The sequence below is a fragment of the Anomaloglossus baeobatrachus genome, chromosome 6 (assembly GCF_048569485.1).
Source record: "Anomaloglossus baeobatrachus isolate aAnoBae1 chromosome 6, aAnoBae1.hap1, whole genome shotgun sequence".
NCBI classification, from domain to species: domain Eukaryota; kingdom Metazoa; phylum Chordata; class Amphibia; order Anura; family Aromobatidae; genus Anomaloglossus; species Anomaloglossus baeobatrachus.
This window is the reverse complement of record NC_134358.1, coordinates 15,255,023-15,370,616: the sequence shown is the minus strand read 5'-3', so window position 1 is coordinate 15,370,616 and position 115,594 is coordinate 15,255,023. Positions and strand designations below refer to the sequence as shown.

Sequence of the window (115,594 nt, the reverse complement as noted above, 5' to 3'; positions counted from 1 at the left end):
CTATATATTATATAGAGTCATTACACACAGAGGGATCTATTCCTATATATTATATTGAGTCATTACACACAGAGGGATCTATTCCTATATATTATATAGAGTCATTACACACAGAGGGGTCTATTCCTATATATTACATAGTCATTACACACAGAGGGATCTATTCCTATATATTATATAGAGTCATTAAACACAGAGGGGTCTATTCCTATATATTATATAGAGTCATTACACACAGAGGGATCTATTCCTATATATTTTATAGAGTCATTACACCCAGAAGGATCTAATCCTATATATTATATAGAGTCATTACACACAGAAGGATCTAATCCTATATATTATATAGAGTCATTACAGACAGAGGGATCTATTCCTATATATTATATTGAGTCATTACACACAGAGCAATCTATTCCTATATATTATATAGCGTCATTACACACAGAGGGATCTATTCCTATATATTATATAGAGTCATTACACACAGAGGGATCTATTCCTATATATTATATAGAGTCATTACACACAGAGAGATCTATTCCTATATATTATATAAAGTCATTACACACAGAGCGATCTATTCCTATATATAATATAGAGTCATTACACACAGAGCGATCTATTCCTATATATTATATAGAGTCATTACACACAGAGGGATCTATTCCTATATATTATATAGAGTCATTACACACAGAGGGATCTATTCCTATATATTATATAGAGTCATTACACACAGAGGGATCTATTCCTATATATTATATAGAGTCATTAAACACAGGGGGATCTCTTCCTATATATTATATAGAGTCATTACACACAGAGGGATCTCTTCCTATATATTTTATAGAGTCATTACACACAGAGGGATCTCTTCCTATATATTATATAGAGTCATTACACACATAGGGATCTATTCCTATATATTATATAGAGTCATTACACACAGAGGGATCTATTCCTATATATTATATAGAGTCATTACACACAGAGGGATCTATTCCTATATATTTTATAGAGTCATTACACACAGAAGGATCTAATCCTATATATTATATAGAGTCATTACACACAGAAGGATCTAATCCTATATATTATATAGAGTCATTACAAACAGAGGGATCTATTCCTATATATTTTATAGAGTCATTACACACAGAAGGATCTAATCCTATATATTATATAGAGTCGCTACACACAGAAGGATCTAATCCTATATATTATATAGAGTCATTACACACAGAGGGATCTATTCCTATATATTATATAGAGTCATTACACACACAGGGATCTATTCCTATATATTTTATAGAGTCATTACACACAGAAGGATCTAATTCTATATATTATATAGTCATTACACACAGAAGGATCTAATCCTATATATTATATAGAGTCATTACACACAGAGGGATCTATTCCTATATATTATATAGAGTCATTACACACAGAAGGATCTAATCCTATATATTATATAGAGTCATTACACACAGAGGGATCTATTCCTATATATTATATAGAGTCATTACACACAGAGGGATCTATTCCTATATATTATATAGCGTCATTACACACAGAGGGATCTATTCCTTTATATTATATAGAGTCATTACACACAGAGGGTTCTATTCCTATATATTATATAGAGTCATTACACACAGGGATCTATTCCTATATATTATATAGAGTCATTACACACAGAGGGATCTAATCCTATATATTATATAGAGTCATTACACACACAGGGATCTATTCCTATATATTATATAGAGTCATTACACACAGAGGGATCTATTCCTATATAATAGAGTCATTACACCCAGAAGGATCTAATCCTATATATTATATAGAGTCATTACACACAGAAGGATCTAATCCTATATATTATATAGAGTCATTACACACAGAGGGGTCTATTCCTATATATTACATAGTCATTACACACAGAGGGATCTATTCCTATATATTATATAGAGTCATTAAACACAGAGGGGTCTATTCCTATATATTATATAGAGTCATTACACACAGAGGGATCTATTCCTATATATTTTATAGAGTCATTACACCCAGAAGGATCTAATCCTATATATTATATAGAGTCATTACACACAGAAGGATCTAATCCTATATATTATATAGAGTCATTACACACAGAGGGATCTATTCCTATATATTATATAGCGTCATTACACACAGAGGGATCTATTCCTATATATTATATAGAGTCATTACACACAGGGATCTATTCCTATATATTATATAGAGTCATTACACACAGAGGGATCTATTCCTATATATTTTATAGTCATTACACCCAGAAGGATCTAATCCTATATATTATATAGAGTCATTACACACAGAAGGATCTAATCCTATATATTATATAGACTCATTACACACAGAGGGATCTATTCCTATATATTATATAGAGTCATTAAACACAGGGGGATCTATTCCTATATATTATATAGAGTCATTACACACAGAGGGATCTATTCATATATATTATATAGAGTCATTACACACAGTGGGATCTATTCCTATATATTATATAGAGTCATTACACACAGAAGGATCTAATCCTATATATTATATAGAGTCATTACACACAGAGGGATCTATTCCTATATATTATATTGAGTCATTACACACAGAGGGATCTATTCCTAAATATTATATAGAGTCATTACACACAGAGGGATCTATTCCTATATATTATATAGAGTCATTACACACAGAGCGATCTATTCCTATATATAATATAGAGTCATTACACACAGAGGGATCTATTCCTATATATTATATAGAGTCATTACACACAGAGGGATCTATTCCTATATATTATATAGAGTCATTACACACAGAGGGATCTATTCCTATATATTATATAGAGTCATTAAACACAGGGGGATCTATTCCTATATATTATATAGAGTCATTACAAACAGAGGGATCTCTTCCTATATATTTTATAGAGTCATTACACACAGAGGGATCTCTTCCTATATATTATATAGAGTCATTACACACAGAGGGATCTATTCCTATATATTATATAGAGTCATTACACACAGAGGGATCTATTCCTATATATTATATAGAGTCATTACACACAGAAGGATCTAATCCTATATATTATATAGTCATTACACACAGAAGGATCTAATCCTATATATTATATAGAGTCATTACACACAGAGGGATCTATTCCTATATATTATATAGAGTCATTACACACAGAAGGATCTAATCCTATATATTATATAGAGTCGCTACACACAGAAGGATCTAATCCTATATATTATATAGAGTCATTACACACAGAGGGATCTATTCCTATATATTATATAGAGTCATTACACACAGAGGGATCTATTCCTATATATTATATAGCGTCATTACACACAGAGGGATCTATTCCTTTATATTATATAGAGTCATTACACACAGAGGGTTCTATTCCTATATATTATATAGAGTCATTACACACAGGGATCTATTCCTATATATTATATAGAGTCATTACACACAGAGGGATGTAATCCTATATATTATATAGAGTCATTACACACACAGGGATCTATTCCTATATATTATATAGAGTCATTACACACAGAGGGATCTATTCCTATATATTTTATAGAGTCATTACACCCAGAAGGATCTAATCCTATATATTATATAGAGTCATTACACACAGAAGGATCTAATCCTATATATTATATAGAGTCATTACACACAGAGGGATCTATTCCTATATATTATATTGAGTCATTACACACAGAGGGATCTATTCCTATATATTATATAGAGTCATTACACACAGAGGGGTCTATTCCTATATATTACATAGTCATTACACACAGAGGGGTCTATTCCTATATATTACATAGTCATTACACACAGAGGGATCTATTCCTATATATTATATAGAGTCATTACACACAGGGATCTATTCCTATATATTATATAGAGTCATTACACACAGAAGGATCTAATCCTATATATTATATAGAGTCATTACAGACAGAGGGATCTATTCCTATATATTATATTGAGTCATTACACACAGAGGGATCTATTCCTATATATTATATAGCGTCATTACACACAGAGGGATCTATTCCTTTATATTATATAGAGTCATTACACACAGAGGGATCTATTCCTATATATTATATGGAGTCATTACACACAGAGGGATCTATTCCTATATATTATATAGAGTCATTACACACAGGGATCTATTCCTATATATTATATAGAGTCATTACACACAGAGGGATCTATTCCTATATATTATATAGAGTCATTACACACAGAGGGATCTATTCATATATATTATATAGAGTCATTACACACAGTGGGATCTATTCCTATATATTATATAGAGTCATTACACACAGAGGGATCTATTCCTATATATTATATAGAGTCATTACACACAGAGGGATCTATTCCTATATATTTTAAAGAGTCATTACACCCAGAAGGCTCTAATCCTATATATTATATAGAGTCATTACACACAGAAGGATCTAATCCTATATATTATATAGTCATTACACACAGAGGGATCTATTCCTATATATTATATAGAGTCATTACACACAGAGGGATCTATTCCTATATATTATATAAAGTCATTACACACAGAGCGATCTATTCCTATATATAATATAGAGTCATTACACACAGAGGGATCTATTCCTATATATTATATAGAGTCATTACACACAGAGGGATCTATTCCTATATATTATATAGAGTCATTACACACAGAGGGATCTATTCCTATATATTATATAGAGTCATTACACACAGAAGGATCTAATCCTATATATTATATAGAGTCATTACACACAGAAGGATCTAATCCTATATATTATATAGAGTCATTACAAACAGAGGGATCTATTCCTATATATTTTATAGAGTCATTACACACAGAAGGATCTAATCCTATATATTATATAGAGTCGCTACACACAGAAGGATCTAATCCTATATATTATATAGAGTCATTACACACAGAGGGATCTATTCCTATATATTATATAGAGTCATTACACACAGAGGGATCTATTCCTATATATTTTATAGAGTCATTACACACAGAAGGATCTAATTCTATATATTATATAGTCATTACACACAGAAGGATCTAATCCTATATATTATATAGAGTCATTACACACAGAGGGATCTATTCCTATATATTATATAGAGTCATTACACACAGAAGGATCTAATCCTATATATTATATAGAGTCGCTACACACAGAAGGATCTAATCCTATATATTATATAGAGTCATTACACACAGAGGGATCTATTCCTATATATTATATAGAGTCATTACACACAGAGGGATCTATTCCTATATATTATATAGCGTCATTACACACAGAGGGATCTATTCCTTTATATTATATAGAGTCATTACACACAGAGGGTTCTATTCCTATATATTATATAGAGTCATTACACACAGGGATCTATTCCTATATATTATATAGAGTCATTACACACAGAGGGATCTAATCCTATATATTATATAGAGTCATTACACACACAGGGATCTATTCCTATATATTATATAGAGTCATTACACACAGAGGGATCTATTCCTATATAATAGAGTCATTACACCCAGAAGGATCTAATCCTATATATTATATAGAGTCATTACACACAGAAGGATCTAATCCTATATATTATATAGAGTCATTACACACAGAGGGATCTATTCCTATATATTATATTGAGTCATTACACACAGAGGGATCTATTCCTATATATTATATAGAGTCATTACACACAGAGGGGTCTATTCCTATATATTACATAGTCATTACACACAGAGGGATCTATTCCTATATATTATATAGAGTCATTAAACACAGAGGGGTCTATTCCTATATATTATATAGAGTCATTACACACAGAGGGATCTATTCCTATATATTTTATAGAGTCATTACACCCAGAAGGATCTAATCCTATATATTATATAGAGTCATTACACACAGAAGGATCTAATCCTATATATTATATAGAGTCATTACAGACAGAGGGATCTATTCCTATATATTATATTGAGTCATTACACACAGAGGGATCTATTCCTATATATTATATAGAGTCATTACACACAGAGGGATCTATTCCTATATATTATATAGCGTCATTACACACAGAGGGATCTATTCCTTTATATTATATAGAGTCATTACACACAGAGGGATCTATTCCTATATATTATATAGAGTCATTACACACAGGGATCTATTCCTATATATTATATAGAGTCATTACACACAGAGGGATCTATTCCTATATATTTTATAGTCATTACACCCAGAAGGATCTAATCCTATATATTATATAGAGTCATTACACACAGAAGGATCTAATCCTATATATTATATAGACTCATTACACACAGAGGGATCTATTCCTATATATTATATAGAGTCATTAAACACAGGGGGATCTATTCCTATATATTATATAAAGTCATTACACACAGAGGGATCTATTCATATATATTATATAGAGTCATTACACACAGTGGGATCTATTCCTATATATTATATAGAGTCATTACACACAGAAGGATCTAATCCTATATATTATATAGAGTCATTACACACAGAGGAATCTATTCCTATATATTATATTGAGTCATTACACACAGAGGGATCTATTCCTAAATATTATATAGAGTCATTACACACAGAGGGATCTATTCCTATATATTATATAGAGTCATTACACACAGAGCGATCTATTCCTATATATAATATAGAGTCATTACACACAGAGGGATCTCTTCCTATATATTTTATAGAGTCATTACACACAGAGGGATCTCTTCCTATATATTATATAGAGTCATTACACACAGAGGGATCTATTCCTATATATTATATAGAGTCATTACACACAGAGGGATCTATTCCTATATATTATATAGAGTCATTACACACAGAGGGATCTATTCCTATATATTTTATAGAGTCATTACACACAGAAGGATCTAATCCTATATATTATATAGAGTCATTACACACAGAAGGATCTAATCCTATATATTATATAGAGTCATTACAAACAGAGGGATCTATTCCTATATATTTTATAGAGTCATTACACACAGAAGGATCTAATTCTATATATTATATAGTCATTACACACAGAAGGATCTAATCCTATATATTATATAGAGTCATTACACACAGAGGGATCTATTCCTATATATTATATAGAGTCATTACACACAGAAGGATCTAATCCTATATATTATATAGAGTCGCTACACACAGAAGGATCCAATCCTATATATTATATAGAGTCATTACACACAGAGGGATCTATTCCTATATATTATATAGAGTCTTTACACACAGAGGGATCTATTCCTATATATTATATAGCGTCATTACACACAGAGGGATCTATTCCTTTATATTATATAGAGTCATTACACACAGAGGGTTCTATTCCTATATATTATATAGACTCATTACACACAGGGATCTATTCCTATATATTATAAAGAGTCATTACACACAGAGGGATCTAATCCTATATATTATATAGAGTCATTACACACACAGGGATCTATTCCTATATATTATATAGAGTCATTACACACAGAGGGATCTATTCCTATATATTTTATAGAGTCATTACACCCAGAAGGATCTAATCCTATATATTATATAGAGTCATTACACACAGAAGGATCTAATCCTATATATTATATAGAGTCATTACACACAGAGGGATCTATTCCTATATATTATATTGAGTCATTACACACAGAAGGATCTATTCCTATATATTATATAGAGTCATTACACACAGAGGGGTCTATTCCTATATATTTTATAGTCATTACACCCAGAAGGATCTAATCCTATATATTATATAGAGTCATTACACACAGAAGGATCTAATCCTATATATTATATAGACTCATTACACACAGAGGGATCTATTCCTATATATTATATAGAGTCATTAAACACAGGGGGATCTATTCCTATATATTATATAGAGTCATTACACACAGAGGGATCTATTCATATATATTATATAGAGTCATTACACACAGTGGGATCTATTCCTATATATTATATAGAGTCATTACACACAGAAGGATCTAATCCTATATATTATATAGAGTCATTACACACAGAGGAATCTATTCCTATATATTATATTGAGTCATTACACACAGAGGGATCTATTCCTAAATATTATATAGAGTCATTACACACAGAGGGATCTATTCCTATATATTATATAGAGTCATTACACACAGAGCGATCTATTCCTATATATAATATAGAGTCATTACACACAGAGGGATCTCTTCCTATATATTTTATAGAGTCATTACACACAGAGGGATCTCTTCCTATATATTATATAGAGTCATTACACACAGAGGGATCTATTCCTATATATTATATAGAGTCATTACACACAGAGGGATCTATTCCTATATATTATATAGAGTCATTACACACAGAGGGATCTATTCCTATATATTTTATAGAGTCATTACACACAGAAGGATCTAATCCTATATATTATATAGAGTCATTACACACAGAAGGATCTAATCCTATATATTATATAGAGTCATTACAAACAGAGGGATCTATTCCTATATATTTTATAGAGTCATTACACACAGAAGGATCTAATTCTATATATTATATAGTCATTACACACAGAAGGATCTAATCCTATATATTATATAGAGTCATTACACACAGAGGGATCTATTCCTATATATTATATAGAGTCATTACACACAGAAGGATCTAATCCTATATATTATATAGAGTCGCTACACACAGAAGGATCCAATCCTATATATTATATAGAGTCATTACACACAGAGGGATCTATTCCTATATATTATATAGAGTCTTTACACACAGAGGGATCTATTCCTATATATTATATAGCGTCATTACACACAGAGGGATCTATTCCTTTATATTATATAGAGTCATTACACACAGAGGGTTCTATTCCTATATATTATATAGACTCATTACACACAGGGATCTATTCCTATATATTATAAAGAGTCATTACACACAGAGGGATCTAATCCTATATATTATATAGAGTCATTACACACACAGGGATCTATTCCTATATATTATATAGAGTCATTACACACAGAGGGATCTATTCCTATATATTTTATAGAGTCATTACACCCAGAAGGATCTAATCCTATATATTATATAGAGTCATTACACACAGAAGGATCTAATCCTATATATTATATAGAGTCATTACACACAGAGGGATCTATTCCTATATATTATATTGAGTCATTACACACAGAAGGATCTATTCCTATATATTATATAGAGTCATTACACACAGAGGGGTCTATTCCTATATATTACATAGTCATTACACACAGAGGGATCTATTCCTATATATTATATAGAGTCATTAAACAAAGGGATCTATTCCTATATATTATATAGAGTCATTACACACAGAAGGATCTAATCCTATATATTATATAGAGTCATTACAGACAGAGGGATCTATTCCTATATATTATATTGAGTCATTACACACAGAGGGATCTATTCCTATATATTATATAGCGTCATTACACACAGAGGGATCTATTCCTTTATATTATATAGAGTCATTACACACAGAGGGATCTATTCCTATATATTATATAGAGTCATTACACACAGGGATCTATTCCTATATATTATATAGAGTCATTACACACAGAGGGATCTATTCCTATATATTTTATAGAGTCATTACACCCAGAAGGATCTAATCCTATATATTATATAGAGTCATTACACACAGAGGGATCTATTCCTATATATTTTAAAGAGTCATTACACCCAGAAGGCTCTAATCCTATATATTATATAGAGTCATTACACACAGAAGGATCTAATCCTATATATTATATAGTCATTACACACAGAGGGATCTATTCCTATATATTATATAGAGTCATTACACACAGAGGGATCTATTCCTATATATTATATAGAGTCATTACACACAGAGGGATCTATTCCTATATATTACATAGAGTCATTACACAGAGAGGGATCTATTCCTATATATTATATACAGTCATTAAACACAGGGGATCTATTCCTATATATTATATAGAGTCATTACACACAGAGGGATCTATTCCTATATATTATATAGAGTCATTACACACAGAGGGATCTATTCCTATATATTATATAGAGTCATTACACACAGAGGGATCTATTCCTATATATTATATAGAGTCATTAAACACAGGGGGATCTATTCCTATATATTATATAGAGTCATTACACACAGAGGGATCTCTTCCTATATATTATATAGAGTCATTACACACAGAGGGATCTATTCCTATATATTATATAGAGTCATTACACACAGAGGGATCTATTCCTATATATTATATAGAGTCATTACACACAGAGGGATCTATTCCTATATATTTTATAGAGTCATTACACACAGAAGGATCTAATCCTATATATTATATAGAGTCATTACACACAGAAGGATCTAATCCTATATATTATATAGAGTCATTACAAACAGAGGGATCTATTCCTATATATTTTATAGAGTCATTACACACAGAAGGATCTAATTCTATATATTATATAGTCATTACACACAGAAGGATCTAATCCTATATATTATATAGAGTCGCTACACACAGAAGGATCCAATCCTATATATTATATAGAGTCATTACACACAGAGGGATCTATTCCTATATATTATATAGAGTCATTACACACAGAGGGATCTATTCCTATATATTATATAGCGTCATTACACACAGAGGGATCTATTCCTTTATATTATATAGAGTCATTACACACAGAGGGTTCTATTCCTATATATTATATAGAGTCATTACACACAGGGATCTATTCCTATATATTATATAGAGTCATTACACACAGAGGGATCTAATCCTATATATTATATAGAGTCATTACACACACAGGGATCTATTCCTATATATTATATAGAGTCATTACACACAGAGGGATCTATTCCTATATATTTTATAGAGTCATTACACCCAGAAGGATCTAATCCTATATATTATATAGAGTCATTACACACAGAAGGATCTAATCCTATATATTATATAGAGTCATTACACACAGAGGGATCTATTCCTATATATTATATTGAGTCATTACACACAGAGGGATCTATTCCTATATATTATATAGAGTCATTACACACAGAGGGGTCTATTCCTATATATTATATAGTCATTACACACAGAGGGATCTATTCCTATATATTATATAGAGTCATTACACACAGGGATCTATTCCTATATATTATATAGAGTCATTACACACAGAAGGATCTAATCCTATATATTATATAGAGTCATTACAGACAGAGGGATCTATTCCTATATATTATATTGAGTCATTACACACAGAGGGATCTATTCCTATATATTATATAGCGTCATTACACACAGAGGGATCTATTCCTTTATATTATATAGAGTCATTGCACACAGAGGGATCTATTCCTATATATTATATAGAGTCATTACACACAGAGGGATCTATTCCTATATATTATATAGAGTCATTACACACAGGGATCTATTCCTATATATTATATAGAGTCATTACACACAGAGGGATCTATTCCTATATATTTTATACAGTCATTACACCCAGAAGGATCTAATCCTATATATTATATAGAGTCATTACACACAGAGGGATCTATTCCTATATATTATATAGAGTCATTACACACAGGGATCTATTCCTATATATTATATAGAGTCATTACACACAGAGGGATCTATTCCTATATATTTTATAGTCATTACACCCAGAAGGATCTAATCCTATATATTATATAGAGTCATTACACACAGAAGGATCTAATCCTATATATTATATAGACTCATTACACACAGAGGGATCTATTCCTATATATTATATAGAGTCATTAAACACAGGGGGATCTATTCCTATATATTATATAGAGTCATTACACACAGAGGGATCTATTCATATATATTATATAGAGTCATTACACACAGTGGGATCTATTCCTATATATTATATAGAGTCATTACACACAGAAGGATCTAATCCTATATATTATATAGAGTCATTACACACAGAGGAATCTATTCCTATATATTATATTGAGTCATTACACACAGAGGGATCTATTCCTAAATATTATATAGAGTCATTACACACAGAGGGATCTATTCCTATATATTATATAGAGTCATTACACACAGAGCGATCTATTCCTATATATAATATAGAGTCATTACACACAGAGGGATCTCTTCCTATATATTTTATAGAGTCATTACACACAGAGGGATCTCTTCCTATATATTATATAGAGTCATTACACACAGAGGGATCTATTCCTATATATTATATAGAGTCATTACACACAGAGGGATCTATTCCTATATATTATATAGAGTCATTACACACAGAGGGATCTATTCCTATATATTTTATAGAGTCATTACACACAGAAGGATCTAATCCTATATATTATATAGAGTCATTACACACAGAAGGATCTAATCCTATATATTATATAGAGTCATTACAAACAGAGGGATCTATTCCTATATATTTTATAGAGTCATTACACACAGAAGGATCTAATTCTATATATTATATAGTCATTACACACAGAAGGATCTAATCCTATATATTATATAGAGTCATTACACACAGAGGGATCTATTCCTATATATTATATAGAGTCATTACACACAGAAGGATCTAATCCTATATATTATATAGAGTCGCTACACACAGAAGGATCCAATCCTATATATTATATAGAGTCATTACACACAGAGGGATCTATTCCTATATATTATATAGAGTCTTTACACACAGAGGGATCTATTCCTATATATTATATAGCGTCATTACACACAGAGGGATCTATTCCTTTATATTATATAGAGTCATTACACACAGAGGGTTCTATTCCTATATATTATATAGACTCATTACACACAGGGATCTATTCCTATATATTATAAAGAGTCATTACACACAGAGGGATCTAATCCTATATATTATATAGAGTCATTACACACACAGGGATCTATTCCTATATATTATATAGAGTCATTACACACAGAGGGATCTATTCCTATATATTTTATAGAGTCATTACACCCAGAAGGATCTAATCCTATATATTATATAGAGTCATTACACACAGAAGGATCTAATCCTATATATTATATAGAGTCATTACACACAGAGGGATCTATTCCTATATATTATATTGAGTCATTACACACAGAAGGATCTATTCCTATATATTATATAGAGTCATTACACACAGAGGGGTCTATTCCTATATATTTTATAGTCATTACACCCAGAAGGATCTAATCCTATATATTATATAGAGTCATTACACACAGAAGGATCTAATCCTATATATTATATAGACTCATTACACACAGAGGGATCTATTCCTATATATTATATAGAGTCATTAAACACAGGGGGATCTATTCCTATATATTATATAGAGTCATTACACACAGAGGGATCTATTCATATATATTATATAGAGTCATTACACACAGTGGGATCTATTCCTATATATTATATAGAGTCATTACACACAGAAGGATCTAATCCTATATATTATATAGAGTCATTACACACAGAGGAATCTATTCCTATATATTATATTGAGTCATTACACACAGAGGGATCTATTCCTAAATATTATATAGAGTCATTACACACAGAGGGATCTATTCCTATATATTATATAGAGTCATTACACACAGAGCGATCTATTCCTATATATAATATAGAGTCATTACACACAGAGGGATCTCTTCCTATATATTTTATAGAGTCATTACACACAGAGGGATCTCTTCCTATATATTATATAGAGTCATTACACACAGAGGGATCTATTCCTATATATTATATAGAGTCATTACACACAGAGGGATCTATTCCTATATATTATATAGAGTCATTACACACAGAGGGATCTATTCCTATATATTTTATAGAGTCATTACACACAGAAGGATCTAATCCTATATATTATATAGAGTCATTACACACAGAAGGATCTAATCCTATATATTATATAGAGTCATTACAAACAGAGGGATCTATTCCTATATATTTTATAGAGTCATTACACACAGAAGGATCTAATTCTATATATTATATAGTCATTACACACAGAAGGATCTAATCCTATATATTATATAGAGTCATTACACACAGAGGGATCTATTCCTATATATTATATAGAGTCATTACACACAGAAGGATCTAATCCTATATATTATATAGAGTCGCTACACACAGAAGGATCCAATCCTATATATTATATAGAGTCATTACACACAGAGGGATCTATTCCTATATATTATATAGAGTCTTTACACACAGAGGGATCTATTCCTATATATTATATAGCGTCATTACACACAGAGGGATCTATTCCTTTATATTATATAGAGTCATTACACACAGAGGGTTCTATTCCTATATATTATATAGACTCATTACACACAGGGATCTATTCCTATATATTATAAAGAGTCATTACACACAGAGGGATCTAATCCTATATATTATATAGAGTCATTACACACACAGGGATCTATTCCTATATATTATATAGAGTCATTACACACAGAGGGATCTATTCCTATATATTTTATAGAGTCATTACACCCAGAAGGATCTAATCCTATATATTATATAGAGTCATTACACACAGAAGGATCTAATCCTATATATTATATAGAGTCATTACACACAGAGGGATCTATTCCTATATATTATATTGAGTCATTACACACAGAAGGATCTATTCCTATATATTATATAGAGTCATTACACACAGAGGGGTCTATTCCTATATATTACATAGTCATTACACACAGAGGGATCTATTCCTATATATTATATAGAGTCATTAAACAAAGGGATCTATTCCTATATATTATATAGAGTCATTACACACAGAAGGATCTAATCCTATATATTATATAGAGTCATTACAGACAGAGGGATCTATTCCTATATATTATATTGAGTCATTACACACAGAGGGATCTATTCCTATATATTATATAGCGTCATTACACACAGAGGGATCTATTCCTTTATATTATATAGAGTCATTACACACAGAGGGATCTATTCCTATATATTATATAGAGTCATTACACACAGGGATCTATTCCTATATATTATATAGAGTCATTACACACAGAGGGATCTATTCCTATATATTTTATAGAGTCATTACACCCAGAAGGATCTAATCCTATATATTATATAGAGTCATTACACACAGAGGGATCTATTCCTATATATTTTAAAGAGTCATTACACCCAGAAGGCTCTAATCCTATATATTATATAGAGTCATTACACACAGAAGGATCTAATCCTATATATTATATAGTCATTACACACAGAGGGATCTATTCCTATATATTATATAGAGTCATTACACACAGAGGGATCTATTCCTATATATTATATAGAGTCATTACACACAGAGGGATCTATTCCTATATATTACATAGAGTCATTACACAGAGAGGGATCTATTCCTATATATTATATACAGTCATTAAACACAGGGGATCTATTCCTATATATTATATAGAGTCATTACACACAGAGGGATCTATTCCTATATATTATATAGAGTCATTACACACAGAGGGATCTATTCCTATATATTATATAGAGTCATTACACACAGAGGGATCTATTCCTATATATTATATAGAGTCATTAAACACAGGGGGATCTATTCCTATATATTATATAGAGTCATTACACACAGAGGGATCTCTTCCTATATATTTTATAGAGTCATTACACACAGAGGGATCTATTCCTATATATTATATAGAGTCATTACACACAGAGGGATCTATTCCTATATATTATATAGAGTCATTACACACAGAGGGATCTATTCCTATATATTATATAGAGTCATTACACACAGAGGGATCTATTCCTATATATTTTATAGAGTCATTACACACAGAAGGATCTAATCCTATATATTATATAGAGTCATTACACACAGAAGGATCTAATCCTATATATTATATAGAGTCATTACAAACAGAGGGATCTATTCCTATATATTTTATAGAGTCATTACACACAGAAGGATCTAATTCTATATATTATATAGTCATTACACACAGAAGGATCTAATCCTATATATTATATAGAGTCGCTACACACAGAAGGATCCAATCCTATATATTATATAGAGTCATTACACACAGAGGGATCTATTCCTATATATTATATAGAGTCATTACACACAGAGGGATCTATTCCTATATATTATATAGCGTCATTACACACAGAGGGATCTATTCCTTTATATTATATAGAGTCATTACACACAGAGGGTTCTATTCCTATATATTATATAGAGTCATTACACACAGGGATCTATTCCTATATATTATATAGAGTCATTACACACAGAGGGATCTAATCCTATATATTATATAGAGTCATTACACACACAGGGATCTATTCCTATATATTATATAGAGTCATTACACACAGAGGGATCTATTCCTATATATTTTATAGAGTCATTACACCCAGAAGGATCTAATCCTATATATTATATAGAGTCATTACACACAGAAGGATCTAATCCTATATATTATATAGAGTCATTACACACAGAGGGATCTATTCCTATATATTATATTGAGTCATTACACACAGAGGGATCTATTCCTATATATTATATAGAGTCATTACACACAGAGGGGTCTATTCCTATATATTATATAGTCATTACACACAGAGGGATCTATTCCTATATATTATATAGAGTCATTACACACAGGGATCTATTCCTATATATTATATAGAGTCATTACACACAGAAGGATCTAATCCTATATATTATATAGAGTCATTACAGACAGAGGGATCTATTCCTATATATTATATTGAGTCATTACACACAGAGGGATCTATTCCTATATATTATATAGCGTCATTACACACAGAGGGATCTATTCCTTTATATTATATAGAGTCATTGCACACAGAGGGATCTATTCCTATATATTATATAGAGTCATTACACACAGAGGGATCTATTCCTATATATTATATAGAGTCATTACACACAGGGATCTATTCCTATATATTATATAGAGTCATTACACACAGAGGGATCTATTCCTATATATTTTATACAGTCATTACACCCAGAAGGATCTAATCCTATATATTATATAGAGTCATTACACACAGAGGGATCTATTCCTATATATTATATAGAGTCATTACACACAGAGGGATCTATTCCTATATATTATATAGAGTCATTACACACAGAGGGATCTATTCCTATATATTACATAGACTCATTACACAGAGAGGGATCTATTCCTATATATTATATACAGTCATTAAACACAGGGGATCTATTCCTATATATTATATAGAGTCATTACACACAGAGGGATCTATTCCTATATATTATATAGAGTCATTACACACAGTGGGATCTAAACCTATATCCTATATATTATATAGAGTCATTACACACAGAAGGATCTAATCCTATATATTGTATAGATTCATTACACACATAGGGATCTATTCCTATATATCATATAGAGTCATTACACACAGAGAGATCTATTCCTATCTCTTCCTTAAGTCATCCCATGTTCCACAGCACCATCTTATGGCGGTTCAGCATTACTACATCTATGCTTTTCCTTATGTTATCCCATGTTTTACAGCACCATCTTGTGGTGGTTTATCATTATTACATTTATTTTCTTCCTTATGTCATCCCATGTTCTACAGCACCATCTTGTGGCAATTTATCATTATTACATCTATGCTTTTCCTTATGTCATCCCATGTTCCACAGCACCATCTTGTGGCGGTTTATCCTTACTACATCTATGCTCTTCCTTCTGTCATCCCATTTTCTACAGCACCATCTTGTGGTGGTTTATCATTACTACATCTATGCGCTTCCTTTGCTTATCCCATATTCTACAGCACCATCTTGTGGCGGTTTATCCTTACTACATCTATGCTCTTCCTTCTGTCATCCCATATTCTACAGCACCATCTTGTGGCGGTTTATCATTATTACATCTATGCGCTTCCTTATCTTATCCCATATTCTACAGCACCATCTTGTGGCGGTTTATCATTACTACATCTATGCTTTTCCTTATGTCATCCCATGTTCCACAGCACCATCTTGTGGTGGTTTATCATTACTACATCTATGCTTTTCCTTATGTTATCCCATGTTCTACAGCACCATCTTGTGGTGGTTTATCATTACTACATCTATGCTCTTCCTTATGTTATCCCATGTTCTACAGCACCATCTTGTGGTGGTTTATCATTACTACATCTATGCTCTTCCTTATGTTATCCCATGTTCCACAGCACCATCTTGTGGTGGTTTATCATTACTACATCTATGCTCTTCCTTATGTTATCCCATGTTCTACAGCACCATCTTGTGGTGGTTTATCATTACTACATCTATTTTCTTCCTTATGTCATCCCATGTTCTACAGCACCATCTTGTGGCAGTTTATCATTACTACATCTATGCTCTTCCTTATGTTATCCCATGTGTCACAGCACCATCTTGTGGCGGTTTATCATTATTACATATGGGCGCCTCCTTATGTTATCCCATGTTTCACAACACCATCTTGTGGCGGTTTACCATCATTACATTTATTTTCTTCCTTATGTCATTCCATGTTTACAGCACCATCTTGTGGCGGTTCATCATTACTACATCTATGCTCTTCCTTATGTCATCCCATGTGCCACAGCACCATCTTGTGGTGGTTTATCATTACTACATCTATTTTCTTCCTTATGTCATCCCATGTTCTACAGCACCATCTTGTGGCAGTTTAACGTTACTACATGAATTATGTTCCTTTAAACTCTTAGGACCATTTGATCCACCAGCCATCCATCCAACAGCAGGGGGTCTGGTGGAATGCATGCCGGCACTTTGTCCTGGTGGACCTTCTCCTATTGCTTGTGCTGCATTTTTATACCTCCCCTTTGTAGATGAATCCACCCCCTGGCGAAAACAATGCTGAAACTTGTGTCAAGGTGTGCTGTCATCTCCAGAGAGTCCCTGGTATTATGCCTTTACTATTTTGGTTCTGGCATCCCTGCATCCTGACCGTTGTTCTGCCCCGTTACTTACCCACTAACACCATTTAACAGCGGTCATTTGTGGGGGTAAGCCCTGGGCTATAGGCCGTTTGTCCAGATGTAATAAGATAATCTGTGTGAGTATATAATTAAAGCATAGATGTCATTGCATAATTATCTGTATGTCTGTATGACAATCGCATAGACATCATAATATGATTTTAAGATGTGCGCTCAGGAATGTGTTAACCAAGATGGATAAGCCAAAATGTACAATGAACAAAGAAGTATTCATAACACACTGATTGTATTCATAACATGTTGGTTCTCACCAGCTGGGATGTGAAACTGGGGCTTTATGTTTTACTCCTTGTTCCCGTTTCAAGGTCAAATGTTGGACTGTATAATCATGAGATTTTTAATACATGAGCCAGAAGCTTGCTTTTGCTCAAACAGTGAATACATCTCGGCGTGATCATTGTTGTCTGATTCATTTATATCTGCGCAGATCGATTTGAAATCCACCTCTGTAACCCTGAGAGACCCCATTTGTGGTTTCCCCAAAATTCCCATCCTTGACAGATTCACCTGGTTTCACATTCCTTTTGCCGTTTGCACAATATTCACATGGATTTTCATGGCTGTTTTTATGCTTTTTCATTTCACTATTTATTGACTTCATCCTCGGCCCTCTGTTTTGTTTTGGTTCTTCTGTCTCTGATTAATTATAACATCTCTGCCCATCACTGTCTTCTCTGTTTCTGCTTCAGCCACTGGGTGGCGCTGCACCTTTTTTGCGGTGACAGTTCTGTTTTATCTCTGGGACCTATGGTATGGTTTGTTGGTTTTGATTCCTCCTTCCTGAGAGCCTTGAGCCCGGTTTTCTTCTATTTACGCACCTGAACCTCTGACCTCCACTACCAGTCATTGAGTTCACCTTACCTGGTGTACAGTCCTTGCTCCTCTTTTGCCTCCTGATTCCTCCTTTTTTCCAACTTTCACTTGTATTTGACCACCCGTTTGCTTTCTGATTTTGTCTCTGACATGACCTCTTGGTATTGACCCCTTCTTGCCTTCAGCTTGCTTCACTGGTCAGCAAATGACTCTGTGGCCCCGGCTCAGGTGTCCCTGTGTAGAGCCAGACCCCTGTACAAGGTGTAAAGAGTTAAGGCTGGGGCTACTCCTGGGAGCTGGTAAATTTAGTGACTTGCCCTCAGTCTGTTCGTGAAGCCATCTTTAGAGCCACCAGGCTTCCATGAGCAGTCCAGTTTGGACATTGTCCATGCTCCTCATGTCCTGGATTCATTGCTTCTCAGGCTGGTGGATGGAGGAGCCGGCACCTCTGCTGAGTGGGTGGATATTCTGGTATCACTGGAGTCATAGCACCATCTGTCTCCAGTATAGCGGGAATCCTTAGGAAGCCGATGGTGTAAATCCTCCACTGTCCATGGCCGAGCTCGGCAGCTTTCTTACGCAGCTCTCCAGATGCCTTTTGTGTTTGAGCATTAGGGGTAACAATCTCTGAGGCCAGATGTTGATACTGGGGGGCAAGGGGAACGCTCCTCTGGTTAGAGGGACTATGGCAGGCTGAGCCTGGCTGGATCCTGATCCGCTGCCGCACTCTGATGGCCGTCTCTAGTCCAGGAATTGGCTGTCTGGATTTTCAGCTGGGTCTTTAATTTTGTCTCTGCCCTCGGGGCGGTGTCTGCATTTAGTATTTTATAAGTTTCCATGTGACGCAGAGCGGCTTGTTCCTGCCGAGGAAGAATTTTTTAAAATTCTGGAACTGTTCAGGTATCAGAGATGGCACTCAGTCTTTTGTCCGCAGGAGGTCAGGACAGCACCCCTCAGTGCTGCTCCATCGCCCATAAGTATCTCCACCTTTCGCATTTTGGTCCCGTGATTCTGCATGTCTTCCTGAATTCCGATAGTTCATGGGTTTCTGCTTTAGTTCCTGAGCCACGGTGCTCCAAGACGGGGCAATACTTTGCCTTTATTGTTTTATGTGATTCAGTCTCCGGGGGCGCTGTAGTTGGGGCACGTTTTCCTCCCATGTGGAGCCTGGCGGGTCACGGCTGTCGTCAGCGAGATGTCTGCTGCCTCAGATTTTCTGTGGAGGGGTCAGTTTGCGAGCGATTATGCTTCATGTCCCATTTGACCTCAGATTTTGTGGGGATATTGTGCCTTGTCCTCCCGTGCAGAGCCTGAAATGAATATTCACTGCTCAACATCAGTGGTAGAAGACAAAGCAGAGCCAGCGAGGATAAAGATGGAGCAGAGACACAGAGGATGAAGATGGAGCAGAGACAGCGAGGATGAAGATGGAGCAGAGACAGCGAGGATGAAGATGGAGCAGAGACAGCGAGGATGAAGATGGAGCAGAGACAGCAAGGATGGAGGCAGAGCAGAGACAGCGAGGATGAAGACAGAGCAGAGACAGTGAGGATAAAGACGGAGCAGAGACAGTGAGGACGGAGGCAGAGCAGAGACAGTGAGGACGGAGGCGGAGCAGAGACAGCTAGGATGGAGGTGGAGCAGAGACAGCGAGAACAGATGCAGAGCAGAGACAGTGAGGATGGAGGCGGAGCAGAGACAGCAAGGATAAAGACGGAGCAGAGACACAGAGGATGAAGATGGAGCAGAGACACAGAGGATGAAGATGGAGCAGAGACAGCGAGGATGAAGATCGAGCAGAGACAGCAAGGATGGAGGCAGAGCAGGAGACAGCGAGGATGGAGGCGAAGCAGAGACAGCGAGGATAAAGATGGAGCAGAGACAACGAGGGCGGAGGCTGTTGTGAATACATTTGGACTAGGTTCCAGTTTGGGGCTCTCTCTTGTGGTCAGTGCTGGTAGTGAAGCTTGCTTGCTGAATAGAAACCAGACAGCTGGGGAGGATTGGCAATCAGGTTCTTCTGACTGGGCCTATATAACTTAGTAGTATTCTCTTGTTCCTGGCCAGTGCTCAATGTTGTTTCCTGTGTGCTAAGTAAGGACATTCTGAAGCTAGCCCTTCCTTCTGTATCTACCAGAACTCCTTTCAGATACGTTGGTCCTTGTACCTCCGTTGGTGGTTTCCACTTTTTTCTTGTTTTGCTGTTTAGGTACTAAGGCTTCCCTGCTGGGAATATCTGTGTATCTTGCTCCATATCCTGCTATGTATTTTGTTTTTGTCATACTTGGTACTAATTTCAGTCTCTCCACTATACTAGTGTTTGTTTGGATCCCAGTAACTCCAGAGTACTGATATAGTGGGGGAGAGTCTGTGTGGGCTCAGTATTTTTCCATATCAGGCGTGTTGGTTCTTTTTCTAGGGTATTGCACGGCTGCAGACAGTGCTCTTTTCTGTCCTTTCCTATTTAGTTTGCGCCTCATCTTTGCTGAATCTGTTCTCTACCTGTGTATTGTGTTTTCCTACATCACCGTAATCTCTATATGTGGGAGGCTAAATATATCTTTGGGGACTGCTCCGAGGCAGATTAGCCTTTCATGTATTTCTCTCTGTAGGAATAATTAGTTCTCCGACTGTGTCGAGGCAACTAGGTCATCGTAGGCTCGTTCCACGGCTACTTCTCGTTGTGCATTAGTGGTAGGTCTGCAGTTCGCTAAGATTCCAACCACTCTGGTACATTCTGGGTTTCCTAGTTTTTGTCCTTTTTCTGATCCTCCTCGGTCACTGAATCATAACAGGAGGCGGAGCAGAGACAGCGAGGATGAAGACGGAGCAGAGACAACGAGGATGAAGACGGAGCAGAGACAATGAGGATGAAGACGGAGCAGAGACAGCGAGGATGAAGACGGAGCAGAGACAGCGAGGATGAAGACGGAGCAGAGACAACGAGGATGAAGACGGAGCAGAGACAGCGAGGATGAAGACGGAGCAGAGACAGCGAGGATGAAGACGGAGCAGAGACAGCGAGGATGAAGACGGAGCAGAGACAGCGAGGATGAAGACGGAGCAGAGACAGCGAGGATGAAGACGGAGCAGAGACAACGAGGATGAAGACGGAGCAGAGACAGCGAGGATGAAGACGGAGCAGAGACAACGAGGATGAAGACGGAGCAGAGACAATGAGGATGAAGACGGAGCAGAGACAGCGAGGATGAAGACGGAGCAGAGACAGCGAGGATGAAGACGGAGCAGAGACAACAAGGATGAAGACGGAGCAGAGACAGCGAGGATGAAGACGGAGCAGAGACAGCGAGGATGAAGACGGAGCAGAGACAGCGAGGATGAAGACGGAGCAGAGACAGCGAGGATGAAGACGGAGCAGAGACAGCGAGGATGAAGACGGAGCAGAGACAGCGAGGATGAAGACGGAGCAGAGACAGCGAGGATGAAGACGGAGCAGAGACAGCGAGGATGAAGACGGAGCAGAGACAGCGAGGATGAAGACGGAGCAGAGACAACGAGGATGAAGACTGAGCAGAGACAGTGAGGATGAAGACTGAGCAGAGACGGCGAGGATGAAGACAGAGTAGAAACGGCGAGGATGAAGATGGAGCAGAGACAGTGAGGACGAAGACGGAGCAGAGACAGCGAGGATGAAGACGGAGCAGAGATGGAGAGGACGAAGACGGAGCAGAGACAGCGAGGATGAAGACGGAGCAGAGATGGAGAGGACGAAGACGGAGCAGAGACAGTGAGGACAAAGACGGTGTAGGACTGTACCTACGACCATCTGATAATGCAGACTATCTGTCACCCCGGTGGTTCCTGTGAGTGTTGGGGTGCAGAGCTGTGTGTGGGTGACGGGGATGCCCCAGGCTCCCGGGGGTCCATACCTGGCAGGTGTCCCCTTGGTGATGAATGATGAGAAATTTGCAGAATTTGCTTCAATCAAACCTTTAATTTAAAAATCATGGAGGACACAATATGATAGGAACTGGAGCAAAATCATCTCCAGCGCCGCTGATTACGGACCACGCGCATCACTGGCTCTCACTGTTATAATGGCCGGGAGTGTAATAAGAACCTGTGCAATTCTCAACAAGGAGGAGGCTGCACAACTGGAGGGGCTGCACCCCACAGAGGGGGCTTCTAGGATCGGGGAGAGTCCCAAAGACTCGCACATCATCTCCGCCCATCACAGCATACCGGTCTGTGTACACAGCTCCCCCGGGTAATGCAACTGGGCTGTATGAAGAAGTGGGAGGGGTTATAGGGAGTAATGACAGGAGTTATAGAGAGTAATGGGAGTGGTTATATGAGCAATGGGAGGAGCTATCTGGAGTAGTGGGAGGGGTTATAGGGAGTAATGGGAGGAGTTATAGAGAGTAATGGGAGTGGTTATATGGAACATTGGGAGGGGCTATCTGGAGTAATGGGAGGGGCTATCTGGAGTAATGGGAGCGGTTATAGGGAGTAATGGGAGGAGTTATACAGAGTAATGGGAGTGGTTATATGAGCAATGGGAGGAGCTATCAGGAGTAATGGGAGGAGCTACCTGGAGTAATGGGAGGGGTTATAGGGAGTAATGGGAGGAGCTACCTACAGTAATGTGAGGAGTTATAGACGCTATGGTAGGAGCTACCTGGAGTAATGGGAGGGATGATCTGGAAAAATGGGAGGAGCTACCTAGAGTAAAGGGAGGAGTTATAGCGATTAATGGAAGGAGCTGTCTGAAGTAATGGGAGGAATGAGATGACCTAACTGGAGTAATGGGAGGAGCTATCTGGAGCAATGGGAGGAGTTTTTGAGTAAAGGCAGGAGTTTTCTGGAGTAATGGGAGGCACTGTCTGTAGAAATGAGAGGGGTTATATTGAGTAATGGGAGAAGTTATCTAGAGTAATGGGAGGAGTTATCTAGAGTAATGGGAGGATTTAACTGGAGTAATAGGAAAAGTTCTCTGGAGCAGTGGGAGGAGCTATATAGAGTAATGGGAGGAGTTTTATTGGACAAAATTGAAAAGTTTATATGGAGTAATGGGAGACATTATCTGGAGTAATAGCAGTTATGAGTAATGGTAGGCACTATTTTGAGTAATGGGAGGAGCTATATGGAGTAATGGGAGGAGCTACCTGGAGTAATGGGAGGAGCTATTTGGAGTATTGGAATGTCTTCAGGAATAATAAAAGAAATATGAAATAATGGGAGGCGTTATATGAGTAATGGGAGGAGCTATATGGAGTAATATGAGGCACTATTTGGAGTAATGGGAGGAGTTATCTGAGTAATGGGAGGTATTACATGGAATTATGGGAGGTGTTATATGGAGTAATAGGAGGAGCAATCTTTATTAATGGAAGGGATTAAATTAAATAATGGGAGGAGTTATATGGAATAATACAAGTTATTTGACGTAATGGAAGGAGCTATCTAGATTAATGGTAGGGATTACATGGAATAATGGGATGGGTTATATGGAGTAATGTGAGGGGTAATATAGAATAATAGGAGGCACTATCTGGAGTAACAGGAGGAGTTATTTGGAGGAATGAGAGCAGTTATATGGAATAATAGAAGGAGCTATCTGGATTAATAGGAGGGATTACAAGGAATAATGGGACATATTGAGTAATGGGAGGGGTTATATAGAATAATAAAATGACTTATGTGCAGTAATGGAAGCCATTATATGGAGTAATGGGATTGATTACATGGAATAATGGGAAGGGTTATATTGAGTAATGGGAGGGGTTATATGAGAAATGGGAGGAGTTATAGGAGTAATGGGAGGAGTTATGTGGATTAGTGGGAGAGATTTCATAAAATAATGGTAGGGGTTATAAGGAGTAATAGGATGGGTTATCCGAGTAATGGAACAGGTTATATGAGTAATGGGAGGAGTTATCTGGAATAAAAGGAGGAGTTATATGGAATAATGGAAGAAGTAATGGGAGGAGTTATATGGAATAATAGGAGGAGTTATCTGTAATAATAGGAGGAGCTATTTGGCGTTATGGGAGGAGTTATATGGGGCTCTGAGGAGTTATATGGAAGCGGTAGAAATATGGTGTCCAGCTCGAGCATCAGAAACTGTTGGAAATACTGAGATAAATGTGCTCCGTTGCGGGAGGCTTTTCATGGCGTGTTCCTTTAAGGCTTCTCCTGAGGCCTCATTCACACGGCCGTTTGTCACGTACGCGTTCTATCTGTCCCTTTTGGCTTATGGAGATTTTCACATGTTCATGGTTTTTTTTTGTGTGGACCAAGTGTGTGGAAAAAAAAAACATGTCTGAGCCACAGAAAAAACTCACCTATTCAGATCAATGAGTCCATGAAAAACAGATCACGAGCAGAGCAAGGACGGATGAAAAGTGGAGAGCACTGATGAAAAATGGCCCATTTCTTCTAGTAAAAAATACCAAGCGTCTGAATGAGGCCCGAGAGCCTCCTGCTTCATTGTGTAGCCCCAGAAAATGAAGAACAGACCTAGAGAATCAAAGTATTACACTGGTGACTACAATTATCTCTCTTTATTGAAAGCGGGGAGCACTCAGTACCAGACGGACTGCCCCCCATCGTGCTACACAGTAACACTGCTACATCCACCTCTTATCACTCTTGCAACATAAAATATAAAACTTAAATGTTCTACAAAAGACCATAATTCTGGCTTTTTTCTCTCCTCCACAAGCCAATGACTTGGCAACTGAATATCATGGATGGAGTGACCTTAATAAAAAGTCTGGAGACTACTGCTGGAAGGACCGCAATAGGAAGACTGAAGATTGTGTCCATAGGGACTTAGAGGACTTCAATAAGAAGACTGAAGACCACACCTGGAGGGACCTCAACTGGAAGACTGAAGATCCTGTCTGGAGGGTCTTCAAAAAGAAAGTTGAAGATCATGACTAAGGGGCACTTTGCACACTACGACATCGCAAGCCGATGCTTGCGATGCCGAGTGCGATAGTCCCCGCCCCCGTCGCAGCTGCGATATCATGGTGATAGCTGGCGTAGCGAACATTATCACTACGCCAGATTCACATGCACTCACCTACCCTGTGACGTCGCTCTTATTAAGGGGGCGGGTCGTGCGGCGTCATAGCGACGTCACACGGCAGGCGGCCAATAGAAGCGCAGGGGCGGAGATGAGCGGGACGTAAACATGCGTGAGCCGCAGGTAGGAGATGTTCCTCACTCCTGCGGCTTCACACACAGCGATGTGTGCTGCCACAGGAACGAGGAACAACATGGTAACATCGGTCCTTTCCAAATTATGGAAATGACCGACGCTGCACCGATGATACGATTACGACGATTTTGCGCTCGTTAATCGTATCAAAAAGGCTTTACACACTACGATGTCGACAGCGACTCCGGATGTGCGTCACTTTCAATTTGACCCCACCGACATCGCACCTGCGATGTCGTAGTGTGCAAAGCACCCCTAAAACTACCTCAATAGAATACTGAAGACCACATCTCGTGGGACCTCAAGAACAAGACTGAAGACCACGGCTGAAGGGAACCTCACTGAAAAGGCTCAAGGTCACAAGGTCACAGCTAGAGGACCTCAACAAGAAGACTGAAGATCATGTCTGGAAGGAATTCAAAAAGAAAGCTGAAAATCATGACTAAAACTACCTTAATAAGAATACGGAAGACCTCACCTGGAGGTGCCTCAACAGGAAGACTGAAGATCTTGTCTGGAGGGACTTCAAAAAGAGGCTGAAGATCATGACTGAAACTACCTCAATAAGAATATTGAAGACCACACTTGGTGGGACCTCACCAAGAAGACTGAATACCCCAGGTGAATGGACCTCAATAAAAACGCTCAAATCACAGCTAGAGGACTTAACAGGAAGACTGAAAACTACGGCTGGCGCAACCTCAACAGGAAGACTGAAGCCAACGGCTAAAGGGACCTCAACAAGAAGACTGAAGACCACAGCTGAATGGACCTCAATAAAAACTCTTAAGATTGCAGCTAGACGACCTAAACAGGAAGACTGAAGACCACAGCTGGAGCAACCTCAACAGGAAGACTGAAGACCACGGCTGGAGGAACCTCAACAAGATTAAGGGTATGTGCACACGTTGCTTTTTTTTCAGCGCGGAAAAAAACGCACCCTCTGGCAGAGGGGAGAATTGTAAACAATGCTTTTTTGAGAAAAAGGCATCGAAAACGCATGCGTTTTTCATGCGTTTTTCATGCGTTTTTCATGCGTTTTTCATGCTTTTTTCATGCGTTTTTTTAGGTGCGTTTTTTAAGACTTGTCAGTGTTAATAAAGTTGGTTGAACACAGACCTTTGGAAAAAAAACCCTGTGATGTCATTTCCTTCTCCACATTCTGTTTGGATAAATGGGAGGGCTTGGAATGGAAGGAGCACCATTTGAATTTTGGAAAAGTTGAAATAAACTTAGCGCACCATGTCACATTAGCAGAACCCCTTGGGTACCTATACGTCAGAAAACCCCCACAAGTGACCCCATTTTGGAATCTGCACCCCTCAAGGATTTTATTCAGGAGTATATTAAGCATTTTGAATCTACAGGTACTTCACAAAAATGTTGCTGTAGCAACAATATTCTCACTTTTAGGCCCGTTTCACACGTCAGTGAAAAACAGTGACGTTTTTCACTGGCGTGTAAAACATGCACATGTCCCTCCGTGTGCCGTGAATCACGGCACACATGGGTTGTCTAAGTGCAATCCGGGCTCCGTTCTCCGTGGCCCGTGATTGCACTTAGAGATTAACTCACCTGTGCGTGCTCCCGCTCTCCATGGTGCTGATCGCTCACGCGGTGCAGCATCCGGCTGGCGCTGACCCCCGCAGCAGCTGCTTCCGGGTCGGCTGTGTCGCACATCATGAATATGCGCGACAATAATGAGCCGGCTCAGAAGCAGCCGGCAGAACGGGCTGCAGAGGACATCGCTGGACGCCGGGAGAGTAAAAATGATTTTTATTTTAAAAGCACTTTTTTTCTGGCACGTGTTTCACGGACCACACCACTGCGTGGTCCGTGGAACATCAGTGATGCTAGAAAAAAATGGACATGTCTCCGTGCGGCAATCACGCACACTCGGGTACGCTGCACGGAGACACGTGCAGTGAAAAATCACTGATGTGTGAGCAGACCCATTCATTATAATAGGTCTGCGTATGTCAGTGATTCTGGTACGTTTAAAAAAAAGCACAAACGTCCCAGAATCACTGACGTGTGAAAGGGGCCTAAGGCTATGTGGCCATGATCCAGCGACACGGCGTCCAGTACACACTGTCAGCCTCCTGCAGAGATGTGAATGTTGTCCACGGGAGAACGCAGCTGCCCATGCCCACGATTTGGGTTCAGGCTGCTGTGGAGCTCTATGCTACCTGCAGAGAACACTCTCGTCTCCGCAGCATAAATTGACATGCAGAGGCTCGGGAAGCTGCGCCACCGGTCAGTTTATGCTGCGGAGAAAAGAAGCACAGTGGGCATGGGATCTCCAAAAATCCTTCCACTGTGCTTCTACTGCACAACGCAGCGTTATGGACGCAGGGAAAACACTCAGCACCTATAACGCTGCAAAACCTGATTGTGGGCACACAGCCTAAAAAGCGTCAATGGATGAATGGATGTCAAATATATATAACGTCCCACCCCCGCCTGCATATTCTAAGCTGGCTCCTTTAGTACCTTTCATGTGGCACTAAAGGGTGCCTAGCCTAGTTTTTATCACAAAAACAAAAAAAAAAATGGCGTGGGGTCCCCCCTATTTTTGATAGCCAGTCAGGGTAAAGCAGACAGCTGTAGCCTGCAAACCACAGCTGGCAGCTTCATCTTGTCTGGTGATCAATTTGGAGGGCTTCCCAGGTTTTTTTTTTTATTTATAAATAAAAATAATAAAAAAAAAATAACATGGGGTCCCCCCAAATTAGATCACCAGCCAAGGTGAAGCTGACAGCTGAGGTCTGGTATTCTCAGGGTGGGAAGAGCCATGGTTATTGGACTCTTCCCAGCCTAAAAATAGCAGGCCACAGCCGCCCCAGAAGTGGCGCATCCATTAGATGCGCCAATCCTGGCGCTTCGCCCCAACTCATCCCGCGCCCTGGTGCGTTGGCTAACGGGGTAATAAATGGGGTTGATACCAGATGTGTAATGTCACCTGGCATCAAGCCCAGCAATTAGTGATGTCACGGCGTCTATCAGATACCCGACATAACTAATTGACAGTTAACAAAAGCAAAAAAAGACAACAAAAATTTTTTTATTAGAAAAAACACTCCCCAAATCATTCCCTTGTTCTGCAATTTAATAAAAAAAAAGGGTCCGCAGAAATCCATTTGGATGTCCCACGTCGGCTCTGGACCTTCTAGAATATGGGGGCACGTTCAGGGAACGTATCCCCCATTTTCTAGGAGGGCAGACCCTCCATTTGAGGAGAGTGGGTGCCAAAAATCTGCACCCACTCTCCCCGGGTCACAGCTGCAGAGTGCGAGCAGCCAGCACAGCTCTCTGAACACAGTGCTGGCTGTCAGCTGCTCTGCACATGTGACCGGCCGGCGTCTTCTGTGAAGGAGGAGGGGGCCGCGGGGGATCAGCGCTGCGACCGGACAGGTATGTATGACACCGGGGGGAATTGGGGTGAACGGGCAGGGCCTGGGTGCATTTTTCTGTCGCATGTCTCAAGGCACATGCGACAGATAACATAGGAGCAGGGCGGCCGGTGCGCTACTGTGCGCGTGGCCATGTTGGATTTTCGGGAGGGGGGTCGGGGGTCGGGGCGGGCACTTTGGCGACACCGGGGGCTTTGCCAGGAAATGAGGTCAACAGGAAACCTCTTGACCTCACTTCCAGGTAAATGCCTGCGTTCTGGCGTGCCGACAAAGGCCGCGGACCGCAACAAAAAAGCAGGTCCATGTGGTGTAGCTGCGTTCTGACCCCACATCATTGATTTCAATGGGGGAGAGAACGCAGCCACACCGCACAAAAGAAGTGACATGCTGCTTTTCTTTCCGCACCGATTTTTGGCATCAAAAACGCTGCGGAAAGAAACGCAGCGTGTGCACTGATTTTTCAGCTTTCCCATACACTTTGCTGGGAAAGCTGAACGCATGCAATTTGCCACTGAAACGCTGCGGTTCAAAACGCAGTGTTTCCGCGGTAAAAAACGCAACGTGTGCACACAGCCTAAAGACCACAACTGCAGCAACCTGAATAAGAAAACTGAATATCATGGCTGGAGGGACCTCAACAAGTAGACTGAAGACCACAACTGGAGCAACCTCAATAAGAAGACTGAAGACCACAGCTGGAAGGACTTTAACAAGATAACTTGTTCCAAATAGCAAACCACCATTTGATGGATGTAGAGAAGGAAATTGACCAGCTTACCATTGTACTGTCAGCAACATCGCCATATGGTCTGTACATGGATTTCTCCAAGTGGGCACTCCTCAAAGTAATGCAAGCAAGTTGGTGAATAGGGAAAGGATTGTGGAATCCAGCATCGGAAAAAATATATATAGGATAAAAATCTAAATTTATTGACACATCTCCAATAAAAATGTATAAAGAAAGCCATTAAAAATAAGAATATATTTAACCTTTAGAGTTTTAGACCAACACTTGTTGACTAGTGCTGGTCCGAAATGCGTCAGTTACATGTATCCTAATTTTTAATGGCATTCCCTACAACCTTTTAATGGAGATATGTCAATAAATTTCGATTTTCATCCTAAAGATATTTCACAATCTTTTCCCCAACTTGTTTACACCATTGGATGGACCTTAATAAGTCAACTGGTACCAATATTCTATGCCTGGAGAGACCAATGACACAACGAGACATCACAGCTCGCTGTCAGAGGCCAATTCCATCACAAAACAAGAAATATGAAGCCTCCATAATGCTTTAGTTGCCATCTTTTCTGCTATTACATCTTCCCTTTCAGTTGGAGTTGGACAAAGGTCTCCAGAAGCCACCATCATCCCTTTCTACTTATATCAGTTGTACATTTAGGCATCGTGCGAGCTGTAATGGCAGCCATGATAGTTTTTGTTGACTTCACTGGCCAAGGATTTACATCCACTAGCGATTTTATAATCTTAGCGCAAACTTGTAAGTGACACTGTAGCTTCTCCCCTCCAGATGGTGCAGTATGAGGAGCATTCCTTTACTCTCATCTCTTGTCACAGCGAGGGTTGTTGTGGCCAGAAATTGGTGTCCTGTCACGGAGAGAGCATGATGTGAAGTAGTGGTCCACATTCCCGGGGTTTCTGAGGAGAATTACACTGCTCTCAAAGAGTAAGGCATCCTGATTAGATCAGTGGCAGGGTAATGACAAGGTCATACAGCGATATCCTCCTCATAGATGGACAGGAGGAGAAGGATGGCCCAGCCAATTAGGAGACCCAAGTTATGGAGGATGAAGATCAGCCAGGGTTTGCGGTCCTTCACATTCATCATAGCCGGGAGCTGCAGGAGAAGAGTAATGTGAGTGATGGATGATGCTGGTGCCCAGATGTCTCCCAATTACCGCTCCTTACCATGTCCACCAGAGCCACGTAGAGAAACATTCCAGTGGTCACCGTGAATATCCATTGCTGAATGGCTTCCTCTGCAGCGATGGAGAGCGCAATGTACAAACCAATAAACGACGTCAGTGCGCTGCCAAAATTGAGGAGTAAAGCTAAGCGGACACTAATGCCTGCGTGAAGGAGTGCCGCAAAGTCACCTGGGGAGGACACACGGTCATAAGTCAAGACTGAAACCTTAGGAAATTCACCAAAATGAGGACACCAAAATGTATGAGAAATGCGGCCAAGTACTGTGGATAGCGCCTACAACTCTGTCACCCTGCAGGAGGTGGGCCTGCATCTGTCACCCTGCAGGAGGTAGGCCTGTATCTGTCACCCTGCAGGAGGTGGGCCTGGTTCTGTCACCCTGCAGGAGGTGGGCCTGTATCTGTCACCCTGCAGAAGGTAGGCCTGTATCTGTCACCCTGCAGGAGGTGGGCCTGGTTCTGTCACCCTGCAGGAGGTAGGCCTGTATCTGTCACCCTGCAGGAGGTGGCCCTGTATCTGTCACCCTGCAGGAGGTGGCCCTGTATCTGTCACCCTGCAGGAGGTGGGCCTGTATCTGTCACCCTGCAGGAGGTGTGTCTGGATCTCTCTCCCTTCAGGAGGTGGGCCTGTATCTGTCACCCTGCAGGAGGTGGGCCTGTATCTGTCACCCTGCAGGAGGTAGGCCTGTATCGCTCTCTCCCAGCAGAAGGTGGGCCTTGGTCTCTCTCTGTCTCCCTGCAGGAGGTGGGCCTGTATCTCTCTCTTTCTACCTGCAGGAGGTGGGCATATTTCTCCCTGTCTTCCTACAAGAGGTGGGCCTGTATCTCTCTCTCTCTGTGCAGGAGGTGGGCCTGTATATGTTACCCTGCAGGGGGTAGGCCTGTATCTGTTACCCTGCAGAAAGTGGGCCAGTTTCTCTGGCTTTCTCCCTGTAGGAGGTAGGCCTGTAACTCTTTCTCAGCAGGAGGTGGTCTTGTTTCTCCTACCCTGCAGGAGGTGGGCCTGTATCTTTCTCTTTTTTCCTTGCAGGAGATGGGCCTGTATCTCTCTCTCTTTGCAGGAGGGGGGCCTATATCTTTCACCCTGCAGGAGCTGGACCTATATCTCTCTCTTCCCTGCAGAATGTAAGCCTATATCTCTGTCTCCTTGCAGGAGATGGGCCTGTATCACTTTCCCTGCAGGAGATGAGCCTGTATCTCTCTCTCTTTGCAGGAGCTGGACCTATATCTCTCTCTTCCCTGCAGAATGTAAGCCTATATCTCTGTCTCCTTGCAGGTGGTGGGCCTGTATTTCTTTCCCTGCAGGAGATGGGCCTGTATCTCTCTTTTTCACCCTACAGTAGGTGGGGTCATTAGTTTCACACTACAGGAGGTGGGACTGTCTCTGTCACCCTGCAGTAGCCGTAGCTCACCCAGCTCATGTGGCAGTTCATGGCAAAGTACAGCTATACTTGTAGCTAGACCAGTCTTCCAGGATAATGAGAAGGCAGCTCCCATGGCCAAGCCATCAGCAAAGTTGTGTATAGCATCTCCTATGGTGATCATATACGGGATCATCCGTAGCTCTGCAACAAGCAGACCAAAAGATAGAGATAAGAAGAGATGTAAACAAATGTACACATGGGTCATACAGGATATGGGAACAATATAAGAGTTCAACATGATGGGACAAGATGTGAGTCAAATGTCTTATCTTGTGGCAAGAGGAGAGCCTAATGTGGTGGAAAACGTGAGCCATATGGCATTGTGACAACACATGAGCTGGAGGTGATGGGACAGGTTGTGAGCTGGATGTAATGGACAGGACGTGATCTGGATGTGATAAGCCAGGACGTGATCCGACATGATGGGACAGGACGTGATCCAGACATGATGGGACAGGATGTGATCCAGACATGATGGGACAGGACGTGAACTGGATGTGATGGGACAAAATGTGATCCGGACGTGGTGGGACAGGACATGATCTGGACGTGATGGGACAGGACGTGATCTGGACGTGATGGGACAGGACGTGATCTGGACGTGGTGGGACAGGACATGATCTGGACGTGATGGGACAGGACGTGATCTGGATGTGAAGGGACAGGTCTTGAGCTGAACATGATGGGACAGGACGTGATCTGGATGTGAAGGGACAGGATGTGAGCTGGACGTGATCGGACAAGACGTGAGCTGGAATTGATTGGGCAAGAACTTGATGTTGATGGGACAGTACTTGAGCTAAATGTGAGTCTAGTGTAATGGGATATTACATAAGTGAGAGGTGATGGGACGTGAGCTGGAGGTGATGGGACAGGACATGAGCTGGAGGTGTTGGGACAGGACATGAGCTGGATGTGATGGGACAGGACATGAGCTGGATGTGATGGGACAGCACTTGAGTTGGACATGATGGAACAGGACGTGAGCTGGAGGCGATGGGACAGGACATGAGCTGGAAGTGGTGGGACAGGATGTGAGGTGGAAATAATGGAACAGGAAATGAGCTGGACATGATAGAACAGGACTTAAGCTGGAGTTGATGAGACAGGACTTAAGCTGGAAGTGATGGGACAGTACGTGAGGTGGAATGAGGGAACAGGCCGTGAGGTGGAATGATGGACATGAGCTGGAGGTGATGGGACAGGACATGAGCTGGAGGTGTTGGGACAGGACATGAGCTGGATGTGATGGGACAGGACATGAGCTGGATGTGATGGGACAGGACATGAGCTGGAAGTGGTGGGACAGGATGTGAGGTGGAAATAATGGAACAGGAAATGAGCTGGACATGATAGAACAGGACTTAAGCTGGAGTTGATGAGACAGGACTTAAGCTGGAAGTGATGGGACAGTACGTGAGGTGGAATGAGGGAACAGGCCGTGAGGTGGAATGATGGACATGAGCTGGAGGTGATGGAACAAGAAGCTGGAAATGATGAGACAGGCTATGAGGTGGAAATGATGTAACAGGACGTGAGCTGGAGATAATGGGACAGGACTTGAGCTTGACATGATGAAATGAGATGTTAGTAGCACGTGATGGACAGGACATGAGCTGGACATCATGGGACAAGGTGTTAGTAGAGTGTTGTAATAATAATAATAATCTTTGTTTAATAGTGCTAACATATTCCACAGAGCTTTACATACATCAGCAATGGTGTCCCCATTGGGGCTCGCAATTTACAGTCTCTATCAGTCTTTGGAGTGTGGGAGGAAATCGGAGAACCTGGAGGAAACACGGGGAGAACATACAAACTCTTTGCAGATGTAGTCCTTGGTGGAATTTGAAGCCAGGATCCCAGTGCTGCATTACATGAGCTGAACTTAATGGGACCAGACATGATCCAAATTTGATGGGAGAGAACACGAGCTGGATGGGATGGGATAGGATGTGAGCTAGACATAATGGGAGAAGACATGAGCTGGATATGAAGAGCCAAGGCATGAGCTGCATGTGATGGAAAATATGTGAGCTTGATGTGATTGGATGAGATGGGAGTCAGATGTGATGGGACAAGATGTATGGTGGATATAATTGGATGTGTGTGAGCAGGGCGTGATAGGCTAGGACAAGGATGGGTGCCATAGGACAGGATGAGAGCCAAACAAGACAGTACAGGACAACAGCTGGATGCAACTAGACAGGGTGATATCTGGATTTGATGGGATAAGATGAGAGTGCCATGTGATGATAGAGGGGGAGACAACGTAGTGGAATAATAGGAGTTGTAGTCTGCACTCCTGATGAAGACGCTGGCTAAGCTTCTAAACTTGTAGAGATAAAACATTTGCCTGTCTTGCTATCTTGGATTTCTTGGATCATAAGCAGCGCAGGCTACTACTCCTATTCCTTCACTACATTGTCTTAACGACAGGTTTCCCGGCCAGAGTGTATTGCAACAACTGAATTACTTGACCTCCTTAGTTGGGGATTAAACAACCCAAACAGGTGAGAAATGTGTTATATCTCACCTACTGATTTCCACCGAACAATACCCTATTAGGCTAAGTTCACACTTCAGTTGTTTTAAATCCGTCAGGTCCGTCAGCAACGGATCAGTCGTTTTCAAGATGTCAACTGATGCAACGGATGTGTTTTTTACAGGATTCCTTTCACAGGAATCCTGTGAAAAAACTGATCCGGTGCGTCCGTTACATCCGTTATGCGTCCGTTTTTTGACGGATCAGTCATGATCCGTTTGTGTTTGGAACAGCCCAGGGGGTGTGCCAAACATGCTGGGCATGCTCAGTAGAGCATGACGGAATCCTGCGCTGGATTCCGTCGTAAGACGGATTATGACGGAATCCAGCACCATAGACATACATTACAAGCTTGACGGATGGCAACGGATTCCTGCGGGGCGCGTTTGTTTTGACGGCCCGAAAAACGTTACATTCTGCGTTGCTCCCCGCTCGGCGGTCAGTCAAAAACGACGGACCGCGACGCAGCGGATGCAACGCAGGGTCATCAGTCGCAATCCGTCACTAATAGAAGTCTATGGGGAAATACTGGATTCCTGCAAAATATTTTGCAGGATTCCGTAATTCCTCAAGGCTACGGATTGTGACTGATGCAAAACAACTGAAGTGTGAACTTAGGCTAAGTTCACATTTCCGCTAAAATGTATCAGTCACAATCCGCTGCTCTTGTAAACAACGGAATCCGTTTAGCGGATTCCGCTGCTCCCATAGACTTGGATGAGCAGCGGATTGTGACTGATGATGCTGCGTTGCACCCTCCGCCCGACTGATCAGTCGTGGAACGACTGACCGCCGGGCGGGAGGAACGCAGCATGTAACGTTTTTTGAGCAGCGAGATCCGTCGGATTTCGCTGCGCATGCTCTCTGGCTCCCTGTCCACGTCACCAGCTTTGGTTGGTTACCCGATATTTACCCTGGTTACGGTGCAAGGAGCCAGCGCTAAGCGGTGTAGGCCCGTAACCAAGGTAAATATCGGGTAACCAAGGTAAACATCGGGTGCTTTGCTGTTACCCGATATTTAGGCTGGTTACGTGTGCAGGGAGGCCGACACTTCCCCGCTCGGCCCCGCCCCCTCCCGCACTCCGCACATGTATGTACACACACACACCTGTCCCCAGCCATGCAGACAAGCACTGCCACTGACACCCTTGTCTGGCCCCGCCCCCCGCTCGGCTCCGCCCGCTCCCACACTCCGCATGTGCACACACATACATACATACATGCACGCACACACACACACACGCACACACACACGCACACACACACACACACACACATACACTCACCTGTCCCCAGCCATGCAGACCGCAGCACTTCCACTGACATCCTCAGCGCCTGGCCCCACCCCCCGCCCGGCTCCGCCCCCTCCCGCATTCAGCATGTGTATAAACACACACACACACACACACACACACACACTCTCACACACTCACACACTCACCTGTCCTGCAGTCCCTGCGGCACTGACGTCCTCAGTGCCACGGCCCCGCTCGGCTCCCCCCCCCCCCCCCCCCCCCGAACTCCGCCCCCCGCACACAACGGAATCCGACAAAGAATTCTGTTCTTTGTCATCCGTTGTACAGCGTTGAACAGCGCATCAGTCACGTGCGTCAAGCGACGCATGTGACTGATACAAAACAACGGAAATGTGAACTTAGCCTTAGCTGTGTTTTTCCTTTATATTTAGGAAGAGGATGAGAGACAGATGCGACAGGACAAAAAAGAGACACGAAAGGACACAATGAGAACTGGAGGCTATAGGACAAGATGTATGGTGAATGTGATGGGACAAGATGTGTGCCAGATATTATGAGATGAGATGAATGGACGTGATGGGACAAGAAGTGAGTCAGATATCATAAGATGAGATGAGATGAATGGTGGACGTGATGGGACAAGAAGTGAGCCAGATATGATGACATGAGATGAGACGAATGGTGGACGTGATGGGAAAAGTTGTGAGCCAGATGTGATGAGATGAGATGAATGGTGGATGTGATGGGACAAGATGTGAGCCAGATATGATGGGTCAGGACGTGAGCCAGCTGTGACAGGAAATAATAGGACATGTGAACTGGATTTTTTTGGATGAGCCAAAAATGATGGGATAGGACATGAACCAGATGCCATGGGACAACAGTGAGCTGGACATGATGGAGCAGGACATGAGCAAGATGGTATTGAACAAGACGTCAGCCAGATGTCATGGGGCAAAATATGAGCTGGGTGTGATGGGACATACCTCGACTTCTTACTCGCGGTGGACTCTTCTGGAACTCAACATCTGAAGAGACCTGGAAAAAACATCAAAATGAGAATCCCCATACCATACTGTACCCCAAAGACAGAACACTTAAATGCTGAGGCATCCTACTGTTACATTGACTTGATGGCTATGCTGAGAATATCTGCTGACCTGGCCTTCTAATGATTGGCACTGGTGAGTACCATGTCCACCGACCACCAAGATGTAAAAAACAGAATGGGAAGTCCCTTCTCTGACTCCACATGACTAGTTCTGGACAATCAAAAGCTGGGTGGGGTATTCTTTTTGGATACAACAAGTTCTCTTGTGTTCCCATGTTATTACCATGAACGACCATAGCCGTGGTAGGAGAACGTGATTAACTGTTTTTAAACTTGTCATTAAAAGAGTCATTCCCTAAGGGCTTTGGTCCCCAGCCTTTTTGACCTTGAGAGCCACATTCATCTCTGAGAGAGGGTCGTGAGCTACATTCAGCTCTGAAAGAGGATCGCGAGACACATTCAACTCTGAAAGAGGATTGCGAGCCACATTCAACTCTGAAAGAGGATCGCAAGCCACATTCAACTCTGAGAGAGGATTGCGAGCCACATTCAACTCTGAGAGAGGGTCACGAGCCACATTCAGCTCTGGTAGAGGATTGCGAACCACATTCAGCTCTGAGAGAGGATCGCAAGCCACATTCAACTCTGAGAGAGGATTGCGAGCCACATTCAACTCTGAAAGAGGGTTGTGAGCCACATTCAGCTCTAATAGAGGATTGCGAACCACATTCAGCTCTGAGAGAGGGTCGTGAGCCATATTCAGCTCTGAGACAGGGTCGTGAACAACATTCAGCTCTAAAGCCAGCTTTACACCTTACAATTAGGTGTGCGATCTCGTATGCGATGTGACACGCCCAGGTTGCATATGGGATCTTATGAGATCACACGTAGGTCGTTCATTTGCTGTCACACGTGCGTTAGTAGTCTATGTTAAATTGATCAATTTTGTGTGCGATCCTTTAGATCATGTGTTCTGTGACGTATGCATTGGGCACCCTTTTTTTTATTTATTTATTGACTTGCCAAGCGTGTGTAATGTGTAGGGATTCGTTTTTACTATGTCATCTGCCATTCAGCTCTGCTACATGGCCGCTAACAGCAGACACAGACAGCCATGTAGCAGAGCTGAATGGCAGATGACAGCAGACACAGACAGCCATGTAGCAGAGCTGAATGGCAGATGACAGCAGACACAGACAGAGCCGCACGATCAGAATGAACTCGGGTTAACTTCACCCAACTTAATTGTCATGCTGCGGCTCTGTCTGTGCCGCGTCCTGATTAGCGGTCACCAGTGAAGGACTCACCGGTGACCGCTAAACTCCTGAGTAACTGAATTGAGCAGCCCTCTCATATGCTTACCAATCCCCGTTCCCCGGCGCAGCGCTGCACGGCATTCACACTGCTCCGGCGGCTTTAACCAGGGTATATGTTTGTGTTTTTTATTTCTAATAAAGGATTTTTTTCAGGTGTGTGTGTGTTTATTTACTGTCACTTACAGATTAATCATGGAAGGTATCTCGGGGAGACGCCTGACATGATTAATCTAGGATTTAGTGGCAGCTATGGGCTGCCATTAACTCCTTATTACCCCGATTTGCCAACGCACCTGGGCAAATCGGGAAGAGCCGGGTACAGTCCCAGAACTGTCGCATCTAATGTATGCGGCAATTCTGGGCGGCTGCTGGCTGATATTGTTAGGCTGGGGGGCTACCAATAACGTGGAGCTCCCCATCCTGAGAATACCAGCCTTCAGCCGTATGGCTTTATCTGGCTGGTTTTAAAATTGGGGACACCGCACGCCGTTTTTTTAAATTATTTAACTATTTATTTCACTGCACAGTTTAGACACGCCCACCGGCTGCTGTGATTGGGTGCAGTGAGACACCTGTCACTCAGCGTGGGGGCGTGTCTCACTGCAACCAATCATAGGCGCCGGTGGGCGGGGAAAGCAGGGAATACGAGATTGTTTAATGAGCGGCCGGCTTTTTCAAAATAGTAAAAGCCGCCGGAGCAGTGTGAATGCCGTGCAGTGCCGGAGATCGGGGATCGGTGAGTATGAGAGAGGGGGTAAGAGGGATAGACTGACATGGACAGAGAGAGAGGGACAGAGATAGTGACCGACTGACAGAGATTAGTGAATGACAGACATTGTGAGGCGCTTCAGAATGCAGCTTTTCAGCTGCGCTCTGAAGCAGACCTTTTATAAGCTGCGGTGCAGAGCACACACCTGCGCACATAGCATCAGACACCAAAATCGTATGAGGGATGTCACACGTTACAATTGACTAGGTTCGTACAACAAAACGTCCAATGTATGAGGAATAAACGACGTGTATGCGATCACCGTATTTGCGTTCAATCTTGATCGCACGTAGGTGTCACACGCAAATACGTCACGAACGATGCCGGATGTGCGTCACTTACAACTTGACCCCGACGACGGATTGAAAGATTTATTGAAGCGTGTAAAGCAGGCATAAGAGATGTTTGCGAGCCATGTTCATCTCTGAGAGAGGGTCATGAGCCACATTCAGCTCTGAGAGAGGGTCACGAACCACATTCAGCTCTGAGAGAGGGTCACGAGCCACATTCAGCTCTGAGAGAGGGTCACAAGCCACATTCAGCTCTGAGAGAGGGTCACGAACCACATTCAGCTCTGAGAGAGGGTCACAAGCCACATTCAGCTCTGAGAGAGGGTCACGAACCACATTCAGCTCTGAGAGAGGGTCACGAGCCACATTCAGCTCTGAGAGAGGGTCACGAGCCACATTCAGCTCTGAGAGAGGGTCACGAGCCACATTCAGCTCTGAGAGAGGGTCACGAGCCACATTCAGCTCTGAGAGAGGGTCACGAACCACATTCAGCTCTGAGAGAGGGTCACGAACCACATTCAGCTCTGAGAGAGGGTCACGAGCCACATTCAGCTCTGAGAGAGGGTCACGAGCCACATTCAGCTCTGAGAGAGGGTCACGAGCCACATTCAGCTCTGAGAGAGGGTCACGAGCCACATTCAGCTCTGAGAGAGGGTCACGAACCACATTCAGCTCTGAGAGAGGGTCACGAGCCACATTCAGCTCTGAGAGAGGGTCACGAGCCACATTCAGCTCTGAGAGAGGGTCACGAGCCACATTCAGCTCTGAGAGAGGGTCACGAACCACATTCAGCTCTGAGAGAGGGTCACGAGCCACATTCAGCTCTGAGAGAGGGTCACGAGCCACATTCAGCTCTGAGAGAGGGTCACGAGCCACATTCAGCTCTGAGAGAGGGTCACGAACCACATTCAGCTCTGAGAGAGGGTCACGAGCCACATTCAGCTCTGAGAGAGGGTCACGAGCCACATTCAGCTCTGAGAGAGGGTCACGAACCACATTCAGCTCTGAGAGAGGGTCACGAACCACATTCAGCTCTGAGAGAGGGTCACGAGCCACATTCAGCTCTGAGAGAGGGTCACGAGCCACATTCAGCTCTGAGAGAGGGTCACGAGCCACATTCAGCTCTGAGAGAGGGTCACGAGCCACATTCAGCTCTGAGAGAGGGTCACGAGCCACATTCAGCTCTGAGAGAGGGTCACGAGCCACATTCAGCTCTGAGAGAGGGTCACGAACCACATTCAGCTCTGAGAGAGGGTCACGAGCCACATTCAGCTCTGAGAGAGGGTCACGAGCCACATTCAGCTCTGAGAGAGGGTCACGAACCACATTCAGCTCTGAGAGAGGGTCACGAACCACATTCAGCTCTGAGAGAGGGTCACGAGCCCCATTCAGCTCTGAGAGAGGGCCTCAAGCCACATTCAGCTCTAAGAGAGGGTCACGAACCACATTCAGCTCTGAGAGAGGGTCAGGAGCCACATCCAGCTCTGAGAGAGGGTCACGAGCCACATTCAGCTCTGAGAGAGGGTCACGAACCACATTCAGCTCTGAGAGAGGGTCACGAACCACATTCAGCTCTGAGAGAGGGTCACGAGCCACATTCAGCTCTGAGAGAGGGTCACGAGCCCCATTCAGCTCTGAGAGAGGTCAGTTCTGAGAGAGGGTCGCTGTATTGACCTTCAAACCCAATAGGAGACTGCCTTTATCGCTGCTGTTTCAGGGTATGCCACACCAAGTGTGCCAGCTGGCAGTGAGCTTGGTCACCAATAAAGGTGACACTTCAGAGAGAAAAAAAATAAACCATAATTTCTGAGCCAACTCTCTGTTATTTTACCCAGTCGGGCACACCACTGACAAAAAGTTAAAGATCTATCCCAAGACTTTTCATGGGGCAAGAACTTATCTACTCTATCCTCAGCATCTTCCACCCTCTTCTCACTAACATACCAGCTCTGTCTGGGACACGGACTGCTTTTGCAGTTTCCTCTTCTTCTTTTCCTCACGGAAATTCTGCAGGTCGACCCCATGGTTGTGTCCGTGGCCTCCATCATCATCACCGTCCTGACAATAAAAAACAACATACAATTAGTCAGGACCAAGCTGCTGATCACCCAACAAATGAGCAAAATGCTCCTTCATCGTGTGAAATGAACTAGAACAATGGCAGCCTATGTGTACTGAACAACATATGGATCACTCCGTGCGCATCACTCAGCTTGGTCTGCATGTGTCAACCCGCTTCTAAAAGGAACCTGTCATGTAAAAAAACACTCTTAACCTGCACATATAGGGTTAATCTGCAGGTTAATGGCGTTCTAAAACTGCCTGGCCGCTGGACTGAGAGCCCGGCTACCAGGAGGAAAGGAGCTTTATTCCTCCCTACAGCCTCGGCTTTCAGTCATAGAGGCACAGCCGGCACAACTTCAGTCAGTGCTTTGTGCATAGTGACTGGCGGCTGTAACTGCTCTCGGCACTGACTGACAGCCGGCTCTGTACTGATTCACTAAGGAGCAGGTTGTCAGTCAGTGCTGCAAAGAGCATGACTAAAGCTGCGCCAGCCATGCCCCTATGACTGAAAGCCGAGGTGGCGGGTGGAAGAAAGGTAATTTCCTCCTGGTAGGGGCTGCACAGTGTTGGAACGTTATTATACTGCAAATTAACCACATGTCTGCAATGTTAATAGCGGTTTTTCCATGACAGGTTCCCATTAAATGACCACCGATCAATAAATGTCTATAGACTGGGAGTTTAATGCTGATGGCTCATCCTGGTAAGCAGCCCCTCTACTGATGGTCTTCACTGTAGCTAAAGTCCCTCATCTTGATAAGATCTCCAGTCTAGAGAAAGGTCATTAGTGTCCTGTAGGTGTTCTCTCTACCTGGAGTCTTTAGTCCAAAGAATGTCTCCTGTCCAGCAATGATCTCTAGTTCAGCAACGGTCTACAGTACAACAGATGTTTCCTGTCCAGTTCCGGTCTCCAGTCCAGTAAATGTCTCGAGTCCAGTAAATGTCTCGAGTCCAGTAAATGTCTCGAGTCCAGTAAATGTCTCCTGTCCAGTAAATGTCTTCTATCCAGTAAATGTCTCAAGTCCAGTAAATGTCTCCTGTCTAGTAAACGTCTCCAGACCAGTAAACGTCTCCAGACCAGTAAACGTCTCCAGACCAGTAAATGTCTCCTGTCTAGTAAACGTCTCCAGACCAGTAAACGTCTCCAGTCCTGTAAATGTCTCCTATCCAGTAAACGTCTCCAATCCAGTAAACGTCTCCAGACCAGTAAACGTCTCCAGACCAGTAAACGTCTCCAGACCAGTAAACGTCTCCAGACCAGTAAACGTCTCCAGTCCAGTAAACGTCTCCTATCCAGTAAACGTCTCCAATCCAGTAAACGTCTTCAGTCCAGTAAACGTCTTCAGTCCAGTAAACGTCTCCAATCCAGTAAACGTCTTCAGTCCAGTAAACGTCTTCAGTCCAGTAAACGTCTTCAGTCCAGTAAACGTCTCCAGTCCAGTAAACGTCTCCAATCCAGTAAACGTCTTCAGTCCAGTAAACGTCTTCAGTCCAGTAAACGTCTCCAGTCCAGTAAACGTCTTCAGTCCAGTAAACGTCTCCAGTCCAGTAAACGTCTCCAGTCCAGTAAACGTCTTCAGTCCAGTAAACGTCTTCAGTCCAGTAAACGTCTCCAGTCCAGTAAACGTCTTCAGTCCAGTAAACGTCTTCAGTCCAGTAAACGTCTCCAGTCCAGTAAACGTCTTCAGTCCAGTAAACGTCTCCAGTCCAGTAAACGTCTCCAGTCCAGTAAACGTCTCCAGTCCAGTAAACGTCTTCAGTCCAGTAAACGTCTTCAGTCCAGTAAACGTCTCCAGTCCAGTAAACGTCTTCAGTCCAGTAAACGTCTCCAGTCCAGTAAACATCTCCAGACCAGTAAACGTCTCCAATCCAGTAAACGTCTTCAGTCCAGTAAACGTCTCCAGTCCAGTAAACGTCTCCAGACCAGTAAACGTCTCCAGACCAGTAAACGTCTCCAGTTCAGTAAACGTCTCCAGTCCAGTAAACGTCTCCAATCCAGTAAACGTCTCCAGTCCAGTAAACGTCTCCAGTCCAGTAAACGTCTCCAGTTCAGTAAACGTCTCCAGTTCAGTAAACGTCTTCAGTCCAGTAAACGTCTCCAGTCCAGTAAACGTCTCCAGTCCAGTAAACGTCTCCAGTCCAGTAAACGTCTCCAGTCCAGTAAACGTCTCCAGTCCAGTAAATGTCTCCAGACCAGTAAACGTCTCCAGACCAGTAAATGTCTCCAGTCCAGTAAACGTCTCCAGACCAGTAAACGTCTCCAGTCCAGTAAACGTCTCCAGTACAGTTAACGTCTCCTGTCCAAGAAAAAGCATCTAGTGAGTAGAAATGAGCAGATCGATCCACAGAGGGTCTAATTTGAGTCGATGTTTCTGAAATCTGAAGTTCTACACAAATTTGAACAATTTGCAAGTTGATTCGCAAGGATCACAAAAAAAAAAGCACTCTGCCATTTGTCATATGCTGCACACTCAGTGAGCAATCTAATGGCGTCTGGTGTAGCTGCATGGGCTGCCCCATAATGCTCTGCATCAACCTGATCTCATGATGAAACACATCCGACCACAGGGGCTATCACAGGTAGTATAAAACTGTGCAGGGATAGGAGCTCAGAGCATAAAGCATAGGGATAGATAAAGGCCTCATGTGATTGTGGTGAGGGATAATGGAAGTGACAGTCTGACAGAAGAAGCGTCGACACCTTTGAAGTGTGGAGCTGGAGAAGGATATTATCAATACCATGGATGGCAAGAAGTAGAAACAAATCAATTCTGGAACAAATCAGCCAGACATGTCACTGGAAGCAAGAATCACCAAGCTACACATGATACGAAGAGAAAAATCACTTGAGAAGGACATCATGGTCAGAAGAATAGAAGGAACAAGGCAAAGAGGTAGACCAGCAACCCAATGGCTTGACCCCGGTGGACTTATCTAGGTGGAGAAGACCCTGGTGGACCTATCTAGGCGGAGAAAACCATGGTGGACCTATCTACCGGAGAAGACCCTGGTGAACCTATCTAGGCGAAGAAGACCCTGGTGGACCTCTTTAGGCAGAGAAGACCCCGGTGGGCCTATCTTGGCAGAGCAGACCCTGGTGGGCCTATCTAGGTTGCACAAGCTCAATCTTCCTACAGACCGTTCATCCATCAAGTCACCATGGCTCAAGCTGAAGGCTGAGAACACCCTGGTAGACCTATGTAGGCGGCGAACACGCTGGTGAACCTATCTACGGTAGGTGGAGAAGACTGTGGTGGACCTATCTAAGCGGACAAGACCATGGTGGGACTATCTAGGCGGAGAAGACCCTGGTGGACCTATCTAGGCGGAGAAAACTGTGGTGGACCTATCTAAGCGGAGAAGACCCTGGTGGGCCTATCTAGGCGGAGAAGACCCGGTGGACCTATCTAGGTGATGAAGACCCTGGTGGGCCTATCTAGGCAGAAAAGACCCTGGTGGGCCTATCTAGGTTGCACAAGCTCAATCTTCCTACAGAGCGTTCATCCATCAAGTCACCATGGCTCAAGCTGAAGGCTGATTAAAAATAAAGTCGTAGTATGTGAATAGAAATCCAGGATCCATGATATCCGGTTAGCTGTGGTGTCCTCTCCTCATCGCCCCTCACTGTGTGACTGTGAATTATACTGTCAGGGCCAGGTGGACGGGCAGACCCAGGAGGTGGATCCACTGGGCCGAACTCCTAGATGGTGGTAAGGGGTCCGGTAGCTGGAGCACTATAGGCAGCAGAACAGTCCGTGCACAGGAGTATAACGGAGAAGTCCCTGGGACTACGGAGTCACTGGTGGTAGTCCGGGTGACGCAGCTCAGGTTCGGAAGCCGAGAAGATGTCAGGCGGGGTCCGGAACCTTTGGAGCGAGATGACAGGTCACCGCAGGGATCCGAGATGGTACGGACTGTCAGGATGGCAGATGGACTGCGTTCGGGGTTCGGGATTCGGTCTGGACCGGATGGCGAGGCAGGCACGGCTCTACAAGAGAGATAGGTGAGTATATACACATATACACCAGGAGACCTGACTCCTAGCTTAAGAAACACGAAGATCAGGCCCCGCCCCCTTGGACATAAACCCCCTTTATACCCTGTACCTGTTTTGCATCATTTCCTGTTAATGGACGCTGGCCCTTTAAGAAAGGGTCAATGACCGCGCGCGCGCCCTAATGCGCATGCGCGCTGCCCGAGTGCCAGAAGCCAGAGCAGGAAGCTGCGAGGAGGAAGCAGCAGGGCCAGGATGGGGCTGTGAAGCCGACGGACGCCGGGTGCGGGGACCAGGACGCTGGGGACGCGCTGGCAAGGGGTGCTGGAGAGCGGGGAGCGGCGGTGACCGGACCAAGGAACCGGGAAGCGAGACGGAGGACCCGGGGAGCGTGACAGGTGAGCCGGAGGGCAGCACAGGGGACCCGGGGAGCGTGACAGTACCCCCCCCCCCACGCCCCCCTCCCCGCAACTGGGACAGGAAGGCACGGATCAGCGGAGTACCCACATTCTCCCGGGGTTCCCAGGACCTATCCTCAGGACCATACCCTGCCCAGTCCACCAGGAAGAACTGTCGACCCCGTACGGTCTTCATGGCCACGATATCCCTTACCGCATAGATGTCGTCATCGGCAATAGGTGGAGGAGCCGAACTGGCAGCAGCGGAGAAGGGACCCAGGACAACCGGCTTGAGCAGGGAGACGTGGAATGAGTTGGGTATCCTCATCGTGGCCGGGAGCTGCAGCTTGTAGGAGACCTCATTGATCTTGTTGAGGACTTTAAACGGCCCGATGTAGCGAGGACCCAGCTTGTAGGATGGTATCTTCAATCGGACGTACTTGGATGCAAGCCAGACTAGATCTCCAGGAGAGAAACACGGAGGATCCAGATGTCTCTTGTCTGCGTGTCTTTTCATCCGCAGGGAAGCACGCCCAAGGGACGCCTTGACAGAGTCCCAAATGGTTGCAAAGTCACGGGCTACAGTATCAGCAGCAGGGACATCCGAAGAAGGGGATACAGGCAATGGGACGGAGGGCTGAAGTCCGTAAACGACATGGAAGGGAGAGCTGGAGGACGACTCACTGATGTGGTGGTTATGGGAGAATTCAGCCCAAGGAAGAAGCGTGGACCAGTCGTCGTGATGGGCGTTGACATAGTGACGTAAGAAAGAGGTCAATATTTGATTGACCCTCTCCACTTGGCCATTAGACTGAGGATGGTATGCAGATGAAAAGTCCAGAGTCACTCCCAGATGGTTGCAGAGAGCCCTCCAGAAGCGGGAGGTGAACTGAGTTCCTCTATCGGATACGATGTGAGATGGAAAGCCATGCAAGCGGAAGATGTGATGTATGTAGGCGTCCGCGAGTTCCTGAGCAGAGGGCAATCCAGCCATAGGGACGAAATGAGCCATTTTAGAGAATCGATCCACCACGACCCATATGACTGTGTGTCCGGAGGACAATGGCAAGTCTGTAATAAAGTCCATCGCTATGTGTTGCCACGGAACTGAAGGTATCGGCAGAGGCAGAAGACGGCCATATGGCAGGTGTTTGGGCGTCTTGTTCCTGGCACAAGAGGAGCAGGCAGAGACAAAAGCAGCGACGTCCGTGCGAAGGGATGGCCACCAGTAATGGCGTACAATCGCACCCCATGTTCTCTTCTGACCAGCATGACCGGCTGTTTTCGAGGCATGACCCCAGTGTAACACTTTTTGCCTGTCTGTCTCAGAGACATAGGTCTTCCCGGGCGGTATCTGGGCCAGGGTGACAGGGGCCACCGGAATGATTTTGCTAGGACAGATGATGGGTTGGGTAGTCTCCTCCTCCTGCTCCATGGGCATGAAAGACCTGGACAAGGCATCAGCGCGTACATTCTTGTCCGCGGGTCGGAAATGGAGCTGGAAATCAAACCTGGCAAAGAATAAGGACCACCTGGCTTGCCGTGGGTTCAGTCGCTGAGCAGACCGCAGGTATTCCAGGTTCTTGTGGTCCGTGTAAATGATAACGGGGTACACTGCTCCTTCCAGAAGGTAGCGCCATTCCTCCAGAGCCAGTTTGACTGCCAAGAGCTCTCGGTCACCGATGGTGTAGTTGCGTTCAGGCGCAGAGAAGCTCTTGGAGAAGAATCCGCAAGTCACCATCTTCCCGGAGGAGGATTTCTGCATGAGCACTGCTCCGGCTCCTGAGGAGGAGGCATCCACCTCCAAGGTGAACTGGCGGTTTAACTCCGGACGGTGAAGTACAGGAGAGGAGGCAAATGCCCGCTTCAGCGAGCCAAACGCGGCGTCGGCCGCAGGTGACCAGTCCTTTGGATTAGCCTCCTTCTTGGTCAAAGCGGAGAGAGGAGCAGTCAGAGCCGAGAAGTGAGGGATGAACTGGCGGTAATAGTTGGCGAATCCCAGGAAGCGTTGGATTGCCTTCAGTCCAGAAGGAGGAGGCCAGTTGAGAATGGAGGAGACCTTCTTTGGATCCATCTGCAGTCCGGTATCAGAGATGATGTACCCCAGGAAGGGGAGAGAAGACTGCTCAAAGACACACTTCTCATACTTCGCGTACAGACGATTCTCTCTCAGTCTTTGTAGAACCAGCTGCACGTTCTCTCTGTGGGTCTGGAGGTCCAGAGAGAAGACAAGGATGTCATCCAGATATACTACCACACAGAGGTAAAGAAGGTCCCGGAAGACGTCGTTCACCAGTTCTTGAAAGACGGCTGGGGCGTTACACAGGCCGAAGGGCATCACGCAGTATTCATAGTGCCCATCGCGAGTGTTGAACGCGGTCTTCCATTCGTCCCCAGAGCGGATGCGGACCAGATTGTAAGCACCCCGAAGATCCAGCTTGGTGAACACACGAGCTCCTCTAAGCCGGTCAAACAATTCAGGGATGAGCGGCAGAGGGTACTTGTTTTTTACGGTGATTTGATTCAAACCCCGGTAGTCTATGCATGGGCGTAAGTCGCCCTCTTTCTTCTTGACAAAGAAGAAACCTGCTCCAGCAGGAGAGGAGGATCTCCGGATGAATCCCCTTGCCAGGCTCTCTGTGATGTAAGTAGACATGGCCCTTGTTTCGGCTGGAGACAATGGATATATCCGTCCTCGAGGTGGTGTAGTTCCAGGGAGCAGGTCGATGGCACAATCGTAGGGACGATGTGGCGGAAGTACCTCGGATTCCTTTTTATCAAAGACGTCTGCAAAGGACCAATAGGCCGAGGGCAGCCCCGGTAGGTTTTCTGGAACCGGAGGTCGTCGGATGGGTTGTATGGTCTTCAGGCACTTCTCATGGCACGAAGAGCCCCATCGGGTGATTTCGCCAGTGCCCCAGCTGACTGATGGTTCGTGTGTCCGCAACCAGGGAAGTCCCAGCAGGATTTGATGGGACATGTGTGGGAGGACGTAGAGAGCGATGTTCTCGGTGTGCAGGGCACCGATACGCAGTTCCACCGGCTTGGTGATCCAGGAGATGGTGTCAGAGAGGGGTCTCCCATCCACAGAGGCAATCACGAGGGGCTTGTCAAGTGGAGTAACAGGCACCTGGTACTTGTCCACCGTGGCCTGCTGGATGAAATTGCCTGCTGCCCCGGAATCGAGGTATGCCTCAGCCGTGAACCGCGTCTCTCCCGTTGTCACTTGCACAGTCCATGTAACCGGGTCTGAGAGAGTCCCAGCACCTAGGGTGGCCTCTCCTACCAACCCTAGGCTTTGGAGTTTCCCGGCCTCTCAGGACAGGAGCGTAGCAGGTGTGAGTCCTCTCCGCAGTAAAAGCAGAGGCCCTTGGCGAGCCGCTCAGCTCTACGTTGTTCAGACTGCCGCACTCTGTCGATCTGCATGGGCTCGTGGACGGGGGCCCCAGCTGTTGATGACTGAAGTACGGAGGGCTTCTGCGGAGGAGAGGAATGCCGTACCGGACGTCTCTCACGGGACACTTCCTTGGATCGCTCCTGAAAGCGGATGTCCACTCGGGTCGCTAGGGTAATCAGGGCATCCAGGGTGGTCGGTACGTCACGACCCGCCAGCTCATCTTTAATTCGCCCCGAGAGTCCTTCCCAGAAGGCGGCGGTTAGGGCTTCGTTGTTCCACCCGAGTTCCGAAGCCAAGGTGCGAAACCGGATTGCGTATTGGCCCACCGTCAGAGTCCCCTGACGCAGCCGGAGAAGAGACGAAGCAGACGCGGAGGCGCGTCCGGGCTCCTCAAAGGTGCCACGGAATGCCTGCAGGAAGTCCTGGATGTTCGTGGTCACAGGATCCCCCTTCTCCCACAAGGGGTTCATCCACGCCAGTGCCTCACCCTCTAGATGGGACATGATGAAGGCGACCTTGGCTTGATCAGAGGCAAACAAATGCGGCAGCTGCGTGAAATGGAGGGAGCATTGGTTTAAGAATCCCCTGCAGGTCTTGGGGTCTCCGGCGTACCGGGGTGGTGAGGCCAAACGAAGTCTGGAAGTATCTGAAGAAGTCGCCACGGGAGCTGGAGCCGTGGCTTGACTAGTGGAGGCCCGGGATGCTGAAGACGTGACTGCCGCTTGTAGCGTGTTCAGGCGGGCGTCCACAGAAGACATAAATTGCAGCATGCGGGTCTGAGTCTCACGCTGGCGTTGGAGTTCCTCCTGTACGGCTGCTAGTGCTGCAGCGGGATCCATGGCCTGATCTTACTGTCAGGGCCAGGTGGACGGGCAGACCCAGGAGGTGGATCCACTGGGCCGAACTCCTAGATGGTGGTAAGGGGTCCGGTAGCTGGAGCACTATAGGCAGCAGAACAGTCCGTGCACAGGAGTATAACGGAGAAGTCCCTGGGACTACGGAGTCACTGGTGGTAGTCCGGGTGACGCAGCTCAGGTTCGGAAGCCGAGAAGATGTCAGGCGGGGTCCGGAACCTTTGGAGCGAGATGACAGGTCACCTCAGGGATCCGAGATGGTACGGACTGTCAGGATGGCAGATGGACTGCGTTCGGGGTTCGGGATTCGGTCTGGACCGGATGGCGAGGCAGGCACGGCTCTACAAGAGAGATAGGTGAGTATATACACATATACACCAGGAGACCTGACTCCTAGCTTAAGAAACACGAAGATCAGGCCCCGCCCCCTTGGACATAAACCCCCTTTATACCCTGTACCTGTTTTGCATCATTTCCTGTTAATGGACGCTGGCCCTTTAAGAAAGGGTCAATGACCGCGCGCGCGCCCTAATGCGCATGCGCGCTGCCCGAGTGCCAGAAGCCAGAGCAGGAAGCTGCGAGGAGGAAGCAGCAGGGCCAGGATGGGGCTGTGAAGCCGACGGACGCCGGGTGCGGGGACCAGGACGCTGGGGACGCGCTGGCAAGGGGTGCTGGAGAGCGGGGAGCGGCGGTGACCGGACCAAGGAACCGGGAAGCGAGACGGAGGACCCGGGGAGCGTGACAGGTGAGCCGGAGGGCAGCACAGGGGACCCGGGGAGCGTGACATATACCACTGTGATATATGGCAGGACTGTGACAGCAGCAGGGCGGTATTACAGCAGACTAAATACAAATCCTGAATCCAAGTCTTGCTTCTGTGTGTTGATGAACTTTGCTCTGGGCTGCACCATTTTTTTTAAAGAGAAATCTCTCAAATCCTGAAACTAGATTTCCTGGTCACATCCTGTTTTCTAAAGGCGCATGGATGTTTTTTCTTCACCCTTGAAAGGGAATCTGTCAGCGGGCTTTTGTACCTCATCTGAAAGCAGTATGATGTAGGAAAAGAGACCCTTAATCTAGTGAAGGTCACCATCCCAAAAATGTCAAGGTCGAGCAAAGGACACCAGTCCAGCGAAGGACACAAGTCCAGCGAAGGACACGACTCCAGCAAAGGACACTAGTCCAATGAAGAACACTGGTCCAATAAAGGACACCAGTCCAGCGAAGGACACCACTCCAGCGAAGGACACTGGTCCAATGAAGAACACTGGTCCAGTAAAGGACACCAGTCCAATGAAGGTCTCCTGTCCAGTGAACAACCCCAGTTCCTTCTATTTGTGTTATGATTTATGAGGAGTCGTTCATTCTGCAGATAAATCTTGGGGGCCTCCTGCAGGTCAGAGACCCACCCCCCAACCACGATGTTCCCAATTTACAATCTATTGATTCACCTCATGTTTTACCAGTAGACCAAAGATCTTCTCCAGGAGGAAGAAAGCATAGAGACCACCCAAGACTGCCAAAAGTTTCCACATATGAGTGCGGTCTTCTTCTTCGTGACCGTGAGCGTGGCCATCGGATTCACTGTGTCCGTGCAGACCCAGGAACTGTGCAAACAGCAGAAAGTGGACAAAACCAGAACAGAACAAACATTAGCCCTAAACTCTGCAGTGTATAAGCACAGACAGCAGGGGGCGGTATAATGTGTGCAGTGTATGAGCACAGACAGCAGGGGGCGGTATAATGTGTGCAATGTATCAGCATAGACAGCAGGGGGCGGTATAATGTGTGCAATGTATCAGCATAGACAGCAGGGGGCGGTATAATGTGTGCAGGGTATAATGTGTGCAGTGTATTAGCATAGACAGCAGGGGGCGGTATAATGTGTACAGGGTATCAGCATAGACAGCAGGGGGCGGTATAATGTGTGCAGGGTATCAGCATAGACAGCAGGGGGCGGTATAATGTGTGCAGGGTATCAGCATAGACAGCAGGGGGCGGTATAATGTGTGCAGGGTATAATGTGTGCAGTGTATTAGCACAGACAGCAGGGGGCGGTATAATGTGTGCAGGGTATCACCACAGACAGCAGGGGGCAGTATAATGTGTGACATGTATAATGTGTACAATGCATAATATGTGCAGTGTATAATGTGTAAAGTGTATCAGTACAGACAGCAGGGGGCGGTATAATGTATGCAGTAAATAATGTGTGCAGTGTATAATGTGTATAATGTGTGCAGTGTATAATGTGTGCAGTGTATAATGTGTATAATGTGTGCAGTGTATAATGTGTGCAGTGTATCACCACAGACAGCAGGGGGCAGCATAATGTGTTTAATGTGCGCAGTGTATAATGTTTGCAGTGTATAATGTGTGAAATGTATCAGTACAGACAGCAGGGGGCGGTATAATGTGTGCAATGTATAATGTGTGCAGCGTATAATGTGTGCAGTGTATCACCACAGACAGCAGGGGGCGGCATAATGTGTATAATGTGCGCAGTGTATAATGTGTGCAGTGTATCACCACAGACAGCAGGGGGCGGCATACTGTGTATAATGTGCGCAGTGTATAATGTGTGCAGTGTATAATGTGTATAATGTGTGCAGTGTATAATGTGTATAATGTGTGCAGTATATAATGTGTGCAGTGTATAATGTGTATAATGTGTGCAGTGTATAATGTGTATAATGTGTATAATGTGTGCAGTGTATAATGTGTATAATGTGTGCAGTATATAATGTGTGCAGTGTATAATGTGTATAATGTGTGCAGTGTATAATGTGTATAATGTGTATAATGTGTATAATGTGTGCAGTGTATAATGTGTATAATGTGTGCAGTGTATAATGTGTATAATGTGTATAATGTGTGCAGTGTATAATGTGTATAATGTGTGCAGTATATAATGTGTGCAGTGTATAATGTGTATAATGTGTGCAGTGTATAATGTGTATAATGTGTGCAGTATATAATGTGTGCAGTGTATAATGTGTATAATGTGTGCAGTGTATAATGTGTATAATGTGTGCAGTGTATAATGTGTGCAGTGTATAATGTGTGCAGTGTATAATGTGTATAATGTGTGCAGTGTATAATGTGTATAATGTGTGCAGTGTATAATGTGTATAATGTGTGCAGTGTATAATGTGTATAATGTGTGCAGTGTATAATGTGTGCAGTGTATAATGTGTGCAGTGTATCACCACAGACAGCAGGGGGCGGCATAATGTGTATAATGTGTGCAGTGTATAATGTGTGCAGTGTATAATGTGTATAATGTGTGCAGTGTATAATGTGTATAATGTGTGCAGTGTATAATGTGTATAATGTGTGCAGTGTATAATGTGTATAATGTGTGCAGTGTATAATGTGTGCAGTGTATAATGTGTGCAGTGTATCACCACAGACAGCAGGGGGCGGCATAATGTGTATAATGTGTGCAGTGTATAATGTGTGCAGTGTATCACCACAGACAGCAGGGACGGCATAATGTGTATAATGTGTGCAGTGTATAATGTGTGCAGTGTATCACCACAGACAGTAGGGGGCGGCATAATGTGTATAATGTGTGCAGTGTATAATGTGTGCAGTGTATCACCACAGACAGCAGGGGGCGGAATACTGTGTATAATGTGTGCAGTGTATAATGTGTGCAGTGTATAATGTGTGCAGTGTATAATGTGTGCAGTGTATAATGTGTGCAGTGTATAATGTGTGCAGTGTATAATGTGTGCAGTGTATAATGTGTGCAGTGTATCACCACAGACAGCAGGGACGGCATACTGTGTATAATGTGTGCAGTGTATAATGTGTGCAGTGTATCACCACAGACAGCAGGGGGCGGAATACTGTGTATAATGTGTGCAGTGTATCACCACAGACAGCAGGGGGCGGCATAATGTGTATAATGTGTGCAGTGTATAATGTGTATAATGTGTATAATGTGTGCAGTGTATCACCACAGACAGCAGGGGGCGGTATACTGTGTATAATGTGTGCAGTGTATAATGTGTGCAGTGTATAATGTGTGCAGTGTATAATGTGTGAAGTGTGTCACCACAGACAGTAGGGGGCGGTATACTGTGTATAATGTATGCAGTGTATCAGCACAGACAGCAGGGGGCGGTATACTGTGTACAATGTGTGCAGTGTATAATGTGTGAAGTGTGTCACCACAGACAGCAGGGGGCGGTATACTGTGTATAATGTGTGCAGTGTATCAGCACAGACAGCAGGGGGCGGTATACTGTGTACAATGTGTGCAGTGTATAATGTGTGAAGTGTGTCACCACAGACAGCAGGGGGCGGTATACTGTGTATAATGTGTGCAGTGTATAATGTGTGCAGTGTATAATGTGTGCAGTGTGTCACCACAGACAGCAGGGGGCGGTATACTGTGTATAATGTGTGCAGTGTATCAGCACAGACAGCAGGGGGCGGTATACTGTGTACAATGTGTGTAGTGTATCAGCACAGCCAGCTGTTTTCAGCACAGTTTAGTAATAATAATCTGTTACCTGGGGGATAAGGTGTAGAATTGCGTCTCCGGTCAATGACCCGACTGCCAGACTGACAAAGAACTGAATGACGTACTGATAGACCGCTGTGCAGGCCGTGCACAGCAGGACCACAATGCCGAACAGCGAACACAGGCAGACGATCAGCGTGGCGATACTGCCGTAGAGGTATTCTGTGGAGTACAGGAGAACGGTCAGACACTGTGGTAAGAATGTCACAATGTGACTGTAGGATAGCTGGAGACAAGGGGCTCATATTCTCTCCTTAAGGCTATTGGACCCTTGGCTTTCCCTAACCTCAGGATTACCCCTGATGGTGGAGATGACGGAGTCTTGTGCCTTACTATACTCCTGAGTAACGCTCATCTGCTCCCCCATGAAAGGAAGGGGCAGGAGTGTGAGGGAAACACAGATTTAGACAGACAGGGATAACAAAGGCTCAGTCACACTTCACACTCTCACGAACAAACAGTAAGAAACTAAAGTGGAAAGCAAGTGAAGCTAGGCAGCAACAAAAGACACCAAGGGTTAACACCACAACCACTCACAACAATGATACACTCAACCACCAGTAAGCCTGGATAAATCCACCTCTCCAGACCAGTATAGACAAGCTATAGCTAGCATTATAAGAACAGTCCAGCCAGCACATAGAGGAAGAGAGTGAATATGACTGGCTCTCCCATAGCAGGTGACTAAAGAAGACTAACAAGCAGACCAGCAGAGATTAACTCTTGCTAGCCTGCCTATGAACTACAAGTCTGTGAGTCGACATCTGAGTTTCCTTGCCCTGATCACAGACCTCAGAGAAGTTAGAAGGCAGAATACCAGCATTCTGGAGTTTCCACAGATCCTTACACCATCATGACAGTCGGCAATGCCTGCATAAACTTCCTTGTGACAGTACTCCTCCCTCTTACAGGGGCCTCTGGATCCTCAAATCCTGGCTTTTCTGTATGAAGATGATGTAAAGTCCTAACCAGGCGCTCAGCATGGATATCAGAGGCTGGTACCCAAGCCCTCTCCTGAGGACCATAACCCCGCCAATGGAGCAAATATTGCAACGAATGGCACATAGGACAAAACAAGAATCAACAATATTGGACACCTGGAATTATAAAGGCCCATCGAGTAAAACCGGAGGCGGAGGTAAAGGACAAGGGGCTTCTGAACCCACATATTTCTTTAACAGATATTGTTATACACTGTGTGCAGAATTATTAGGCAGATGAGTATTGTGATCACATGACACTTTTTATACATGTTGTCCTACTCCAAGCTGTATAGGCTGAGAGCCAACTACCAATTAAGTAAATCAGGTGATGTCATCTCTGTAATGAGGAGGGGTGCGGTGTAATGAAATCAACGCCCTATATAAGGGGGGCTTAATTATTAGGCAACTTCCTTTCCTTTGGTAAAATGGGTCAGAAGAGAGATTGGACGGGCTCTGAAAAGTCCATATTGTGAGATGTCTTGCAGAGGGATGCAGCAGTCTTGAAATTGCCAAACATTTGAAGCGTGATCACCGAACAATCAAGCGTTTCATGGCAAATAGCCAACAGGGTCGCAAGAAGCGTGTTGGGCAAAAAAGGCGCAAAATAACTGCTCATGAATTGAGGAAAATCAAGCGTGAAGCTGCCAAGATGCCATTTGCCACCAGTTTGGCCATATTTCACAGCTGCAACGTTACTGGAGTATCAAAAAGCACAAGGTGTGCCATACTCAGGGACATGGCCAAGGTAAGGAAGGCTGAAACCCACCACCTCTGACCAAGAAACATAAGATAAAACCTCAAGACTGGGCCAAGAAATATCTTAAGACTGAGTTTTCAAAGGTTTTATGGACTAATGAAATGAGAGTGACTCTTGATGGGCAGATGCATGGGCCAGAGGCTGGATCAGTAAAGGGCAGAGAGCTTCACTCCGACTCAGACGCCAGCAAGGTGGAGGTGGGCACTGGTATGGGCTGGGGTCATCAAAGATCAACTTGTGGGACCTTTTCAGGTTGAGGATGGAGTGAAGTTCAACTCCCAGACCTACTGCCAGTTTCTGGAAGACAACTTCTTCAAGCAGTGGTACAGGAAGAAGTCGGTATCGTTCAAGAATAACATGATTTTCATGCCGGACAATGCTCCATAACATGCATCCAACTACTGCACAGCATGGTTTGCCTATAAAGTCTAAAAGATGAAAAAATAATGACATTCCCCCCTTGTTCACCTGATCTGAACCCCATAGAGAACCTGTGGTCCCTCATAAAATGTGAGATCTACAGGGAGGGAAAACAGTGCACCTCTGGGAGCAGTGTCTGGAGGCTGTGGTGGCTGCTGCACGCAATGTTGATCGTAAACAGATCAAGCAATGACAGAATCTATGGATGGTCGACTGCTGAGTGGCATCAGAAAGAAAGGGGCCGATATTGGGCACTCATTTTTTGGGGTTTTGTTTTTGCATGTCAGAAATGTTTATTTCTAAATTTTGTGCAGTTATATTGGTTTACCTGGTGAAAATAAACAAGTGAGATGGGACTATATTTGGTTTATATTAAGTTGCCCAATAATTCTGCACAGTAATAGTTACCTGCAAAAACAGATCCTCCTAAGGCCTAAAACACACTTCTGCAAAAAAAAGTACGTATCTCACGGTCCGTTTTTTAGGGGCGTTTCTCCGGTACGTATGGCATCCGTGTGATGGTGTATGCGAGCCGTGTGTGCGTGTGGAATGTCCGTATTGACATAAAATACGTACGTGTGCTGTCCGTGTGCTGTCCGTGTGCTGTCCGTTTTTAAAGGCCCGCATTCTTACCCAATTAATGTTGTTAATCATTCATCATGAGATCCTGGTGTTTTTGTTTGCCATCATTTGACCTGATAGATTGGTAACAAGTGTTTCAGATTTTGTGATTAAAAACGGACACGGACGATACGTGCTGAACACGGACATACTCCATGTGCGGTCCGTGCAGGCACGGACCCATAGACTAAAGCGGGTCCATGACATGTCGTCCGTGTAGAAAAGCGAACACACGTACTTACCACACGGACACACGTTCCGTGTGATTTTACGTGTGTGTGCCATCTACCATTGAATAACATGGGTCTCCGTGTCTCCGGTACGTGCAAATACGTACTGCACACGTACAAATTACACGGATGTGTGTTGCGGGTCTAAGATAGCCAAATCTAAAAACCCCACTCCAACTACCAAAAATATTAGGCTTTGATATTTATGAGTCTTTTGGGTTGATTGAGAACATAGTTGTTGATCAATAATAAAACAATCCTCTAAAATACAACTTGCCTAATAATTCTGCACACGGTGTATTATGGATGTTGAAAGATTCAGGTAATTCCAGACAGAAAGTCAGCGGACTAATGACTGCAGTGATTTTGTATGGACCAATAAACCGAGATCTTAATTTCAGTGACGGTATCTTAAATATAATGTTTTTTGTAGATAACCACACCAGATCACCCAAACACAGGTCCGCACCAGGCACACGTCTACAGTCACCCACACAGAGGTCCGGACCAGGCACACATCTACAGTCACCCACACACAGGTCCGGACCAGGCACACGTCTACAGTCACCCACACACAGGTCCGGACCAGGCACACGTCTACAGACACCCACACACAGGTCCGGACCAGGCACACGTCTACAGTCACCCACACAGAGGTCCGGACCAGGCACACATCTACAGACACCCACACACAGGTCCGCACCAGGCACACGTCTACAGTCACCCACACACACATCCGGACCAGGCACACATCTACAGTCACCCACACACAGGTCCGCACCAGGCACACGTCTACAGTCACCCACACACAGGTCCGGACCAGGCACACGTCTACAGTCACCCACACACAGGTCCGGACCAGGCACACGTCTACAGTCACCCACACACAGGTCCAGACCAGATACACCTCTACAGTCACCCACACACATGTCCGGACCAGGCACACGTCTACAGTAACCCACACACAGGTCCGGACCAGGCACACGTCTACAGTCACCCACACACAGATCCGGACCAGGCACACCTCTACAGTCACCCACACAGAGGTCCGGACCAGGCACACATCTACAGTCACCCACACACAGGTCCGGACCAGGCACACGTCTACAGACACCCACACACAGGTCCAGACCAGGTACACCTCTACAGTCACCCACACAGGTCCGGACCAGGCACACGTCTACAGTCACCCACACAGAGGTCCGGACCAGGCACACATCTACAGTCACCCACACACAGGTCCGCACCAGGCACACGTCTACAGTCACCCACACACAGGTCCGGACCAGGCACACCTCTACAGTCACCCACACACACGTCCGGACCAGGCACACATCTACAGTCACCCACACACAGGTCCGCACCAGGCACACGTCTACAGTCACCCACACACAGGTCCGGACCAGGCACACGTCTACAGTCACCCACACACAGATCCGGACCAGGCACACCTCTACAGTCACCCACACAGAGGTCCGGACCAGGCACACCTCTACAGTCACCCACACACAGATCTGGACCAGGCACACGTCTACAGTCAGCCGCATGCTTATACTTAGACCCCAAGTCATGCAAATGCTGCTGAACCCTCTCCCATGTAGATGATAATGCTGAGACCAATTGGTCCTCCCCAGGTACCCCTGATGAGTGCCCCTCCTAAAATGTACAAAACAAAACAGAGATATACCAGAGGATTCATGGTGGCAATTATTGATAGCAAATTTGTCGAGATGAAGGAAAGAGGACCACTCTTTCTGATTATCTGAGACAAATCAACTCAAGTACTGCTCCAAATTCTGATTCTCGCGTTCTGATTGCCTATTAGACTGAGGGTGGAACGCTAACAAACAAGATCGTTTAATCCCTAACAGAGAAGAAAGCCTCCAAAACGTGACAATAAATTGAGTTCCTCTATCAGAGACAATATTAGAGGGGACTCCATGGAGCCTGACGATCTCACATATAAACTCCTGGGCTAAAATCCTAGCATTAGGTAATGACAGTAAGGCGATAACACATGTCATCTTAGAAAACATATCTACCACCAGAATGACCGTATTATTAACAGAGGAAGGTAAATCCATCACAAAACCCATAGAAATGTCTGTCCAAGGTTGGCTAGGAACACTCAAAGGCTCTAGACCTCCAGAAGGATGAGAGGGAGATGGCCATGAGCGCGCACAGGTGGCACATGCAGACACATAGGATACCACGTCCCTATGGACTCTGAACCATCAAAAGTGAGGTAATATGAGCTCCAGAGTACCTTTAACCCCATGGTGATGAGCCAGGACAGAATCATGAAGCTCTCCGAGAACTCTAAGACGAAGATTCAGGGGAACAAATGACTTATTCACCAGAACCCCAGACGACGTCTCACCTTGAACCTCAGCAATCTCAGACTCCACATCAGTACTGAGCGCTGACACAACCACTCCCTTCTGAAGAATGGGGACAGGTTCCCCAAAGCTCATGACAGCTGAAAGAATAAGAAATGAAGTCCGTCCATGCAATCCAAAGCTAAGAGGTGGACGTCCAGGCAAAATATCAGAGTCATCAAGTCACTCATCACAAGGTCTATCAGTTCTGGTGACACCCGGCAGTGGAGGCGGCTCGTCTGCTTCATAATAGTGAGATCACAGACATACATGCAAGCACCGGGCGACGCGCGTTACACAAGTCTGGAATGGTGGCCTGAAAAAAGGTGAAGAAGCCGCAACTGCAATATCATCATAAGAAGTGTCATCTCCAGATTATAAAGAAAAACGAAAAGTGGAAGATTGGAAATGGGAGATCTGGAACGATGAGACGAAAGTCAATAGACGGCTCTGATGAGCGGAAATGGGTCTGGAAGAAACGAGGGAAAAAGGGGAGAACGGATAAAAAAATTGGAGGAACTGTCAAGTTTAGCAGAGGAAGCCTGATGATATAGTGTTTACAGCCAAAGGCGCTGGATACTTGACCAGGATAGTGGTCTAAATGCTGAGCTATATGTGAGGATCCTACAGGACAAGTTACTTCATTCACTCGAGTACTATGGGTATGAAAAGGACGACATAGTGTTCCAGCAGGACAACGACCCGAAGCATACACCGAAATTGGAGAAGAAATAGTTCAATGACAATGAAGTAGAGGAGCTTGATTGTCCCCACAGTCCCCCGACCTCAACCCTATCCAACACTTGTGGGAAGAGGTGAAGAAAAAGTTGTATACATCCCCAAGAGAGCGATCAGTAAACACCAACACTGAGAACATGGAGAATAATAAAAATTATAACTTTTAGATTTTTAAGAGCAAAACAGTAACAATGCAGTGACATGACAAGAATCTGCAGAACTAATCATATGCTAAATAGTTACAAGTCACATTTATGTATGAGATAGCCAAGATGATTGTCTATAAAATGAAGGTCGTCGCATGCTCAAAGCTGTAGAGGATGGAGAGATATTGAGCCTGAAAACCAAAAGTTCTAATTATTGTTACCCTTTTGCTTCTCGGTGCACATCACATAGGTGACACTGAGAATGCTGAATATACAGTATATAATACTGGAAAGACTGATGCTGCTGTATGTACATCATGTAGGAGACGCTGAGACTGCTGTGTATATATATATATATATATATATATATATATATATATATATATATATATATATATATGTACTCTCAAACTCCTGTAATAATCCTATAGGAGACAGAGAATGCTGTAGATACATCACAAAGGGTGGAACCAACTAAACATTGCCCCCATAACAGAGAACAGGGCCCCCACATTGGTACACCTTCCATCTGCACAGCGTCCTCTGGACAATAACATGCACCACAAGGTTCCTGATCCGATTCCACAACCACAGAGAATTCTGTGTATTCGGAGGGTATCCCCACCCCTGCATAACCAAAGCCACGCCCACGCCTTATTTTCAAGAACCTTTCTTAGGCCTTCAGTCAGTAGAGCACAGACTTACTCTCAGTGGTGCTCAGCTGTCCATCGGTGGGCCCGTGATCGTGAGTATCAGGACAGAGTCCGAGAAGCTGCTGCTGGATCAGACTGCTGCTCAATTCCTGGAACTTCTCTGGGGAAATGTCCTCCTCTTCATTCACCCCATATATCGTCAGGACATCTTCAGGGCTAAAGCAAGTCTAGTGGGGCAAGAAACGGGAAACCTCTCAGTGAGAGCGACTCCAATGTATGTCGACTCGGCACAGTATCTACCATGTATTTCTAAAATGTACACTCGGCACAGTATCTCTACCATTTATCTCTATATGTAGATTCTGCACAGTACCACTACCACGTATCTCTGTTTGTAGACTCGGCACAGTATCTACCATGTATCTCTGTATGTACACTCGGGACAGTATCAACCATGTATGTCTGTATGTAGACTGGGCACAGTATCTCTGCCATTTATCTCTGTATGTAGACTGGGCACAGTATCTACCACGTATCTCTGTATGTAGACTGGGCACAGTATCTACCACGTATCTCTGTTTGTAGACTCGGCACAGTATCTACCATGTATCTCTGTAATGGACAGAGAGGTTTGTGACCCACCTGATCCCAGTGATGTATGTGAACATCACTTTCTCTTAAGCTGCGTCTTCGTCTCTGATTTCCATCAATATGGTTCATGTGATCTTCTTCATGGTCATGATCATGGTCATGATCACCATTGTAATCTTCATTTAGTAGTGTCAGATCCTTCATGAGATTAATAAGTCCTAGAATGTGAAGAACATGAGGGTAAACCTAGCGTTTGTGCTCCTTTTATGATAGTTATTGTTGATTTTATCTATTAGGTAAAGTGGTGCGTGTTTGATAATAAAAGACACACAAGATGATGAAGAAGAGGAGAGTGCATGCTTCGATGATGGAGAGGATAGTCTCTGATGATGAAAAAGAGAAGGAGAAGTTTGGTGATGGAGACAAGGAGAGTAGAGTTTATTTGAAGATGGGGAGGAAAGGCTCTAATGACAAAGAAGAGAAGGAAGACAAGCTCTGATGATGAAGAAGAGAAAGATTACCGGTTCTGATGATAAATGTGAGAGAATGAGAGGTCAAGATCTGATTTTGTAGAAAAGAAGGAGACGACAGGATCTGATGGAGAGGACAGGCTTGGATGGTGAAAGAAAAGGATAGGACAGGCTTGGATGGTGAAAGAAAGGTAGAGGACAGGCTCGTATGGTGAAAGAGAATGAGAGAACAGGCTCAAATGGAGAAAAAAGAGAAGAGGAGGACAGGTTCTGATGATGGAGAGGACAGGTTCTGATGATGGAGAGGACAGGCTCGGATAATGGAGAGGACAGCCTCGGATGAAGAAAAAGGGGAGAGGACAGGCTCTTATGATGGAATAGATAGGCGGTGATGACGAAGGAGAGGACAGGATCTGATGATGGAAAGGACAGGCTTGGATGGGGAAAAAGAGGAGAGAATAAGTTCTGATGATGGAGAGGACAGGCTCGGATGGTGAAAAAGAGAAGGAGCAAACAGGCTCTTATGATGGATAGAAGGAGAGGACAGGCTCAGATGGTGATGAAGAGAAAAAGGACAGGCTCTCTGGTTGAAGGAGATGACAGACTCTAGTAATCATGGAGAAACGGAAATTACAAGCTCTGATGATGTAGAGAAGGAGAGGACAGGCCATGATGAGAAAGGAGAAAAGGAGATAGCATGCTCTGATGATGGAGAGGAGAAGTCAGACGCTGATGATGATTCGAAAGAAAAGACAGACTATGATGATGAAGGAGAGAACAGGCACTGATGATGAAGAGAAGAAAACTGGTTCTGATGATGAAGGAGAGGACAGGCTTTGATGAAGAGAAGAGGAAAGGTTTTCATGATGACGAGAAGAAAACAGGTTCTGATCATTAGGGAAAGTAGGACACTACAGGCTTTGATGATGATGAAGAAGAGGACAGGTTCTGATAATGGTGAGAAAAGGCTTTGATGATAAAGGAGAGGAGAAGACAGGCTCTTATGATGGAGAGGACGGGCTTCGATAATGAAGGATTGAAGGAAAGGGCAGGCTCTGATAGTGAAGAAGAGGAGAAGACAACTCTGATGACAAAGGAGAGAAGGAGAGGACTCTTTTGTTGATGGAGAGAAAGAGAGGACAAGGCGTGTTCTAATAATGAAGGCTAAAAAGAGAGGTAAGGCTCTCATGATGAAAGAGAGGAAAGGCTCTCATGACGGAGTAGACAGACTTTGATGATAAAGGAGAGGACGGCTTTTGATGATGATGAAGGATCGAAGGAGAGGGCAGGCTCTGATAGTGAAGAAGAGGAGAGAACAGAAAGTGATGACAAAGGAGAGAAGATGACAACAGCCTTTGATGATGAAGAGAAGGAGAGGACAGGCTCTGATGATGAAGGAGAGAAGGAGAAGACAAGTCGGGGTCTGATAATGAAGGATAGAAAGAGAAGAGAGGAAAGGCTCTCATGATGATGAAGGAGAGGACAGACTCTGATAATGTAGGTGAGCAGAGGACAGGCTCTGATGATGGAGAGAACAGTCTGTGATGATGTAGGTGAGAAGGAGAGGACAATCTCTGATGATGATGATGATGATGATGATGATGATGATGATGAAGAGGACAGGTTCTGATGATGTAGGTGAGAAGGAAAGGACAATCTCTAATGATGAAGGAGAGGACAGGCTCTGATGATGAAGGTGAGAAGGAGAGGAAAGGCTCTGATGATGAAGGTGAGAAGGAGAGGACAGGCTCTGATGATGTAGGTGAGAAGGAGAAGACAATCTCTGATGATGAAGGAGAGGACAAGCTCTGATGATGAAGGACAGAAGAGGATCTGTTGTTGAGGTGGGGACAGCCTGATGATGAGCGGTTGATGGAGAGGATCTATTACAGACTGCACAAAATAAAATAAAAAGAATCCGACACTCACAACTGAACAAAATAATCCCTTTATTCTATCAAAATGAGTGAGGTGAGGTGTACAATCATTATTATGACGTTTCGGTCAACACGACCGTCCTCATATACACTGTCACTTGTGCTGTGGGGTACGTCATGCCAGATAGATTTTGGTGGCTTTGTGTAACAGCACAGAGGTAAAAGCACAAAGTGGGACCTGGGTGAGAAGCAGATCGCCTGGGAATCATGGTTAGACCACTGTGCAGGGTGGTATATAGCATGCACTGGTTATAAAGCGGTGTTCATTCTTCTCACCTCTTACCTGCTTTTCTTACCTGTTATGTTTAGGCCGCTTTGACCGTATGACTTGTAGATGTACTTGATGAAGTAATTAGAGGGTGGCAGGGTCGTCAGGCAGGCTCCCTCTAGGACCACCGCTAGCAGGGCTTCCTCAATCATGGGAGTAACGTGGTTTGGATCAGACGTCATGTTCAGAATTTCTTCTGCATTTACACATTCCCCAACCTGAGAACAAAAGCTTCATGTAGTGAAATGTCTTACTAACATTGATGTTCCCAGATTCCTCCAACTAAAGCCAAATTGAGGTGAATTCATGAGGCCATGTCTACTTCTGCTCCCATCTCCAAGGTGTTCTCCTCCTATCTGATATCAGCTGTGCTCACCTGATACTATGCTCCACACATATCCTTCCTGATTCTCCCCTCTCCCATTCACTTATCCTACTGCCCCAATGTCCGGACTAGTGACGCTGCCTAGAGGTGAATCTAGGCTTTCTTTCACCAGGGTCAAAGATTCTGTTAGCTCGCCTAGCTCTGTAGCCAAACACCGTGGCCAATTCAAATGGGTTTGTAGGTTCCACCCTGGCTCCGCATCCCAGGCCCATGCCCATGGTGCCCACCCTTGCATCATTGCTTTCTCATTATTTCCTTTTTCTATTCATGAACCATATAAGTATAAAATCCCATCCACTATAGAAAACATTGTGTCTATAAATACATGCAACAATTATCCAATGGACCCCCTCCATACTACAGTACCTACCTGGACCTCAGTCTTTCAGTAAAATTCTCTGTCTTCTTCACATTTCCTTATTCATTGTCTGTTATGCTCCCTACATCTCCTTACCCATTATAGTCTTCTTCAAATCTCCTCATCCCTCCATCATCTTCTCCATATCTCCTCATTCTTCTGTCATCTTCTCCACATCTCCTCATCCTTCCATCATCTTCTCCACATCTCCTCATCCTTCCATCATCTGCTCCACATCTCCTCATCCTTCCATCATCTTCTCCACATCTCCTCATTCCTCCATCATCTTCTCCACATCTCCTCATTCCATCATCTGCTCCACATCTCCTCATCCTTCCATCATCTGGTCCACATCTCCTCATCCTTCCATCATCTCCTCCACATCTCCTCATTCTTCCGTCATCATTTCTCCACATCTCCTCATTCCTCCATCATCTGCTCCACATCTCCTCATCCTTCCATCATCTTCTCCACATCTCCTCATTCCTCCATCATCTTCTCCACATCTCCTCATTCCATCATCTGCTCCACATCTCCTCATCCTTCCGTCATCTTCTCCACATCTCCTCATCCTTCCGTCATCTTCTCCACATCTCCTCATTCCTCCATCATCTGCTCCACATCTCCTCATTCCATCATCTGCTCCACATCTCCTCATCCTTCCGTCATCTTCTCCACATCTCCTCATTCCTCCATCATCTGCTCCACATCTCCTCATTCCATCATCTGCTCCACATCTCCTCATCCTTCCGTCATCTTCTCCACATCTCCTCATTCCTCCATCATCTTCTCCACATCTCCTCATTCCTCCATCATCTGCTCCACATCTCCTCATCCTTCCGTCATCTTCTCCACATCTCCTTATCACTCCATCTTGTTGTGTTCATCCACTCACCCCTCCTTCGTATTCTCCTCATCCTGATTCCCATGTTGATTCAACATCAACTTATCCACTGTCTTCTTCACACCTCACATCTCACACACCCACCCCACATGCAGTTATTCTGCCATAGTCTTGTCAACATCTTCACCTTGTTTCACATATACTTATTCCTAATCCATTGTCTTTTCTGCTTTCCTCAATCATCTTCTTTACATATTCCTGCCCCAGCATCATCTTCTCCACTTCTACACATCGCTTCATCATTGACTAGTCATCTTCTCCTCCTACTTAATTGTCACATCTCTTCATCCCTCCACTATTATCTTTTCCTCATTCCACCTTCATCTTTTCCACATCTCCTCATCCCATCTCCATTATCTTCTCTACATCTCCTCATCCCTCATTTGTCTTCCCTACATTTCTTAGTCATTCCTTATTATCATTATATGCCTCTTGGTCCTTTACCTGATTTGGCTTGTAGTGGGGTAGTATGGTTGCGATGATATGCAGTGTAGTCTCCAAGGCTTGATCATTCTCAGGTAGGAGGCTTTTTAGCCAATTTCCTTCTTTGACTGCTTTACAGGTGGATGATGAGTCTGAGATGTAGCTCAGCAAACCTCCAGATAAAGCTGCATATCCATGGGCATCAAGCTGGGATTCTGGAGATTTGTTCAATGAGTTAAACAAGATGGATGGAGTCAAACACTGTAGAGAGAAGAAATGTGTGAGTGGAAACGTAATCAAAGTCTGATGTTCCTACCATCATAAATCATTCAGGACACAACATGATAGAGAAGACTTGATAAAGAGGATTGTTAGGAGTTTGCAACAAACTAAAGCCTATTGGACTTTTTCCAGCACAGAGCACTGGTTACGTCGATCATGTTGTTGTAAATGTTATTAGAGATATGCTTTCCTGTCAGTTTAAGGTCACTTGTCTGTACATAATTGGAAGGGGGAAGGGGTTGTAACAGTGTATTATATTAGTTGGCCTCCTTGAACTGTAATGTACTGTCGAGATATCCATCGTCTGAATTGAGGAACTTTCCAGAGGACTATTGCTGCCGGATGAAGCTGGATACACATGCTACATTCATGATATCCGTTGTCTGGAGGAGCATAAGGACTGGCTGCAGTTGGATACACACTCTACGGTCATGATACCCGTTGTCTGGAGGAGCTTAAGGCCTATGGCTGTAAGACCGTGTATGCAAGAAATAAATTTTTTTGCATCGTTAACCAAGTGATTAATACAACCCAAAATCTCACATCTTCACAATCTTACCTAGAAAAATCTACGCGGCTTCGGGCCTTTGTGGATTGCGGATCTGCAGCAAATTTTGTTGATGCCATGATGGAAAAGGATCTTTGTTTACTTTTTCTAAAACTATGTTTTCCCATAAGGACGTCACTATGGAGGTGTCCCTGCTTGTTGAAACTTTACATATTGAATCTGTGTCATTCTTTGTCCTTCAAAACCTGGCATCAACCGCGGTCTAGAGTCTTGGTTACGTAAACATAACCCGGTCATTGACTGGCACTGGGGAGGGGGATTTGTGGACTGAGTCAGGACAGATGAATGTCCTTATTTGCGAACCTGTCTAAAGCTGCACCCGATGAATTACCTCATGTATTCAGACATTTTGTTGATGTATTTCCTGTGTCCACACAGGGATTATTATTGTTCCATGGATCTGCTACCAAACGCCCATCTCTCTCCAATGGTAAAAGCTATAATCTTTCTGGTCCAGAATATCAGACCATGAAAACAGTCTGTAGAAAGGGTTTATCAGACCTTCCACGTCACCAGTAGGCACCAGTTTAATTTTTGTTAATAAGAAAGATGGTGTTCTCAGAAAATTTATTGACTATTGGGAAAAAAATCAATTACTGTAAAGAATCAGTGTCAACGACCACTCATCCCGAATCTCTACATCCAAGTGTTGGGAGCCTGCTGGTCACCAAGCTAGATCTCAGAGGGGAGTATGACCTGATCCGTAATTAGAGAGGGAGATGAGTGGAAGACGGCATGTAACAACCTGAGGTCACTAAGAGGGTCTTGTGATACCTTTTAGGCTCATTATTGTGAAGGCTGTTTTTCAGAGATATCAGTGGTCAATATGTGCTTATCTATCTGGATGATGTAATGCCAGTGTCCCTGCACTGTCCCGCCTCCTCTCCTTGGCAGGGACGCGATGTACTCACCACTGTGGACGGTCTGCTCGCTTCCCTGCTCCTTCTGCGGTTCCCATTCTCCAGGACCTACACACTTTGCGCAGGTCTTTTGGCAATGTCCTTAGGGTGCAAGCGCATGCGTTCCCCACCGCTTAAGTAAAGTGTTCCCCAGCTGGAAGTTGGTGGAATGTCCTGTACTGGGTATATAAGGTACCATCTTCTGTAGGGAGGTGCCTAAGCAACTAAGTTCCTGGTTAGTCTAATCCTGCCAGTACTCCAGTCTGCTGAAGTTCTTAGTTCCTTAACCGGTCCTGTTTTTCCATGTTCCCAAACCTGTACTGCCTAATTACTGAACCAGAACCTGTCTTGCAGGTCTGTCTTCAGTACCGGTACCCATTCTATCTGTCTCCAGCTTCTGAACCCGTCCTGCCTGTCTGTGCTCCTGCCTCCGATCTTCCTGTTTTCAATACCTGTCCGTCAAGCTTGTCTCCTGAATGTACACCTTCCTTTCAGCCTCCACTACCCGTGCTGTCCAGCCTGCCCTGTGTACCTGCATCCATGACCTTTGCGTCAGCTGCTGCAGTAGCGGAGACTGCCCTGGAGTGGCACCTGGTCTCTACCCGCAGCCCAGTTTAACCTTACTGTCAGACACTCTGGTGAAATCCTGGTAGACACTTATGGGGGCTTTACGCGAGACGATCTATGGTGCGATGCATCGTCGGGGTCACGGTTTTCGTGATGCACATCCGGCATCGTTCACGATGTCATCTCGTGTAACACCTCCGAGCAACACAGTATCGCTCACAAATCGTGAGTCGTGTACTCGTCGCTCGGTTTTAAAATATTGTTTATTTTACATGGCGCCGGTTGTTCATCGTACCCGGGGTAGCACACATTGCTCTGTGTGACACCCCGGGAACGATGAACACAGCTTACCTGCGTCCCGCGGCTCCCGCCGGCTATGCGGAAGGAAGGAGGTGGGCGGGATGTTTACGTCCCGCTCATCTCCGCCTCTCCGCTTCTATTGGCCGGCGGCTGTGTGACGTCGCTGTGACGCCGAATGTCCCTCTCCCTTCAGGAAGAGGATTTTTGCTGCCTACAGCGAGGTCGCACAGCAGGTAAGTACATGTGACGGCGCTTTAACGACTTTGTGCGACACGGGCAACGATTTGCCCGTGACGCACAAACGACGGGGGCGGGTACAATCGCACATGCGATCGCACGATAGATCGCATTGTGTAAAGCCCGCATTAGTCACACCCCTCCAGCGTAAGCCATGCCCGCTAACCTAACACATGACATCTTGGTTTATTTACCTGATATTATGTCAAACATCAAACATGTACGTACTGTGCTGCAAAGACTCAGAGACAATTCCTAATTTGCTGAACTTGAAAATTGGGCTTTTCTTATTTGAAGAAATAAATTTCCTGGGTTTATTTTGTCTGATAAAAGTTTCTGCATGGATCCCTCTAACCCATTAAGGAGTGGGAGCAACTCAAGTCTCTGAAAGCCTTGCAGCATTTTTTGGGGTTTGAAAGTTATAATCGTAAATTTATTAAAAAAAAAAATCCAAGGTTGCCAAACCACTAAGGGGTACTTTGCACGTTGCGACATCGCTACTGCGATATCGTCGGGGTGAAATTGAAAGTGACGCACATCCGGCGCCGGTAACGATGTGGCAACGTGTAAAGCCTATATGCGCCTATAAACGATCGCAAAAGCGTCGTAAATCGGTGATCTGTGTAGTGTCGGACATTTTCATAATGTCGCACAAATAGGACATACGATGTTGTTCCTCGTTCCTGCGGCAGCACATATCGCTGTGTGTGACACCGCAGGAGCGAGGAACATCTCCTTACCTGCCTCCACCGGCAATGAGGAAGGAAGGAGGTGGGCGGAATGTTTACGTCCCACTCATCTCCGCCCCTCCGCTTCTATTGGCCGCCTGCCGTGTGACGTCGCTGTGACGCCGCACGACCCCCCCCTTAGGAAGGAGGCGGGTCGCCGGCCAGAGCGACGTCGCAGGGCAGGTAAGTGCGTGTGAAGCTGCCGTAGCGATAATATTCGCTACGCCAGCTATCACAAGATATTGCATGTGCGACGGGGGCGGGTACTATCGCGCTCGGCATCGCTAGCATCGGCTAGCGATGTCGCAGCATGCAAAGTACCCCTAAGAAGCAGGGAGATGTGGTGAATTGGAAGCCTGAGGCAATGGTTCAGACTGATCTTGAGCCTCCCTTTATTGTGGAGGTTGAGGCCTCTGATGTTGGAGTGGTGCTATCGCAAAGTAGACCGTCTCTCTCTCAACCTCGTCTTTTCACGAATATTTCAATCTGACAAGAGGAATTACAACTTTGGTAATCGTGAATTGTTGGCAATTAAATGGGCCTTTGAGGAATGGCTGTCATAAAGCAATAAAGACTAAAATGTACCTTTTTATTGGAATTCTTCTAAAAAGATAAGACTAAATAACATGGAAATCACCCAAGTATTGAATTGCCCCTGTTAACAAAGATGGGCCCTCCCAACACCTTTTGTCCCCAAGACAGTGTGGGCTTTAGCTTATTATTACCTTTGAGGAATGGCACCACCTGTCACGGGTGTGTCACCTATGACAGATAGTCATGTGGTTTCTGGCCATAGAAGGTCACAGTGCCTGGCTGCGCAGAATGCTCCCTCACTTTCCATTGTTCCTGCTGTCCGTACTCATTCATATAGATAGCTTTCCTGGTGGATTCATCTCTCTCCCTTTTGGACCCAACAGGATCTCGACTTCCACCCAGCTGTTGATTATCAGAATTGTTTTGGTGATTATATACCCCTTCCTTCCTTTGGACTGCTGGTGATATTTTTCAATTCCTTCAAGCCTTGGTTTTAAGCAGGTATCTTGTACTCCTCTGTTGTATTGTTGCTGAAAGGTCTGCTGAACTTCTACCTGAGTCATATGTGGATAAGTAGTTCATGCTTTACCCCCTGTGTGTCCTCCTTGTGTCTTCTATAGTGTTTAGTGGGGTTGACAATGAGCTCATCACATCCGTTCCCTATTTAAGGTCCAGCACTAGGGATACTCAGGGTCAGGTATACAGCTCGCCGCATAGGTGCGGAACCTTTCTAGGGTGGTGAGGGACCCCAGGGACCAGCAGTAGGTTTGGTCAGGGATCATCATTTTCCCTTTCCCTAGACACAGGGTTTCCCTTCCCTTTTGGTATGTTCATATACTTGCCGGTAACTAGCGTGACACCACCTCCTCGAAGGTGCCTAACATAAAGTCACTGTTATTCAGGACCACAAAAATCTGAATTATTTGGAATCAGCTAACAAACTCAACCCCAGGCACACTACGTGAGCGTTGTTCTTTTCTAGATTTGATTTTGAAGTGATGTTGCGACCTGGTTCTAAGAACATAAATGTTGATGCAGTTTCCCGAAGTTTCTGTCCTTCAGTCTGACCAGTTCCTATTCTAGCTGAAGGCATAATTGTGTCATCCGTTTCCTTAGATCTGTTGATCCCGAGAGCAAGCCCCCGACATTACTCCTGCCTGAAAACTATTTGTTGCTCCCTCGTTTTGCCTATGTATTCTTCAGGAGTCCCATGATTCTGTGCTTGTAGGTCACCGTGGTATAAACAATACAATCTGACTGATAACCAGGAATTTTTGGTGGCCAACCATAGTTAAAGACTGTAAGGAATACCTGCTTCCTTGAGAAACTTGAGTCAAGACACTCCAAACCCGTCACAACATTTTCTCCAGCCTCTACCCATCTCTGGGAGTCCTTGGACCCACCTCTCCATGGACTTCATTACTGATCTCCCTGCCTCTGAAGGGAAGACTTGTATCTGGGTGGTTGCGGACAGGTTCAGGAAACGTCTGGATTGCCTGACTCTGAATGCCTAAGTAAGATATTCATCAGTAATATTGTGTGGTTACATGGTGTTCTGGAAAATATAGCTTGTGACTGGGGGACTTCGTTCATTTCTAAATTTTGGAGGGCATTTTCTAAAAAGATCATTGTTCTTTTCTTCTGCCTACCACCCAGAGACCAATGGTCAGACTGAACGGACTAATCAAACACCCAACCAATATCTCCGGAGTTATGAATCCGATCATCAGTCGGACTGGGTGGAACATCTGACGTTAGCTGAATTTGTCATTAATAATCAATATCAAGCTGGGGCCCAGATTTATTTGACCTTATGAAATGTTTGAAGTCATTAACCAGAAGCTTTCCATCTGAAAACTCCTCCATCTTTTAAGAAACCCAATGTGTTCCATAAGTCCCTCCACAAGGCATTTCGTTCCCCTATTCACCCAGTCAGGATCACGCTTCCTCCTCTTTTAGTTAAGGGTAATTTGGAGCATGAGGTGCTGAGAATCCTGGATTCTCGTATGTTGAGAGGGTCTGTGCAGTATCTGGTGCATTGGAGGGGTTATGGCTCAGAAGAGAGATCCTGGGTCCCTGCGAGTGATATCAATGCCAAAAACCTGATCAGGAAGTTTCCCAATAAACCTGATCATAAAGGTCCGAAGGCCCCTTGTGAAAGGAGGGTACTGTGACATCTCCACCAGAGCCTGCCCCTGCGACATTGGCCTCTGTCATCAGGTGCCGCTGTATTCACTCTGAGGGCAACGCTGACGATAGAGAAGTCAGAGCCACAATGGTTAGGGTGGCAGGGACCTGCAGTACTTTAATGTCAGAGTATATTAGTTATGGAAACGGGAATTATTATGGATCCAGAAAGAAGTGTTTCCCTATAAATCTAAAATCTTAAATAATGTATTAAATAATCATTAAAATACCAAACGTGAAAAAATGTGAGAAATACAAAAGTATATAAATATGGATGAAATAGAGATACAGTAGCACTAATAAAACCAAATACTTTTATAAACAGAAAATTCACTACAAACACTGTTCCCTGCTGAGTGCATTGAGAAATACCATCTACGCCTGCCCATTATTTCCAATACCAACAAATTAAAGTCTCCACTATGTCCAACTTAAGGGATGTTACTTTTAAATCTAAACAGAATGAACTTGATCCCATTCTTCTCCATCCAATGGGAACTCCTTCAATATCGGAGTTATACCTAATGATGAAGCCTAGATTATTGGGAGGACATCCCAATACGTTCTTCAAATACTGAAGATTATTTATGAATACTATCAATGTTCCTTCTAAGATAAGAGCGGGTTGGTCTACTTTCCGGAAAAATATCATCAACGAGTCCTGGAGAGCGACCCAGTTTAAAATTCTGTATGGGGCTATTTATGCTTTTAATATTTTTAAGGTGGATCCTAGTTCGGATAGGATAATTGTATGCCCCAAATGCCAATTGCAAAATTCTGACCTTTATCATGGTATTTGGCCTTGTCCTGGCACTGCTTCTTTCTGGGGGTCAGTGCACCCCCTATCGCCTCCAGCAGCACTTCTGCATTACTGGGAAAGCTCTGATATAGACAGTGATATAAGTAGACGTATTCCAAGACTTTTGCACACTATATTATTGCTGTACAAAAAGTTGATCCTTAAATATTGGATACCATCAACCACCCCCTCTATCTCAGAACTGATATCTTAAGCATTATATGGAGATTGAGCCGGGGACGACGCACTCACAAATAAGGAGGCGCAGGTGGGGAGATTTCTATTATAATGGAAACAGTTTGTGGTGAAATATTGTAATAAGGAGGAAAAAGAAAAAATGGTACAACTTTTTACCTCAACTGCATGGTACATTATGGAAGACCTAAAAAATAACCTACCAAATAGGTAGCTAAACTGTGAGAGAACATGACAAAATGAAAAAATTCAACCCCTCCCCCCTTTTTATTTTTTCCTCTTTTTAACTGAGATGGCTGTTATGTTTGTTTAGCTTAGTTTGTTTGTATGTCTTAATCTTCCTGCACTTTTCATCTTCCCAAATGCCGATAAAGGAGTTTCCAATAATGCTTATCATAAATATAATATATTACAGCCTCAGGTGCAATGGACAAAACTGACAACTCAAATGTCCCGGTAATAAAAATCCACAAGTGAACGGTATAACCTACAGGTAATAATGGAGTACAGGACAGATCTGGTTACATGTCCGGCAGGATCGTTCCTACATCTACTATTATTGTCCCTCTGTAACCTGCCCTATTACCTGCCCGATTACCTGCCCTCTATTACCTCCACCCTGCCTCAGACACCAAGCAAGTGAGAAATCTCCCATTATTTAATGCCCATCACCACACTAATATGAGACCCTTATCCTCTATACCAATGTCCTATATCATTTATGTCCCTAATTTTCTGACCCTCATCCAATTATCTTATTGTATCCTATAATTATTCTATTATGGGACCTTCATTTTATAATTATCTAATTGAAGGACCCTCATACTAAAATCGTCCTAATGAGGGACCCTCATCCTATAATTGTCCTAATGAGGGACCCTCATCCTATAATCATCCTGATGTGGGACCCTCATCCTATAATCATCCTGATGTGGGACCCTCATCCTATAATCGTCCTAATGAGGGACCCTCATCCTATAATCATCCTGATGAGAGACCCTCATCCTATAATTGTTCTGATGTGGGACCCTCATCCTATAATCATCCTGATGAGAGACCCTCATCCTATAATTGTTCTGATGTGGGACCCTCATCCTATAATCATCCTGATGTGGGACCCTCATCCTATAATCATCCTGATGTGGGACCCTCATCCTATAATTGTCCTGATGTGAGACCCTCATCCTATAATCGTCCTGATGTGGGACCCTCATCCTATAATCGTCCTGATGTGGGACCCTCATCCTATAATCGTCTTGATGTGGGACCCTCATCCTATAATCGTTCTGATGTGGGACCCTCATTCTATAATCATCCTGATGTGGGACCCTCATCCTATAATCATCCTGATGTGAGACCCTCATCCTATAATTGTCCTGATGTGAGACCCTCATCCTATAATTGTCCTGATGTGGGACCCTCATCCTATAATCGTCCTGATGTGGGACCCTCATCCTATAATCGTCTTGATGTGGGACCCTCATCCTATAATCATCCTGATGTGGGACCCTCATCCTATAATCGTCCTGATGTGGGACCCTCATCCTATAATCATCCTGATGAGAGACCCTCATCCTATAATCGTCTTGATGTGGGACCCTCATCCTATAATCATCCTGATGTGGGACCCTCATCCTATAATCGTCCTGATGTGGGACCCTCATCCTATAATCGTCCTGATGTGGGACCCTCATCCTATAATCGTCTTGATGTGGGACCCTCATCCTATAATCATCCTGATGTGAGACCCTCATCCTATAATCATCCTGATGTGGGACCCTCATCCTATAATCGTCCTGATGTGGGACCCTCATCCTATAATCGTCCTGATGTGGGACCCTCATCCTATAATCTTCCTGATGTGGGACCCTCATCCTATAATCATCCTGATGTGGGACCCTCATCCTATAATCGTCCTGATGTGGGACCCTCATCCTATAATCTTCCTGATGTGGGACCCTCATCCTATAATCATCCTGATGTGGGACCCTCATTCAATAATTGTCCTGATGTCAGACACTCATCCTATAATTGTCCTGATGTGGGACCCTCATTCAATAATTGTCCTGATGTCAGACACTCATCCTATAATTGTCCTGATGTGGGACCCTCATCCTATAATCATCCTGTTGTGGGACCCTCATCCTATAATTGTCCTGATGTGGGACCCTCATTGTATAATTGTCCTGATGAGGGACCCTCGTCATATATCTGTTTTGCTTTGGATCTCGTATAGGGGACTTCTCCTCTGACTTCCACGTCTTGGTGCCCTTTGCCCGGGGCGGCTGGTGATTGCTGCTCTGAGGTTTTGCACTCGTCCCGCTCACTATCTCATCCCTCACTTCTTACCTTTTCACACGACACGTTTCCGCAGTGCACACGGTCTTCCAGATGCTTTATAAGATCCGCCACGGAGGAGTAGTTGAGAGCAGACTGTCCTGGTGACAGGAGGTTGAGGACTCTCTGGAATGGGGTCTCGTTCGCGGTGGAGAAGGTACCGAGGAGCACCAGTGTCAGGCACAGCCATAGTGAAGACAGCGACATAACTGATGGTACGAGGAGAGGTGATCTCCACGGCTGTCCTGGTGACAAAGTGCCAGTGAGAAGTCCCAGCTGTTCCTCTCCATGTTCCTTACCTGGAAGGTGATTGGATGCAGCGCCGAGAGCAGATTCTCGTTATCACCCCCCCTTTTCTGCTCACCTGAGTCCTCCCTCGTCAGGATGCCCTGCGTTCACAGAACAAGTATTTCAAGAGCTGTGGAATTATTAACTCTTATTTCATCCTGGAGAGAAGCCAGGATCCGACACCTTGGCCAGGATTTGACACCTCAGCCACGATCCGAATCCTCTCATGGTGCTCAGTCATCCTGGAGACCCTTTTTTTGTATTAAGTAATTGGATGTACACAGTATGTCATATCATTGAGGTCACCTTTACCAGCCAGGATCCAACAGGATCTGGCACTCCACTAGGATACAACCCTCTAGGGGGCCTCAGTCCTCCTGATATGGAGCAGGATGACCTGGAGGACCAAACACATATATTAGGTAATTGGATGTGGTCTTGGTCTCTCATATCATTGGTTCACACACCTAGACCAGGATCTGACAATAGTGATGGGCAAATACTAAAATGTTCGGGTTCGGATTATTCCTCTCAAATATTTCATACTATTCATGTATTCGTCACTCATAACGAATCTAATGCAAGTTAATGGGAAACTTGAATAATTTTCTGGTGGACTTCCCAGGATGTCTAATGGGGCTGTAAAAATGCTGAAATGGATGGAAAATCATGATGAAGGTGCCTGGATGCATCTCTGAAACACAGGTCGCTTCCGGGAGCAATGTCGTCAGAGTATTACACCACTTTGATGCGCGGTCCCCCCAATTTGTGATAAACAGCGTAGGTAAATTAGACAGCTGTCAGCTGCAGCCCTCAGCTGTGTGCTTTATCTTGGCTAGTTATCAAAAAAGAGGCTTATTAAATAAATAAATAGTAAAAAAAACCTATGTGAGCTCATGCCCTTCTTTAATAACCAGCGCAGTTAAAGCGGACAGCTGGACACAGATATTCTCAGGCTGGTAAGTTCCATAGTTATTGGGACCTCCCCAGCCTAAAAAAGCAGCCCACAGCCGCCCCACAATTGGGGCATCCAATTGTAGCAAATTACCCGCCTCATCCCAAATGCCCTGGTGTAGTGGTAATCGGGATAATATATTGGGATGATGTCAGCTGTTATTTTTCAAAAATCACAGCTGCCATCAAGCCCTAGGTTGGTAATTGAGAGATGTCTATCAGACCACCCCATTACCAACCCTGTAAGTAAAATAAAACACACAAAAAGCCTTCATTTAATTAATAAAAAAAAAAAAACAAACTGCACCCTCTTTCACCAAGTTATTAACCCCCAAAACACTCCTGCAGGTTCACCGTAATCCACATGAAGTCCCATGACGATCCTGGCTCTGCTACACCCGGAGGTGGTGACATTAGAACATTAGAACACGTGACCGCTCACCGCTGCCCCCAGGACACACTGAGAGCAGTGTGCGAGCTGCCAGAAGTGACCTCAGGTGAACTCAGTGCTGAACTGTCGAACCACGTGACATGGCGGCAGCGCAGTCCGACAGTGAGTACACCTGAGGTTACAGCTGCTGGTTCTCACGGTAACTTCTGTGTGAGTCGCCAGCTGTGACCTTAAGTGAACTTAGTGCTGGACTGTCGGACTGCCACCATGACATGTTGTCAAACACTCCAGGACGGAGTTCACCTGAGGTCACTTCTGCCAGCTCCAATGCTGCTATCAGTGTATCCTGGAGGCCACGGTGAGTGGTCATGTGTTCAATTGTCACCGCTCACAGTGTCCAATGGATGTAGGAGAGCCATGATCGTTGTGGGACATCGTGTGGATTTCGTTGGATCTGGGGGGTGTTTTGCTGGTTATAAAAAGTGGTGAAAAAGGATTTGGTTTTGTCATTTTTTAAAAATAAAGGAGTTTTGCGTTTGTTTCTTTTTCTCTTTGCTTGCGGGGTTGCTAAAGGGGGGGGAAGGGGGTCTCATATACACCTCTCTATTACTAAGCCAGGGGTTAATTATAGCTGTGATTTTTGACAATCACAGAGAGCATCAACTCTGTATATTACCCCAATTGCCCCACATCAGGGTAATCGAGAACCATGGATCTTCCAAACCTAAGCATACCGGTCCCCAGCTATCTACTTTACCTGAACTGGTGATCACAAATAGGCGGTAGACTGCAGGTCATTTTTGGGGCATCAGCAGAATACAGGACACCCTATCACTATACTGAGAGTATCTGCAGAATACAGGCCATCAAATCATTATATTGAGTGTCTGCAGATTACAGACTACCCCACCATTACACTGTGAGTCTCTCAGCAGAGACAGGCCATTTCACCATTAAACTGGAGGAAGTCAGCAGAATACAGGCCACCCCATTATTATACTGAGAGTCTCTGCAGAATACAAAATACCCCATCATTATACTGGGACTATCAGCAGAATACAGGCCATCCCATTATTATACAGGTCTCTCAACAGAATACTGGCCATGTCATCATTATACTGAAAGTCTCAGCAGAATAAAGGTCACTACATTATTATACTGAGAGTCTCAGCAGAATGCAGTCTGCCCCATCGTTATACTGAGAGTCTCAGCAGAATACAGGCCACCCCATCATTATTCAGGGAGTTTCAACAGAATACAGGCCACCCCATCATTATACTGGGACTCTCAGCAGAATACAGGCCACCCCATCATTATGCTGAGAGTCTCAACAGAATACAGGCCACCCCATCATTATATTGAGAGTCTCAGCAGAATACAGGCCACCCCATCATTATACTGATAGTTTCAACAGAATACAGGCCACCCCATCATTATACTGACAGTTTCAACAGAGTACAGGCAACCCCATAATTATACTGAGAGCCTCAACAGAGTACAGGCCACCCCAACATCATACTGAGAGTCTCTGCAGAATACAGGCCACCTATCATTATAATGAGAGTCTGCAGAAAACAGACTCTCCCATCATTATAATGGGACTCTCAGCAGAATACAGGCCACTCTATGATTATAATGAGAGTCTCAGGAGAATAAGGGCCACCACATCATTACACTGGAGTCTCTCAGCAGAATATAGGCCCCATCATCATTATACTGAGAGTCTCAGAAGAATACAGGCCACCCCACTATTATACTCGGAGACTGTCAGCAGAAAACAGACTACCCCACCATTATACGGTCAGATGAGGACAGGTATTTTCAGGCTCGCAAGGTCCATGGTTATTGGGACCTCTCCAGCCTAAAAATAACAGCCCGCAGCCAGTCCACAATTGGTGCATCCATTAGATGTGTCAATTGTGGCACTTTACCTAGCTCTTCCTGATTGCCCTGATGCAGTGGCAATCTAGGTAATATATGGGGTTGATGGCAGCTGTTATTTTTTCAAAAATCACAGCTGCCATAGAGCCCTGGGTTGGTAATTGAGAAATGTCCATAAGACCCCCCATTACCAACCAAGTATAGAAACCCCCCCCACAAAAATACTTTTTTTTCACTAAAAAACAAAACACACCCTATTTCACTAATTTAAAGACCCCCAAAACACCTCCGCTGGTCTGAGGTAATCCACAGACTACACCAACATTACACACTGGAAGTCTCTCAGCTGAATATAGGCCACCCCATAATTAAACTGGGAGTCTCTGCAGAATACAGGCCACCCCATCATTATACTGAGAGTCTCAGCAGAATACAGGTCACCCCATCATTATACTGAGAGTCTCTGCAAAATACAGGCCACCCCATCATTTTACTAAGAGTCTCAACAGAATACAGGCCACCCCATCATTGTACTGAGAGTCTCTGCAGAATACAGGTCATTCCATCATTATACTGAGAGTCTCTGCAGAATACAGACCACCCCATCATTATACTGAGAGTCTCTGCGGAATACAGGCCACCCCATCATTATACTGAGAGTCTCAGCAGAATACAGGCCACCCCATCATTTTACTAAGAGTCTCAACAGAATACAGGCCACCCCATCATTGTACTGAGAGTCTCTGCAGAATACAGGTCATTCCATCATTATACTGAGAGTCTCTGCAGAATACAGACCACCCCATCATTATACTGAGAGTCTCTGCGGAATACAGGCCACCCCATCATTATACTGAGAGTCTCAGCAGAATACAGACCACTCCATCATTAGACTGAGTGTCTCTCCAGACTACAGACTATCCCATCATTGCACTGGGAGTCTCTTAGCAGAGTACAGGCCATTTTACCATGATACTGGAGTATGTCAGCAGAATACATGCCACACTATCATTATACTGAGAGTCTTTGCAGAAGACAGGCCATCCCAACATTACACTAGGACTTTCAGCAGGATACAGGCCACCACATCATTATACGTGATTCTCAAAAGAATACAGGTCACCTCATCATTATATTGAGGACTCAACAGAATACAGCCCACACCATCATTGCACTGGGAGTCTCAACAGAATACAGGCCGCCTCATCATTACAGTGGAGTGTCAGCAGACTGCAAGCCACCACATCATTATACTGGGACTCTCAGCGAAATACAGACTACACCACCAATACACTGGAATTCTCTCAGCTGAATACAGGCCACCTCATCATTATACTGAGAGTCTCGACAGAATACAGGCCACCCTAATATTATACTGAGAGTCTTAGCAGAATATAGGCCACCTTATCATTATACTGAGAGTCTAAGCAAAATGCAGGCCACCCCATCATTATACAGGGAGTCTCTCAGCAGAGTACAGACTACCCCATCATTATACTGGGAGTCTGTCAGCGGAATACAGACTACCCCATCGTTATACTGAGAGTCTCAGCAGAATACAGGCAATGCTAACATTATACTGGGAGTCTTAGCAGAATACAGGCCACCCCATCATTAGACTGGAAGTCTATCAGCAGAGTACAGACCACTCCATCATTATACTGGGAGTCTGCCAGCAGAATACAGGCCACCCCATCACTACATTGGGAGTCTAAGCAGAAAACAGGCCACCCCATCATTATACTGGGACTCTCAGTAGAATACAGACTATATCACCATTACACTGGAAGTCTCTCAGCACAATACAGGCCACCTCATCATTATACTAAGAGTATCTGCAGAATACAGGCCACCCCGTCATTATATGGAAAGTTGCAGCAGAATACATGCTACCCCATCATTATACTGGGAATTTCTGCAAATTACAGGCCATCCCATCATTATACTGAGAGTTTCAGCAGAATACAAGCCACCTCACTCTTATACTGAAGTATGTCAGCAGAATACAGGCTGCCCCATCATTATACTGGAAGTCTGTCAGCAAAATACGGACTACCCCACAATTATACTGTGAGTTTCTCAGCAGAGTACAGGCCACCCCACCCTTATACTGGAGTATGTCAGCAGTATACAGGCCACCCCACTCTTATAAGAAAAAACAAAAAGCCAGCACCAAATGTGCACTGCGGCACTAAACATTCCAAACTGTACTTATTTTAAAAATTTTGAGATTTTTGGCAAAAAATTGCAATTTCTTGAGCTGCTTCGCCACGTCACGGCAAATCTCATTTGAAGCAGTCCTACACTAAAATATTTTTATAAAATGTGCCATACGGCCTCACATATGAATAGTAGAACTGCTCTTAGCAGCACTCACCTGGTCTATTTCAATCCCGTACCCATGACTGAGTCATGGCTGTGGGCGGGACAGGTCCAAGCAAATGCTGCATGAAGTAAATAGAGTGTGGACAAAGCCTGATGACTTAATGTGAACAGTCACCAACCGCCAAAATCTAGACAGATGGAATACATCCCAAATTGGGGTGCAAAGCAAGGTTGAGGTCAACCACCGACCAATTCAATGAAGAAAAAACAAAAAGCCAGCACCAAATGTGCACTACAGCACTAAACATTCCAAACTGTACTTATTTTAAAAATTTGCTATGCACCCCAATTTGGGATGTATTCCATCTGTCTGGATTTTGGCGGTTGGTGACTGTTCACATTAAGTCATCAGGCTTTGTCCACAGGCTATATATATACTTCATGCAGCATTTGCTTGGACCTGTCCCGCCCACAGCCATGACTCAGTCATGGGTACGGGATTGAAATAGACCAGGTGAGTGCTGCTAAGAGCAGTTCTACTATTCATATGTGAGGCCGTATGGCACATTTTATAAAAATATTTTAGTGTAGGACTGCTTCAAATGAGATTTGCCGTGACGTGGCGAAGCAGCTCAAGAAATTGCAATTTTTTGCCAAAAATCTCAAAATTTTTAAAATAAGTACAGTTTGGAATGTTTAGTGCCGCAGTGCACATTTGGTGCTGGCTTTTTGTTTTTTCTTCACCCCACTCTTATACTGGAGTATGTCAGCAGTATACAGGCCACCCCACCCTTATACTAGAGTATGTCAGCAGTATACAGGTCACCCCACTCTTATACTGGAGTATGTCAACAGTATACAGGCCACCCCACTCTTATATTGGAGTATGTCAACAGTATACAGGCCACCCCACCCTTATACTGGAGTATATCAGCAGTATACAAGCCACTCCTTCATTATACTCAGAGTCTCAGCAGAATACAGGTCACCCTATCATTATTCTGGGGTTGATTATTTCCGGCACACGTGTGTAACAATTTTTTATTTTTATATATGTATTTTTTCTGCATCAGTTGCTCTATCACTATGAGCCTTTCTCAAGGCAATATTATCAGGTAGATACAGACAGAAAGAACTTTTTACCTGTTCTGGGGAGGGAGACATTGGAGCACCGGACGCACCCCAAACATGGAAAAGTGCCACTGCGCTTTGTAGAAACGTACGTTGTGGTAGGGTTTCTTGGAGGGTCCGATGTCCGCCCGTACGCGGATGTGTTTGAGATTATTACTTTTATTCTAAAGTATTGAGATGCACTTGTAGTGACTGCGCCATTTTCCAGGCTATTTACAGACCTGCCTTGTCCTCTCCCGGCTCCGGCATATTTCTTGTGCCCGTCCTCACTACTTAGCCCTGACTCAGTGCACCTCAGGGTATCACCGCGTTCTCTTCTATGTATTCACACCACTTATATGCACCATTGTGTGCCTCGTCCTCCTCCCTCCTATTGGCACTGCGTGCTTGCCATGTGTTGCCCTACATTTTATGCACATTCTCTAATAAGTCATTTTCTGTGTAACGTAATCTGCGATTACAAACAATACAAACTATTTCTGCAGGAAAATTCTATATGTAAATGCTTGTATATACTTTGTGTTGTTTTCCTTTTTTTTTTTCTTTTTTCATTTTTTTGCACTTTCTTTTTTGTTTGTTTTTTTCTTTTTTGTTGTTGTTATTAAAGCAACTATCATTGTATCTGTATCTTTATCAGATGATATTGCCTGGACAAAAGCTCATAATGAGCCGAAACGCTGAACGGCAACTGATGGTATTCACTTTTGCAGAAAAAATACATATATAAAAATAAAAAATTGTTACAGCAGAATACAGGCCACCCCATCATTAAACTGGGAGTCTCTGCAGAATACAGGCCACCCTATCATTATACTGGGAGTCTCAGCAGAATACAGGCCACCCCATCATTATACTGGGAATCTGCAGAATACAGGCCACCCCATCATTAAACTGGGAGTCTCTGCAGAATACAGGCCACCCTATCATTATACTGGGAGTCTCAGCAGAATACAGGCCACCCCATCATTATACTGGAGTTTCGGCAGAATACAGGTCACCCCATCATTATACTGGGAATCTGCAGAATACAGGCCACCCCATCATTAAACTGGGAGTCTCAGCAGAATACAGGCCAATCCCTCATCACACTGGTGTCTCTCAGTAGAATACAGGCCACCCCATTATTATACGGGAGTCTATTAGCATAATGCAGGCCATCACATCATTATACTGAGAGTCTCAGCAGAATACAGGCCACCCCATCATTATACTGGGTGTCTCAGCAGAATACAGGCCAATCCCTCATCACACTGGTGTCTCTCAGTAGAATACAGGCCACCCCATTATTATACGGGAGTCTATTAGCATAATGCAGGCCATCACATCATTATACTGAGAGTCTCAACAGAATACAGGTCACCCCATCATTATACTGAGAATATCTGCAGAATACAGGCCACCCCATCATTAAACTGGGAGTCTCAGCAGAATACAGGCCACCCCATCATTATACTGGGAGTCTCTCAGCAAAATACGAGCCACCTCATCATTACAGTGGCGTCTCCCAGCAGAATACAGGCCACTTCATCATAATAAAGAAGTTTCTCAGCAGAATACAGGTGTCATGAGTGTATCTTGCTTGGGGGAGACCCCGAGTGAATCTGGTGTCAGAAGGTCACAGCGCCTTGCTGCTGGCAGGTTCACTACTGTTATTTGATAACATCTCCTTGCTTGTGGTGCTGTAAGGTTTAAGCACCCTTTCCTGCCTGGCTGCTGGCTGTAGCTGCTAATCTCAAGTGTAGCTCTTTGAGATCACTCCTCTTCCCTATTTAAGTCATGTGATCTGATCACATGATGCCTGTGATAGAAAATGAATGGTTTATTTCTATGTGGTCAACTTTTGAAGGAGCCTGCTGTGGAAGAAGTCTATCTTGCAGCTGTGGTGTTTGCTGCACTGAAGCCGCCTGGCGAGGTTCTCCTTACATGTCTATTTCCCCTGTTTGTATTCCTTCCCTTGTGTTTCCATATAGTAGTGGCGAGTCTTGTGAACTTGTCGGCCTACTCAGTAGCCAGGGTGAGTGGAGGGCTAGTTGAGGGAATAAGGGACGCTGGGGAGCTCAGGAGTCAGCTTAAGGTGAGTTCAAGAGGTGTGCCCTCACCTCTCTCCCTAGCGTCAGGGACCTCCATTGTAACGTGACCCCTGTGTCCCTTGTGTGTTGTTACATCATCTGGAGGTTTACCAGGTACTAAGTAAACCCTGCTAATCATGTGCGTGACATTATCACAGGCCCACCATTTTTTCAGACCTCAAATGGATCCTGTGCAGGCCCTTACTGATCAGGTGCAAAATCTGTCTCTTGGTCTTGCAGAATTGCGGTCCAGGGTTATTCAACCACAGCAGCCGGCCGCAGGTCTTGTAACCAGTTATAATATATCAGAACCCAAGGTGGTGATTCCTGATAGATTCTCGGGAGGATGGGATCACGTTTTTGTTTTTCGAGAGGCCTGCAATCTATACTTTAAGCTCTGCCCACACGCTTCCGGGAGTGAGGAACAACGGGTGGGAATTTTTATATCACTCCTTCAGGGAAACCTACAACCCTGGGCGTTCTCTCTTCCAACTGATTCCCTGTCACTTTGGTCGGTTGATGAATTTTTTTGCTGCCTTAGGTCTTGTCTACGATGACCCCGACCGTGATTCCCTTGCTGAGTCTCAGCTACGCAAGATTCAGCAGGGAGACCGGCCGGTGGAGGAATTCCACTCTGATTTCTGGAGATGGGCCACTGACCCAAGGTGGAAAGACCCAGCTCTTAGGAGCCATTTTTACCAGGGTCTGTCAGAAAGGCTCAAGAACGCGTTGGTGCTTTATGAAACACTGGAAACATTGGAGGCTGCCATGGTTCTGGCCATACGTATTGATAGACGCCTCAGAGAAAGACCTAATATGACTCCGTGCCCTGTAGTGTTGCCTGAGGCTGAAGTCCTTCCCATAAGTTCTGAAGAACACATGCAGTTAGGGGGGGGCTTCCTCTCAGTCTGGGTCCCTCGCAGTTCACCGCAAGTCAGGGGTGTGTTTCTTCTGTGGTCATAGGGGGGCAGTTTATCGGGGCTTCTCCATCGCGTCCTAAGCTAAAGAAGTCACCGGAAAACTTCTGACCCCAAATTGTGTGGAGGATTTCAACCTGGGCGAATATATATCCTCCACATATGTGCCACAGTTTATTCTACCTGCTGAGGTTGTCATAGGTAACAAAACTGAGACTATCTCTGTCCTTTTGGATTTATGGACAGTGGGGCAGGAACCAATATGGTGGACTCTCTGTTTGTACGGACCCATGGCCTCTCCTGTAATACGTTGGCTAAGTCCATCTCCATATTTGCCATTGACTTTGCGCCTCTTGGTCCGGGAAGTTTTACGCAGGTGGTGCATGTGACGCCCTGGACCCCAGGGGTCACAGGTAATTACATCAGCCACATACACACACACCCCCGCCCCCTGTGAGGTCACACACATGTCACCCGAAAGGAGTGACCACTGAGGAGACTACTGTCTTGGGACAGGAAGTTCAAGGAGTCGAGTTTGGGGGGTTACAGTGACAGGAGGTGAAAGAGGAGAGAAACTGTCAGGGACCCGGGTAGGAGCATGGGCCCCTTAGAGAACGTCAGGCAGGCAGGCGATGGTGGCCGTCTGCAGGAGTACCGGTACAACAACCGGCGGAACCGTACGGACCGGGCCTGGGCTGTGTCCCGCCGGTCCTGAACCGGGGAGTCAAACGTGTTCCGGAGCACCAAAAAGAAGGGTACTCAGACCCCGTCCTAGCTTAGAAGCCACTGAGTGTACGCGAATTGACTGATTGCTGACCGGACCTCACGGGTTCATCCACAACCAAAGTCCCGAAAGAAGGCAAAAACCCACCGAGACCGGGTGAGCGCCACCGCCAAGGGCCAAACACCCGACGGGCCAGCGCCTGCGGGCAACCAAGGACTCCTCCGGCAGCTCAACGCCGGGGAGCGGGCTACCGCTGCTCAGGCAGGGGGAGCCGAAACACAAACATCTAGAGGTGCACGGGAAAAGGGGCCACCATCAACCCCGCAGGGGGACATCAGCAGCCGGCCGCGGGAACCAACCAGACCCGAACTTTGGTTTACCAGTGACTCAGTGTGAATTAATGATTGAACAGAGTGAATTAATTAATTGAGTACACCAGTGCCATCCGGGCACGACACACTACACCGCGGCACGGCGCCCTGCACCCCGACAACAACAACAACCAACACTTACAGTTGCCCCAGTCCCCCACGGGCCCCGCGACACACCGCCCCTACCCACGGAGGAGCTAACATCTCGGCTGCGGCCGCAACACCGATCCCGGACGAGCCCGCCAGTACTTCAGCCGCAGCAGTGGTGCTTCTTCCGTCTCCACGACCCGTGGGTGGCTTCACGACCCGTTATATGACCACCATCCTCCCACCGCCTACCCCTTTAACAAGAGCGACGTGGCCCCCGGTCCGGAGGCGCTTGTGCCACCGACAAACCCGAGCCCGGACCTCGAGCGGCTCGGCTCGAGCAAGCGGAGGAAGCAGCCGGGCCCCTCTCAGGGCGGTACATGCATAATGTAGACCTGCACATAGGGGCTCTTCACAAGGGGCTCCTGTCACGTTATGTCTTGGAAGGTCTCCCCACTTCTATCATATTGGGCCTTCCCTGGTTGGTTATGCATAATCCGGTGGTGGACTGGCAGTCCAGAGAGATAGACAGATGGAGTGAGTTCTGCAATAATAATTGCCTGAATACAATTATCTCTTCTGTCTCCACTAAAGTTGTGCACTCCTTTATGTCTGAGGATTATCCCCTTCAACTCATTCCTGATTTATTTAATCAAATTGTTGGGGCCAAATGGTTCTCCAAGTTGGATCTCGGGGGGCTTCTAATCTGATTAGGATCAGGGAAGAGGATGAGTGAAAAACGGCATTAACACACCTGAAGGGCATTATGAAAACCTGGTCATGCCTTATAATAAGTTTTATTTCTATAGCGCCAACATATTATGCAGCGCTTTACAATTCCTTTTGCCTTTACAATGGCTTTTGGTCTGACGAATGCCCCAGCCATTTTCCAGCATTTTGTCAATGACATTTTTTGTCCTTCATAACTGTGTCCTGGCTGGACACCCAGGTACTAAAGCAACCTGTGACTTTATTACTCGTCATTTTTGGTGGTTTAGGATGCATAAGCATGTAGTAGAATTTGCGACTACCTGTAACTTATGCGCGCGCTCTAAGACGCCGCATACTCGTCCATCTGGAGCTCTCCTACCTTTGACCATACCAGACAGACCTTGGACTCATGTATCTATGGACTTTATTACTGACCTTCCTTCATCCGCTGGCAAAACATCTTAGTAGTGGTTGATAGGTTCAGTAAAATGGTGCACTTCATTGCTCTACCGGCTCTCCCGAATGCTAAAAGTTAGCTCATGTGTTTGTGTCTGAAATCGTGAAGGTTCCCTCCGATGTGGTGTCAGATCGAGGGACCAAGTTTGTCTCAAAATTGTGGAAGGCATTTTATTCTCATCTGGGGTTACATCTGTCTTTTTCTTTGGCTTTCCATTCCCAATCCAACAGGAAGATGGAATGCTTAAATCAGCGTTTAGTGACGTACCTAAGATGTTTTGTGTCAGATAACCAGGAAAATTGGTTGTCTTATCTAGACCCTCGGGGATTCCGTGGGAAGAACGATTTTCCTCATTGCTCTCTTCTATTTGTCGTGTTGTACTGAACAACCTTAGGGTAATGGGGGATAGGTACAAATGTATGGCTGACAAAAGACATTTGTCAGGTCCGGATCTGGATGTGAATGATTTTGTATAGCCGTCCACTAGGAATATCATGTTGCAGGATCCTTCTTGGAAACTGGGCCTTAGGTTTATCGGTCCATACAAGGTAATCGCCATGATTAACCATGTGGCTTTTCGGCATGAGCTACCCCCAGCACTTAAAATACACAAAATACACAACGTCTTCCACAGGTGTTTGCTCAAGAGGTATGTCGCGCCTGTGGAGCCATCACCTTTGCCACCGGCTCCAATCACTGTTGATGGGAACTTAGAATTTGAGATAGCAAAAATCATGGATTCTCGCTTTATTCAACACTTTCTGCAGCATTTGATGCACTAGAGGGGGTATGGTCCAGAGGAGAGGATGTGAATACTGGCATCGGAGGTGAAAGCTGGTAGGTTAATACGCTCCTTCCATGCAACTCATCCTGATAAACCTGGTCCTGAGGGTCCAGAGGCCCCTCGTAGAGGGGGGGGGGGGGGTACTGTCATGAGTGTATCTCACTCGGGGGAGACCCTGAGTGAATCTGATGTCAGAAGTTCACAAGCACCTTGCCACCGGCAGGTTCACTACTATTATTTGATAACATCTCTTTGCTTGTGGTGCTATAAGGCTTTAGAACTCTTTCCTGCCTGGCTGTTGGCTGTAGCTGCCAATTTCAGGTGTAGCTCTTTGGGATCACTACCCTTCCCTATTTAAGTCATGTGATTTGATCACATAAAGCCTGTGATAGAAACTGAGTCCACAGACCCCAAACCAGCAGCATCCTGCTTTTGGCAGGCACCCACGGGAACAGGATAGTGACAAGTGTGGGAAGCATCACAAGCACAGCAAAGTCCGTAGCCAGGTAACCGAATCATCCCAACCTGAGTTTCTTCCAGCCGAATCCTAGAATCCTTGGAGGTACTCTTGCACAATACAATCCAGTTTCTGATCCCCTAACTAGCGCCGAAGTGCCTAGGCTGGGTAAACGACTTCCAACCGGAACCAAAATCCTTAGATTGAAGTCATGTAGTAAAAGAACACCCTGGTGACTCCAGCAGTCCCGTTTTATATCTCATGGGCACTCATTCAAGGGTATTGTGCTCTTACCGCATTGATGAAAGAAGGCTGTGCTCTTATTGGGTGGCATTCTAATCCGCATAGTTAATTCTCCTGTATAACTCTCCTCTAAGTGAGGTAGACAGAGAGCCTGAGGGGAAGTTACATTAAATTAGCAATACACAACCTCAGACAATGGAAGGCTCTGATGAGTCCGGCAGAAAACAATGTCTTAACAAACATGAGATATTGTACAAAAGGGACCCATGTCTGGCCAAAATAAGAACATTAACCCCTGACCGACATTGAACAGGGCTGTCTCTTCACAAATCTGTTCTCTGAGATGGCTCTTCTTCACTCCTGATCTGCTGGAAACTTCGCAGGCACTGGTGGATTATTTTCAGATTGCCATCTGACATCTTCAGAATCCCTTGATGGTGCTGTCTGTAGATGGAGTGCTCCTGTCAGAACCCATACACTTTGTTTCTGAGCCTGTGGAATTACGAATAGGAAATATGCAGTCGGAGAAGATTTCCTTCCTGGTGCTTCCAAGCTTGTCTTGTTGGCTTCTTCTGGGTCTGCCTTGGCTCCATACTCATGAGTCTGTTCTGGACTGGAGACGTGGAGAGGTGCTCCGTTTGGGCCAGAAATTCCACAAGAAATGTCTTATTAGTGCTCATCCACCCAGGTCTTCTGAGGTACTATCTTGCCATCCGGTCCTGCTTCCTTCTTGTCAACCTTCTACCTTTGATTTTAACAAGAAGAGAGAAGAATCCCAATGTGTCCCTAAATACTCTGAGATGTCTTACCTGGTAACCAGTTCCATCCGCCATTGAAGGTCTGGGAAAAAGGTTTCCAAGCATTGGGCATCCATCCTACCACTTCCATTTCTTCCCCCATCACCTCCTAAGACATCATTCTGGTGAAAAAATTTCCTTCAGGCCCAGGTGAAGATGGGGTATGGGGGGGGGGAACTGTAGCACTGGAATCCCTGCCTGGCTCTGATTCTCAACAGCAAGGATGCCGACTCATTCCCTGCTGCGGCCAGACTGCAGTGCCCTGCCATGTCATTCCACAGTCCTCTGTGTGTGTCTCCTTCCTCCTGCTCCCAGGACCTGTGTACGCCACGCAGGTTCCCTAGGAGTGTGCTAAGGGCATGCACACACTCGCTCTCTTAAAGGGCCAGTGCACCTAATCTTGTAAGTACCTCTCAGTCTATGGCTGAAGGGCGCAAGGTACTTAAGTCAGCCTCCCACTAGGGGTGGTGCCTGAGCAACATGGTCAGTTAATTAGTGCATGTCCATCTAGCTAGCTAGTTGTCTTCCACCTACCTAAACCTGTCACCCTTTCCCGGTCATGACCTCTGTAGCCATCTGCTCCTGCTGTCCTGTCTTCCTCAGCCTTCCCGGCTACACCTGTCAGTACTAGAGATACTGCTGCTGACTGCCATACCCTCCACAACTCTCTGCCTCAGCCGTTCTGGCTGCACGGATCAGTACTAGAGACTCTTCATGTCCATACTTGAGCCTGTCCCTGTTCTGAGGTTCAGCTGAAGGAGTCCTGGACACTGCCTTGGGAGTGGTACCTGGCATCTATCTGGTAGGCGCTTAGTCAAGCCCCTCCCATGACAGGGTAAACCCGGGTTTCCCCTGTGGTCCAGTGGGTTCATTCCCGCTCACCGCCTTATCACCAACGGCAAGGGAAACCACACTTGTGAGAAGTGAGAAAAATGGCCTGGTCATTAAGGTAAAAGTTAGCTTGGTTACTAAGGAGTTGGCAAGATGTTCTACGGGACTTGTTTCGAAAATGCATCAGGCTTGTTTAGATGTTCTGTCGCATACTTCTGATGCTGAATTTTATGGTGAGGATGCAGGAGAGGTTTTCTTCTGATGACTCTTCCATGAAGGCCATATTTGTGCAGTTGTCTCTGAACAGTAGAACAATCTACCACAACTCCAGAGTCTGTAAATCTTCCTGAAGGTCTTTTGCAGTCAATCGAGAGTTCTAATTTGCCTCTCCAACAATCCTACCAGCAGCTCTCACTGAAATTTTGCTTGGTCTTCTACATCTTACCTTAACCTCCACTGGTGCTGGTAACTGACATTTCTTAATTACAATTTGAACTGAGGAAAGGGCAACTTGAAAACGCTTTGCTATCGTCTTATAACTTTCTCCTGTTTTGTGAGCCTCCACCATTTTCCTTTTCAGAGTGCTAGGCAGCTGCTTAGAAGAACCCATGGCTGCTGTTTTTTTGCCACAAGGTTAGAGGAAGCTGGGTTTTTATAAAGCTGTGAAATTTGCATCACCGACCTTTCCTATGATGATAGTGAACAAGTCATAACCTAATAGGATAATTAAGGTCTGAAACCTTGGTCAAATCAATCTGAGCACACAGATCTCCAAGGGTGCACACATTTTTTTGCATCAGCCCATTGTCCTTGTAATTTTTCAAATGTAAAAGATGAAAAAAATATTTTAAAGTACAAAGTAAATGTATCATCTTTAACTTTCTGCCTTTTAGAGATCATTTTATCTTCTACTTGCTTAACTGTTCACAATAATAGTACTTTTGACCAGGGATGCCTAAACCTTTACATGTCTGTCAGCCTCATCATCCTGGTTGGATATCAGTCTTTCTCCTTCTGTATCCTCTATGGCAAGGATTGGGAACCTATGGCTCGTGAGCCAGATGTGGCTCTTTTGATGGCTGCATCTGGCTTGCAGACAAATCTTTAATAAAAAAATACCATATTTTCCGGTTTGTAATATGCACTTTTTTCCCCCATAACTGAGGGAAAAATAGGGGTGCATCTTACAAACCGCATATGGCTTACCGGGGCGGCAGTGGTGGCGCAGGGTCGGCAATACTTGAGCTCGTAGGGTGTCGTGATGGTGAGCACCATCGATCTGCTGGCGGACTGTGCTTTGAATCTCCTGCAGTTGACGAGATTGACTTCAAGAAAATGGCCCCGTAGACGGCGCGTGTGCAAACAGGACTCTGCGGCCATTTTCTCGAAGTCCATCACGTCGATCTGCACACGCGCCACGGCTATTTTCTTGAAGTCGATCTCGTCAACTGTGGGAGACTCAAAGCAGCCCGCCAGCAGATCAATGGTCCTCGCCGCCACGAAACTCCGCGAGCCCGCAGTATCGCCGACCCTCTGCTGCCACACACTGAGCCATGACACCCCCTCTTCCAAGCCCGCCGACAGATCAATGGCGCCCACCTCTGTGACACCCTACGAGCCTGCAGCAGTATCGCCCACCCTCCGCACAATGAACCTCTTGAGCCGCGACACCCTCTCCTCCGTGTCCGCAGCATCACCTACCCTGCCTCCTGGGACTTTCTGAGCTGCTCCAACACCACCGCTCCCCAATGGTAAGTTAATCGAAGATGCACATTAATGGTAAAAAGTACTTTATTCATCATTGGTTAGCAACAGCATAACAACGTTATTGAAAAGAATTTAGAAACGTATTGTGCTTTAAAAGTGTTGGTCTTACATAAAAAGCGCACATTAAATTGTATTTAGTTCTAAACATGTTGTATGTCTCTCACGTAATTGCATCTTAAAATATTTGGCGTTCATGGCTCTCAACCAAAAAGGTTCCCGACCCCCGCCCTATGTACTGCGGTGGCCACTAGAATCAGCTCATCAGATTGAAAGGTATATTTTATTCTTTCACAAAGTACTAAAGCACACCACCAACAGATGCCACCCTATTAAGTGCAATTACAACATATCATATAATCGTGCAAGGTAATGCAGTCTAGACACACCACAGCATAAAATACCGCAAGATAGAAAATGCAGTGTAAGATAAGTTCTGCTGATCCAACACAGATAATAAGTAACAGTAATCTCAACAGAGAGAAATAATGTAGTCAATTATATTAAATCTGTGTAGGATCACAACAATGAACGGGTGCTGCAAATAACGGGGAATGCATGGCCTCAGATTTATAGGTATTGCTAATTAGCTGTGTGTGGCCTAAAAAGTCGTTAGGGAAGTATGTAAAAAGTGGTACTTGGCAAATTTAATTGCTTGCTCAAAATTACACACTGAAACAAATTTATAGGTATTCTTATTAGTGTCTGCTGAAAATTTGCTATTCAACAAACTAAAAAGGTCTTCTTGGCACATTTCCATGTCTGCTCCAAATTACACAGTGAAACACATTTGTATGTAGTGGTACTTTTTAGTGCATCCACAATTTTGCCAACTCAGGCAGGAATAAAATAAATAATCTTTTGTCTCAAGTGTCTGACAGGTGTGGGCGTAGGTTTGCAAAAAATATGTTTGAAAGGGGAAGGGTATATCAACCATGAGTGGTAAATCACAACGAGGTTGTCGTGGAAGGGGGAATAGGCGGGGTGTTGGAGGTTTACGTGTGGGAAGTTCTGTTAGTTAAAGGTCTAGTAAGCAAACGCCGGCTCATCCTATCCCAGGAGAAATGAGAACAACTTCCGTTACTGGACAGTATACTCCACTAGATTTCCTTGGCAGACGCACATCGCTTCAACTTTGAAATGAGGTTGGTGCTGGAGTGGATGGCAAGCTCTGCATCTCTTGGCTTCTCCTCTTCCTGCATCTCAACATCACACACAGTTCACTGGTCAGAGGTGCCACCCCAATTGCACTTGTTTGCGCTCGCATCACAAATCTCTAACTGGCAAACTTACTGTGGTGAACCACACATGGGCGAGTCTCAAGAGCTTTTAACACATTCGATCCCATGGGTATCACAGGTCAGCTCCAAAGATTCCCATATTGAAGAAGAGGAAAGCATCTGCATCGATGCCCAAAATCTTTGTGAGTTAGATCCTGGCCCGGACGAAGTAGAGTCCCTGCAGGATCCCGACCCTCGTCAACTGGTGGAGGTGATGATGATGAGACTCAGATACCTGAGACGTATGCATACTGTCCTGTGATCTAAGGTCAGGAAGAGAAGGAGTGGGACAACAGAACCTGATGATGAAGTTGTAAATCCCACTTGGTGTGAACACAGTGGCATGCAGCTGTGTAGCTCAGCAGATCAGGAGGAAGAAGCCGAGGAGGTTACGTTGGCAATTCCTACATGGAGTCTTCATTCATCTGTGTATGTGTGCCGCCCCTGCAGCAGTCGAACCACTCGGACCCGGGGGTTGCTGCTGTGGCTCGAGAATCTCCGGACCCAGGGGCTCGCGGCCACTTCAAATGAAAAGGGGGGTATTTACAGGGGATAAGAGTTTGTGACGCCACCCGTGGTTTGTGGTAAGTGGAGTACCGCCGCTGCCGATGGGAGTACCCGGGGGAGATGGAGTGGGGCAGCCAAATGACGTTCCCTCCACGGGTAGGGGAGGCCCCGGGACTCTGGATGGTGAGATTCTGGCGTAGGGGAGCGCAGCGCTGGTTGGAAGAGGGGGAGGACCACGTACTCACTCAGGCAGTGTTGGTGATGATGTGACCACAAAGCAGACTCTGACAACAAGGTAAACCAAGTCTCTGGGTGCCGCTGCCCTTTTGGAGGAGCACGTCCGGGTATCCGTCCCCTCTGGTACTGCCGGGTGATCCGGAGCCTGCCTCCGTGCACAAATTAGAAGTGTTCTGGTGGCCTGTTGGCGTAAAGCTGTCCGGGCCCCGCTCCCTACATGTTGGTAGTGGAGCTGCGCTCTCAAGGGCTCACGCTTAAGATTTCTGTGGGCTGCGTGGGTTGGAAAGCCCTCTCCCCCTCGTTTCGCTAGTGCCCCTGATCTCTGAGCTTCTTGGGGACAGTCCATAAAGTCACTATCCTCCACAGGTTAATTGCCCGGTTGCCTGAAGCTACTCCTCGACCTAGGATCTTGTACCCCGCCGTGCTTTCGGTCCCGGACCGGTTATTAGACTCGAGCTGCTGACGTCCTCCAAGACCGGGTCTAGGCACCCAGCCTCAATACCCTGCGACCGGGTCTCCGACTCCTCCGGGTTCAGACCATCGTTTGCGACCCAACCCGTCACATACAGGGAGCCACCACTCTCTCAGCTCCTCAGTTCTCGAGGGCTAACACTGTTCTTTGTCTCCTTCCCTCCCACCAGCCTACCTGACCCCTAGGTGGGCGGCCGTATTCCAGCTAGGCACCCCACTGGTGTGTCTGACAGGGTGTGGTGTGAGGTGTGGTTGGGATTTGGATGCGGATGGAGGCAGTATCATGGGTTGGGAAGCCAGAACCATGGGTGTTGAGCCCTTCACTAAAGAGCAGAAAGTGCAGTACCCTGTGACGCCTTGACTAGGTTAGGGGCGTCACACATGCAAGGGCAGCAATGTTGCCAAACTAGGATGGAAATGAGTCACTACTGATGATGTCAATGCAATTAGGCAGCACTTACATTAATGTGCATCAGAGAATGCAGTGACACAGCTACAGAGTTGTGAAACACTATCCAGGCTAAGTTTGATAAATGGCTGTCTCCACCAAACTGGAAGCTAGGGAATGTAATGTCCAATTACGGTACAAACCTAGTGGCAGCACTACGGCTGGGCTACACTATGCCTGGGCGACATCACATATGCATTGCATGCATCAACCTGGTTGTCCAGCAATTTCTAGGGCAGTATTATGTCCTGGATACTGCTGCTGTCTGCCTGAAAGGTTTATAAATCTCAACACTCTAAGTCGGTTTTCAACATTCTCTTTGAATTCAGTTTCAGTGGTCTGGGAGCAAGAGGCCTAGGCCTGTCTTTTATCTTGCTGTTTCTGGTGAAAGTAGAAATGCTGGTTCAGGCCTTGTTCCAGGGCCAATCCCAAGCAGCCATGTTGCTTAGTTGGCTTATTTGTAGTGTGTGCCAATTGTTGCCACTTTTCCTCTTCCCTGACGTTATTTTTTGGGAATTTGGAGACTCCATGTAGGGTTTCCAAGTTGGCTTTTGTCTGTAGTGCCAAGGATATAGGAGCACCAGCCCTACGCCTGTCACTCATGCATCTCTTTATTTTTAAAATGAAAATTCCAGGCCACATACTGTGTGTAAGTCAACACTATCAGGCAGTGCTTAAATTAATAAGCATTGGATAATGCAGTCACACAGTGGCAGAGTTGTGGCGCACTATCCATGCCCAGTTTGATCAATGGCTGTCTCCACTGAACCTGGAACCAGGGAAGGCCGTGTGCGATAACTGTGCAAACCTGCTGGCGACACTACGCTTGGGCGACAGCACATGTGCATTGCATGGCTGACGTGCTCAACATGGTTGTACACAAATTTCTGCTGATGCAGAAGGCACGGTCGTTGTTTGCTCCCTTTTTAAAATGGAAATGCCAGGCCACATCATCTGTGTTGCATGGACCATACCTCCCTGCTGTGCAAAGACACTATGAGAAAATGAAGGAAGGGGGAGCAATTGATGCCACTGACCTGCTGTCTGCCTGAAATGTTTTTAAATCTCTAGACTCCAAGATGGGTTTCCAAGTTGTGTCTTGTCTGTACTGGCAGGAGTATGGGGACACCAGCCCTACACCTGTCTCTCATCCACCTCTATATTTATGTCAATAGTCTAGCAAGCTAATGGCTATGCCAAAGCAGTGGTGCTGCACTGTAAAATTTATTTTTGCTGTTTTGGAAGCTTTTTGACCCCCCCAAAGGTGTTTTCTCTGCCTTACGTTTGGCCTCCCATTGAATTCCAGGTTGTTTGAAAAGGTTCAATAAAGGTTCGAAGTTCAGTTCGACAAATGTACTATTTGTTCGGTTGGGCTAGGCGAACTGAACCTTGAGAGGTTCCTTCATCTCTACTCAGGACCATAACCTTGCCAATGAATGAAGTACTGTAAAGATTGTGTCACGGTTGACAGACAGCCCTGTGGTGTTCGGCTGCAGAAGGTCGCTTCATTTGGCTGCACAAACTTCTCCTTGATATTCCATCCTTTCCTCTGTGGTGTGAATGGAGTTTTGTGTGTCGTCTCTGTTAAGGTTTACTCTTTTCCCTTTTAGGATCCTATGGAGATATTTTCCTTTCAGCTGCTAATCATTATCCCTCACCCTCTGTGTCTTTATATACCTGCATTTCCCCTTGGTATGTTGCTGGTGGTAGAGTCAAGTTTCTATATGGTCCTGATTTCAAGCAGTCGGCTTCTAATCATCTGGAGAAAGGTCGTATGTTGCTGTTCTTATCCCTTAAGGTCAAGTCACACGCTACAATATATCTAACGATATGTCGGCGGGGTCACGGAATTTGTGACGCACATCCAGCATCGTTAGAGATGACGTAGCATGTGACATCTCCGAACGACTGGTAATGAGCAAAAATACTCCCCCTGACAAAGGCGGTTGCCGAAACGGCCGTCGGGTAGGCGGAATTTCCGACTGTTCACATCCTAATTGATGCACACATGGTAAGTCACAGCATTGCCTGTACGCTATGTAGTATCCTTCTTCCATCTGGTAACACGTGGAGCGGGCTATTTATGCCATCGATTGGTATTCCCTGGTACATTGCATACCCCTCTTGCTCCTTATGATGATCCTGGCTGCAACTTCTATATAGCAGATCATATTGTTCTTTCCATGTGGCTTCATATCTGACTTTAACAGCACCAATATTATTTCACTGCAGGCAATCTGGTTATTCTAGAAATGGTGTTTTTTTTGATATATGTGGCTTCTGACCCTTTCATAGCTGCAGGACCGGCTACTATATAGTTACCATTAATATTCAATATATAGCACCCAGTGGTATTTTGATGTATAGGAATAATCCCTAAGTAGCCTTATTCATGCAGCTATGTTTGGATCACATTTTTCCACACCATTAATTCCTTAATATTCCACCCCATTTTTATTACATACTCATTGACAACTTGCCATAATATATATGTTGCTTGTCTTAGTCTGGTATTTATATCCATGATTGTCACACTGCCGGTTTTTCCTGGTTGTTGTTTTTAAATTCTTGCATCTGTATGTCCACCCTTTGCACTGATCAATAATAAAATATCTTGTTTTCACACATTGGACGTTTGGTCGTTTCCTTTTCTCCTTTATGACCCAGCAGAGCCTTCCTCCCATCGAGCTACTGATTAGTATTGTCCATGTGCTTAAATACTCCCATCTTCCCTGGATGGGTGCTGGTGATATTACTCAGTTCATTGAAGCCCTGGATGCAAGCAGGTGGCTTGCTCTCATCTGTGGTATTGTTGCTGTTACTTTGCTGTACTTCTATCTGAGTCATCCGTGGATAAGTAGCTCATGTTTTTCCCCTTGTGTGTCCCCCTTGTGTTTTCTATAGTTGTTTAGTGGGGTTGACAAAGAACACATCCCATCCGTTTCCTATTTAGGGCCCAGCACTAGGGATACCTAGGATCAGGTATATTACTTGTGATATTACTCAGTTCATTCAAGCCCTGGATGCAAGCAGGTGGCTTGTACTCCTCTGTGATATTGTTGCTGTTACTTTGCTGAACTTCTACCTGAGTCATCTGTGGATAAGTAGTTCATGCATTTTTACAGTATGTCCTCCTAGTGTCTTCCTTTAGCGTTTCGTGGGGTTGATGAAGAGCTCATCCCACCCATTCCCTATTTAGGGCTCAGCACTAGGGATACCTAGGGTCAGGTATCTGGCTCGGCGCATAAGTGCGGAACATATCTAGGGTGGTGAGGGACCCCAGGGACAAGTGGAAGGTTTGGTCAGGGGTCACCATCTCTACCTTGCCTAGACACAGGGTTTCCCTTCCCTTTCGTCATTTGCTTAGTACTTTCCTGTACTTAGCGTGACAGTCTTCCCACGCTGACTGACTATAGTTTGTTTCTGTGTTGGTCTGTGTGCTGTTGTGTCCCAGCCCTGCTGGTGAATATATTGCATGTTGCTTGGAGTTGTGGAATCCTGTCATCTTGTTGTTTCCTCCCTGCTCTTATTTTCCTCCTTACCTCTTATTGTCTTATACCTTTGTGTGAGTGTGCTGTGAGGTAGAGTTTTGGTTTCCCCTGTTATCTCTGTTGGTTTTATCACACTTTTGTCCCGGCCCTCTCCTGCAGTTGGGGGAGATGAGTATTAGATCAGGGCTGGTCAGGAGCAGGGCCAGGGTGGCGGCTCAGATATCCTCACCATAAGAGGTATCTCTGAGATAAGTGATAGTTAGGGACCCCTAGCCTGAGGGCTAGTCTAGGAGCCCCTGTCCCCTGCGCTCTCTCCAGTCACCGTGACATTATAGTCGGCCCATACTTAAAGTTTTGGCATGGACCCAGTTGCGGCACTGTCTAGGCAGTTTCATCTAAATATGTTAGTGCAAACTCATTACCAGGAAGATAAAATGACAATTACCAGAGTTTGTTTGTTAAAATATTATACAAATACTTTACTTAAACATCAAAAGAAAAAAACAACAATCCTAAAAGCAAAATAAAAGTGTGTCCAGTGCAAAGAATGAGATAAATGACCGCAGTTAACACACCCTGGTTATTGGATATTTCAGGGTCACTGTTATACACACATATAACAATACTGATCAATACTGAAAAAAAGAATATATTCATTATTTCCCTACAACTGTTAGTAGGAGAAAGGTAAAGCAGCCTTCAATATTTCAGTACATGCTGTAAAGATCCGATATAGAAGAATCAATGTCTTTTGGTTTTAGTGGTACATACCTATGTTCTAAGGGTGTATGGTCACGTCCTGGTTTTGATGCGCTTTTTTTGCCAGAAGATGCAGAGATGATGCAGGAATTTCAGCACCAAATTTGCATCTTCTGGCAAAAAAATGCACAAAAACTTTTTTTATATACAGTTTTGGTTTTCTGCCAGGAAATGCAAATTTGGAGCAGCCATTTTTTTTTAATTTTACAAATTTTTCTAATTTTGCGTACAACCTATTCTCTCTGAGAATTTGCAAAATCTGGCTGACATCTTTCATACGAGACTCAAAATCCTGTGAATATATGAGAATGTCATCCAGGTAAATGATAAAAAATGTCCCTAATAGGTGAGCAACTACTTCATTAACAAAGTGCTGAAAAATCGCAGGCAGGTTGGTCAGACCAAACCTCATCATTACATTTTTGAAGTGACCCACTGGCGTATTGAATGCCATCTTCCACTCATCCCCCTTCTGACCCGGATCATATTATAGCTCCTCCCCTCTTCCTCTCCTGGGACGTCCCTCCAAGCTGCCTGGGCTCGGGCGAGGCCTCCGGAGGTAATCTCAGTATAGTAACTGCCTCACATGGAACGTCCCTCCAAGCTGCATGGGCTCGGGCGAGGCCTCCGGAGGTAATCTCAGTATAGTAACTGCCTCACATGGAACGTCCCTCCAAGCTGCATGGGCTCGGGTGAGGCCTCCGGAGGTAATCTCAGTATAGTAACTGCCTCACATGGAACGTCACTCCAAGCTGCATGGGCTCGGGTGAGGCCTCCGGAGGTAATCTCAGTATAGTAACTGCCTCACATGGAACGTCCCTCCAAGCTGCATGGGCTCGGGTGAGGCCTCCGGAGGTAATCTCAGTATAGTAACTGCCTCACATGGAACGTCCCTCCAAGCTGCCTGGGCTCGGGTGAGGCCTCCGGAGGTAATCTCAGTATAGTAACTGCCTCACATGGAACGTCCCTCCAAGCTGCATGGGCTCGGGCGAGGCCTCCGGAGGTAATCTCAGTATAGTAACTGCCTCACATGGAACGTCCCTCCAAGCTGCATGGGCTCGGGCGAGGTCTCCAAAGGTAATGTCAGTACAGAATGTCTTGGCATCATGAAACCTCTGTCAGAAATACCGATCAATCTGAATTACAAGTAACATGGCGCACTCCAGAGATGGAGGAGTTTCATACATGACCAACGCCTGTTTAATCCTCATGTGCATACCCTGAATAAAATGTTTCTTAAGTGCACTAAGTGTCCACAGGCCAGCGGCGGAATTTGGAGAAATAATCCTCTGCCGGCCGATTCCCCAGATGTAGTGAATGGATTTTAGACTTGGCTAAAGAGATTTTATCAAGATCATCATAGATGAGACAGAGTGAAGAGAAAAACCCGTCCATAGACAAAAACACAGGTGACTAAGGGGGCAAGGAAATAGCCCATGATTGCGGGTCTCCACTAAAGGGTGCTTTACACACTGCTACATCGCTAATAATATATCGTCGGGGTCACATCGTTTGCGACATCGCAGCGTGTGACACCTAGGAGCAACGATCAACGATCGCAAAAACATCAAAAATCGTTGATCGTTGACAGGTCGCTCCTTTTCATAATATCGTTGATGGTACATGCCGCTGGTTGTTCGTCGTTCCTGCGGCATCACACATCGCTATGTGTGACACCGCAGGAACGACGAACATCTCCTTACCTGCGTCCACCGGCAATGAGGAAGGAATGAGGTGGGCGGCATGTTCCGGCCACTCATCTCCGCCCCTCCTCTGCTATTGGGTGGCAGTTTTGTGACATCGCAGTGACGCCGAACGCACCTCCCCCTTGAAGGAGGGATTGTTCGGCAGCAACAGCGACGTCGCTGAACAGGTATGTGCGTGTGACGCTGCTGTAGCAATATTATTCGCTACGGCAGCGATCACCACATATCGCACGAACGACGGGGGCGGGTGCTATCGCTCGCGACATCACTAGCAATTGCTAGCGATGTCGCAGCGTGTAAAGCACCCTTAAGAAACCAGACCACAATTCCCACCTGCTGTGCCTCATTACTAGAGCAGTGGGGATGTATACGGAAGTATAGTCTGCATGCTTCTATAAAGGTTACAAACCGGCTGCACCCCCTTGTAAAATCGTTCCAGGAGGGGCAGTTTTGGTTCAGGTGATCCGGCAACCAACACAGATTGCGTCAGTGTAATGGACTGCGCTTGTGCTGGACGCCCCCCCTTAATTCAGCCACCTGAAGAGACAGAGCCTGCAACCGCCTAGATAGAGCAGCAACAGGGCCCATGCAGCAAATTAAATCGGGCCGACTATAATGACTATGGGGATAGCGGGAAACCAGAGCTTCTACGCTGACCCTCAGGCTGGGGCACAAGCTATCCCTAGTCTCAGAGATACCCTTGAAGGTGGGGAAGTCTGAGCCGCCTTCCTTACCCTGCTCTTAAACAGCCCTGATCTTATACCACCTCCCTTCCCCATGGGGTCTGGGACAGGAGTGAGATTAAACCCACAGAAATAGGCAAACAGGGGAAACCAAAAATCTGTCATACAGGACCCTCACACAGAGGTATAAGGTATAAGGTAGGAGGTATAAGACAACAAGAGATTAGGGGGAAATCAAGAGAAGGGGGAAAACAACAAGACAACGGGTAAACTCCACAACAACACCAAGCACAGGTTACTCTCTACAGTAAATCTTGGACACCACTGCACAAAGACCAAGACAGCAGAAACTGTAGTTGGTGTAAGTGGAAGATCTCCTCCAACCTAAGTATAAGAGTAGCAGATGTGACTGGCTTCCTTACAACATGTGATCCCAGAGGCCTAACAAGCAAGCTAGCAGAGGTTAACTCTTGCCAGGCTGACTATGAATGAGCACACAGCTGGTCAATGCCCGAGTCTGCCTGTGTAGAACAGAAACACCACAGAAACCATTGGGCACAGTGTCAGAATCTGCAATGTGGATAGTGTCTGATGCTGCTGAAGAAGAGAGCCAGGTGATGGCCGACAGCGCTTCCCCTTGCTTCATTAAATATATATATACGTGTGATGCTCCCATTGGAGCATGGGACACTTAGTATTGCATCCAGTGTTACCTCCATCTTGACTGTGGGGACCTTGTCGTAGCTGTACGGGGAGGGAACACAAAGCACACCCCAGTCTCTTGTAAACAATCAGGAACCACTTTATGAAGGTCACCACTTCTCTCCTGCTTCAGGCCCTCAGTGCCACTTGTGCTTTGCTGCTCTCCCAGGGGGGATTCTATCTTGCTGGCACTCGTCCAGGGAATTATCCTCCAGCAGCTGAGTCCTATCTGTGCTTCCTCCCCCTGTAACCTTTCCTTGCTGCTGCTGTGTCTCACTCGGGCCCTTGGACGTCTTAGCAGCTCCCGACCAGTTCCATGTCTTACCAGCTGTTTTCTCTATACCCTGACATCCTACCGATCTTAGGACACTCTACAGCCCAGATAATACTCCGTTTCTTCCTGAAAATGATTGCAATCACACATTCTTTGGTATTATTATCTTCATTTATTTTGCTTGCAATGAAAAAACACAAAAGAGAATGAAACAAAAATCAAATCATTGATCATTTCATACAAAACTCCAAAAATGGGCCAGACAAAAGTATTGACACCCTTAGGGGTACTTTGCACACTACGACATCGCAGGTGCGATGTCGGTGGGGTCAAATTGAAAATGACGCACTTCCGGCATCGCATGCGACATCGTAGTGTGTAAAGGCTCGATGATACGATTAACGAGCGCAAAAGCGTCGTAATCGTATCATCGGTGCAGCGTCGGCGTAATCCATGATTACGCTGACGCGACGGTCCGATGTTGTTCCTCGTTCCTGTGGCAGCACACATCGCTGTGTGTGAAGCCGCAGGATCGAGGAACATCTCCTACCGGCGTCACCGTGGCTTCCGTAGGATATGCGGAAGGAAGGAGGTGGGCGGGATGTTTACATCCCGCTCATCTCCGTCCCTCCGCTCCTATTGGCCGCCTGCCGTGTGACGTCGCAGTGACGCCAAACGACCCGCCCCCTTAATAAGGAGGCGGGGCGACGGCCAGAGCGACGGTCGCTGGACAGGTGAGTCCATGTGAAGCTGCCGTAGCGATAATGTTCGCTACGGCAGCTATCACAAGGATATCGCAGTTGCGATGGGGGCGGGGACAATCGCGCTCGGCATCGCAGCATCGGCTTGCGATGTCGTAGTGTGCAAAGTACCCCTTAGCCTAATAATTGTGGTTGCACAATCTTTAGCCAAAATAACTGTGCACAACCGCTTCCGGTGACCATCAATGAGTTTCTTACAATGCTCTCCTGGAATTTTAGACCATTCTTCTTTGGCAAACTGCTCCAGGTCCCTGAGATTTGAAGGGGGCCTTCTCCAAACTGCCATTTTGAGATCTCTCCACAGGTCTTCTATGGGGTTCAGGTCTGGACTCATTGCTGGCCACTTTAGTAGTCTCCAGTGCTTTCTATCAAACCATTTTCTTGTGCTTTTTGAAGTGTGTTTTGGGTGATTGTCCTGCTGGAAGACCCATGACCTCTGAGGGAGACCCAGCTTTCTCACACTGGGCCCTACATTATGCTGCAAAATTTGTTGATAGTCTTCAGACTTCATGATGCCATGCACACGGTCAAGCAGTCCAGTGCCAGAAGCAGCAAAGCGGCCCCAAAACATCAGGGAACCTCCGCCATGTTTGACTGTAGGGACCATGTTCTTTCCTTTGAATGCCTCTTTTTTTTTTCCTGTAAACTCTATGTTGATGGCTTTTCCCAAAAAGCTCTACTTTTGTCTCATCTGACCAGAGAACATTCTTCCAAAACGTTTTAGGCTTTCTCAGGTAAGTTTTGGCAAACTCCAGCCTGGCTTTTTTATGTCTCGGGGTAAGAAGTGGGGTCTTCCTGGGTATCCTACCATACAGTCCCTTTTCATTCAGACGCCGACGGATAGTACGGGCTGACACTGTTGTAGCCTCGGACTGCAGGGCAGCTTGAACTTGTTTGGATGTTAGTCGAGGTTCTTTATCCACCATCCGCACAATCTTGCGTTGAAATCTCTCGTCAGTTTTTCTTTTCCTTCCACATCTAGCGAGGCTAGCCACAGTGCCATGGGCTTTACACTTCTTGATGACACTGCGCACCGTAGACACAGGAACTTTCAGGTCTTTGGAGATGGACTTGTAGCCTTGAGATTGCTCATGCTTCCTCACAATTTGGATTCTCAAGTCCTCAGACAGGTCTTTGGTCTTCTTTCTTTTCTCCATGCTCAATGTGGTGCACACAAGGACACCGGACAGAGGCTGAGGCAACTTTAATCCATGTCAACTGGCTGCAAGTGTGATTTAGTTATTGCCAACACCTGTTAGGTGCCACAGGTAAGTTACAGGCGCTGTTATTACACAAATTAGAGAAGCATCACAGGATTTTTCAAACAGTGCCAATACGTTTTTCCACCGCCTTTTTTATGTTTGGTGTGGAATTAGATCCAATTTGGCTTAATGACAATTTTTTTTTTTTTCATTGAAGACAAATTAAATGAAGATAATAATAGCAAAGAATTGATGATTGCAATTATTTTCAAGAAGAAACTGAGTATTCTCTGACAGAATTGCAGGGGTGCCAATACTTTTGGCCAGCACTGTATATAAACTCTTGACTATCAAACTAAAAGAAGTGGCCGCTCTAAATTCTTGCTATCTGGACAGTTTTACACGGTATTATTAAAAAGCATCTTTCCAAGATGACATCACTTGGCTATTGACTGTGTTGTCCAGCCTCCCGGAGTGATCCAAGGACGTCCCGAAGACACAAGGTGTGGTGCCTTCTGATCTGTGCGACTGTGGTAACACAATTATAAAAGTAAACACATTCGGCACAGCTTACACCCAGTTATGTACCAGGTCACGCTTGTGGCACTCTGCTATGTTCTTCCTCTTTCCATCTTTCATACTTCCGTGTGTGGATCACTTAGGGTCTGTTTATATCCACCTGAGGAAAAAATAACCCCTAAGTTGTACCTCTCCAACTTGAGGGTTCTTTACCAGAGGACCCTAGGGGATATCCTGTCAAAAACTATGGGGCACTTCCCCAACAACTATTAGCGGGCACCACGTGAAACGACTGGGGGCATCTCACCAACAACTAGGGGGAGCTCATAAATAACTAGGAGGTTCCTTATCAACAACTATGGAATGTCTCCCAAACAATAAGGAGGCATTTTACCAACAACCACGGGAAGCCCAACCAACAAGTAGGGAGCACTTTAGCAACAATTAGATAATGATGTCTCATCACCTAATGGGCGCCTCCCTGACAACTAGGGAGACCTCACCAACAACTATGTGATGCCTATTGTAAGGCGTCATACGTGAAGGTTACTATGTTTTCCCCAGAATGTGCTTGGAGACCGTCTGGAGTGTGCAAGTAGTGATGGGCAAACCCAGACTGTAAAAGTCTGGATCTCTGCGGGTAACCCAGTGCCCATACACCAATTTCGTTAGCAGAATTGTCAGGGACCTCGAGGTAACTGTCCAGAGCCAGTCACCCTGGTAATTAAAAAACAAAATAAAGGAAAAAGAAAAAAAAATAAGATTAATGTAAGCGCATTATACCTACCAGTCTCCGCACGGCTTTAACACTACTTCCAGGGCAACTCATTAACTTCATGCATATTGCATTGCTTCCCCTGCCCACCGGCAGCCCCAGCATCTATGATTGGTTGCAGTAGGACGCGCCCCCAGCCTGTATGACAGCGTGTCTGACTGTAACCAATCACATACGCTGTGTGTGTGTCTGTATAGGTATAAAAAAAATAAAATAAATTGGTATCAGGTCCCCTCAAACTATGATACCCAACACATATAAAGCATAAGGCTACAGGCTGCAGCCCCCAGCCGTGTGCTTAACTTGTCTGTGTATAAAATACAAGGAACCACATGTGCATTTTTTTTAAATTATTTAAATAAATTACTTTAAAAAAACAGCTTGCGGTCCACCTTAATTTTGATACCCAGACATGATACAGCTGACAGTTTTGTGCTGGTGCTCTCAGGCTGGGGAGGCTCATGGTTATTGAGAGCCCCCAGCCTAAAAATAGCAGCCTGCAGCTGCCCAGATTTGTCGCATTCATTAGATGCGACAATCCTAGCACTTTACCTGGCTCACCCAGATTTCCCTGATGTGGTGGCAATTGTGGTAATATAAGTGGTTTATTGCAGCTCACAGCTGCCACTAAGCCCTAGATTGGTAATGGGAGGCGTCAATGAGACCTCCCACCATTACTTATCCGTAAGTGAAAAGAAATAAACAAAAACACTGAAAAAATCCTTTATTTCAAATAAAATATAAAAAAAACACACCCTCTTTCACTTATTTATTAACCCCAAACATCCAGTTCTGATGTAATTCACATGACGTACCGTGACAATTCTGGCTATGCTACATACTGAAGTCACAGCCCGCAGGCACAGAACATGACCGCCTGCTGTGGCTTCAGGGAGAGATTGACTTAGTCACAGCAATGAGTGCTGATGTCACTCGGTTTATTTGCGGTCACAGTTGGAGGTTCCCACAGTCCTCCACCTGTGACCGCAGGTAAACAGACCTCAGGTAACCTCATTAAACTTAGTGACTTAGCTAGTTGCCCCGCACTAGTTGCAAGCCATTACTGAACTCACAATTTATGTGGATATATCTGTTTGTATGGTAAGTACAGTATAGAGTTTAATATCAATATTGTTAACCAAGTTACTTGTTCAGCAAAGCAAGATTTCCCATAGGAAATCATTGCAATGCAGACAATTTGTTCCACAACTTGTTAAATCTCCCACCCTGGTCCCCTGTTGTGCCATTCCACACATGCACAAACACACACAAACACGTACAAACATGTACAAACACACACAAACAGACACAAACATACACACACATATTATGCTCACCTTACCTTCCGTTCCATCGCTGGCCTCCTGGGACTTGCAGTTCGCCGGTACAGGGTATGTATCAGGTAACCATGCGACCGATACCCCAGAGCTTCCGCTGCCAGCGCGCTGACGTCAAAGGCAGGAGCCGCTTGCCTCTGATTGGCCAGCGCGCTGCCTTTGAGTAGCGTCTGACAAAGGAAGTTCCTCCCTTGTCGCGATGGTTACCCGATACATGTAGTTCGCCGCTACAGGATGTGTTTTGGGTAACCATTGCGACAAGGGAGGAACGTCCTCTGTCAGACGCTACTCAAAGGTAGCGCGCTGGTCAATCAGAGGCAAGCGGCTCCTGCCTTTGATGTCAGCGCTCTGGCAGCGGAAGCTCCGGGGTATCGGTCGCATGATTACCCGATACACATCTTGTACCGGTGAACTGCAAGTCCCAGGAGGCCAGCGATGGAACGGAAGGTAAGGTGAGCATAATATGTGTGTGTGCTTTCGTGTTTGTGCATGTTTGTATGTGTTTGTGTTTGCCTGCCATTGTTTTCAATGGTGTTCGAAGGTGTTCGAAAGTGTTCGATGAACGTTCGTCAAAAGTTTGACGAACACACCCGCCGTTCGACGAACCGAACTCGAACACTAGGGTGGTGGCTCATCACTACTAAGGAGACCTCACCAATAACTAGGAAGTCATCACCAATAACTCTCAAACTCGCTAACATACAATATTGTAATGGCTGATCCACTAAAAATATTCTAGTAGGCCTGGACGCCTTTCTTGATAAATATATTACAAGTTATGTGCAGCAGAGTCTGTGATGGACGTTGATTTATGAACTTGTCTGATTACCACATGTGGAGTCGGGAAAGAATATTTCCCTTAATGTGGTTCAATTAACATATTAGATTATAGGTTAAACTTGATGTCTTCCTTCAGCCTCAAAACTATGAAAGTACGGGGATCTCATCAACAACTGAGGGGCTCTTCACCAATATCTAGGTGACCTTACAAGATACTTCACCAAAACTAGGGAGTGCCTCACCAACAACTAAAGGGCACCTCACCAGCAATTTATGGGCGTCTTACCCGACAACTAAGCGGCACATCACTAACAATTAAGGTGGGGCATCACCAACAATGAAGTGGTGTTTCACCAACAACTAGAGGCTGCCTCACCAACCGCGAGGAAGAGCTTTACCAACAACTTGGGGGCATCTCATCAACAGCTAAAGGATGTCTCACTGACAGCTATTAAACACCTCATCCAACAACTACTGATTGCCACCGTAACAACGAAGCGGTACCTCCCTGACTACTAGTGTCTGCTCCGCCATCCTGACTACTAGAGATATATGCTGATATTACCAGGTGGGAGCTATGCACGGCCATTGCCTCAGTTTTGTCCCCCAGGGGCAGAGACCATCCACCAATCAGCCACCTCTTGTAGTATAAATGATGATGGAGGAGCCGTATTATCTAGCTGTGTGCTGTTAGGGAGGAAGCAAATGGTTAATAATAAGGTGAAATCCAGGTCTGACTAATGCCTGAGGCCTTTTATACCAAATGAAGGGCTACGTTATTAATCCGGTTGGTATGATCGGAGTTTCCCCATATGGCCCCACCTTACACCACTATTTGTTTTGTGCATTATAACCGGCTGGACTTGTTTTGTTTTTTTTAGATTTGCTCTGGATCATTATCTATAATCTTATGTAAATATATCTATATGAAGCTGCCGGGGAAAGTACCGAGGAGGACTTCAACCTCCATAACTTCTGTTCATTCTCAGAAGGTTATCTGCACTGCTGAAACCGCAGAACAGGTGCCAAAGACTGAAAGTCCTATTAACCCTTGTACGCTGCGCCAACAGCCGACGCCAGCGTCTACACATCACAACCAATGTCCAAGACAAGAAAAGAGCCTCTGCAGCCGGCAAAGCCAAGAGCTCTTATCAGCTCTGCCCACCATCTTATTCCAGTTATCTCAGCTGATAAGAAAATTTCACTTATTTATGTAAGCGGAAAAAAGAATTTTGGTGCTGCTGATCCAGCGATGTCAGTGCTGCTGCTCCAGTGATGTCAGTGCTGCTGCTCCAGCGATGTCAGTGCTGCTGTTCCAGTGATGTCAGTGCTGCTGCTCCAGTGATGTCAGTGCTGCTGCTCCAGTGATGTCAGTGCTGCTGTTCCAGTGATGTCTCTGTTGCTGCTCCAGTGATGTCAGTGCTGCTGCTCCAGTGATGTCTCTGTTGCTGCTCCAGTGATGTCAGTGCTGCTGTTCCAGTGATGTCTCTGTTGCTGCTCCAGTGATGTCAGTGCTGCTGTTCCAGTGATGTCAGTGCTGCTGATCCAGTGATGTCAGTGCTGCTGCTCCAGTGATGTCAGTGCTGCTGATCCAGTGATGTCAGTGCTGCTGCTCCAGTGATGTCTCTGTTGCTTCTCCAGTGATGTCAGTGCTGCTGCTCCAGTGATGTCTCTGTTGCTGTTCCAGTGATGTCAGTGCTGCTGATCCAGTGATGTCAGTGCTGCTGCTCCAGTGATGTCTCTGTTGCTGATCCAGTGATGTCAGTGCTGCTGATCCAGTGATGTCAGTGCTGCTGTTCCAGTGATGTCAGTGCTGCTGATCCAGTGATGTCAGTGCTGCTGATCCAGTGATGTCAGTGCTGCTGATCCAGTGATGTCAGTGCTGCTGCTCCAGTGATGTCAGTGCTGCTGATCCAGTGATGTCAGTGCTGCTGCTCCAGTGATGTCAGTGCCGCTGCTCCAGTGATGTCTCTGTTGCTGTTCCAGTGATGTCAGTGCTGCTGTTCCAGTGATGTCTCTGTTGCTGCTCCAGTGATGTCTCTGTTGCTGCTCCAGTGATGTCAGTGCTGCTGCTCCAGTGATGTCTCTGTTGCTGCTCCAGTGATGTCTCTGTTGCTGCTCCAGTGATGTCAGTGCTGCTGCTCCAGTGATGTCTCTGTTGATGTTCCAGTGATGTCAGTGCTGCTGCTCCAGTGATGTCTCTGTTGCTGCTCCAGTGATGTCTCTGTTGCTGCTCCAGTGATGTCAGTGCTGCTGCTCCAGTGATGTCTCTGTTGCTGCTCCAGTGATGTCTCTGTTGCTGCTCCAGTGATGTCTCTGTTGCTGCTCCAGTGATGTCTCTGTTTCTGCTCCAGTGATGTCTCTGTTGCTGCTCCAGTGATGTCAGTGCTGCTGTTCCAGTGATGTCAGTGCTGCTGATCCAGTGATGTCAGTGCTGCTGCTCCAGTGATGTCTCTGTTGCTGTTCCAGTGATGTCAGTGCTGCTGATCCAGTGATGTCAGTGCTGCTGATCCAGTGATGTCAGTGCTGCTGCTCCAGTGATGTCTCTGTGGCTGCTCCAGTGATGTCAGTGCTGCTGTTCCAGTGATGTCTCTGTTGCTGTTCCAGTGATGTCAGTGCTGCTGATCCAGTGATGTCAGTGCTGCTGCTCCAGTGATGTCTCTGTTGCTGATCCAGTGATGTCAGTGCTGCTGATCCAGTGATGTCAGTGCTGCTGTTCCAGTGATGTCAGTGCTGCTGATCCAGTGATGTCAGTGCTGCTGATCCAGTGATGTCAGTGCTGCTGATCCAGTGATGTCAGTGCTGCTGCTCCAGTGATGTCAGTGCTGCTGATCCAGTGATGTCAGTGCTTCTGCTCCAGTGATGTCAGTGCCGCTGCTCCAGTGATGTCTCTGTTGCTGTTCCAGTGATGTCAGTGCTGCTGTTCCAGTGATGTCTCTGTTGCTGCTCCAGTGATGTCTCTGTTGCTGCTCCAGTGATGTCAGTGCTGCTGCTCCAGTGATGTCTCTGTTGCTGCTCCAGTGATGTCTCTGTTGCTGCTCCAGTGATGTCTCTGTTGCTGCTCCAGTGATGTCTCTGTTGCTGCTCCAGTGATGTCAGTGCTGCTGTTCCAGTGATGTCTCTGTTGCTGCTCCAGTGATGTCTCTGTTGCTGCTCCAGTGATGTCAGTGCTGCTGCTCCAGTGATGTCTCTGTTGCTGCTCCAGTGATGTCTCTGTTGCTGCTCCAGTGATGTCAGTGCTGCTGCTCCAGTGATGTCTCTGTTGATGTTCCAGTGATGTCAGTGCTGCTGCTCCAGTGATGTCTCTGTTGCTGCTCCAGTGATGTCTCTGTTGCTGCTCCAGTGATGTCAGTGCTGCTGCTCCAGTGATGTCTCTGTTGATGTTCCAGTGATGTCAGTGCTGCTGCTCCAGTGATGTCTCTGTTGCTGCTCCAGTGATGTCTCTGTTGCTGCTCCAGTGATGTCAGTGCTGCTGCTCCAGTGATGTCTCTGTTGCTGCTCCAGTGATGTCTCTGTTGCTGCTCCAGTGATGTCTCTGTTGCTGCTCCAGTGATGTCTCTGTTGCTGCTCCAGTGATATCTCTGTTTCTGCTCCAGTGATGTCTCTGTTGCTGTTCCAGTGATGTCAGTGCTGCTGCTCCGGTGATGTCTCTGTTGCTGCTCCAGTGATGTCTCTGTTGCTGCTCCAGTGATGTCAGTGCTGCTGCTCCAGTGATGTCAGTGCTGCTGTTCCAGTGATGTCAGTGTTGCTGTTCCAGTCATGTCAGTGCTGCTGCTCCAGTGATGTCTCTGTTGCTGTTCCAGTGATGTGAGTGCTGCTGTTCCAGTGATGTCAGTGTTGCTGTTCCAGTGATGTCAGTGCTGCTGTTCCAGTGATGTCAGTGTTGCTGCTCTAGTGATGTCAGTGCTGCTGCTCCAGTGATGTCTCTGTTGCTGCTCCAGTGATGTCT

At 45.0% G+C, this 115,594-nt stretch overlaps 1 protein-coding gene across 1 annotated transcript; it reads right to left on the bottom strand.

The window, feature by feature from the left end:
* Nucleotides 1-31,361: 31,361 nt before the first annotated feature.
* Nucleotides 31,362-78,774, bottom strand: SLC39A4 (solute carrier family 39 member 4). Its single transcript, XM_075316042.1, has 12 exons — nt 78,544-78,774; nt 68,920-69,159; nt 66,857-67,046; nt 64,205-64,371; nt 63,615-63,789; nt 56,626-56,798; nt 53,554-53,709; nt 43,340-43,453; nt 38,956-39,007; nt 34,157-34,309; nt 32,728-32,915; nt 31,362-32,656 (listed from the first exon to the last, which is right to left on the bottom strand). Exons 1-12 carry the CDS (start codon nt 78,736-78,738, stop codon nt 32,528-32,530), a joined length of 1,932 nt encoding a protein of 643 aa, XP_075172157.1. The 5' UTR covers nt 78,739-78,774; the 3' UTR covers nt 31,362-32,527.
* Between the last annotated feature and the right edge of the window lie 36,820 nt (nt 78,775-115,594).

What these genes read in the sequence shown, in the direction of transcription:
- SLC39A4 (XM_075316042.1), bottom strand. Translation starts at nt 78,738, where the DNA reads ATGTCGCTGTCTTCACTATGGCTGTGCCTGACACTGGTGCTCCTCGGT. An exon ending in AAGCGGCCTAAACATAACAG is followed by an intron (nt 64,372 to 66,856) that starts GTAAGAAAAGCA and finishes TTCACATTCTAG; the next exon opens with GACTTATTAATCTCATGAAG. An exon ending in TTCTACACCTTATCCCCCAG is followed by an intron (nt 53,710 to 56,625) that starts GTAACAGATTAT and finishes CTGTTTGCACAG; the next exon opens with TTCCTGGGTCTGCACGGACA.